We start from the raw sequence: 106726 nt of genomic DNA on the forward strand, positions 1-106726 counted from the left end.
TATCTTTCAGGATCATGTAAGTGAACCTCCTGAAAGATACCACATGTTTGATCAAGTCTGATTTACTGCCAAGAAACATCTTTTTCACTGGGCTGACTATCTTTCCAAAACGCGACAGTTCTTTGGTCAGCATTTCGTCTTTTATGAACGGCAGAACGTTAGACAAAGTGACTTTTTTAGCGGGGGTAGAGAGGGGAAGCACTGGGGTGAACAAACCGCTAATAACTATACCTCTCTCCACTACTTCGTTTGCTTTCTCAACAGAATTTAAAAACAAAACAATTGCATTATTCATCCTAGATGCCGCTAAAATACAGTCATGACCAACAATATTTCCGACGGCCGATATGCATTCCTCCACATTCACTGCGGACACCACTTTCACTCCGTGGCGCCACGTGAGAGAATCTAAACTAGTGTTTGTGTTCTGGGCTGCCATGCTTCCCAGTGAATCAGTGATACACTGGTTGCTAACGGCCAGCCCCCCTCCAAAGGAGCCTTACTTCACCACCCGATGTTCCACAAATATCAAATAAATAAAGAATTGAAAGAAGAAAAAGGAATTTTTCGCCACAGCGGGCATAAACCATTCACACTTACCACGCGCTCTCAACGCTCACCCAACAAACGCTCACGCAACAAACGCTCACGCATGCGCACGAGAGAGAGAGAGAGAGAGAGAGAGAGAGAGAGAGAGAGAGGTCATATATTATTTATACTGCTCCAGTCACTCTGGCAGTAGTCATTTTACAACAAGCGAGAATCCATCAATATTTTTGCTTTTTATCAGGTCCCCTGTAATATTATTGATGTCTGGAATATTGGCAAAGTAAACAGTCCAGGAATAGAGCGTTATGTTTCTCAAAGGCTTGGGATTTAGGCTGCATAAAATACAATTTTGTAACTAGAAATCCAAAAATTCACGTCTCAGATGTCTCATACACAATCTTTAGGTGCAGGTATCTCTGTAAGCATATAGATACTGTAGAAGGAAATGAATATTCCTGTAATCTGCAGAAGATGTGAAGGGAAGAAATGGTTGGAGACACATGAACAAAAAAGCCACCTACGAACCAGCAGAAGATTAAAGCAATTCCTTCAACGGGTCTCATAAAAGGATCAAGGGATTCTTAGCATCCCAAACATGGCTAAAAGATCTTGACACTGAGAAAGATTGAGTGAGCTAAGAGTCTAAGCTATTAAAAATGAACAAAATTACTGTTTAAAGGGATAGCTTAACCAAAAATATAAATCCTATCATTTATTCACCCTTCATGTTGTCCCAAACCTGTATGACTTTCTTTCTTGAGTGGAACTGAAGTATGTGAAAATACAGTAAATACAATCAAGAGTTTAACACTGAGGTTCACTCAGAGAAAATCAACTGAATGCTCATCTTCACTCTGAGCTAGAAACGCAGATATATGATAAAAATACATCAGGTCCAAACTATTATTAGCTTGACAAATCCCATATTCAGTTTTGAAAAGTTCAGGAGAGATCGAAAGGTGAACAGCAGACACCAGATTAGATGCTACACAAACTCTCAGAGCAAAGCATACTAAAATCACCTAAAATCCCAACACAGGGACCACACAGTCATTAAAAAAAAGAAACAGAAGGGTTTAAATGACAAAATTGGGGAAAAAATAAAAAGAACATCTGTCAGCTTGTGTAATTTAGACCAAAGCATGTGTCTCGCCTGCAACTACGAGAGCTCAGTCGCGCTTCAGTCATGTCAAGCTGCCTGCTCTGTTCTTCTGTCAGAAAGCACCACAACGGCTGTTTGATCACCATGACAACGCTCATGAAAGCTGGGAAGCGTGCATGCAGCCCACCGCCGAAGACAGCCATCACAGGAAGGGAAGCCTGTATTGACAATTTTCTCATTAGAAAACACACCCTGCCAATGATACGACTGAGATTTTTGATAAGATTTCTAAATGAAACCTCTCTTCTCTTTAAATAGAAATGGCAGATGTTTTGATGGCAAGTGAAAGACAGGCCATTCTAAGGTCAGATTAGGAAGCACAGTCGCTCATGAAAGACTGATCCATACAGGTTATCACCTCTTTCTACCTGTTTACATTTCAAAGACGTGTTTACTTATGAGAAAGGCTAAAAATCCATCCAAAAATCTCATTCTTTCATAGAGTAGAAGGAAATAAAGCAGAATACTTCTAGATGACAATGCATGTGTGCTGGGTCAGAGGAGAAAATAAAACTAAATCTTATAAGAATCACTTAACAACATATAAAGCATAAAAATAATGTTACCATTACCATGTCCACATGGTTTGGCCTGCTGATAGAGATGGGGTGCGAGTTTGCCTAAACATTCATACTCCAACACCTGAGCTGTCACATGACCATCCCAACCTGAAAATGATGAGGGGTGTGTCTTTATAAGCTTAGTGTGTTATCAGCAAACCACGAGTGGGCACACACATCACTCAAACTCTATAAAGGTAAGATATACTGTTGAAAAAAAGAGATGATATACCTGAAATGTGAAGGAAATATAAATGGTGATTTATATACAAATTGAATTTCTCAGTGTAACCAGTTTCCTAAAATTAAATGTTGTATGAATAAGTGTATCTATCCTATAAACATTCAAGCATTTTTTACCTTATAAATAAATAAGATTCATACAGGCCATTTTCACCACAAAATAAGTTAATTGGTAAAGGTAATTGTGACTTTTATGCTAAAAAGATTTTTTCTGGCAATTCTTGGAAGCCTTGTTATTTTCTTTTTTTTCTCAGAACTGCCAGATATAATCTCACGATTTGTTAAAATCAGGGATTCTGAATGTAACATGCAATTCTGGATTTATATATATTTTTTTAAGAAAATATTTTTTTTTTACTCGCAATCATGGCTTTTTTTTAGAATTGTGAGTTTATATCTGTTGTATCTGTTTATATTTGAAAAGTCAGAACTGTGAGATATTGAATATGAATTGTGAGATAAAAATCACATACTTGATGTCACGATCCACACACAAGAACAGAAGACAGGTAGATCCAATTGCAGTAAGTATTTTTAATAAGGGAAAACCGTACATCAAATCTAGTCCAGGCAGGGGTCAAAACCAAAGTGGCAATCAAAAATACACAGAACAAAACAAACGGGCAAGAACAGAACTTGGAAGTGGCGAGCTAAATACAAGGACTCCGTGACACATACTAAAACAGACAGGGTATAAATACACAGGGAAATGACAACGCTAATGGGGAATTGGCTGAGTGCAATGATTAATGACCAGGGACAGCTGAGTGCAATGAGGAGACAGAGATCTTGGGGAATGTGGTTCAGGAAGTGACAGACACCGTGGGGAAGGAGGACATCTAGTGGTTACCCAGGGAACATAAACCAGACACTGTGACAGTACCCCCCCTCTACGGAGCGGCTACCAGACGCTCCAAGACGTGACCGACAAAAACAAGAGACCAGGAGGGAGGTGGACTGGTGGAGGCTCAGGGGGAGGGACGGAGGGCCAGGTAAAATGGGGAAACAGAGACAAGAGGACCAGGTGAAATGGGGAAACAGAGACCAGAAGTGCAAACACAAAAACAAGGAGCCCAGGAGGGAGGTGGACCGGCGGAGGATCAGGGGGAGGGACGGAGGGCCAGGCTCAAAGAGGGGAACAGAGACAGGAAGTGGAAAAAAAAACAACAACAACCAGAAGACCAGGGTGGGTCAGGGCGTTCAGGGACCCAGGAAAGTGCCGACCGGGCAGGATTCCAGGGAGGAACAAGTGGAACTGGGCGGCGCAGGCGAAACCGGAGCCCACCACAGCCGTGCGGTTGAGACAGAGGCCCACCAGGGCAGAGCAGAAGACCACCACATCCTTGTGGTCGAGACAGAAGCCCACCAGGGCGGTGCAGACGACCACCACATCCGTGCGGTCGAGACAGAAGCCCACCAGGGCGACGCAGAAGACCACCACAGCCGTGCGGTTGAGACGGAGGCCCACCAGGGCGGAGCAGAAGACCACCACATCCGTGTGGTCGAGACAGAAGCCCACCAGGGCGGCACAGACGACCACCACATCCGTGTGGTCGAGACAGAAGCCCACCAGGGCGGCGCAGAAGACCACCACATCCGTGCGGTCGAGACAGAAGCCCACCCCGGCGGCACAGAAGACCACCACAACCGTGCGGTTGAGACAGAGGCCCACCAGGGCGGAGCAGAAGACCACCACATCCGTGTGGTCGAGACAGAAACCCCCCAGGGCGGAGCAGAAGACCACCACAGTGGGATCGAATAAACAGGAGGGCAAGTCTGGTTAGGCAAGTCTGAAACAGAGAACATGAACAAGTTAAGGGTAGCCTCCGTGGCCACGACAGGATCAGTCGAGCGCTCAGAGAGTTCGGCTGAGACGTGACGAGGCTATGGAAGTTCCGCCGAGACGAGGAGAGGTTCTAGTAGTTCAGCAGAGACGTGGAGAGGCTCTGGTAATTCAGCAGAGGTGTGGAGAGGCTCTGTTAGTTCGGCAGAGACGTGGAGCGACTCTGGTAATCCCATGGTGTTTTGACTGGATTCTAGAAGATCAGTACTGACTTGACTCTGCTCATTAAGATCATTGGTGACTTGCATTTGTTCATGAAGATAGTCGGTGACTTGACCTTGCCCATGAAGATCACTGGTGACTTGACTTTCCCCACAAAGATCAATGTTGACCTGACTTTGTTCATAAAGATCAATGGTGACTTGGCTTGACTCCGGAGGGTCAACGGTGACTAGCCCTGACTCCGGAGGGTCAACGGTGACTAGCCCTGACTCCGGAGGGTCAAAGGTGACTAGCCCTGACTCCAGAGGGTCAACGGTGACTAGCCCTGACTCTGGAAGGTCATCGGTGACTAGCCCTGACTCTGGAAGGTCATCGGTGACTAGCCCTGACTCTGGAAGGTCAACGGTGACTAGCCCTGACTCTGGAGGGTCAGCTGTGGCTGTCATCCTGTGCAGAGGCGCTGGGCAAGCAGCCATCTTGTGCCATGACTCTGGACCGGCGGCCATCTTGGGCCGTGGCGCTGGGCTGGCAGCCATCTTGCATCGTGGCGCTGGGCTGGCGACCACCTTGTGCTGTGGCGCTGGGCTGGCATCCATCTTGGGCAGTGGCGCTGGGCTGGCGTCCATCTTGCCTCGTGGCGCTGGGCTGGCAGCCATCTTGTGCAGTGGCGCTGGGCCGGTGGCCAACTTGGGCAGTGGCGCTGGGCCGGCGGCCATATTGTGCAGTGGTACTGGGCTGGTGGTCCTACTGTCTGTAGACCCCGGTCTAGAGTCGGCCCTCCCACCGAGAGAGACAGGTGTGACTGAGTCATCCCACCGAGATCGATGCTGTAGGTAACTGGTGAACCCCCAAAAATCCAGTATCTCCAGCCCCTTCATCTCCCACCCAGGTAAAGTGTCATCCAGGCAGTCGTTGAACAGGTACTTCAGGGCCTCATCGTTATATCCCATCCCCACTGCCATTGTCCAGAACATCTGCGCCAAGGCCCCCACCTCACTCCCCTTTTGACTGAGAGTGGTCAGGTTAGTAAGTCTCCCCATCCGCTCATTTATGGTGGCTGGGGACTGTATACGAAATCCCACACCGCTGTATCTTATCATGACGGAGTCCTTCTGTCACGATCCACACACAAAAACAGAGGACAGGTAGATCCAATTGCAGTAAGTATTTTTAATAAGGGAAAAACGTACATCAAATCTAGTCCAGGCAGGGGTCAAAACCAAAGTGGCAATCAAAAATACACAGAACAAAACAAACGGGCAAGAACAGAACTTGGAAGTGGCGAGATAAATACAAGGACTCCGTGACACATACTAAAACAGACAGGGTATAAATACACAGGGAAATGACAATACAAATGGGGTGTAACAGCTGAGTGCAATGAGGAGACAGAGATCGTGGGGAATGTGGTTCAGGAAGTGACAGACACCGTGGGGAAGGCGGACATCTAGTGGTTACCCAGGGAACACAAACCAGACACTGTGACACTTGATGGACAAGATGAAAAGTCATGTTCAGCTGCCCTTGACATTTTCTAAATCATTTTTCCTCATATATTTGCTATATTTCCTCAAATGAAGAATGTTATTGGCTGCGGTGTGACACCTATGTGTTTTTGAAATCTGGAAACAGAACCAAACCAACACACACACACACACACACACACACACACACACACACGCTTGTGTTCTCCATCTGCCGCCACTTCAATCAGCCCGTATAATAATCACTTCCTCTTTGAATTAGAGCCATTAAAATGCAGCAAACTGAAGAGAAGTTGTGCAGCAGTTATTCTGAGTGCATCTGTCTTCATCAGACAGACTGACAGGCCGCATAAATCAGCACAACCGCTGGGAATGAACAACCTGAGAGATCCGGCTCTAATCAATTCCTATTAGTTTAGCATTTCTCATGCAGCCAGGGGCCTCATGGGATACATAAACGGCAGATCAAGTCTGAGCAATATGTTTGATGAAATGATGAGACAGTGTGTGCGGTCTCTGAACTGCACGTACGTGGCTGTGTGTGAAGGGTTGCTGGCCATTCATCACCAATTAAAATTTTAATTTAAATGTCTCATCCATACAGAAATTCTGTTTTATCAAACCATCCTTTAAAATTAGTGTCACATTATCAACGATGGGGAATGAGGAACATGTTTTTCTTACCAGGTTTCTCAGATAAGACATTATTCATATTGATATGAATTATTGCAGACTGGCACGCTGCTGCCCCCTTATGGACAGCGGGAGTTCGTGCGACAGCAAATGAAAGCAGGCCAGACAGTTTATGTTAATCTACTGTATATCGAATAAAACGTCGGCATTACTTGACAGTTAACCATTACGCTGAAACAGCGCCCCGTGCATGTTAGCCTATCAGAAAACCTGGAGGCGCCTGTCAATCATTTTACGTGCTCGGATCGGATTCGCTCACTGGAGGGCGGGGTTTTAGTTGAAGCGATGGAGATCTGGTTTTGATTAATAAGCATAATTACGTTACATAAGTGGTAAACATAACTTATATATAACTAAGCAGTTCATTGTGTGTGTGTGTGTGTGTGTGTGTGTGTGTGTGTGTGTGTGTGTGTGTGTGTATGTGTGTGTGTAGATTATTTACAAATTGTAATCCGTTACTGATTCCAAATTACATGACAAAATTGTAGTTTGTAACGTAATCCATTACGTCACACATCTCAGGTAATATGAGATTACTTTTGACCTTACTCACTTATAACGTCTATTTAAATAGGATAATCTTGTACCATGTTGATTTAAAAATACAAAAAGTAAGAAAATATATTCCATTCGCTGAAATTAACAACATAAAGTGGATTAAACATTACATTACGTCAAGGTTTCCCAAAATGGGGTGCGTGAAGGAGCTACAGGCGATCTGTGTGTTTAACGAAAAGTTAATCATTAGTTCAATCATAAAAAAATTCAATTCAAATAAATCATTATATATATATATATATATATATATATATATATATATATATATATATATATATATATATATATATATATATATATATATATATATATTATTTGCTTACCTGCGTGTCATGTGACCATTAGATACATTCAGATAAATATTAATGTGATCATCAGTGCAACGTTGAAATACTTTTTAAATAAATTATGAATAATGTATTGCTATTGTATGAATAATAATAATAATAATAATAATAATAATAATAAACTTAATTTGACCAATTAAAAACCAAGATCACAGGCCAGTAATTCTGCACGTGACTCATTTGAAAATCTTTAGCTGTTGTGTAGGATATTAAGTGTGCTTAGAAAATGTCCACTAGATGTCCCCAGTGTTTCTTTTTAATAGAAGATGACCTCCGTCAGAGTGCCCTGGCCTGAACAAGCCACAAGAGAGATATAAGTTGGGCTCTAAACTTACTGACTCTCCCCTGAACCAGTTTGAGTTTAATGTAGTTATTTTCACAGCACCATGTGAATCAGGTCCAGTTTGGTCCAGACAGGGAGACTTTCTTTTCTAATTGTTATGTCCCATTCATAGACATAGGCTACACTCAGTTTGAACTACTTCAGCAGTAACGGCATGGATTTTTCCTACGTTTATCTTTAAGTGTAATGTCTGTGACTTTGTTGAATTGAACACAGCACTACCATATGACAGCCAGATCACTGTACAGACTGCTTTATTACAGTTTTGCTTTGACATATTGATAAGCATCAGGTTATAGAACACGATCAGCATGTTTTTTTTTTTAAATAATTGCTGCATGCCTTTTTGTAGAAAGCCATATGCAGGTGAATGAGTTTCATAAACAGTGCATCACACCTGTCCAGTATATCCTTCTCAAATAGCAGGAACATCTGTGAGGAATCCTCCAGAGAACAGATTTCATGTATATTAGGTTAAGAGATGATGGGTAGCTATCTATAAGACTGATGTGTATTAAATATCACTCCACTAAACAAGAGAATGATTGGGCTGTAATTCCATTTAACTGCTGATCTGCTGGTCAGAGGTTAGTGTTTCTGCTGGAGTTTGAAGAGCTGATTTCTCATCAGTATGAGTGGTCAAACAGAGCCTGGGGTCAGGTAACTCACCTGTGCTGACCATCATCGCTGCAGTGGCTCTGCTGCCATGGCAACGCAAACTTCATAATAATAATTCTGGAAAAGTGGAAGCGTAGGCCAACAGTCTTCAGGCAATAACCCATGTCTTGTATTGCACATTAAGGATTCCTGTACCTTTTCCATCATCTTAAGAGATAATATTTAAAACATTCATAATTGATTAAAACAGTTAAATGTAATCTATAGCAAATCTTAAAATAAATATCCATTTTTATTTCTTTATATTATAATGTTGTGATGCCTAAATTCACTTTATTTTTTATATCATTATTATTATTTTAAATTACTATAACATTTTTAAATATTGGTCAACTCTTTAGGTCAAAATAATTATCAATAATAAAAATTATTATCAGCTTATCGGTAGAAATGTAATATCACTTCAGTATATGAATTATTTTATTTTATTTTTTTTGTCTGATGAGGTTGCATCTGTTTATACGTGCTCTAATTTTCATATAAAAATACTATTTTAGAAATGTAACCATTCATTATACACATGTAAATGTAATCTTTAGCCAATCTCAATTTTTATTTTCATGGGCTACTGTAGTACACATTTTAATGCTGTTATGCCTTAATTCATTTGTAGTGTTTTAAGTAAAATTATTTAGACAATATACAATATTCTATACAATATACTGGCTCCAATATATCACTATTTGTGTCACTCATTTAAAGATTATATATATATATATATATATATATATATATATATATATATATATATATATATATATATATATATATATATATACATTAATCATTTATTACAGTTAAATCTAATATTAAGCAAATCTCAAATAAATATTCATTTTTCCTATTGTACATAATGTGATGCTAAATTTTACTTGTAGCATTTAATATGGCTGATTTAAATTTTTTACATTAATTTAGACAAAATATTGTGAAAAATGAACGTCGATCCATTATCTTTATCGGCCATAATGTGAAAATAATTACTGGCTTATAAATATTGGCCAAAAGGTTTTTTTTCTTTTCTTTTCTTTTTTCTAGCCTATATCTCTTCATGTTTTTGCATTATGTGACGTAGCTTGTTTCTCTTCTCTCCGCGAAGGTGCAAGTCAATACGATGATGGACTTCATCTCACAGACCATGAAACTTTCACAGCTGTCATGTGAACGGGACACAAGCCTCATGTTCGTCCGACGGTTCCCCAGCCGCCACAGCTGGGTGGATGCGTCTGTTCGCATGCCGTAAAGTTCTCCTCTTGTTCTGGCTGGGCTCGGCTGCTCATGTCTAACACACAGCTGTATGAGTGTTTTGAGCTCCAGTCCAGCAGAAGAACAAGGCATCGCGGCTCTTCTCCGAAAGCCCTCCTCCAGCCAGCTGTGACTATCGATGCTATAAACATTAACTATCACACTGTTTTGAAAGGACAACCGTGTCACCTTACACGTGCTGGCGTGAGACTGGTGTGGTAAAATCACTTGTCAACACTGTAATGGAATGTCCAACCAATCATGTGATCACAAAGTAAAAATGTAAATCTGGCTAATTTTGACTAGTATTTAAACAACGTCCAACAATTAATAGTATAATTGGTGCACATTATATAATATTAACTAATATTATTATTAGCACAACTGTGGGTAAAATGGCTTTAGCAAGTAGCCTAAATAAAACAATTTTTACAGTGACTTTAGCAACTAAACTGCAAATTATTACACGAAAATGCACCATCAGAGGTCTATAAAGGATAGGATTTTTATGGTATGTGGAATGTTCCTCATATTAAGCTATCAAAAAAAAAAATTTAAAATTATCACATTTGTTGTCATACATGGCAACAAAAAAATAGTTAAATAATTATATTTATTAAAATGAACACAGTATATATAGAGATCAGAAATAAATATATATTTTCATACATGATATTGTAATAACTAAATTCACTTGTAGCTTTTAAAAATGATAGATTTTTTTAGTATGTTATTTTTTAATTTTCTTGGATACAGTAGTAATAAAAAATGAATATAATTAATTGTCTATCTCTATATTTAAATATTTAAAATATTATACATGAATAACATTTGAAATAACTGATGTAAGCTAAATAACAAAAAATGCAAAAAGGCAGATCTATAGTTTCTGCTTTTAATCATTCCACTTTTTTTTGTAAACACATGAAATGTATTGTCTGATTGATTGTCAGTATGGTACATATGGTTATGTTGTTCTTACAGTAAGGCCTGATCATCTGACATGTGGTAAGGATTTGGACACTCAATGTAAACATCTTCAAACATCCAGATAACACATGAAGAGCCGCTCTCATGCTGGGCTCTGTGTCTGAGCACATCTTCCTCCTGCTCGCCACTGTTTACTTTGGACTCCAGGATTCATGCATTGGGTTTTTTAATCTAAGAGAATGATTGTTTAGTTTGCATAAAAGATAATTACGTTTTTCTTTTCTCGTTTTTCATGGGAGATCCCTTGAAGCTGAACTTCCGAGGAAAGGCCAGTAGATTTTGATAACATACGAGCAGAGCATTTGTTTTACTCACCCTTTAATCAAAGTTTCCTTTGTGTGTGGGACCGGATCTGTTCCCCAGGCCTGCAAACTCAGGAGGGTCCTTTGAGTTCAAAACAACAAAAAGGCCTGCGCTAGAACAAAATCGCCTGTCCTCGCACACAGAAATACAGGCAGATATATTAAGAAAATAGATTTTATTTTAATATATGACTCTAAACATTTCAAATCTTAATATTCTACACTGTCAATTTTGTGGACATTCCAATGGTTTACAAGATCAGACAGAAAGGAAGAGTTTCTAACCGATAGGTGAGATTATCTTGTTTTACCATCAGTAACTTGACCAAGGTGAGAGATCCGATAACCTAAACATGGCTCTTTGCTTAATGTCTATAGGTAAAGATAAACCAAAAGCTGTAAATAACTCCTTAAAACTCTTTAATAACAAGACATCTGTCTAATTTGAATTTGTCATTAAAGTTACATTTTATGCGGCAACAATACATCGAGCACAATTTTTGTTACCTGTGATAAACACATTTCAAGGCAGCATTTTAAGGATATAGTTATGTTAATGTATGCATAGGTATCTTAAAACACTTTTCCGTCTTCCAGTTAATAGCAGACTCTATTGAAATCTTTTATTTTTATTCTTATTAGTGTAGTACACCATAAGTGTAGCAGCAAACTATTGAAATCAATTGCAAATCAAGTCTGTATTGTAATTTGTGAGGTGCTCACTGAGCTGTCTTGGTGCATTCAAGTCATGTTCGACAGATTGCTGAAAATTGACTCAACCTCAGGCTATCCAAGTTGTTGATGACTTGATTTTGATTTAGTATTCAGCATTACATTACCTGCCCACCAATGGATCCTCTGCAGTGAATGGGTGTCAGTCTATCAAATAATGTTTTGTGCAGTGAAAAACTTCATGTTTGTAAGGCATTTTAACTTTAATCAGTTGCTTCTGGACAAAATGCATAATACTCCATAATCCATGATGACGCTTCCTCCAGTGGAAAAGTCCATTCCCTGTTGTTCTCTCACATATTTGTTTAGAAATCTTTTTACTTGTAAACTGAGCTTGATCTGTGCATATTTCTCTCCTGATTCAGAATACATTTTCATAGGAGGAAACAATATTATGGATGGAGGACTGAGGTTAAAACATTTTCATGAATTTGTTTCTTACAAACACACTTCACTTCACAAGATGTAAATTGATGGACTGCCATGTGAATTACTTGTGAATTATTATGGCGATGTTTTTATCAGCTGTTTGAACTCTCATTCTGACGGCACCCATTCACTGCAGAGGATCCTTTGGTGAGCAAGTGATGTAATGCTAAATTTCTCCAAATCTATTCCCATGAGAAAACAAGCTCATCTACATCTTGAATGGCCTGAGTACATTTTCAGCAAATTTACATTTTTGGGTGAACTATTCAAGTTTCCAAAACATGTTGGATACAGTGAATGCAGCACCTGTATTGACAGTAGATTTCCCTTTTTTTCCCCATTTATAATAAAACTAAGTTGCAATGTAAGAAATGTTATAGTATTTTAAAATTACTATAGAATATGTAATGCAAATTTAATTTGCAGCACATTCATGAAATAAAGACAAAAAGCAGCAAAAACAAACTGATGCACATTCTTTAATCATCATTTTGTAAAAGTTTTTTTTTTTTGCCTCTGACCAAATAACCTGAATGCACCTGATGTCGAAACCTGATGACTTCCCTAATTCATAAATATGAACTTCAAATCAGTCCCTTATGATATTCCACTGTCTTAAAAGGCAGCTGACACTGTAGGCAGCTCACTGGGTTTTGAAACAGAGCTACTCTTCAAAAACCACAGAAGGTCTGAAGGATTTACATCTGAACATACTTTGCATGATTTCAGCATGTCTCTCTGAGACTTTTTTCATATGTGGTTGTGTTAACATCAGCTAGCTGGCTAAAGCTCTCTGCTTTGTTCTCCAATCCTGAGGTTAACGATTTTCCATCGTGGGAGGCGGGGGAGAGCAGCGGCGGAATTAGGATTCAGCTCCCATCCTCAGCACCGAGCGGCTGTCTGCTGCCTACCCAGCAACCCTGGCGCTTTGTGACAAGGAGATGGATGATATCTGCAGCCTGGCTGGCCGCTCTATGGATAAAGGCACACATACACTTCTGCAAGCACACCGAGTCACACACACACTTCCCAAAGCCAGCAAGGTTTTACGCACACACTTTCACACATGTAACTAATGCTTTAATGCTGCTGCTACAACCTTTAACATGGAACACCGAACAGCAAAGCTACATCCAGGTTTCTTTGTGATTCTTTGCTTAATTTGCACTTACACTTATGGAGGGAGTACTGAAAAGTGTGTTAGGTTAATGATTTCATGTGTTAAAAGAGTTAAAATATACAGTTTATATACAGGAGAAGAGAGATATACCAAAAATGAGACAATTAATACAATAATAGCCTATCAACAATTTATTAGAAAGTCTTAAACATTTACAGCATTTAAATATACAAATGTGCAAGGGATAAAAAGATTAATGTGCATTTGTGATCTGAGTGTGTGTGTCACTGGACTGTGACTGTACTGTGTGTGAAAGCAGAAGGTCAAAGGATCTGTCTCTGTTCTCCGCCTCTTTTAATGCGGGAATGTATTTGTGTGTCAGACTCGCCTGCTGAAACTGCAAACTTAGCCTATACACACACTTGCTTCATCGCACTGAATAAAGAAAGCTATATTTTTAATCAGTATATTTGTCTTGTTTTCCAGTTCAAATATCTAGATGAAGGCAATACAATTAAAACCATTAATTATATCTGTACATTATATTAAATGAGATTCATTCAATCAGTATTATTTTAGACACTCATTAACAACAGAAATTGAATGAGATTTTTATTTATTTTTTAATATGAGAGAAACAAAGAGAGAGACAGATAGGTTTATATCTCCGCCAGAGCTCACTGTGTGTTGAAGAATAAAAGGAAGTCTGGGTATTGTGTGTGTGTGTGTTTGAGGATTGCTGGAGTGTTCACACAGTTTTTCGTCCAGGTAAAGGGAGCACCTGCGGCCACCACTAACCGCCATCCGACGGGTTAAAAGCTCTAACTGGAGGAAGACGCTCAGAACAGCCGCAGGTTCCACTGGAGTCCCATCGGCTGAGAGAAACCTGTGAGACAGAAGCTAATTATCCTCTAAAGCAAAAAGCCAGTTGTGGTTCAATAACTCCAGCGCGCTGCCAGCCTGCGTTTCCTTGGCAACGCCTCCACAGCAGTACTGCAGACATCACAGAGAAAGGCAGGCGGTCACAGGGTACACAGGACAGGATGAATCGGGGAGGAAAGACTTTAAGAGTGACGGGCCGTGTGGAGATACGTCCTCTAGACTGATGCAGGCAAATTACAGGCCATTACTCTCTGCTGAGATTGAGCTGCTTTCTTTACGCTTAGGGACCCAGAGATGTACTGTATGTATGAAAATAATGACATTTTCAAAAGTACTTCTTGTTTTCTCTTCAGATTCTTGTAATATCTGTGTCTGACTTAGAGTGCTTTCACACCTGCCTCATTTAATTTGTTTGAATCGCACTAGAGTTCATTGTCTCTCTTGGTGCGGTTCGTTTGGGCAGGTGTGAATGCAGCAATCGCACTCGTGTGCGCACCAAAAGCCATCAAACCCCAGCAGATATTATCAAAGCTTTAACCCTTGGATCACAAAGTTGATTAGCTCTTTTTTAAAAATATGATTATCAACTAAAGGGACACATGGCAAAAACACATAATCATTTGTACCGGTTTAATTTGTTTCCTTTCTTCCATTTTGATGTTTGATGCATGTTATCAAGTTTAGAATCAGTTTTCATATGATTGGGGAAAATGACTAAGTAACCACTCTGATAAATCGAAGCACATTTTGAGATGTCGGCATTATGTTATCACACTGAGCTCTTCCCTTTAAGATCCATGGAACCATTCCATTATACACATGGGTTTTTATAGTGTTAAAAGGTTCCTTAGCTTATTAAAATGTTTGTCACATTTAGAAAATAACGCTTTTCTGTCACTGAAAGGTTCTTTGAGGAACCCAAAATGGTTGGCATCAATGCGAAAACCCATGTTTGGAACCTTTATTTTTAAGAGTGTATGTTGGAAACCAGTATATAAAATGTAGGTCCATATACAGTGAATTAACAGTGGGTAAAAGGATTTCTAACAAACTCAGTATGACTTATGCATGGCTTCCAGTGGCTAATTGCTTTAATAAAATGGTGACAACAAATAAAGATGAAAGATCCTAATGTTTAACACACAGTTACATTTATTAACAATAATCTGAATGAACAAATCTTACAGGAAGTAGCATGTTTAAGTAATATGACTTATAATGTGAAAGAGAATTGAGGCTTGATCTATTTCACCAAAATATTTTTGTTATTGCCAATAACCAATATGATGCCTGGAACAGCATTAGAATCTCGAATTTAAAATTTTACAAGTGTCAAGTGAAATCAGGAATCAAAACAATTTGAATGTACAGCACAGATTATCAATACCCCTTTAGTACTTTTGAGGAACTGACAAACTATGCTTAATCTTCTTTCAGTACCTTTATCCCACACAAATGTTAAGTTTATTTAAACCACATGCGGTTAGCAAGAACACACACTCATACTCACACACCATCAGCGGGCTCTTTTAATTCCTCAGTGGCCGATCTTTATCTCTTGACATTTATTAAGGGAATCTTTCTTGAGGTCTATAACAAGGACAACTCCATGATTGTTGAGTGAACTAAACCATTCGATATCAGGTTAGGTATGTTTCAAAATGTTTGATTTACTGCTGAACATTGTTTCTCTGATTACACATTTCATATTCAAAGTACAAGCATATTTTAATACTGCGATACATTTCTTCAACATTTCAGTCTTGTTGTCCAGTAAAAATGAATTAAATATGTCTGAAAAAAAAAAATCTTTCAAAAGTAAATAAACTTTTCTTTTAAGGACAAATCCAAAGTCAATTTAACTAGGTTTATGCACAGTTTAGTAGAATTATATGAATTATTACTCATCAGTCCATTAATAAACTTATTTTAAACAAGTAATGTAGACATACATTTTGTGTATAATTTTTAAACAATTTCACAATGACTCATTGTTTGCATGTCTATTGTCTGTCTATCTTTCTGGACATCTGTGTCCGCCTGAAAATACTCGTCAGACTCGTCAGCCAGAAAACAAACCTTTTTTTGATCTGATACACACTAATGAAACTCAGTCCGATGTGCTGTCTGCCAAATATTTAAATATGAAACCATGTCAGTGAGGCTGAGACATCAGACCCTGATGTTTGCTGGACCATTCAGAAGTCGGGCCGGTTATTAAATAAAAAATATGAATTCCTGGCTGGATCCAAGTTTTTGTTCCTTTTCTCATCTAGCCGATGAATTGGTCTGTGAGTGTGTGTGCCTACTAACCATATTTTGGGGACAGATTTGTACAAAACCTGACAAATCACCAAAAACCTCCTTTTGGGGACATCCTAATTTGTAAAACTGGTATAAAAATAGATTAAACATTTTTTTTTTTTTTTTTTGTAAAAATGCAGAAAGTTTTCTGTGTATAACTGTCTGTATATAAAACAATAGAAGTCTATGTAATGTCCCCATTTAGATAAGCTAAGTAAACGTGTGTGTTTGTGAACAAATGTGGGATGAGGGAGTATTTATGTGCTAGCTCAGATGAATAGTGTGAGCAGCACACAAGATTTTATCTGTGCATTGGCACTGCCAGCCTGAGCCGAGTGTCAGACGGATCCTAATAAAACTGTCTGACCCCGCGTTGGGCACCAGGCTGGCGCTCGCTGGTTGTGGCTGACTGCTTGGTATGCACAGAGCATGGCAAAGCTTCAGCTGTTGCTGGGAGCTTTGTGGCACAGACCCAGCCTGATTAGTTGGCATCGGCCATTGTTCAGAGTGAAACCAAGCAGGGGAAAAATATAATTAGAGAGAGAGAGAAAGAGAAAGGGAGAGAGAGCAATAGGGGGAAAACAATTGTTTTGAAACTACATTTCTAATGTGGGTAATTTAGCAAAATTAGATTTTCAAAAGTTAAACACTCCAGGGAGATAAAGAACAAAGCCAGGCGTTAGATTTAATGAGTTTACCTCTTTAAAACAGGAAGGAGCCCACAGCTCTGTGCCAACCGGACCCCATAAAACTACCATCCGTCTGGAGTTCAATGTCATTTCTGCTCAAAAACAACATGAAGACACATTGAGATCCATTTAAACATGGATGCCTATGCATGCCATGCCTATAAACGCTGTACTCTGCAAGCCGCATGTTCTTCTATCAGCAAAGTCTGGGCTTCAAGAGGTAATGAAGTCTATTCATAGAAATGTTTTTTGTGTAAATGAAGGTGTCAGCATATGTTGGTTCAATATGTCGCTTGTTTTTTTTTTTACACAGACTCTTTTGGTTATGCATCAGACAGATTTTATGTTATTGGATTAAACAAAAAATGACATTACATCTGGTGGATACATGAGGATAAAGCCAAGCAGACTTGTTTAATAACAGTGCAGGTGCTGGGATCTTCTATCAAGGGCATCACTAGAAATGATTTACCTTCATTTAAAATAACATTTTTGCAGTAACCAAAAAAGATTCCTGAATTCAGGAAAAAAAATTTTTAAGAAAAAATGAATCCACTGTCAATCGCATACTTCTTGATCGCAACCCAAAGAAAAGAGTGTGGGAATAACTGATAATACCGGCCCTTCCTCGTGTTGCCAATGCGATAAAGGTCATTTATAGATTAACTGTAGTGGCGACCAGACAGCCAGACAAAGTGAATAGCATGACGACCCTCTCCTGCACCCCTCATCCCAAAGGAAAAACACCTCAGCAGATGTACACGGTCAAGTTTTATTTAAAAACCATTAGAAACCATCATCATCATCATCAGGCATGTGAACATATTGAACATTTAATCTCTCAGACACGCCAGTGCCGCATCCGCTCTCTGGTCCACCGTTTCTCTGTCTTATCTCTCACAGACATCCATCCCACATCCGTCTCAGTCGGGACACAGCCAGGGGATTGAGTGCTTTTGCCCTCTGCCCAGGTCCCAAGAGCTTAACCTGTGATTTTTAGCACACAAAGCTCACAAGTTAGGGTCTCAGGGACCAGGAGGAGTGCAGCGGTTTCCGCACAGGTTAGTCACATACACACACACACGTATTGCACACTCACGTCCTCTTTCATCCAGCATAATGAAGATTATTCTGATAATAACGTTTGGCCTATGAAAATAAAATGTGCCTTTTTGATCTTCATTGCAAAGTTTAGAGCCGCAGACACGCAGCGCACAGGCATATCATGCACCAAATGGCATGCACAAAAGCAGACGGAAAAAACCCATCAGGTAAGAGGAAATCAGGACGAGCGGTTGGATTTGAAGCTGCCCGTCGAGGGAGCAAACATAGTTGGTTGAGAAGAGCCAACAGTCAGATGGTCAGTCTCTCTGTCTGTCTTTCTCTTTGTCTTGTGTTTCTCATTCTCAGGATCTCTGGTGAGCAGAACCGCTGGCCTCTGACTGCAGCTTCAGACATGAGCGTCTGTATGTGTGTGTGTGTCTGTCTGCATCTCGTCTCCCACCACTGACTCCATTACATCGAAAAACATGTAGCAGCAATTGATCAGCCACTTTCAAGAGCCAGTAAACGGCGTTGGGGCAAAATTAGCAGAAAACGGCTTACGCAGCTCCCTGCAAGACCACCCCACACCCACCCAGACATGCAGCGCCTGCGATTCCCCCTCACTGCTTTTGCAATAAGTTGTCTTTTTTTGTGACTTTGGGAGCAAAGACGAGATCATGCATCCTCAGAACACTAACTGCAAGCAAATCCAATAGTGCACACGGCAGTCAAAACATGCATGTCATTTACACTGCAAACGCAAAACTGATGCACACATACACACCTTGAAGACTCCTCCTCCCCCCACAAACAAGAATCATCGTTCATCCTCAGGGACCAGATGGTGTGGACACTCCCGGAAATGAGAGCAACCGCCACGTGCCTCACACGCACACACGCATACTGTCTACCTTCAAACCTGTGCCGACTTTGTTATCTTCAAGGAAAAAGAAAAAGAGAGAGAGTGAGAGGAAAAGAGTGAGGAAGGTAAAGCATCCTCAGACAGTGAGATGTCACTAAAAGAAGACACTCTTGAAAACACATCATCTTCATTAGGACCACTGTACATCCTCTCGTCACTGTCACTCTCCTCACACTCGTCAGTCTGACACACACCTTACACTGGCAAAACACACTCACCTGCACATCCTTCACTGGTCCCGGGCATCTCTGTACCCGTACCTGGGCCGTATGTGAGACCCGCTCTCGCTCTCTCGGTGTGACTGAGTGCCAGCAAACGGCAGATTCTGCAGCGAGAGTGATTCCCCCCACCCACCCTCCCCTCCGACTCTCTCCTTCCCTCCCTCCCTCTCTTCATCTCAGCTCCACTTCCCCTCTGCACTGATCAATCCCTCACTTTCTCCGAAGGCTCAAAAAAAAAAAAAAAAAAAAAAGCAGCAAGCCAGCAGCCATAAATGGCATCATGCTCTCTGTTGCGCTCTGTGCAGCCACACAACAATCTGTCTGTCACAATATTTTGACAACATTTCCACAACTGACTGAGGAGGATCATCCACCAACCCACAGCAGAAGCTGCGGAAAAGTGTGTGACCGTCACAGTAAAGCAAGTCATTTTTGTAAAATTACTCAATATCTAAGGATCATCTTAAAAAAAATGAAACAAAATCAAAATAAAATAAGGAGATGGAACAACTTAATAATAAAATGATGACAATTTAAGAAGAACAAGCTGATGAAACAGGAAAAAAAATGGGAGAACTCCATTAAAAACATCAAAAATCTAATAATAAAAAGAAATTTAAACAAAACGAGGAGGTGAAACAGCAAAATAAAGGAAAAAAATTGAAAAAGAAACAAACTATAAACATGAAAATTTAAACCAGGAAAGAAACATAAAATAGTAATAAAACAATGGCAATTTGAAAAAGTAAAAAACAAGGAGATGAAAAAATAATGAAACTGGCAATTTAAGCAAGGAGACAAAACAAAGATAATTAAAATTTGACAAAATGACGGCCATTTAAACAAAATGAGGAGACGAAAACTACAAAAAACGATTGTAATGTAAACAAAATAAGGTGAAGAACAAAAACATCAATATAAACAAACAATAAAAAACAAACAATAAAAACAAAGCAAATAATCATCATCATGCAGCTGATGGAAAGTCTGCAATGTGAATCAAAAATAATGGGCCTCATGAGACATTAGAATAAAAATTTTTCTGCATAAACTGCTCTAAAAAAACCATTTGACACATTTGGTTTATTAGTTCCTTCTCGTGTAATTTGGACCGAATCACATATACCTTGTTTTTCATAAATCAGGTCCAATGTACACAAGCTCATATTCAATTCAATTCAAGTTTATTTGTATAGCGCATTTCACGATACAAATGGTTGCAAAGCACCTTTACAGAAAATGTAGATTCTCCAATATATTTAGTAATATATATATATATATATATGTACAGGTGCATCTCAATAAATTATAATGTCGTGGAAAAGTTAATTTATTTCAGTAAATCAACTCAAATTGTGAAACTCGTGTATTAAATAAATTCAATGCACACAGACTGAAGTAGTTTAAGTCTTTGGTTCTTTTAATTGTGATGATTTTGGCTCACATTTAACAAAAACCCACCAATTCACCATCTCAACAAATTAGAATACTTCTAAATAAAAACATTTTTAGTCAATTGTTGGCTTTCTGGAAAGTATGTTTATTTACTGTACATGTACTCAATTCTTGGTAGGGGCTCCTTTTGCTTTAATTACTGCCTTAATTCGGCGTGGCATGGAGGTGATCAGTTTGTGGCACTGGTCTGGAAGCCCAGGTTTCTTTGACAGTGGCCTTCAGTTCATCTGCATTTTGTTGGTCTCTTGTTTCTCATTTTCCTCTTGACAATACCACATAGATTCTCTATAGGGTTCAGGTCTAGTGAGTTTGCTGGTCAGTCAAGCACACCAACATCATAGTCATTTAACCAACTTTTGTGCATTTGGCAGTGGGCAGGTGCCAAATCCTGCAGGAAAATGAAATCAGCATCTTCAAAAAGCTGGTCAGCAGAAGGAAGCATGAAGTGCTCCTGGTAAATGGATGCAGTGACTTTGGTTTTCAAAAAACACAATGGACCAACACTGGCAGATGACATTGCACCCCAAATCCTCACAGACTGTGGGAACTTAACACTGGACTTCAAGCAACTTGGGCTATGAGCTTCTCCACCCTTCCTCCAGACTCTAGGACCTTGGTTTCCAAATGAAATACAAAACTTGCTCTCATCTGAAAAGAGGACTTTGTACCACTGGGCAAGAGTCCAGTTTTTCTTCTCCTTAGCCCAGGTAAGACGCCTCTGACATTGTCTGTGGTTCAGGGGTGGCTTAAAAAGAGGAATACGACATCTGTATCCAAATTCCTTGACATGTTTGTATGCCTTGATCCCAGCCTCAGTCCATTCCTTGTGAAGTTCACTCAAATTCTTGAATCAATTTTGCTTGACCATCCTCATAATGCTGCGGTTCTCTTGGTTGGTTGTGCATCTTTTTCTTCCACACTTTTTCCTTCCACTCAACTTTCTGTTAACATGCTTGGATACAGCACTCTGTGAACAGCCAGCTGTCAGATCAGCAGTCTTCCCCATGATTGTGTAGCCTAGTGAACCAAACTGAGAGACCATTTTGAAGGCTCAGGAAACCTTTGCAGGTGTTTTGAGTTGATTAGCTGTTTGGCATGTCACCATAATCTAATTTGTTGAGATTTTTGGTTTGGGTTTCTGTTAAATGTGAGCCAAAATCATCACAATTAAAAGAACCAAAGACTTAAACTACTTCAGTCTGTGCATTAAATTAATTTAATAACTAGTTTCACAATTTGAGTTGAATTACTGAAATAAATGACCTTTTCCACGACATTTATTGAGATGCACCTGAATATAATTATACAGTATATATAATAAAATCATGAACAACATGCATTAGTGATTATATGAGATCCATATAAACATGGGCGCCTGTGCTAAAACCAGACGCATCTTTATGTGTGTGGCAGTGGCCTGAATGACCTCTAACCCCTTTGCATGCACTGAGGGGTGTGTGTGGGAGACGTGACCCCATCATAGAGGGGTGCTGGGTGCCGACTGCCCACCACACACATCATTGATTATGAGCTTATTGCACAAACTTGCTACGTCTGTTCTACTGCAATGCAGAGCTCCAAACACATAAAGCAGGAGAGCTCACAAATCCACATAGATTCAGTGTTTAAACTCACAACATCTTGGGCAGCGTCTGAGCACAGGTTTGTCGATACGAGTGAGCAGCGTACAGGTTCAAGCCTATCATGCTGTAGGATTGAGAAGTGTGTATTTGTGTGTGTTGGGGGTGGGGGTGCTGTTGGGACCAGCAGGGACTGAAAGGGAATGATGGTGGTCAATCAATGCACACACACACACACACACACAGAGGCCATCAGCCGAGCGCTGTCACCACATAGTACCAGACAGCGCACACACATATGCACAACAAGACACAATGAACACTTGACAGAAGGGAAAACCCCATAAACCATTACACAAAAAGAAACATATTTAGTTTGATGTCCGTCTCTAATTAAACTGTGACTTTACAAGCCTTCAGACATACTCAGAAATCTCTTATTTCTCATATCCTGGAACAAAATTCTAGTTATTTCAAAACATTACCATCAGATTACAAAAATAAAGACTCCAAAGATGTGGATGTCCATTAATCACAGACAAACATTTTTTATATACAATTTTACATTTTGTGAAGAAAACATGAGTAGCATTAACCTGTGCAAAACTCACCTCCAATATACCATGGTTTTGCTACAGCATGTGGTTGATAATGTGTTCTGGGTGGCTGCTAGGGTGTTCTATAGTGTTTTAGGTGGTTGATTACTAACTGAAGTCAAAAATACCAACCTGAAGTTTATATTTACATGTATGGATTTTTACCCAAAGCAACTTAGGCACACATTTGATCAATCCTTGCTTTTGCAGGGAATCAAACCCATGACCTTGATATTGCCATGCTCTAAAGTTGAGCTACAGGAAGGCTATATGGCTCGGATCTCTTTTTTGACATACTGTATGTCTATTAACTTTTTAAACCATTTTTTTGTCCGCCAGTTGAAAATTGCATATCTGATTACTTCGGAAAGGAAAACAGCACGTGTCTCCACAAAATGGCAATCAATGTGAAATGTCATTCGTACAAACAATATGAATAAACTATGTGGGATGAGTTAAATGTTGAACTGTAACACTTAACATTAGCGGTTTGTACAAATCCAATAGTGATGTTACCTTATCAAACATCTTAAGACTATTTATCAAATTCATAATAATTCAGAATCATTTCATCGGTTTTATCAACAACTTACAATCATGACAACCAAGAAGACCCTTACAGAGACCATCTGAGTGCACAGACATAGCGTTGCTGAACGCAGCTCTTTAACTGCTATAACACCTTGTCTGACTGGCTGGCGGCCCACCTCACAGGCCCCTCCCATCTGAATCGAACTCATTGATCTGTCATTCAGGGTCAGGGGTCAAATGCGTATCGACTGGAAAAAGTGTCATCAGCAGCAGCCTGGCCCTGACTCCAGACAGATCAATAGCACTTCTGTCTGCTACGCTTAGATTACTCTTATTCATCTGTCATAAATCTCAGCACCTCATCACCACGGTAACGTCTGGCGGCTCCTGATGCAGCTGTGGCCCTGTTAAGGTTGACAGCAATCTGGGACCGGTAGGTCATGTTCATCAGTGCTCCGCTCTCGTGTACAGGGGGCTAAAGGCTAGACAGCCAATTGCAGACCTTCTTATCAGAATCAATAAGTAGGGTTTGGCCACATGTCTGGAAGAATTGGACAGAATTGGATGACACAAGACATTGGGCCTCAAATATCAATCTAACGCAGAAACAAGCGCAGATCCGAGTGCACAAACTTATGACAGTGTGATTCATGAAACATTTGTATTCCGCCAATCCCATCGTATGAATGATTGTACGTTAATAAATGTAGCAGACGAAAACAATCGTCATTTGAATATCACGCCCCTAAAAACACCTCAGTTTAGAAGCCTTGTCCCTAGAGTTTACAAGATGTAAAAATGTAAAACATCTCAAAGAGAAATTGATCTTACTCCAAAAACACCCATTAAACTTGTAATTGTAAACAAATACATTAATTTATATGTATATTAATACCGGTAAATATAATAAAATATTTTCACACATTATAAACACTATATAGCTTATTTCCCCTCACTCTACAACAAAATAAAGATAATGCAGTAAGAGTGTCACAAAAAGTGCGTGGACTGTACTTGTCGCAGTTTTTTTTCCTTTAGTTAATATGTTAATTACTTAAGAGAAATATATTTTGCATGGTGTTATTTATTTGAATTTTATATATTTCTGTTTTTCTCCGTTCACAGAAGCGTTTCTAGACTTTCTAATCTTACTGGTTAATGATCAACTAATGAGCTTCATGAATCATTATTCAATTCTCTGCCAGATTTTCTGTGCTGCATGCAAGTTCAGGCTAATTCAAAAACTTGAAGAGCTGAGACCTGTCGTACATTCATTTTGTAAATGAAGATAATCCTATCTTAGATAACTGCACAACAGTGAATTTAAAGACAACATGAACCAATTTATCTTTGCTACTGTGCATCAGTGCATTATTTCTGGACTACACTGAAAAAAGGTGTTTGAAAATGTTTAACAAAGTACTTAATTTGCACTTTCTTTCCTGTTGACTTAAGGTAAGGCTGGGAAATTAACAGTAACTAATAATCATAGACTAACATATGATACAATCAAATCCTGCCCTCCAAAAAGTCCTGCCCTATACGTTTTTTTCCCATTGAATATTAGAAGTTAAATGGATCGCAAATGTCACCATGTTGTAAGGGAATCTATGAATTGCATATTTCAATATATCGTACACATTTGTTCACTTTAGAAGCAATTTGAGCATAAAGTTTTACAATTAGTGTGTTTGACCACCAAAATGGTGACAGTGATGAAAAAAAATACTTACATTATAGAAACCCAATAATGCAAGAAAACCATGTTTATACAAGATATTCCACCATAAATGATCATTTTCTCCTCAATTTTGGCACCATAACACAGACAGATGTGTGCAGATTGAATAAACTGACAGAATGGTGATAAATGGGAGTAACAGAAATCTAGGTGTGTTGGTCCATGGGCGTTAGTTTTGTTCTGAAAAAAAAAAAACATTTTTACATTTTATTATTGAGCATAATCAGTGTAAGACTGTGTAAACATACTTTGTCTATGGATATATGGCAAAACCTAAAAAAAAAAAAAAAAGTCAAAACAAGAATAGCAGATGACTTGACTAAGAATAGCCCTCAGGACACTGCCGTTCTTTGCCTTTCTGTGGATCCACGATTCTTCCGATCAAATTTACTAATTTATTTGTTCAGCCATCACATAAATCTAAGCACAGCTGTAACCAACGAGTTGCAGCTCGACTCAGTTGCCAGCTGGACTTGGTTTTGCTGAGCCAGCATGATTTCAAGCCGGGTTTGCTCCACTACATCTGCAAGAGTCATCCGAGAGCAGAGGTGAAAACAGCTTGACTCCCTCTGTCAGTTTAAACAGGAAACTATGGAAAACAAAACGAGGGCCCTTTCCCTTCAATTCAACATACTGTGGCTAGTTCACCCAAAAATGTAAACTATTTACTCACTCTCATGTTGATCCAATCCTGATTGACTCTGTTTTGTCTGTGGAATGCTAAATATAAAATTTTGATCCAGACTACTTTTTTGGAAACTCTGAAAATGAATGAGGACTGGGGTTGTCAAGCTTCATAATGACACACAAACAAAAACATCAAAGTACCATTAAAATTGGTTTATAGTCATATGATAGCTTTGTGTGAAGAACAGTCTGAAAGTGAAGTCCTTAACTGCTGAAAATCTCAATATGTGTCCTACATCTTCTTGGCAAATTCATGAGTTTAAGTATTAATGCTTAAGTTGTGAATTATTCACTTGAGTCAATCTTTTCAATAAATCAGCTGATCTAATTCACAAAACTGTTGCATGATTCATTCTCAAACCAGTTCTCAAATCCAACTGACTCAATGATCCAGTCACAACATTTAACATAAATAATTTCAATATCACTTTTATAATGTATAATATAAAGCCTAATGCATGACTTCAGAGGAGTTAGAATATAGCGTCATATAGAGTCATATTGACTACTTTTATAATATTATTTGGACCTTTTTTGAGGCTTGACAGTCCCTTTACTCGTTCACTTTTGTTATATTAAATGTTTTTGAAATGAGTGTAAGCGAATGAGTTTTTATTTTTGTGTAAACTTTCCATTTAAGATTTTTGACTGCTGTTTTCTATAAATTAAATCCTAAGAGCCTAAGCAGAATTCAAATGTAAGCTGCATGAAGGTTTGGCTGACTGAGGAAGACAGCTGACACCCGACTAAAGGGGACTGAAGGGGACTTAAGCCTTGGGTAGAGAAGCCATGTCTTTTCAAGCTTTAGAGGGGCCGTGCTAAGCCCGTTCCAACCCTGTCGTCGTGTGAGAGGGGAATCAATGATGGAGACTCTTTCGCTTGCCCACTGAATCCTCATTTATTTCACTGCTCATTTGTCTGTGCTTAATTGATAGCAGTTAAGTCCCTTTCACCACGTTGGCTGCACTGCTGTGGGGCCTATGTGTGCTTACAGATGCTTTCAGGCCAGACTAAAATACTTCATGAACACTGGGCCTCACAGACTGCAGGCATTCACGCTGGAGACCCACCAACACAAGATGTCGGGCAGGCATATAAGGCTGTTAACTGCATAGCTTCAACACACTGAAAAATGAGAACAAAAGCTTATAAAAATAAATTTTGGAAGCATACTGCATACTTTTCTTGAGTTCTGAATGCCATAGAAATGCCTGCTGCCAGATACCCAGCAATTCATTTAAAAACATACTTTTAGCTTGTTTACATTCCCAAACAAGAAATTCTGAGTTTTCAAATACTGATCCACTGGATTAATCAGATTGCAAGAATACTGCATTATCTGAGAGTCTAAAAGTTCCTGTGGTGTGAAAGTCCCTACTGTTGCTGTATGCTACAGTTAAGATATTCCATTTCACACTCTGTTTATGGCCTGGGCCTCTGAAAATCCTTTTAATCCTCAATGATTCAGGGGGTAAAATAAAACTTGGACACCAGGGTCTTTAGTAGGGCCACAGAAATACATCTCAAGGTGACGGATTGGGAAACCGATGACAGACATGGGAAATGAATTTCTCATTCTAACAACCAAAATCTCATGTTACAAACCCGATTCCAAAAAAGTTGGGACACTGTACAAATTGTGAGTAAAAAAGGAATGGAATAATTTACAAATCTCATAAATTTATATTTTATTCACAATAGAATATTGATAACATCAAATGAGGAAAGTGAGACACTTTAAAATGTCATGACAAATATTGGCTCATTTTAGATTTCATGAGAGCTACACATTCCAAAAAAGTTGGGACAGGTAACAATAAGAGGCCGGAAAAGTTAACCCTTATGCATTGTTGGGGACGTTTTCGTCCACTATGGGGTAAAGTTGAGTCTTATTTTGGCCACAACTTTCTCTGTGTTTGAGCTATTGGAATGATTGAAATTTTTCAAAAACTCAACGGTACACTGTGGGCAAATTCACTACCCTTTCGTTATGTTTGTGGATGAAAACATCCACTAAATTAAACTTCTGTAAAAATGTATCAGATAAATATTTTTTTCACATTTTTTGCATAAATCTATTAATCAACCTCAGTCCTGATCAAAACTACCAAATGTAAAAAAAAAAAATTCAAGATTTTAACTCTTTAATTACCAAGTTCATAAATGATGTCACTGATTTGGGAAAAAAAAACAAATTACATATTTTCAATATAAAAAGTGATTGTGGACTGGATATTTTTTACCTTTTATCACAGTCTTGGGCATGTCAAAGATTAGTAACAAGATTGGCTTTGATGCATTGTTAGTTTTTGTGCAGCATTAGATTTTTTTTCTCCCTCATTTATCGTTCGTATCTGTTTTTGCCCCATTGACTTCCATTATAACGACATTTTTTGATTGCAAAGCCATGACATCATATAATCATGCACTCTTGATTGTTTGTGGTTTTCCCTTTTGGGAAGAGGTAAAATTTGTTATTTTTACAGTTGATCACTAGGTGGGACCATTAACCCTTTAGATAGGCCTGAGCAAAAAAAGGCTTAGTTTCTGGCTTGTATATGGAGTTATATGGAGTATAACAGCAAATTATAGTGTTTGTGTGTGTGTGAGATTCTTGATTGTTGGTGGTTTTCCCTGTTGGGAAGAGGTAACATTTGTTATTTTTTACAGTTGATCTCTAGGTGGGACCATTAACCCTTTAGATAGGCCTGTGCAAAAAAAGGCTTAGTTTCTGGCTTGTATATGGAGTTATATGGTGTATAATAGCAAATTATAGTGTGTGTGTGTGTGTGTGTGTGAGAGAGAGAGAGAGAGAGAGAGAGAGAGGGTGTGAGAGAGACCTTTGTCCACTTACCTTGATGTATCTGAAAAAATCCAAATATGCACCTCATGCTCTCAGAACTACATGGAGTAAACAATAAAAAAAAGAAGTGCGTTTATGCACCTGCTGCCTTTTGATGGTGAAAAGTACGGATGGCCTATGTGTGAAATGCTCGTCTTTTCTTGATTGTAAAGCCAGTTTAAAACCTTAAAATCCTGTAAAAAAAATCTACTTTGCATCAAATTTATGAACAATGTATTATGAACCAAAATGCAATACCAACTTCAAATAAGCTGCAGCTCGCTGGAGGGGTCAAGCTGCATAATCATTTCTAAAACTTTGGTACAAGTCAAGCCGTTTCTCGTGTTGCTTGCTGCTCTTCTCACCATTAAATGACCAGCACGATGGCATGCAAGTGTTTAAATCCACGTACTTTGCTTTTGTTTAGTCTATTCGCTTGTTAAGTCTGACGTCACGTAGCAGCTCTTCCATGTCCAAAAGCTCTATCAGTTACCACGAGAAAACAACAAAAGGTGCTAATATAAACTCACAATGTGATAGAATACTAGCGAAAAAGTTATAATCTTAACTTTTAACTCCATACCGAAGTCCCAGATAGTCAGACAATGAAAATATAAACATAAAAAAAATATATAAAAATTATTTGTGTTTGGGACACTGTGAGCACGGAGACTGTAGTGTATACCATAAGTTTGAAAGCGTTTAGCTTAAATTATTAATATGAATAAACAGTGCTCATAAACGGTTGCTGAGGTCATATTCTCAAGTGAAGCGAGTTGATGCCTGGACCCGGAAACAGCGCTTCTTACGTCATCACTTAACAACTGAATACTTTCACCACCATTAAAAGGCAGCAGGTGCAAAAACACACTTTTGTTTACTCCATGTAGTTCTGAGAGCCGAGGTGTACATTTTGATTTTCGCAAAGGTCTCTGTGACACACTCTCTCTTTCTCACACACATACACACACAATATAATATGCTGTTATACTCCATATAGCTTCATATACTAGTCAGAAAATAAGCACAGGACTATCTAAAGGGTTAGTGGTCCCACCTAGTGATCAACTGTAAAAATAACAAATGTTACCTCTTCCCAACAGGGAAAACCACCAACAATCAAGAATCTCACACACACACAAACACTATAATTTGCTGTTATACTCCATATAACTCCATATACAAGCCAGAAACTAAGCCTTTTTTTGCACAGGCCTATCTAAAGGGTTAATGGTCCCACCTAGTGATCAACTGTAAAAATAAAAAAATTTACCTCTTCCCAAAAGGGAAAACCACAAACAATCAAGAATGCATGATTATATGGTGTCATGGCTTTGCAATCAAAAAAGTCGTTATAATGGAAGTCAATGGGGCAAAACAGCCACGAACAGTAAATGAGGGAGAAAAAATTACAATCTAATGCTGCACAAAAACTAAAAATGCATCAAAGCCAATGTTGCTACTAATCTTTGACATGCCCAAGACTGTTATAAAAAGTAAAAAAAAAATCCAGCCACAATTACTTTTATATTGAAAATAAGTCATTTTGTGTGTTTTTTCCCCCAAATCAGTGACATCATTTATGAACTTGGCAATTAAAGAGTTAAAATCTTGGATTTTTAAAAACATTTGGTAGTTTTGATGAGGACTAAAGCTGATTAACAGATTTATGCAAAAATTAAAAAAAAAAATGAATCTGATACATTTTTACAGCAGTTTAATTGAGTGGATGTTTTCATCCCGAACATAACAAAAGGGTAGTGAATTTGAACAATGCACAAGGGTTAAATGTACATATAAGGAACAGCTGGAGGCCCAACTTGCAACTTATTAGGTCAATTGGCAACATGATTGGGTATAAAAAGAGCCTCTCAGAGTGGCAGTGTCTCTCAGAAGTCAAGATGGGCAGAGGATCACCAATTTCCCCAATGCTGCGGCGAAAAATAGTGGAGCAATATAAGAAAGGAGTTTCTCAGAGAAAAACTGCAAAGAGTTTGAAGATATCATCATCTATAGTAGATAATATCATCCAAAGGTTCAGAGAATCTGGAACAATTTCTGTGCGTAAGGGTCAAGGCCGGAAAACCAAACTGGATGCCCGTGATCTTCGGGCCCTTAGACGGCACTGCATCACATACAGGAATGCTACTGTAATGGAAATCACAACATGGGCTCAGGAATACTTCCAGAAAACATTGTCGTGAACACAATCCACTGTGCCATTCGCCATTGCCGGCTAAAACTCTATAGGTCAAAAAGGAAGCCTTATCTAAACATGATCCAGAAGCGCAGGATTTTTCTCTGGGCCAAGGCTCATTTAAAATGGACTGTGGCAAAGTGGAAAACTGTTCTGTGGTCAGACTAATCTTTTTGGAAAACTGGGACGCCATGTCATTCGGACTAAAGAGGACAAGGACAACCCAAGTTGTTATCCGCGCACAGTTCAGAAGCCTGCATCTCTGATGGTATGGGGTTGCATGAGTGTGTGTGGCATGGGCAGCTTACACATCTGGAAAGGCACCATCAATGCTGAAAGGTATATCCAAATTCTAGAACAACATATGCACCCATCCAGATGTCGTCTCTTTCAGGGAAGACCTTGCATCAATTACAACCCCGTGGCTGCGTAGAAGAAGGATCTGGGTACTGAAATGGCCAGCCTGCAGTACAGATCTTTTACCCATAGAAAAAATAGGCACATCATAAAGAGGAAGATGCAACAAACAAGACCTAAGACAGTTGAACAACTAGAAGCCTGTATTAGACAAGAATGGGACAACATTCCTATTCCTAAACTTGAGCAACTTGTCTCCTCAGTCCCCAGATGTTTGCAGACTGTTATAAAGAAGGGATGCCACACAGTGGTAAATGATGCAATTTTTCCCTTAAAATGTGTGCAGTGTTGCTAACAATATCAAAGATAAACAAATAAAAAAAATCTAAAAAGATATATATGAACAATCTAGATAAACCAAACTAGTCGAATTAGTCAACCATTGTTACTAATCCTTGCTGTTTTTTTTTTTTTTTTATATCCGAAGTTGTCTGATTATAAACAGCCATGACAAACATCTCGAGGGAAAACTGACTGATATGCAGCAATGATGACAAAACACAAGACAATTTGACATCACTCCATCAGCTGAAAGGGATACTGGGTGCTTTCTGTGGTGGTTCCTGCTGTCATTTTAGCAATGGTGTATTATATCACAAAAAATATGCTGCATGTCTTCTGTCCAACAGCAGATATGCACAACAGAGTAAATGACAATTAAACTGGCAGCCCGTCCATCCTGAAGGAACAGGAAACATCAATTATCTGTATTACTCTGACTCATCTGTGTGTTACTGCACTGAAATCCTAAAAGCCTACATCTATTTCTTGATTTCATGTATTTAAAGATGGAAAAAGGGATGTTCTGTAATAAGGTATCCAATGGATTCCATTTTGAAGGATTCTACTTTGTGACAAGATGTTTTGCTTGATGAAATGAGTGTACTCCAAGGAAAGCTAGAAGGTTGTACAGTTAACTCCCATGGTGTCATTCGAAACCATACAACCTACTACCTCAGCCTGGATGCACACGTCCACACTGCCATTCCTCTGGACCTCCTGGAGCAAAAAAATCTACTTCTGCTCTCTCAGAGAATATGTTTTTTTGAGAATATGTTTTTTTGCATCAATGTTTTGATGCACTTGCAAATTCTCTTCGGATTGTCTATTTACAGCAGCAGTTCTCAAACCTTGAAGGATTCCAAATGGTCCATGATTTGATTGGCTCATTAAACAAATAAAATAGATAAGACATGAATATAATCGATACAAAGCACCAACACTGAGCTTATTGGCTGCTTAATCAACCTATTACACTTGGATAATGATGTTTCTGTTGTCTCATTTGGTAAAGTACATAAATGTACACACATTTTTAGCAAACAAAATGTAATGTATTTCAATGAAATAAGAACAAAACAGCAGTCTGACAAAATTTTGGAATTGAGGAATATCCTTATAAACTAAGGTAATTTGTGCACTACTAAACCTGGTTATTGTTTCAAGGTAGCTGGTGGCTTCTGCATTTTTTATTTTGTGGTGCACCACCTAAAAATGTTTGAGAACCACTGCTGTAGCAAGTTCAAAGAGTACGATGAGTTCACCACAGTGACAGAGACCCACAGAATCGAGCTTGGGTTGCCAATTATGACACAAGATCGGATCTACGGGTTTGTGACAAGTGGTCAAAGCTTCATATGAAACCCAATCCTGGGACATACTCATGTCTCCGAGTCTATCAGATCAGATAAACCACAGAAACATCCCTCCTGTATGAACAAAACACTGTCATGGAGTCACTGTAAATATAGAAGGGAGGAGAAAGACAAAAACACCTTCTACTGACCTGCTCAAGTTTCAGTGGAGATGTATCCATATCTACTCCTGATTTTTGTGCTGTAAAGAGAAAGAAATGACAACCTCAGGAAATACCTTAACAGTTAAAAGTCTATAGCAAATACATGCAGTTATATAATTCAGCATTGTGTAGAAAACAGATTAAATGACATGCCGTTCACAATCTGTTTTATTGTAGTTAAATATTTAACAAGACAAAAGATAGGCAGGGACTTTATTTTATCCAACAAGAATAGACTGGATGAAGAAAAGTGTTTCTGCATGACAGGTGGTTATATGGGAATAGACGAAGAGGGCTTGATGATGTCATCTGGAAAGGAAAATCATTTCAGAAGCGGAGCAAGTTATTAAGTTTTGATAAATGATTACAAAGACAAACGTTTTTCTTTAGAATAATGTGTAGTTGGGTAAATCAAGTACAATAAGACCTGGACCAAGTATCATGAAAGTAAATTAGAATAGTTACAGAGTTTTGAGCTGTATCACACAGTTTGAACAATATGACAAAAGTCCAACACAAAGAAACTTAAATAAATCCTAATTTTTTTTTTTCACATGAATCAAATTGTAAATTATTTGATGGCTACACAAACACTGTTGGTGGGAAATACGGAAAAGTTTGGCAAAAACAGCTTGTTCAAACACATCCCTGCCAGAGAACGCCATGCGTGACTGTCTGTGAGAACAGGGTGAGCTTAGACAAGAACACGGCGGCTTTAAAAGACAACACACAAGCTGTCGAGGTGGGAAAAGTGAGCATTTCACAAACAGCTCCTGTCCTCTCACTGCCTCACCTGCTTGCTGATGTTCATCGGACGTAACGTTCAACTCACGGTACACTTGAGCCATTCCGAAGTGGGCGGTGGTTTTTGCACCTATTCATTCACAGAATCATGACTTGTTTTAGAGTTTTGGAAACAGTTCGAGCACCATTTTTACTCCGACTAAAACAACCTGTAAGATTAAAAATTAACAAACGGGGCTGCCATATAAAAGTGCCACCAATATACTTTTGTTAAATAAGAAAGTCAGTGTGGTCCGCCATTTTCTCAGCAAGGAAAAACAAGTGAAGGAAAAAAAGAGAAAGGACTCTTACTAGCATCGCTTTCCAAGTTTCTCCTTTTCTGTTCTGGAACCTTCACAAAACCTTCACCAGTGGGTCACATGACGCTGCTCGAGCCCAGAAGCATTCAGCTGATGTTGAGTAGACATCTTTTGTCTAAAATACAACCCTTTCGCCGAGCATTCCATGAAAAAAATATGCCACCTTCCAGGGGGGGCTGAAAAGGGGTGGCGTTGGGAGTCATGGCAACCTCTACCTGGCACGATGCCCATCGTAAGGACAACAGGACATACTGTAGATATCAGCTGAATTCAAACAATGATGCCAAGTCACTCAGAAGATAAGAGAAGAGGAAATGTCTTTTAATGATGCATTTGGAGTAATTCTCGAGCAAAGCTGCACTGGAATGCAGCGAAGAGCACATTCGCTTGCAGGCGGTAGTTGAGAAAAAACGCCCCGTCAGACTACGTGTTTCCCATTGCCTGTGTGTATGAATGGAGTGACTCAGTGAAGCTTTATTTTAAACACACAGATGGCAATTCATTAATCCGTAAGTCATGATCGTAGTTTGTAGATTGTAGTGGGCTGATGAAGTTTCCCACTAGGGCTTTATTAAAGTGTAAGAACAGACAACGGGGAGCGTATGTGGGCGTTTCCTGCATCTTGTTAAAGCTGCGCACATGAGATCACACATGACCTCTGTACAGAATCTCCACAGACTCAGAGCTCAAATGATGTGAGAGCCAAACAACAAGAGGAAGTAACTATAGTTAACAGGGGAAACATAACTATTATTTTACCACAGAATAAGGTCTGGATAACTTGATTTGAATTTAATTAGAATTCAATTCCTCAAATTCCTGCATTTCGATTGAGGCAGAATGTAGAATTGCAATTCAAATCAAAATTCTAATTTAAAAGTTCAAAGAAAAAGGTTTAAACAAAATTATATAACTTATTTTTAACTAGAAAGGCAAAGATTGGCAAGACAAACAAAATTAGATAGATAGATAGATAGATAGATAGATAGATAGATAGATAGATAGATAGATAGATAGATAGATAGATAGATAGATAGATAGATAGATAGATTTTATCTATCTAACATTGCCAGGTTCAGTCCTGGAACGAGCTCTGTGTGAACAAAAGCCAGAACAAATTCCATGTCGTAGAGATGATCACGTTATAGTGCAACTCTTTTACCAGGTGTTGTGAAGGCAGATCAACGTTTGCGGCGAAAAAATATGTGCAAACTTTAATGAAGCAGAGATCAGTTAGCTCCTCACTATCTGCGCTGAACCTGAGATCGTTCGCCAGTTTAAGTGAAAGTTAACGTGCCTAGCATTTTCGACTCTTACATTACACGTCACATCCTGATGTCCCGTGTCTTTACGGGACCTTTACGGGTTGTGTGTGAACACACGCACATATTCCAGGAAATTACTGGCAGTGTGAAAGGGGCAAAATCTAGCGACCCGGGAACAATTGCCGAGACACATTACCCTCGTGTATTTTTCGCAGTGTGAAAGGGGCTATATTGTGCCTTTAAATGTTTTGCTGCATGGGAGAAAAAGTGAAAGTTTGCACATTGTGTACATATACTGGCCATCTGTTTGCCTTGTAGTACATTATATTAATAAACCGTATATCGATTTTGATATTTCAATACATTAAGCCATGTTAAGTCTTTATGGTTTTCAACGGGAGGAGTTCATATTCTGCTGTTCTGTGGCCACAGATTTGCGGGTCTTGTCTTTTTCTCCCACAGGTGACTTGCAGGACCCTGTACGTTATGATACTATATTAGTTTTTATTGGTTAATCATCGCAGGTGCTGATTATAAGTGACACTGTAATTTTGTTTCTTTTTTTGTCTTCACCACCTGGCTACATTTTGAAATGTTGAGAGATTCAATAAAAAAAAATAACAAATAAATAAAATCAAAAATCCAAAAAGATTGCAAGTAATGTCACTAGCAGAAGAGCAGGTGAGCAGAGTGCAAGTGCATATCTGCAGCCAGACCCTATTACTTTATGGGGCCACTTTAAGCTTCACCATAAACGTCAAGAACTCTAGATTAGAATCTGGACCTGCTGGAACTAATTTGGTTAAAGGCCATGTCACGGCTCTTTTAAATCTTTTCTTGGACACACAAGTGTACTTAAGAGAAGCGTCTCATTGAACTGAACACAAAATATGTCAATCCTGATGATCTCTCTGTCCAGAGCAAAACGAAAATTCCCACACAAAAATACACAGCCCCGAGTCGCCTACAGTCCTGCTCATAATTCTAGATGTTTGGATTCGATCACCGTGAACTCATCCACCCTTGTTCCTGGATGGATGATTTTCCCAACACACTCTGACAGCAAACAAACAGTCAGCAGATTTGCATCAAACCACAAGAGATGATCTGTTCAAGTTGATGCATGTGAGTATATACTGGTGTGGCCCTGAGCACACAGGAAGAATGAACTGGGAAAAGATGATATCTAAATCTAATCCTTATCTGCAAATTGAATCTCAATTTATAGAATAAGTTTAAGGAATGCACACACACAAATAGATATGTGTGTATATATAATTAAAAATGTAGTAATATATCGTGAAGCATTTCAGTACCGCAGAATATTAATGTTCTTTTATCATTATTATGTTTTGACTAGGCTGATTAGGCTTGCCAGAAGATAATTTTGAGGCTTTTAATACAAGGCAGGTCTGTATGTGCATGTGTGTTTCCTGATGGTGCATGCACAGCAGGCTGATAAATGCTCAGGAGGTGCAGGCCTGCAAGGATAAACTATTTTCACATCACTCTGAACTTGCAAGAACTATAAATTCTGCAACAGGGTGTGAGACGCCTCTCTCATCCTGAGTCAGACAGACCACAGCACTAAAACACAGCTCGCATTCAACAAGGTAGGAGTTGAATTCATGCAGCGAAACGCGTGTTCTCCTCACATAATTAAGCCAGGCGGTGTCAGCTCCATGCTTGATTGAAAAATACACGCATGAGGAGGGCTTGTCTGTCACATGTCATTTAGGCAGTGGTATAGTTATATATACATCACGGTACTTACCATGCTATTTAAATGGTACTCTAACGTATGACACTAACACTTAACAATAAAGTTCAGTTTGTTAACATTAGTCACAGCATTATATTTCCTACATTTTACAGCGTTTATTAATCCAGGATAATGTTAATTCATATATTATGTAGTTTTATTAAAACATTCACAATTTTATTGCTTATTTGTTCATCATACATTAACTATTTTATTTGATACTTACAAATTAAATAGATTTAAAAATGAACGTTAATTAAGATTAACAAATGCTGTACATGTATTGTTTATTGTCAGTTTATTCTACCTATTCTGCTATCAAATTGAAGTAGTACATTAAAGATTGACATGGTATGTGCCTAAAAAACACAGTATTACCATGATGCATTTCCAAAATACTATGATGAAAATGAATGGTGACCACAGCTGCTCCTGATCCCAATCTACTTTCATTGTTTGCAATTAAACGCAGATCGGACATTCTGCTTAATGTCTCCTTTTGTGTTCTACAGACAAAAGAAAGTCATACAGGTCTGGAATGACATTAAAGTAAGTAAAAATTATAATAATTTTGGATGAACTATACCTATAAAAGTCGTCCTATAGAACTCGTCATCTATATACCTATACCTATATACCTATACCTATAGAACTCGTCATCTATATACCTATACCTATATACCTATACCTATAGAACTCGTCATCTCACAGAATGGCATTTCATATCTGGAGAAGCAGGACATTTTGGTCAAAGTTCAACTGAGACCGGCAAAAAAAAAAAAAAACAGAGCAAAGAGAGGTTTTCCCGCAAGACAGATCAAACCACTGAAAACCAGACAGGGGGGAAATCAGACAGACGTCGCAGTAATGTGACACAGTCATAATGTGGACCCTTCAGCGGGGCAAACCAACTGCATTCAATGCTTGCAGGGGTGAAGGAACCAGATGGCAAATCGGAAATGGAAATATGGAAAATCAACAGTGGGTGCTCTTCTTCTTAATGGCAATTATTCATCAACTCTGTAAACAATGCCAGTGAAGGTGACGGAATATTCTGACTTTAATCTTCCACATATGATATGAGAAACCAGAACAGTGATGACCTCTCCTCTAACCACTGACCTCCCCATACGAACCGAGCCATTACTGCTGAAAGTAAAATATCAAACATTATTTCTACATGAGTTGTTAATCTCCATCACAAAATGCCTAAATTTCAAGAGGCAGTTAGTTAATTTTAAAGACAAGATCAAGTGCAGCGGCTCTTCATCAGCATCATTCACAAGCCACAAAAGCAGTCGCTGTATGTTATGTGTGCACACATAGGTTCTCTAAGAGCATGATTTTTAAAATAAAGCTTTCCATTAAAAATGTAAATAATTGTTGGTGTATGTTTTACAAGAAAATACTCCTTTGTATTGTCTCCTTTCATGTTTAATTCAATGTTACTTGCCATTTCTTTGTAATTATTTGTGAAATTTATTACAATTTCTTAGTGAAAATTTTAAAACTTACACCAATTGACAGAAAAAATTGCAGGGAAATGCATATGCTAACATATTTGTGTGAATGTAATGAAAGGCACAAAGGCTGTTAAACCAAACACAACATACAGATCTAATTGCTCTCAATGCAGTTAGTAGTTTGCTTTAGACCCTCAGGAGATCGAGCCAACAACAAAAATCAAAAACAAAGTTGAAGGCACAAATAGGCTTTGTGCAGTGAGATTTGAGGTTTCCCTGTGCAGAGAGGCCAATGCCTTCTGCTTTCCCTTAAACGTTTACAGAGTTTGCCAGGCAACGAGCCAAGAAAATGACTTTGTTTGACCCAACTGCCAATCAGTTTGGCAGGGTGGGTCCGTATTAAATGCCAACACCTTTTCTGTGAAGCTCATTGGCCGCAGCTGCCTCCGGTGGGTGGAGACAGGTTAGGAAACAAGTCTGTTGATGGGGAAAAGGGAAGCAGAGAGCTGGTGCAGAGCACACCGACAGCCAATGGGAGCAGAGCATTTTAACACATAGAAAAAAACAGCTCAAATAAATTGATCAAACTAAAACTCATTCCATGAATTTATTTATGGGTATAAGCTTAAACTTAATAATAATCTTTATATAAAGTCTTTACATAGAGTAAGAAATCATAATTGTTGCTAGGGGTATGTTGCTAGGCAGCCTTTATAACAGTCAGATGGGTTATCCAATCGCAACACAAACTATGAAATGAAGAGATCACGCGAGATGAAGTTTTCCCATTCCCCTCTGAATGATAATTTATCACCTCCAAAACTAAAAGTTAAGATGCAACAGTTACTCATTCAGTGCACAAGCTACTGTAGAAACTTGAATCTCACTTGTGTGAATTCTCAAAAACCAAATACAATAAATACTGTATAGGGTTTGGCTGAGCTCTTTATTAAATTATGGTCAATAACAAAATCTTTGTCTCAGAGCCGTTCAGAAACCTTAAGAGGGCTTTTAATTAAATGACGTAATGCGTGAACAGTGCACATCGATTACCGAAACCCCGCTAACCGTGAGCGACAAGCAGACATAGATCTTGCTTACCATCACAAAGAATCAATCAATACACTGGGACTTCTGAATATTAAACTTGGGCATAGTCAAAAGTATTCCACATGTGACAACGCAGGAGCCGATCAATAAAAATGCCATTAAATAAGACTCGAGAAAGCAGCATGTTAATTGATGAAGACCATTAAAATGAATTCAAATGACTTCAGTCAGACTGAATTGGCTGATCAGACATGTCCTGAGAACAACTTTTCTTAATTAAGAGAATTGTAAGGAATTCAATTATTCTGCTTCAGTTTTTGATCCCATTAATGGTTCAGTTTCTTAATTATTCAACATTCTCTGACAAAATGTTCAAAAATTTGTACTTTTTAGCTTGCCAAAGGAGCAGTATCCTGAAAAATTAAACCTTTGTGCCTTTCCTACCCCTAATGATAGATATTAGCAAGATACTAATATGAAACCTTAGGAGCAGCTAAGGGTCAACAGTGTACCTTTCATAGGTTTTGTACACAATTTTGACAGTGCATAAACTTTTCTTTTAGTCATCAAATATACTTAATTGAATTCATTAAAATCTTGGTTATGTATTTTATAATCTTTCTGTTATCAAAATACTATTAATCTTGCCAAATGTCATCTGAATTTGAACTACACAGCTCACAGAGCAACCAGAGTTTTAGACTAGGGATGTCCCGATCAGGTTTTTTTGTCCTCGAGTCCGAGTCCGAGTCATTTGATTTTGAGTATCTGCCGATACCGAGTCCCGATCCGATACTTCTATAATACATAAAAAAAGAATAAAGAAGAGCGAAAAAACAGATCCAGGATGTTCAATAAATTACATTTTGAAATATATTCAAATATAAAACAGCTATTTTAAATAGGCTAGTAAAAATATTTCAAAATCTTACTGTTTTGCTGTACTTTAGATCAAATAAATGCAGGCTTGGTGAATAGAAGGGACTTCTTAAAAAAAAAAAAAAAACCTTAACAAGCTTACTGTTCAAAAACTTCTGACTGGTAGTATAGGCAACTTTATTTTTTTTTTTTCTAATTTTTTAGCTTTTAATTGGCTTAGAAATCTATAAATGCTGGACAATAACAAATAATAATGATTTGTTTATATACTACAAACACTGTTTATCACATAATAATGCAGAATAGTTTCTATACTGTAATAAATACTATGTCAATCAGCACTGCATTGTTCATACTTTATTTATCACCTGCTGGAGATGACTTTTTGATGAATTGATGAAACAATTTATTGTCGCGATCGTATATTAACGTCTTCGTGTTTGCATAAGTTTCTGTTTTCATGTGCGCACCACAGCATAGCTGGACGCTTTTGTCCATATTAGGAATATCCTGATATCAGCGCGAGAGCGCGCTCCGGCTTCGAGTATGAATGAAACACACACTGCATGAGAGTTTAGCGCTCTGTGATGTTCATCTCGCTGTATCCTGAGTCCGAATGAAATATCAGGTCATGCGCAAACTATCATGTCTCTTTGAGTTTGAATCTATATTTATTCACACCAGCTCTTGAAAACAAAGTGATGTCATGCCGCACGCGTCGCTGTTTCTGTGTGGAGTCAAAAGGGTCTAACTCTGTGCCACCACATAACAAAAGATGTGTTAAAAATTAATGAGAATATATATATATATATATATATATATATATATATATATATATATATATATATATATATATATATATATATATATATATATATATATATATATATATATATATATATCCGAGTCCTGATCGGGAGGTAACGTCCGATTCCGATCGTGTCTGAAACCACGCGATCGGGCCCGATTTCCGATCACGTGATCGGATCTGGACATCCCTATTTTAGACTGAAACAGAATTAAATAAATAAAACAACTGCAATGCTTAAAATGCTATTTGGCTTTCGGTTAATATTATCCAATAGACTGCACAAAGTGACATAGGGGCAATTTTGATTTCATATTAACTTGAAGTACACAACAACACAATAAAATTTAGCTGTTCATTTCCAGTTGGACGCAATTAAAGTGTGTGAATAAATCAAGAACCACCCTTACTGAGTGAGTCATTACAGTGATTCAAACCAAAACATGTTATGATTATATCAGTATGGTGTTTGTCCACACTGTTCGGAAGAATGCAATCATTTATGAAGCAATAACAGAACAAAATTTCCAGAAAATCATTCCCTTCTAATATTTTTTATCAATAATGCATCTTCTGAACAAATGTGGCATTCTATATATGTTTGTATTATATCTAAATAAAATCCTGACAAAATGTTTGCTCGTGGCTTAATAAATGTTTCCAGCTTCATAATTTGACAACACTATGAAATTAGACATCATTTTAACCTGCCTTTCTGCTTCCAGTCATTTCTGGACGCGTTCCTTATGATTTCTTCCTTGGTCTGGCTTTTGTTATTTTAGAAAATATGCTTCAGACATGGACAGGAGATCTCAGACAGTGGTCAAATGTGTTGAAGCAAATGGGTTTTTTTTAATTACACACTTAAAATAGACATTTAAGGCTCATTTGAGGCAATCATCTACAATTATAGAGGCCGGCAAAAAGCTAGACTTCACAATCAAGTGGAATATATAAAATTTTGTGTTTCTAAATTCACTATGAAAAGGATGTTTTATTGAGTTTTTATTGCACTCTGACATCTCTGATATCATCTCAGGCTTTCACAAACCGAGAGAATAAAGCTCTAGCTCTAGATGTTCAGCTGCAGGCTGGCAAACAAACTTAACTGGGTGAAATTCATACAATTATATGGACTGCAGTGCAATACAGACTGAGGCACGCACTGCCTGTCTTGTTATTCAGCTCATTTCTCTGCAGCCATGATAAAAAGCATGGAAATCAAGGCATTTTCTGCTGCCTGATCCATTGCTGATTCAGCAGAATGCTGGAAGGGCACAGCACGAATGATATGGAAAGGCATAATTATCATTCACCCCTGCACCGTGCAGGAAATTGCTGAACCAAATTGTTTTGCATTTTTGTGCAACACATAAACCGCCACCTTTGTCTGAACAAAGACAGCAAGAATAAGTGCTCGTTTGCATACAAAGAGTAAACTAAGTTCTTTAATAAATAGCAAAATTTGCAAACATGACACTCTAAATTGTATATTTATTGATTATTAGACTGGGAAGAGCACTGACAATCATTGAGTAAGACCTATGAAGGTGAGAGAAGCTTGTGTAGAGGAAATCAGAAATTCTTGGTGGCACTTTCACATTCAGTCAATGAGATGCTTAAACATTCGGGCCAACCAGCATTACTTCTACACGACACTCTTTATTTAAACTTGTTTATTGCCATTTTTATGCACAAAAGTGTTATTTGTTGTTTCAAATCCATATGATTATCTTTCTTCCAAAGAACACAAAAGAAAATATTTTACAATATAGGCTACATTAAAGCTGCTTTTTCCACAGTGCATGTAACTTGAGATTCTGATAGATGATTGGGTGAACTATTCTTTGAAATTAAATGGGAATTTTTTTTGATTAGCATTCATATTTTGTGAAACATATCTGCTTTAGTATTTTTGTAGAACACCAAACTCTTCTAAACACGAAAATTAAGTATTTCACTCAAGTCAAATCCTTATAATAGTGCTGATAAATATGCTATAAAATCAACATGTGGCTGCCAACTCGAATACAGCCCTGTGACAGACCCTTGATTCTGGGTAAAGCAAACAGGAAGCGACTCGGTTGAGATTATGGCAGCCTGGAGTTTCTACTGGGCCCCCTGCTGAGTTACATGTTCTCAGTTTCTTTTGTTTGCCGTTAACCCGTTAAACCCTCATGAGAGGCCTTTGAGAAAAGTGTCACATACCCCGGGGGGTCATTTTGTTGAGAACAATGATCCTAAAGGAGTTACACACCATTGCAATAGTCCCCTTCCCAAAGGCTGAGACACTTGCACTCTAAAACAAAACAGAGGTAATCCATTCTCACGCAAGGAAGCTCTGGCTTTAGCATCAAAAGCTTTGACTGATCAACACAGACAACCATCCACCTTAAGCAATAAATTGTAACTGTCAAGACCAACCCTTCAGTCCGTCAAATCAAATCCTGAGTTTGTTTCCATCAGGATATCTGCATTTACATGAGCTAAGTTGTCGGCACTTAATGCTGACTTTCGGCCAAGGCAGCCAAAGGTAACCGAACAACTGTAAATCACAGCAAAGCTGCGTCTGTGTGATGGATAATCCTGAGCTCAGATACCGGTGGGAAATTAGTGTGCTAAAAATACTAACAGGTCAACAAAGCAACTGTAACACATGCATGGCGGATATTTATACATTAAGTTGTATCGGACCAAAGAAAACAAGGCCCAGCCAAGTTATCAGCCCTTATCTGGTCTCTCTCAAAATGAGAAAAATATTTAAAAAAATTCTAACTCGATTGGAACATTCAAAATTAAAGTGAGAAATACTTAAATTCCTGATTTTAAACTCAGGTAGCAAACATAATGCAGAATTGAAATAAATTTTTTAACACAAGGAAGAATTTAAATGAACTGAAATTCAAAGAAATTCATATAACACCAGATCAGAGCGGCGCAATGCGTTGCAATAAAAGACAACAGAACCCATTAATAAGTGATGCTGTCTACACTGGACACAACTAATCCCTGACAGTAAAATGATGCCTCGTTCTATTTATGAATCGGTGAAATGTTCTGTAATGGTTGCTTTGTTGTGTCCAGTGTAGACAGCCATTAGCTGTTGCAGAGCAGTAAACTGTTGTGTCCGGTCTAGACACGGTGTAACTGTCATTTTAACTAGAAAACGTATGCCAAACTGTATGTTGGCTTGAAAAAGTCTTTGATTAAAAGTTTCAAAAATGTTGAGGTTTAAAGGTTTACAGGCATTATAGACAAACTGAATGACATATAGAAGAAACGATAGAATGAAGAATAGGTAGACAGAACGTTAGAATGAATGATAGAACAATACGTGGATAGAACGGTAGAACAAAAAAAATACAGACAGAACTAATGCTAGAATGAAAGAAAGAGCGATATAACAACAAATAGAATGATTGAATGTTGGATAGATAGATAGGTAGACAGACAGACAGAGAGACAGACAACTCCAACAAGAGAAATGCAGTTTTAAATAACAAATGGAAATACTAATATTTAACTAACTAATATTTCAAAGAGAAAAAAAACTTTCCACATTTTCCTCCATGTCAACAATCTTTTTGAAAGTGAAAACCAGAATGCAAAAGGAATCATCAACTACAGAAGTCAAACAAATCTAACGCCTGTATGCCACAACTCAAGAAAGGCTTCTTAAACACTCCCAAAGTTCAAAGTGTAAGTCGAGTACATCATTACTCGGCATCATGTGGAAGTCTTTGATCTCTCAGCTGCTGGAGAGTTCTCGAGTCTGACCCACAATGCCCCTGTGCTGTCAGCAAGCAAACGCCCATCGTGGCTTCTGCGTTCAGCTGCTTTTATGAAACATGACGGACTTGGATGAAACAAACAAAGATGAATGTCCTCACGTGGCTCTGCTAACACAGCGCTCTCTGTCTTCACCTCAACTCCCTGTTGGTCCAAATTCCTGACTGCACGCCAAGATCCACCTCTCACTGTGAAGAACGATGGAGAACCCGGAGGAACGGCTGAAGAAATCAGCTTCAGCATGAGACCAAACAAAAGACACATCCTTGTATCTCCTCAGTCCAATTTAGTCCATGACAGACGGCTTATTCAAGTCCTGTTCAAATGCTGCTATCGCCGTTCACAACACAAACAGCTAATGGATCTGCTGCCAGACATTTTATGCAACCCTTGAACAGATTTTCTCATCTGTTTAAATATTGAATATGTGATTGTAATTGAATATTGAACCATGCTTCTGACAATACCACAAATCTCATTTAGGTTTTATGGTGCAAGCAAACAGATGCTTAATTTCAGGGTTGAAGTGGGACAGGAAAACAGCTCATCTGGCTTTCAAAGTGGTAGTTTAAGCAAAAAAGAAAATTCTGTCATCATTTACTCACCCTCACCCTCGCATATGACTATCTTTCTTTTGTGGAACATAAAAGATGATGTTCAGTAAAATGTCTAAGCTGGTCTTTTCCATTAAATTAAACTGAGACAGGGACTGTCAAGCTCCACAGCGGATCATAAAAGCATGACAAAAGCAGTATTTTGCTATATTCCAAGTCTTCTGAATAAACACGATAGCATAGTGTCAGAAATAGACTGAAATTTGTTATTATTCATTATTATAAAATTAGTAATTATTCATTATTAGTCATCAATAAAAACCACAAAAATCTTGCTGGACAATCATGGTTATCAATCTTTTAATTGCATGGTAAAGCAGTTTGGACATTCTTCTATATCTTTTTGTGTAATACAAAAAAGTTGAATGACATTAGGGTGTGTAAATGATGACTAAATTGTCATTGTTGAGTGAACTATCCCTTTAACAATCAAACAAATGGCTGTGATATTCTACAATTTCTATCTTTATGGTAGATAATATCATAAATCATAAAAACAACAAATGACAGTCATGTTGTCAAAGTTGTATATACCTTAATTCTTTGACTTTAAAAAGTGTTTATTTGTTTGGGAAATAGAATTAATATGCTTCCAGATTAACTTTACAAATGTATTTACAAAAGTGCAATTATTGCCAAAATACTTTTAGTTTTTAAGTGTTATCATTAAACACAAATAGTTTGTATGTATAAGTAGGCATAATTTAAATTATATGTTATCTACAAACTGTTTCTCTGCTGCATTCTGTGCACAAACACAAATAAAGCAAACAATCTATTACAATGCAAACGTCAGCGTATTCCTTATTAATGATAGAAAATGTCAGAAAAATTAAATACAAACTATACAAAACCTAATATATAGCTTTAATTTTATATATTAGAAATACCTATATTTGTTTAGTATTTTATATACGTATATTCAGATTTGAGCCATAAAATTTAAGAACCTAAAATTAAAGATTCAAAATATTTATATTAGTTTAAAGAAATCTGTAAGACATGGATTATATTACAAATCATAATTACTGTTTTTGTTGTTATTATTATTATTAATATATTGATCTCACTGCACTAAACTTAATTCTTCACAACAATATTGTGAGTCAAAGCAATCTGTTCATCAAAACAGATGCCCTCAGATTTTCATAAAAAAATACAGTTGCCAAAATTTCAGACGGAGAGTAAATAAGACATAATTCCAGGTTCTGATTATCTGTTTGTGTTCAGGACTGCGGGTTAAATCTGGGCTGGTGTTAACCCTGATGCTGCTCTTTGAGCAGGTGAACTCAGCCTAAGACTTTCCCACGATCCCCGACAAATCCTCTGCTCTGAACCCTCGGTAGACCGCTGCCATCTGGCCCCTCTGTGTTCTCACTGGGAGAGCAGGCGTCAGCTGCACGGCCAAATTCAGCGTTCCACCACAACCCCCACAGAAAGACAAACAGCAAACCATCCGCATACACCCCACATCCACCATCATGAAACAGATTCGCCTGCCTTTCCAAAGTACACAACCAAATGCTTTATAAATAACATTATAGACAATGAAAATGAGATCGCAAATCTTTCTTTCTTAATATTCAAATGACCCGCAATGAAATCAAATTACATAAATATGACCCCCTCACAACAAAAGACCCCCGACTTCACAATATAAACCTTGACCTTTGGCCCTTTCTATGGCAATTCATCATCACAACATGAGGCAGACCCCCAGCCCCTCCGGATCTACCCCAGACAGGAATCCTGCTTCAAATATCTTACTCTAAAATAAGATTTTGATTCACGATCATGTGACAAAATCTCTTGCTCTCCTCTCCCACCCTCCCTTCGTTTCTAGCGTCTTCTAAGCAGGCATGTGCAGTAGTTTGATTACATTCGGAAAGAAAATGTGCCTGGCTGATGAAGAGAATGTCCCGAACTGGCCGCTCTTAAAATGCGTGACATTTCTTTGGTGGGAGCATGAGAACCGATTCTCCACAATAGCGAGGTCTCCATGCCCGGCCAGTAACCATGGAAGCAGATGCTGTCGCTATCCCCTGCCCCTTACCTCCCAGCGGCCACGGGCTGCTCCACACTCAAAAGAGGGTCCGCCTCAATTTCTCTTCATCCCGACCAAACTTGCGTGCTCTTCAAAGGGAGCTATTCAGCAGGTCATTGGTCTAGACTTGTTTGCACGGTCCACAGAGCAGCCTTGATGTAACCCTTGCTCTCTGCCTGCCGTGGAACTGCAGACTGCGGGGAACGCTGGGGACGTGGATTTGAAAAGAAGCCCGTCCGATTTTGCCATTGTGCCTTTTCATTCATCGATCGAATGCATATCGAACCTTCTGTCGGTGCATGTGTGAAACAGTTAGCTTAGCCAGCTTTTTTTTTTTTTCTTCTGGTCAGACTGGATTGCTTCTTCATTTTTTAAATTTCATTTAATGATCACTCATTTTTCTACAGATTTAACATTCTCTTTTTTTCAGTGTATTCAAAATAATTTTTAATCACATTTTTAATTCATTTGCTAATACTATTTCTCTTCCTCTTTCATGTTAAAGTAAAGAGGCAATTAACAAATATAATGCCAGTAAGAAAATAAAATTAGATAAGAGGGACAAAAAATAAAAATGCTAAAATAATACTTTTAAAACATAACTACCATGAGATTTCAAGAGACTAATTGAGTCAAGTAACATGTTTTCACAAGTGTATTCACCTGTAAAATTAAATGACATAAAAAGAGGAAATTTTCATTTCAACTGCCCGTACATAAAGATTAATCTCACAGATGAATTTGAACTAATACAACATAACTAACTAATGCCAAAATTAATTAACACATTTTCATACTAAATATAAAAGTCTGTATTTACAAAGGTAGTAGGTCTTAAATTACTTATTTTTGTCAACTTTTCAGACAGACTCACACACACACACACACACACACACACACACACACACACACACACACACACACACACACACACACACACACACACACACACACACACAGAATAAATCTAAATAATAAAATAAATACACTACCATTAAAATGCGTCTCAATTCAATATTAAATGTGAGAATAATAAACATCTTCATTAATATGAAATACAAAGCAAAAATGCATGCACAAGCTTAAAAATGATATACTGATTTACTACAATCACAAATTCTAGCATTGTTTGAACAGCTATTTTAAATAAAACATATCTTATTTGAAATATATATATATATTTTACCATTTTTCAATTGATCATATATTATTCAATAACATTAAATAATCATTGATTCTTCAAAGAAATACTTAATGCCATCAAATCCTTTTTAAGCTTTCTAAAAGAAATACATTTTTGGAATAAATTTCTATTCTGCATTTCACGTCAAAGAATTTCAAAAAAGTCAGTAGTTAAATGGACTTTTAAAATCCATGTGTCTCTCTGTTCTTATTCAAATGATTTAGACACACAGAGATGAAGAGACTCGCTGTCCATCTGACGCAGAGACGTGGAGGACGGACAAAACCACAGCAGAAAGTGAGCAAATTCAAAGGCAAAGCAAGAAAAGAGATCAGCCAAGTGAGAAGACAATGTCATTGTTGTCAGCACACAGAAAATCAATGGCATAAAAGCAGAAAGGAAAAATGAGATCTGCTACAGGAAGAGACACACTACGAATAAAAGAGCACGGCAATTTTACCGCAGACAGCAGAATAGCATTAAAAATGTGCTCTTCTACATAAAACCTGAAGCTTGATGTTCCTGAAATGTGATTTAAAAGGTAAATGAAAAGGTTTTGCCTTCAAGACATAATGTAGATGTTATTAATAAGCATTTCAAACCTTTATATTTTCGATATGCAGTAACTGTTATTATATTGTAATTATAATCTGTATATTGTATATAGTATATTGTTAACAGAATATACTAAAAAAATATCCATTATTAAAAAATATATATATTACAATTACAAATTTGCATTTCAGACAGCTGAAATTTTACTTCACAGTAATATGTAACATTTGAGTATAACTTCTAATAATATTTGAACATAGTATAACAATACATAACAAAATAGTATAACAAAACATAATATTCTAATGCATTATATGCTGATGCGGATTATTATTTTTAAAGAGCAATTATAAATAGTATTTACAATTATAATATAAAATGTAGCACGTTTAAAGATTAAATCATTTATGTAAATTCATATTATACAAGGAGATATATATTTCTTATATGACATTTTATATTTCATGTTTATATTTTTGAGATAAAATACACTTGAATTATAAAAACAAATACAGCAAATAATGAGGAAACTCATTATTTAAAATGTCACTCGTACAGGCATTTAAAACACAACACAAATTTCTGAACAAGCCTATAGACCAAAACGGAATTTTAGCACAATCTTGTTATTATTACTAATTTTCATATACACATATGGACATCTATTTACTATATCAAAATATTAAATCATTCTCAGTATGGATGTAATGTTGCATACAGTGAAGGTCAAGCGTAAAATTCAAAAAGCGAGATGTAAAGCTGAATTCTCCTGCTAGTTTGTGAGAAATAAATGGGGCGATCAGGAAGACCACATGCAGAGATCCACCTGGGTGGGAAAGACAGCAGAAAACACACTCCGTTAGCATGGAGACGGAGAGTTTAATCTCTTCCAGAGAGCCACTAAACCCACACGAGCACACACCGACACAACCATTCAGACCAGAAACACATTCGAGTTTAACTCTGCAAAAAGCCTATTTAGCAGTAATTGATTTGTGGAAAGATAGTTAGAAATTAAACAAAAGATATGACACAAAGTTGCACCAGAGAGGCTAAACCCATCAGCTTTTCAGACCAAAATAATCCCCAGTCCGAATTCTGATCTACATCTTTATATGGGCTGTCATTCCTCCATCACGTCTGTGCCGCAACTGAATGACACCAGGACGAAACTGATTAAATGGTGCGGCGAGAGGAGAGACAGACTGTCAAAGTGAGACATTTTAAATGGCACCATAAAACTGCTCCAGACAATGAGAGTCTATAGTTTTATGTTCGTTCACAATTCGGATTGTTATCTGCCTGCTGAAATAACCAACCCTTACAAATAAGACTGGTCAAAAAGTCAAAGTCTTTACTCCAGTAAATATTTCTTAGGTTAGATTCATTTTTGAAAATCAAATTCAGTGTATGCACAAATCTTAAGTCTAAGCCACAAAAAAGGTATTTTTTTATTGCTCAGAAAAAAAAAACATTAATTTAACACATGCTAACCATGGTATGCTGTCACACCGGAACCTGCCATTAAATAACCTATTGTAGAATTTTAAACAAAAAATAAACTGTAAAGCAATTATGAAGCACAAACAATAAACCAATAATTAATTCATATCAAAACTATTAATATTAAATGTAATATCAAAAAACATTAACATTAAAATTCATTTATTTTGCCAACATAAATTGCAACTAATATTTTTTAACATAAATTGCAATTAATATTTATTAATTGCAATTTATGTTGGCAAAATAAATTGGATATTTTTGCATCTTAAGGTTAATTTAAATGTAAAAATCCATCTGAAAAAATGCATTCACCATAATTAAAGGATGCTTATAGCATCCATAAGAACAACTGAATGTACCCTGTCTGTTCGGGCTGGAAAGGGGCAACACTGAGACCCCCTCGGCATCTCCTTCTCTTTATAAAGCTCTTGTGTTTGACATTTTAGAAGCCCTCCTACCCACTACAGGTCAACCATACACTCACCTGCATTCAGACATTGCTGCAGCAGACTCATTGTTCTTTAATGCATTGTAAAACGACCCTATTGTTAACTTAACGGCACACAATAGCTAATTAACAGATTTTCTACCCATTACTGCTGTCAAGTTGCAAGTTGCAAGTGTTTTAACCATCAAGCATTTTCTAATGTAAAGATTTACTGCAAATTACATGCAAAAACACATATTGACAGGAAAGTGCAAGCAAAACTAAAGCTGAGATAATAAAGTCCCCACAAACCTGATCTCAGATCAGCTTAACAAGAACAAAAGAGCGGCCCTATCATTACAGCACAAAGAGCTTTTAATTATGTGCAGAGCAGTAAATGCTCGTCTGCAGGACAGCGGGATGCTAATGCTCCTGGAGTGTCTAAAACACCCACATTTTAAAGATGAAGTAATGTTTCTCCCTGGAGAAACACACACACACACACACAGAGAGAGAAAATGTGTTCATGGTCATGACATCTGCTTTTCTGACTCATTTAATGTTTTTTTTTTTTTAAACCCAACAATCACAGTGACGCAACCCAGATATCCTCTGCCAAAAGACACATATGATGTCACTGTCATATTTAGAGGGAAATTCCAGTGATTTCACTTCACCGTCTATCAGGGTGTCTCAGAATACAGGTCAGACATTTCTCTATAGCCAAAAAATAAAAATAAAAATAAGTCCTGACATACCGAATAATGTCTGGTTTGGCCCTTGGCAAATCCAACGAGAAGCAATAAGCAGTCTGAGCATCGCTGAGAAAGGACATGGTTAAAAAAAAATCCACAAATACGTACATTACAAATGCTCCTTAATAGTTTTTCAAGCCAAATGTGTTCATTAGTTGAAATTTAGTGCAAAGATAACGGATAATAAATTACTGATAACAAAATGATTAGAACAAAAATATCTTGCATCACAAAAAAATATTATTGTTGTTTTGCTAAAAATTATGTTAAAAGAAAATACAACACAATATGGGTTTAAAAAACCTAAATGTAGAAAATATATACAAATTAATTTTCTAATAATCAATATTGCTGATTTTGCTTAAATATAAAAGATATAAAAATAAATTTAGATGATTTTTAAAAAGTAAGAAATGCACAAATGCTTCTAAAGCTGTGGAGGAGACAACTGATGCACTGAAAAGATCATGAATTTAACAGACAAGAAACAGCTAACAGAGATAATGAGAACCATTAGAAGGGAAAAACCAAAGGAAGACAATAAAAAGTGTAACTGTGTGTGTTTGTATGGGAGGACTCTGGGTTAACACATAATCTGGAAATATAATATGATGTGGCAGACCAGAGCCGATGAGAGGAAATTTCTACCAGGACAAATGTTATTATTCAGGAAAAAATTGCCTAAGGGAATATTACATATTCTGAAACACTTTTTTGTGCCAAAGGTGGAAGAAACTGCCAAAGAAATTACATTTGTTTCTTTTATACCGGATGTGTTCGGAATAGTATAAATAAATAGAATGTTATAACAATAAAACATAATGACTCAACAGTCAACCCCAAAATCCATAGGTCATTTCTACCGAATTTATTTATTGTCATTTACTATTCATTTATTTTAAATGTTCTAAAATATATTTTTTATAAAAAAATAAAATAAAAATAGAAATACAATCTAATGATTGTTTTATAAATTATACTGTTTAATACAATAATGAATACTTATACAACTACACTTATTTATAAATGTATTCAAATAATTTAATAATTTCTAAAACAAAATTGACATGTAAAATGAATTATTATTTTATAAATTATTTATTAATTCAATTAATAATTCATAATATAAATCCTGCTGTCTCTTAGCATAAGGGAACAATTTAAAAAAGAAGCATCCAATTGATTAAGACCACAAGAGTGACGGCAGAACAATCAACAAACAACATGATGAAACCCGTTCAGATTCCCGACACACATACACACACACGCATTCTCTCTTTCTCACCCTCACACACACATACAGCTAAGCATTGTCAAAGAGAGACCACAATTCTTAGCTGTATGTGTGTGTGAGGGTGAGAAAGAGAGAATGCGTGTGTGTGTATGTGTGTCGGGAATCTGAACGGGTCGGGGTGGTTGGTGTCTCCAGGCAGTGGAGAGGTCAGGACAAACACAAGCTGCTATTCATGGACAAATCAAGTTGATGTGAGAATCTGCCCCCCTCTCTCAGCCCTCATTACCATCTGAATGCTTCATAACATCAGCGACTGAAAGTGCAAGTTCCTGTCAGAGTGGAAGTCAACAGAGGAACTGAGAGTGGGGAAAAAAATCCTCTTTGCCTTGTGTCTCTTCATATAGAATAGACCCCCTGAACCCCCTCTCTTAAACAACACCTCCGCCATATGTAAGCCTGCCGCAAACGGGACAACCCCAATGTCAATCAGAGCAGCATGGTGACACAAACACACATGCACACGTGTGCACATATGAGCACACGCATGCGCAAACACAAACACACACGATTAATATTCCACCCAGGCTGTACCATCACAGATCTGGTGGGGTCATCCAAGTTATACAAAACACACTTCATTTCCTGTGACGCCATGTCAACATTCATAGAGATAAAATATAATGTAGACCCAGAGAGAGGAGGTCATCCAGAGCAGGACGGGAACAGAACGGAGCAGGAAAATGAGGAAAAAATAGGTGGTACTGAAAAACGGGATCCTTCCACAGCTGCCCGAATGCCGTTACATAGAGGATTTTCACCTTACACACACACACACACACACACACACACACACACACACACACACACACAGAGAGAGAGAGAGAGAGAGAGAGAGAGACAGTGAGACAGAGCTTGAATTCAAACACCAGCGCAAGAAATCAGAGTTTATGTAAAATGCCTATAAATACTTAGTTTTATTCAAATATGCAAAAACATTTAGAAACTATAATTAATTTTATATGAAAAAAGTAGAATTTTATGATATCTCCTCATTTACATGTGTAGCTTCTTTATCTGTTTTGCTTTGCTTTACTGATTTTCTGACATAAGCCATATCATTTTCAGAAGGATAGCAATTATAAAACAAAGTTCTATTCTGTAAATCTGAGACATTATTTTATTGATGTGTTCATATACATAAATACCTCAGCATCTGTCATATAGTGACATTAGGATAAGCCTCAATATTAACTGCTGTATATTTATTCAATCTTTAGTGACCAAAAATTCTCTTTGATGGCATTTAACATTTTTTTGATTCCCTCTAGAAAAATTCACCCACACAAAGGACATTATTATTCTAGACAGTGAGAAGAAAAATTTACTAAGCCAACCATTAAATAAAGAAAGAGTGAATTAAGGTGAACTGAGGAATTTTATAAATTTGACTGTCAAAAGTGTCCAGATTCATCTAATGTGTGTGTGTGTGTGTGTGTGTGTGTGTGTGTGTGTGTGTGTGTGTGAGAGAGAGAGAGATAAGTAAGGAATAACTGATTTTGTCACATTATTAAATAATGTAATAGTCATCCCATTCAGTTTTTTTTGCATAGCTGCTGAAATTGTCATATTTATTCAATTAGATATTGCAAGTTATTTTAATAAATATAATATAAATTAAAAGTAATTTGACCATATTTGCACAACCAATTTCTTGGTCTTTTTCTGGTCTTTTTATTTAAAATGAACAGATCGGAGAGGAAGAGTGAAGAGATATATAACTTTAATATACTTAACAAATTTGGAACAGCTTCACTAGCATGCAGTTTAATAAAAAAAAAAAAAGCAAAGGAAAAATCACCTTTGCAACTGACATCAACCAATCAGAATTAAGAATTTAACAAGCCTGTGACATAGACCTAATGACCTCTTTCTCTTTCAGAACTTTAAGCAGATAACACATAGCTGTGCAATAAATCTGTTTAGAATATTTAGAATGATTTCATTTGAATTGAAATCCTGAAGCAGACCAAATGAATCAACGGGAGATACAATCAAGAATTCCGAAACACAAAGCATGTCTAATTGAATTATAGTAAAGGATCCCAAAGGCAGCTCTGTGGTCTAGGGAACATTAATAACATTTGTGGATTGAACCAAAGATGCAGTTCCAAAAGAAAAAATGCCTGATATTGTGTTTCTCCCCACATTGAGTCTTCTGCTGACTTTGATGTGGAATGGGTCCGACATTGCACACAAACACAAAATAACAACATAACATCAGCTCTCAGTCATTCCAAAGATACACTCAAACCTCTCTCAGACTTACGCAACTGAAACGACAGACAGAGCCAATATGGACCTGATCTCAAATATACCCTGACCACCATTAAGGTCTGATCTTATTACAGCTTGGTCTGGGGATTTCAACCAATGCGTCCCACCCCCCTCTGTCCCCCCGACACCAGGGCACAGAGTTCACCGTGCTCTGCTGCTGGCAGACGGCTCCGGTTCAGACTTCTGAATCCCTCAGCGGTGTTACGCTCGCCCTCTGCTCTGGCGGACCCCTCGAGAGCTTTCTGTCTCATGAGCGCATGCATATGTTTGCCTCTCCGGCGGGCCGTAAGTGAAACCAATCACAGAGGCTGTAAACAGAGACCCAACCCCACTCCCTAAAGACCAGTCCTGGCCCAGATCAGGTTCCCACTCACAGAGAAAAAGCCTTAATGTATCGTCCTAGTGGAGGTTTTTTAATCAATAATCAAATTTTGTTTACTTTTCGTAAAAACCAGAAAATAATTAAAGAGAAAATTTTCAACTGGAACATTCACCAGCTCTACAAATTATAATAATAAAAAAGTATGTTCTATCAATCAATTCCATTAATGTAAATAATAATCATGATGAAAATAACATATTTTTATCAGAATTGTACAGCACTAAATGGCATGAATAACCTGTGATATATTAATGTAATAAAATAAAATTTCATATAATATAATAACATATATAGTAATACATAATAACATATAGTATATATAGCAATATATAATATATACTATATAATAAGATATAGGCCTAGATGGGTTAAACTTCAATGTCGTGAAAAAAACTTCAATGTCGGTGAAAAAAAAATCAGAACGGGATACAGGAGGAGGCTGGTTAGCAGAGCGACAGCCTCATTTTCAACCTCCGTCTATTCATTCCCTGCATTTCAATTATTTTAGATGTGTAATCCTTTCATTCTCAATAGCAAATGTAATCGTCCCCTTGGCCACCGCACCAGACCGGTCAATATAAACCTAGACGACTCATTACTTCACAGGCTGCTGTCTACAGATGCTGGATGAGCATAATAGGAACACAAGCCCCTGCCACTATTGAGTTTCTACTTCCCAGATCTCCGTTTATTCCCTCTAAACCTGCCTCTCAAGGGCGCTTTTGTCCATCGCATACACACACACTTTGTCAATGCATTCCCCTGCGTCTGCCTCAAAACAGGAGGATCTCTTTGTAATTACAAGAATGTTAATTGTTGTCATTCAACAACTTGAAGTAGGTTTTGTACTTAGAAAAAGAAAAAGAAAAGAAATGAAAGGTTATATAGCCTAAGAACTAAATACACACTGTACTGTAGTTGTACAAAAGTAGAAATACGACAGCTTTGTAATTTTATGGAAACATGAGTCCCATTTCATCAGAAAATCTAAAGAATAATAAATCAAATTTTGCATCATGACATTAATGTCTATTAAGCAAACTTTTCTGCTTTCCAATTACTGTATTGTTTCCAGGCATTATACTACATAATTTTGTTTGCAATTCCCATTATTTTGTGACTCTTATTATATAGTAATTATGCAATTTATGTAGTGGATCTTTTTATTTATTTAAATAAATTACTAAAGATTTTTTTAAATAAAAAAATAAGCAGTACAAATACTACCATTATCTATAAATATTTAACAATTCAAATATGGCAGTATTGTTTTCACATTATAGTAATGAGTTTTTTGTCCCCTTTGGTTTATAAAAAAAAAAAAAAAGATTCTACTTAAATGTATAAAATAATTTATTTTAAATTAATTTTACTGTATGTGGTGAAATATGACCCAAACATGTTCTTGACCAGTTTCTTGAGTGTTCAACCCTAAAGTGTTGATGACAGGTCAAGACAAACTAATGATCTTCTAATGCGTGCAAACAAAAGGAGAGTTTAACCCCACGCTGAGCTGCCCAGGACAGCCTTTGTCTCACACTAAATATGTGTGTTTGCCTTTTGTGTCTGAAATACTCCCCTCTCTTCAGACAGCATTCAAAAGCCCTTGATGAAGAGTAGCTCTCAAAACAGTCCCACCCCGTCCCTTTAGGACATCAGAAAGCCAAGAATGAAAGACTGCTGGACATTTAACAAGTAAACAAGGACAAAACAAGGACTCTGAGTAGCCGTAAAAGCAAGGAGATGCATTTCACCCCAGAGCCCTGTCACCGTGCACCTGCCAGTCAGTAGGAAATGATGTCACATGAACTGTAGTGAACATTAACTAAACAACATATTTCTTTTGTTCTTTAATATGCACTCTGAAAGGTCACAAAAAATATCTGTAAAAGGTTCAAGTCACAACCATCACACCTGCTAAGTTTGTCGAAATAGTTTGCAGAATATGAGTAATCAGACAAGATGTGATTGCTTTTCTAAATAGATGTATTATATTAACTTATGGCTATTTCAAAACCTGCATAAAAAAAATACCTCCATGAAAAAAAAAAATCTATGTGCCATTTGCCTTGCGCTCCTTTATTTAACTTTATTTTTAATTTATTTAATTTATATTAATTTATTTAATTTAATATATTTTACAAAAAATTTACATTCCCTTATTGTATATCTACTTTTATACTTGATCTAGATTTTTAGGCTTTAATGTTAATGTTATGTGAAATAAGTTAACTGTCAAAAAAAATTAAAAGAATAAATAACAACAACAGGTGTTTTGAAGGATTATTATGAAAAAATTCAGTCAAATTCTTTTGTTTTTTTTAGTTTTACAATCATCATAAATCTGCCTGGAATAGGTATAAACCCTTAAAAAACAAACAAACTGGTCTACATTTTTATAGAAGATTGAGTTGAATGAAATGAAACTTTCAGGCCGTCTGCTGGGGATTTCAGAGCTTTTTTTGGTCCTCTTTCAGAGCGATCTGGCCCATTCAATGGTTCTGAATGAGAAACGGTTCAGAGCAAACACACGGTCTCCAGTTCAGACATGACATCATCTCTTTTATGGCTCTCCAGGACACAAATTGTGTGTGTGTGTGTGTGTGTGTGTGTATGAGAGAGAGAGAGAAAGCTTCTTAGTGCCTTTTTTCGATAACAAACCATTGTGTGTGTGTGTGTGTGTGTGTGTGTGTGTGTGTGTGTGTGTGTGTGTGTGAGTATGTGTTTCCTTCTATAAATCACACTAAAGCAGGGATTGGAAACCTTTACACTTACAACCGTAGTCAAACTAACAATTTGTGGAATGTCAGAATCCGGCTAAACTAAAGAACTAAAGCCCGAGGGAATGCAAGAAAAATGTATGCTTTAAACAAAATGTCCGTAATACTCGAAATCTTAAATTAAAACTAAAAAGATATTTTAAATACTTATTTTTTATTTTAGCAAAACCAATAAATGCTGGATATATATTAAAAAAGTCTTAATATTTAAAACAGTTCAAAACTGATATAATGAATAAATAATGGATTTTAGATCTAAAAAATATAATAAATAGATACATAAAATAGTTAAAGTAATTCTTAAAAACTCCGGGTGATAGAATCAAAGCTAGGGAAGCTGCCTAAAATTATTTTCATTGAATTAAGATACAATTATTACTCATTAAAGAGGGATAATAATCCAAATGCCAGCTAAAAAAGTGATCATATAATATGAAAATAATAATAAGTAGAGAGAAGGTAATGTTAATCTGGAGACACAAGTTGGCAAAAACGTTTTTCAACTGCACAACCCTGAACCTTCCAGTTATGATCTTTATAGCATGAGCTTCTGCAGAAACCTAATATCTAGAAAAACATGTTTCAGGCCCAGATCCTGACCACACAGCACCTGAGAACTCACAGCTCATAAAGCTCTGTGGCAAACCGCGGTTTTCACTCTCCTCCCGGCAAATGACAGTGTGACAAATTTACAGCCTGCATGTGAGACAGTTAAACACATTCGGCACTCGGCATCTACCTGTCAACCGAGAGCGAGTACGCATCAACCTTTTAGCCCGTTAGAACCGCAGCAGAATGACGAGAACACACACACACAATAACAGTGTTCCTTTCCTTCCTGTCAAAATCACTAAGTTAAGAGCAGCACTGCTCATTAGGGACTGAACAAATGTTCCCTCTAAGCTGCTCCACTTCTGATGCTGCTCCAGCGCCGACCAGAACAAATGCAGACTCCAAAATTTGTGGACAAAAGCTAGAAATTTCCTAAAAAAAAGAGCTAAACAAATAGACAGTGTTTCTACAGCCTAATTCAAGATATTACAAATCTTGCAGAAGCACTGATTAATTAGAGAGACAAGAACAGCATCCTACAAAAGTATAAGCAGTTCAAGTTCATGGTACAAAATTAAATTGCTAAAGAAATGACTGTTCTGAAAAAATATACAGTGCACTATTATTTTTCTTTTTAGTTTTTCAGATCAATTTTCAGGAAATTATCTCAACTCAGAAGTTGACAAAACAAAACAGTAAAGCCACTTTACAGTATATGTCTATATCTTTATTAAATACCAGTATCATCCTGCCATAGTTAGCCTATATAGATGTAGATATAAATACACAAACTGAGAGGAAAACTAAGATTTCCTAGGGTATGGTATGCCATATTCCATCTAAACTTTCTTTAACAACAATTTTATAATTATTTTGCATGGAGCTTTAAGATGAGGACTTCATCTGATACATTCATATAACTTTTTCCTAAAATATTATTAAAAAAAGAATGTGGTAACTATAGTTGAAAATTTAGCAATTTAGTAAGTAGACATTTTATGTGCAAATATAGAATGAGAGAGAAAGCCTAAAGAAACACCAGCCTAAAATATGTATATATGTATATATATTCTTCGGTTTAGTTACTGTACAGGTCCAGTACAGGGTTTCAGAAGTGTTTCTTCTCAGATGACTGATGGGTTCGCCCAATAGAAACATGTTTTCCTCTAAATGAACCTCAAATAAGATGAAACACTGGTCTAAACCGAGGACTGGAGATGAGATCAGAGACAAGATCTTTGTGATTTTTAACAGCCTGGCCATCAACTTGATGTGCCCTGAAGAAACTTTAATATGGAACAGCAAAGAGCCAAAAATAATCCATCTGCCACAAAGACTTCAGAAGCCCTCATTAAGAAGGTGTACAGATCTGCTTCTTCAGAGGATAGTGACCTACATACCTAAAATAGAGAACTAGATTCAGCGGTGGCCCCTCGCTCACTCACCCTCTCTCTCTCTCTCTCTCTCTCTCTCTCTCTCTCTCTCTTTCATTTCTCTGTTGACAACTAAACTGCAATATCCCACATGGTCTGGAAACCATAAGCTAAGCTAAAACTACTCGACTTCTTCACCTTTATGTCCTCTAACTTTTTTTCTTTTTGTGCATTCTCTCTTTTTCATGCCTCTGGCTGTGCTTTGAAACAGCACTCTTAAAGAGAAAGCCGTGCGATAATGCCAGTCCAAACATCTCATTCCTGTGACACAAGGTCATCTGAGGCGGCAACAGAAAAAGGTGAAGCAAGGCTTTTCCTAAAGAAAAGGAAATTTTGCAAGACTCAGGCTCTGGAAGAACGGGTCAAGTGCAGCAGCATCAGACAGACAGGTTGTCTAAAAAAACTAATTGTGAGAATAAAAGCAAACACCAGACTGATAAGAGCCAAACAGAATAAAAAAAAAATTATAGTAAAAAATGACTGCATCAACAAGCCAAATACACTGAAAAACGCCTCAAATAATTTAGCAGACATTCGTTATTTCAATTATATACTGTATATTACAACAAAACCAGTTCTGATCTATTGTCAAAATTCTTGAATAAATTAACAAGCTCGTTACTACACTTAGAATTTTTCAAATTTTTCAAAAGTGCCTTAATATAGGATTAGATACACTATATATTTAAATAAAATACATTGAATTTAATTCAAATTAAAGCTACTCCCTTAAAAAGTATTCTGGCAAAAAAAAAAAGAATGAATATTTCCTTAAATACTGTGTGAAAGCAACATTGATTCAAAACCCGGCAGCCATGAGCGTTTAACAGGGCGAGCAAGTCTCTCCTTCAAACAGTTTACGCAAAGTTTCTCACTCTCCACTCTCTGTCGTGTCCCATAACTTCCAAAAGCAATGGCAAGAGGATTTAGAAACATTCATAAACAGTCTTTATCAGATCGTAGTCCGTATTTGATTTGTACATACACACACTGCACCAGTGCCTCTGGCCGTGACCCTTTAGCCCAGCTGCAATTCAGAAGCACAAAGCTCCTTTTTTTCACGAAACCTGCAGCTCAACGCGAGTGATAAAACTGCTTGAGTTGTTTCTCACAGGAAACGGAGTTCTTGACAGTTTAGAGAGGCAGAGAGAAGCCAAACAAAATGACACAAAAAGAACAACAAGGACTGTACGATCCTTTGTGTCCATGCAACTTTAGCAAAAAAACAAAAAAGAGTACTCACGGAGAACACGAGTGCCTGGCCTTGTGAGGAAATGAATCCTACTTGCTCTGGTCCATTTTGTGTTGCGTCACCGCCATAAAAATTCCCCTCCTAGCTGTGGAGGCTGGTGAACCAACCCGAGGGCCCCCGGGAAAACAGCCCCGGCACTGGCTGCCTCTCAGGCAGAGAAACCGGCTTCTGTGTGGGGAGCAGCTGTTCCCCTCCACCTCCTCCTCCTCCCAACCGCAGCACTTCTGTACAACCACACAAAAGCGGACAGAACACGGCTGCCTCCTCCCAGCAATCACACAAGCGCAGACGAGCGGGGCAGAAAGGCTGAGGCTGGTGGTCAGAGAGGCAGGTATTTAGTTTGCACCGTTTTCTAGTTTGTGGAGTCGCTGTTTTTTCAAGAGTGGGAGGGGACAAGCCGAAAGCCTCTGGGCGAGGAAACAGCACATAATCCCTAACGGTAGAAACTTCCTACTCGATGGCAATAAGCAGGACATCCCCCGTCTGACGGAGCAGGAATGCGAGGCCCACTTTCAAAGAGGCCCAGTTACAAACAGGGCACAAAGTCACTTCAGCGTGACCCGGGGATCAGACATGGCAAGTGCATGTAAGAGAGCCTGTGTGTGTGTGTGTGTGTGTGTTTAAGTAGGCGTAACTACTAAACAGACATGTGTCTAGAGAAAGTATGACACTGCTAACAGGTGAAAAGAGATAATCATCTGAGATATTTAACTATTGATTAGTATATTAATATCAAAATATTTATGTGTTTATGTGAATTTGATTTACTCTTCTTTGATAACGTCTAAAGATTACCCTATTTACTTTATTCATAATTTTTTTTTTGTGAAAGTTTGTCATTATAATCTTTTCGCAAAACAACCTGCTCATCTCTGAAACTCTCCATATCAGCTGACACCATCAAGCCCTCTTATTTTGAAACTCCGCCCCTCCAATCACCTGTCAGAATAGCATACTAGCATACTACTCCTACTGCTGCTTTGGATTGCAGTTTGTAAATGTTCTTTATGCAAAGAAACTGAGCAGCATTCAACACTGTATATGTATCCCACAATGCAATCCACTTGGGAACACCTTTCATTTCCAATGTGACGGATGTGACGGATGCAGACTGTTTTGATTTTAAACTCTTTCTTGACATTATTTTATTAATAGACTGTCAAAAGGTCGGGCATTGTTTTCACCAAACTAGATTAAAAATGCATATATATATATGTATATACCGGTATATATATCTAAAAACACTCTATTGCATTTTGATGAGGTCATGTGATTACATTGTACCATACCACTGTTTGAAAAGGTTATAGAGGAATTATGCTTACTGTTTCATTAACTATTTAAAAAAAAAAAGAAAAAAGTAGGCTGCATGAGGTATTCAGTACGCCAGCATTCAATTCTAAATACAGCCGCAGAGATTTTCTAAAAACAATCAATATTCCAATGGATAAAAGTTCTGCCCTACACTTTTTCCCTTTAATTTTGAAATACAACAAATTACGAAATAAGATGTGCTGGCATTTTAAGTTAACTATGTACATTTTGTCACCTTCACCAGAAGCTCTCAAACTCCAGATATCAGCTGCAGCACTGGCTGGGTCACATGAGGAGAGGCGAGCAGAGAATGTGGAGAATTCAAATCATGTTTAAAGAGGCATTGGGTCACTTGACTCACATCACCATTTCAAGTGTCTGCAGCAAAAAAAGAAAAAAAAGAAAAACAAAACCGTTAACGGCAGTTTAATACGTTTATAATTCAAAGTGGCATTTGAACTCATTTTGAAAATTTGGAGTAACTTAAAAGAGTGATGGAAGAGATTTTTAACACTAAACATCCTAATATGAATATTTTAATTGACTTTAAACCTTTACCTATAAATGGTCAGGTTAGAGACAATTACATTTCCTTATGAAGGCAGAACAGTCTGAATCAATACAGTTCAAACAAGTTGAAATGTGATAGATAAAGCAACATTTAAGTCAAGATTTATTTACAAACTAGGACATTAAGTAGGGGTCAACCAATCTAAGTTTTTCAATGGACAATGCTCTATATCCAGAGAGCAGTGTGTCTGATATATAACTTATTTTACACAATGTTTACTTTAGGTCATACCTAGAGTAGTATTTAAAGAAAATGCATATTATTCACTCAGAAGATGAAAGATCTGGAACTGACTCGAGGGATAACTACAACTTCTGTTAAGCTGCCAAACAGGCATGTATATCAATGATGCCAATACTCTCAAAATGGACAAATATATCTCAAAGAGTGTCTCTAAATTCTCCAGTGTCATTTGGGGAAGAATCGATTGCCATCTATGCATTTGTAAAAGAGGGGGATCCCGAGAAAGAAAGAGAGACTGACAGCACGTCAGAGGTAAGTGAAACTCTGGAACCCGTCCAGGGTTGAAATGACCGAAGAGCTATTCATCCATCTCATGGCATATTTCCTGTAATCAGAGAATTATGGTGATTGAAAGTGATTGGTCGGGGTCAGCACTAATGCACAGTAAAACCAAATGCAGAGCTGGGAAACATGGGGACCGATCAAAAGGCCCCAAACATGCAATCCCATAACCAGGACAAAGATAGTCAAGAGACATGGCCTTCCATCAGAGATGCCGTTCCGCCTCCTGAGGCAGGATCACTCATTTGGAGAGCCAATCAGCCTTAAAAAAGCTTTACGATGAGCCCAATTCATTATTGCATGATGTCACAAGACTGCTCACCTGTGATTGGTCGCAGAAAAGACCCATTTGTCGAAACGAGGCCACTGGGGGGACGCGATTGGCTGTCGGCTCCTGGTAACAGTGTGGTCCGTGTGGAGACAGAGCCCAGCTTGTCTCTTATTTGTCTACTGATGGGAATCTTTTTCAGCCAGCTGTGTTTCCATGGAAGAGGGACCTTGAGAGGGTCCCGAAACCACCCAGAGCCCCCCTAACTCTCTCAACCTGATTGCCCCCATCCCGACCTGTGTCGCTATAACCACGCACCCCGCTGAGCATCAGTATTTGAGGTAAAATCATTGTTTCTGACACCCGCTCTGAGAGCTTTTATTATTTTATTTTTTCCTGGAGGTGGCGTGATTCTTTTCTCAAGCTTTAGTACACTAAAAGACGTGACCGTTGATCGATATTCAGTTCAGGAAGGGGAATCTCCAGTGAATAGCTTTGAACAGAATGGCCTCTCTTGCCGGGTTCTCAGAGAACAGCCTCTGGCTGCCTCAAGGGGCTGGGGATATTTTAGGAACTGGTAACGCTCTGTATCCACTCTCGGTCCTGAATTTAGTTGGACAAGATCATCCAGGACAGTCTGAAATAAAATAATACTGTAAAAGCACATAGAGTAAATCAAACAGTGTGCTTTGCCAAATGGCCAATCACAAGGGACTCAAAAAAGACAATAGAGCAGCCATATTTGTTCAGTTCCTTTTTTAACTGCTGATTCAGAATCAGATCATTCAGCGAATCTTAAGAATTCTACCTAAACAGAATTTTTACAGACAATACACCAGATTTACAGCAAGAGAGCAAAATAAGACAATTGGGGGTTGTATTGCACCTATGGCACTTCTCAAAAACAGCATGCGGAGAAAGATCGAGAGTTGATCCACTTTTACAGCCTTGTTGTGTTCACACTAACGCTTTTGCAAAGTCATCTAACTCAAACTTTCCAACTTAAAGATTTGTCAGAATCTTAGCCTTGGTAACTGAATGGTGTTAACTTGTTTAAGTTTGTTTATAGCCTAGCTTTTGGCAAATACATTTAGGATACAAAATATACAAAAGTTGTGATGATTATACATTAATGAACAAATAGTTTAAGAATCGTTTATTTTCTTTGTCACAGTGCTTATTTTCTATAATAATCCAAAAGCCAGTGGAAAAAATCCAATTTTAGGGGACCAGGGTGATGCAAACTTCCAGTTTGGCCCACAAACCTACTTCATCCCTGCAGCACTCTATTATTTTGTCATTTACTCATTTATATTGTTGTTCCAAACCCATATACTGTTATTATTTTCTTTGGAAAAAGAAAACATTACAATGATCATTACAATATGATCTACAACAAGAGATCATATTGACCAGCTCAAAAAAGTACAGAAAACACAACCAAATATCATAACATAACTGTGACATATCTGTGATGAACAAAAGAAAATGGTAAATTAAGTGAAATATGGATCAGGTTGGTCATCCATGAGATCAAACAACACTGATTTGAGAGATGCGACGCAGAGGAAGATTTTCTGTGAATAATTACTTTGGTGTCAGTCTGTTCAATTTACAAAGCTATTACATGACTTCAGAAAACTTTGACAGACAGACATAAACATAAAAAAGACAACATACATGTCAGTTATAGTTGTTAAAGTTATTCAAGCTAATGGTCATTTCTATTCAAATACAAAAGAACAACCATGTCATTCGTTAAAATGATGACAAATGGCCTCACGTTATTAAAAGAAGCAGTGATTTAAACAGGCCCCTGCATTTTGTGATGTATTTGCTAATGTCTCTGTGGACCTACAGCAGATGCAGAGGGCAGCTGAGCCTTCGATTTTTGACTCGCACGGCCAACTGCGACCCCCGGGCCCGACGTGTTAGGTGTCATGGGTGTCTAGACAGTCAGACAATGAAATATCACCATGGAAACGGGCAGGATGTTATCAGCAGAGTGTGACAGTCAACAGTTGGGACAAGTCATGTTAAACAGATACACCGCCAGACCTTTTGAAGACAAACTAATAATAATAATAAAAGCCCCGAAGGCATCAGAAAGCAATGAATCATTGAAGTAAAAAAGAAAGACGAGACAAAAACTCAATTACGAGGTAAGCAACAGTTCCGGTTGTCTGGACATGGTTAGATAATGAGACATAAGCAGATAAATCCCTTCACAGATTAAGATGGGCCCAGTAAAGCAGCTCTGCAAGAAATTCATATTGAGGAATAATCCTAGGCTGAATGCACATATTCAGGATTGGGAGGGAACAAATAACTGAAGAATAAACCACTGAACTAATATTGGTCCACGACCATTATGAATACAGGAAGAATAGTGATGCCCTGGATTAATATATTCCTAAAAAGGCAATAAGCTAAATGTATAAGGGGGGGAAACATCAATTTATAAATTTAGCATGGCTGCCACCCAGAAAAAGAGGAAAAAAAATAATATATATATAAAAACGTTATATTAATTTACATTCATATATGTCTTATTAAACTTAGGTTTAAGATTTAATATTTCTCATAAGTTTTATGTGTAAAATTAAAATAAAATCATATTCTGTTCCCAGTAGCCTACGAAAAGAAAAAGTATAAAATATTTTAGTACATTTGGACCCAAACTAACCAGCTTCTTCTGAGTGTCATAATTTTCTCCTGATTCTTTAAGTGTTATAATCAGGATTCAAACTTGAGAGAATGGTATGATTGTCTTCGGTGTTTCAGTTGTCAGTTGGTACATTTAGTTTGAGCTGAAGTAAACAAACGACACAAGTCACTCATTACCTTCATGTACATGTCAGGGGAGGACTGTCTCTCATTTAGCCTAAATATTATCTAGAAGAGATAAAAGAGCGTTTTTGTTGTAACAAAGTAACAAACGTCGTTGAAATACGAAAATGTAAGACTGACAGGAATTCAGAGGCGTCCAATTTACTGACGATTAGGGCTGGGAATCGATTCCGAAAAGAACCAATTCCTCGATTCCGGGGCGTTGGGAATCGAGAGTCCATCAATGGGAATCGACTCCTCATTCAGAGTATTTTTCAGTTCAACAAAGCTTATCAAAGGCTACATCCGACAAAAGCTGCACACATTTAAATTCAGGAAAATAAACAGAAAGAAAACGAGCCGGCACTGATCATTTGAATTTTAGGATGTAGCCTTTCGTTTCAGAAGCACAATTCACCTAAGCCATAAATACAACAACGGAAACGATTCCAAAAATTGTGGAATCGAACAGCTCTCTGACGATCACAGTTTCGCGCCAAATTGACGTCACGCGGAACATCTCCTGCTTTCCGAATCACTTTATTCCATATGATTCACACAATAATATCATTATCACGAAATTATATGATCACTATTACTTCGCCTAAATCAGGATTCATGTTTTATTTTTATATTGCTATCAATTACAGTTTTTACCTGAATAAAATAAAAAGCATTGCCAAATAAAAGACTACTAATACTAATAAGAAATAAATGCAACTTGATCTTAACAACACACATTTGGTCTTACCTTAACGTTAATGTACATGTACAGTAATGAGGTTTTCAAGGCTGGATCTGGGTAATACATTACTGTATGCAGCTAATCCACATTTTAGAATAAGTCTCATTTCTGCCTTAAATCATTCCATTCATTCCTTTCTGTTTAACGAACAAATCTTTGGTTAATCTCGTGATAAAGTGACTGTTCTGCATCTTGCCATCAGTGATCTTATTTATTTCTTAAGTTGGTCACTAGGTGCACAGAAATCTAATACAATAAAACTGTTCCCTGTTCCTGCTTTCAGGTTTTAAAGATGGCTTCTTGGAATTGTTCAAATGTATTGTACCATGATGTCCAGGAGAGCTATGAAAAGGAATTTACAGAAGTGCAGTAACATAGTGGGTGTGGTCAAACGTGAAGGCGTGGTCACAATCATACACCCCTCCCCCAAGTCACTACCTTGTGAATCAGTGCATTAAAACAGAGAGAATCATGCATTTACAGTCAGTTTTGGTTGGTTTATTTGTGTCAGCTTTGTTTAATAGCCTTGAAAGTCATATGTGCTGAACAAGCTGCTCTGATCAAAGAAAAAAACAAACAAACAAACACTTTCTGACACAAACATAAGGGTGTAAGTATGTACAATAATGATGCTGAGTGCATCAATTCAGGAATTTTCCACCAGTGTGAACACTAAACTTTCAGTTCTAGTTGATGCTTGGCATCAAAGCCCACTTGAAGCTATCCTGAAACAATGCAACAAAGCATATTTACTCTGCACATTATACTACGAATGCACAGCAACTGACTGTGAAAGATTCAGTATAGTGTTCTTACCAGTTTTCTTTGGGAAAGCAGTAGTGTTTGTGCCCTTTTACTCAATACCAGGCTTTTTCAGTTTCTATGAAACTTTTTGTGGTAAACCTAACTCAGGAAGAGTCTAAAAAGGATTCAGGTGCAGTCCATGGGGAAAACATACTCTGTTCTCTTTGAGATACCCAAAGCAGTACAGCACAGTTTCATTCAATGCGAAGTTCAATAAAGATTAGGAACATTAAAAAAAATATGTTTCTGGTCTAAAAGAGCCATAAATAAAAATTTTATTCTCTCAATTTATTAACAAGCCACAGTATTTCCCATGGCTGCCAACCACAGCACTTAAAACTTGTGTTAAAGTCCCAGTTGTCAGGTCCGCAGACCCCGTCTGAGAGCCTCCAGCTTTTTGACTCAACGTCCATAGAAAAAACTAAATTAAACAATACAATGAAGTAACACTAATAAACCGAGGGCACCGCGGCAGGTTGATCTGCTTTTTATGTGAAGAGGGATGATGAGGGAACATCAAATGAAAATAAAACAAAATATTGAAATGAATCCTCAACCTCGTTTCACAAAGCTAAAGCTGCATGCGCCAATGTCTAAAACGCCATCATGATACCCACTATTCTCTTTGAGGTTTACTCGAAAATAAAAACCATCATCATTTCTTTACCCTCAAGTAGTTTAGAGCCCATATGATTTTCTTCTTTCCAACCACGGCTGTCCCTGGCGCCAGCAGCTAGAACATTCTTCTAGACATCTCCTTTTCATATGGGTTTGGAACAACATAAGGTGAATAAATGATGACCCAATTTTTTGGCTATCCTTCTAATGCTTCTTCTTCGTCTCTGTACAGTTTCACACTGTTCTTACTGTTGCGTTAGCTTTAAAATATAACAGAATCCTCAAAATAATATTAATAATACCGATAAGGGTAAAGATAAAATCTCTAGCAGCAATAGAGAAAAGAAAGGTCGGTAGGTGTGGGAAACCCCTGCTTTCAAGGAAGGCGTGTGTTAGTGGAGGGAGACAAAGTCTGCGCAGCTCATCTGCCATCTGCGGGGGTTCGATTCAGGGTGAGTGACCTCATGACCTGGCCGTAACGCTCGCAAAGCTCCAGCATGGAGTATGAAGGTAGTTTGGGAGGGTCATGAAAGCTTTTGATCTCTGTTGAGCAGTCGAGCAGTTTGGGAAGGAAGTCGGTCAGCTTCTCCTGGAGATTCGCTGGAGAAGAAAAGGACACAAGTTTGAGTTGTTATTTGTATCTGCAAAGTGGACTTACTAGGGGGAAAAAATTGTCTATATTCTACCAATTTAAATTGGTTAAAAAAAAAAGAAAAAAGTACAAAAACTTATCAAATAAGTATTTACACACAGCGGGTACAGTGAAACTGCGAATGGCTCATTAAATCAGTTATGGTCCCTTTGATTACACAGTATTATACTGTTGATCTCAACAGTTTCTTGCTGTATAAGCTGTGTACAGTGTGTTACTGTAGATTTGGTTGTTTTCACAGTATTATATTGTATTCTCAACAGTTGAGTACTGTGTACACGGTTGACAGTATGTTACTGTAGAATTGCAATGCATTCTGGGAAATTATCAATTACTGTAAATCAAAATACAGCAGTGCAAACTGACCGCGAAAAACACCACACAGAATTTCGCAGGTAAAACTGCTATTCCTACATAAAAAAAACATTCAGGACTGGGTGCTATGCATTAACACTCTTAATTTCTGTCAGTGGGGGTTCCAAGAGAACGCATTTGAAAGAGTTTTTCCTGTAATGTCGGAAACATCGTGTCTTCTCTCCGACCTGGAAACGTGCTTCATCTGGTGAGTAATACATATTAATATTTTCATACATACAGACATTCTAGCTAATTCTAGCTAATAGATTTAATGTTAGTCAACATTTTACTAGTGTATGTGTACAGTACTCTTTCAATGTAGTCTGCGACGTTACTGTAAATTAAATAGGCTACAGTAATACGAAATGACCGCGAAAAACAACCACAAACTGCCATTTTGTGAAGGACTCTTTCAGTTCTCTGAGCAACTTTGAGGGCGCCTTCGCCTCGCGACACTGTCTGTAAAGTTCGCCGTAAATATCTTGTAAGTGAAAAATCTTTATTTTTTTATGCAAACCAAAATGTCAGTAATAGCGTTAATGTTAGTTTAGAAGAAGTGCCTGCGGCGTTGATGTTAACAGGGGTAAAGTTAGTGAACATCGGTCCTGAGAGCCGCAGCCTTGCAGTTTTTCTTCAGCCCTAATCAAACACACCTGAACAAGATAATCAAGGTCTGAAGGGTTACTAGAAAGCTACAGACAGGTGAGTTTTAATTAGGATTGGATCTGAACTCTGCTCGCCACCCCGTTCTATATCATCAGCTTCGGAACACATATAATTTTTTATTAAATCCGATGGCTCAGTGAGGGCTCTATAGACAGCAACATCATTGAACTTCTCGAGATCCATAAAGGTATTAAAAACATATTTAAAACAGTTCATGTGAGTTCAGTGGTTCAATCGTAATATTATAGAGCGACGATAAATCTTTTTGTGCGCCTAAAAAATACAATAACGACTTTTCAACAATATTTAGTGATGGGCGATTTCAAAACACTGCTTCAAATCTTTTGTTTTGAATCAGTGATTTGAATCGCGTGTCAAAATGCCAAACTGCTGAAATCATGTGACCTTGGCACTCTGAATCACTGATTCGAAACAAAAGATTCAAGTTCAATGTTCAATGACGTTGCTGTCTATGGAGGTCTCACTGAGCCATCGGATTTAATCAAAAATATCTTAATCTGTGTTCCGAGGATGAACGAAGGTTCGGGTTCGGGTGATTAATAAACCTTTTAACACCAGGTGAGAGGGATGTTATTAGGTTCATGAGACTCCATCTTGAAAAAAAAAAGATCAGACGACTAAGGTCCAACAAATTTCACTTCAGTCACATACTTTTGTTACAAATTAATTTCCACTAGTAACACCAACGGGCTTTTGCATAAATGAATGTTTAGAGCTTATCCCTTATTGTGACATGACTTATTAGAGATGATGCTACGTATTGTGAAAACAAGTCTTTTTATTTTTTTGTATTTACAGGTTTCTTGTCTGGATAAATGTTGAAAATTCGAAATGCAGTTCTGAGTTCCAGGTGAGCAGAAAGAGCGGGAGGATTGTTGGGAGGAAAAATCACAGCCTTAAACCCACAAGTTTCATCTTTCATCAGGGAGTTTTGCACAATATGACTGGCAGAATCATTAAGGTAAGAGTAAAAATAGGGGTACGCAAAGTAGCCAATATCTGTAGTAATCTCAGAATTATTTGTGTCTGAATTTGTATTTAGAAAAATCTTAAAAGTGGTGGAAAAGGCCAGAAATAACCAAATGCTTGTGAAAAAATTAGAAGTCTGTTTTAAAATGTAATTCTGTTCCCTTGACAGTTTTCATTTAACACATTTTTTTTAAATTATAATTGTAACATTTCTTTAAACAAGTAAAACAATACCTGATTTCTGAAAGACACACCGAAACAGCAGTGGGGTTATTTGATTTGCAGGTGTGCTGTGCTCATATCATTCATGGAGTTTACACTCATTTGTGTTTCATAGGGCTGATTGAAATGGACAAAAATTATTTTGATAAAATGTTTCATATCAGTCATATCATATCAGTTTATATATTCATTAAATTTCTTGCCTGAGGTAAGTGTAAAATTGCTTGACATTATTGCTTTCTGTTTTGGCAACCAGATACATCACAATGTGAATTACTTTTTAACGGATTTGTTCACTTTCAACTGAAAATAAACACAGTCTGAGATATATTTATGATTATCCTGACGAATCCAAATTTTATAATGGCAGTGAGTGATACCAACGAGTATGAAGCTGATGAAACTGCTTCTATCCCATCATTTAAAGGTGTTGATAATGTGAGGTTTTTGATGATTAGTTGTATGTTTGGCCACAACGATTGATTTGTGCTTATCGTTTCTTGCAGGATTATCAGAAGTGTGACTTTTTCCACATGACACCAGCCCTCCTCACTTGGCCTTCATCATCACCTTCTTTCTTTGTTCTACTGTGTTGTGCAAGTTTGTATTTTACCTATTAATTTTTGCATGAATTGTTCACTGGTCTTAATTACTAATTATGAATTAATTAATCTTTTAAAAACAGATTTTTGTTGCATTATGTCACAGTTATTTCAATTTTTAATTATAAATTGTTCTTTAGTCTTGTTTTTAAAACATATTTTAATGTTGTATTATATTCTATTATTATTACTAATGTATTGTTCTGTGATATTTTTTTTTAATAAATTGTTAGTTTTGTCTTTAAAAAACATTTTATTGTTGTATTATACTATTGTTACTAATGTATTTGTCTGTGATTTTTAATGATTTATCATAAATTGTTAGTCTTTTAATTTGTTAGATTTTTGTCATTTTTTTTACTAATGTATTGTCTAAAAAGTTTAAGTAAACTGTGCAATTAAAGCTTCAGTTGTTCTTTTTCCTATTTCCCATCAGCAATTAAATTGGCACTTTTACAGGTTTTCTACAAATTCAAAAAGTTATACAGTAGCACTATACAAAAGTTAAAATAACATTTCATAAATGTATAATACTATACAGTATTATTAAAAATCAACAATATAATACTGTACTTTGAAATGGTAAAAAAGTACAGTAAAATGCTGTATTCAATATTACAGTAAGCTAAACACTACTGTAGTTGGTATTACAGTAATTGTACTGTTGAATGAAATACAGCATCTACTGGATAATTGTTGCAGTAAGTTACTGTGAATTTGACAATAAATATTTTACAGTGTACCCATCACCCTGGTGGGGTTGACGCCACCTTAACAACCCCTGCTCTGGTTCTGTAACTAAGCATTAACAGTGCATTAAAGTTAGTGCATTAACTAAGCATTCAAATATTTATTTGATCCCCTGCTGATTTTGTAAGTTTGCCCACTTACACAGAAATGAAGGGTCTGTAATTTTTATGGTAGGTTTATTTTTAACATATAGAGAAAGAATAGAAAAAACACATTATATAATGGTTATAAATTCCATTACCATCAAAATAACTGAACTTATTTTCTGCAAAGTAGAGTGGACAAATATTGCAAAGGCTAGACGTGCAAATTAAGTAGAGACATATGCCAACAGACTAAAGACTGTCATTAAAGAAAAAGGTGGTTCAACAAAATACTGACACAAGGGGGTGATCCATTCTCCAACGCAGTAATTCTGTTTTTTTTTCCCTAATATCTTGGTGTTATATCTTTCACTTGGAAGTTATAAGTTGCACTGAGTACAGTTGGATAAAACTAAAACCTTCATTTCAGGCTGCAAAGAAACTAAATGTGATTGTTTTAAAGGGGGGTAATTCATGATGACATGCACCAGTAACTTTGTGCAGCACTGGTCTGCTCACTACCTCATTCAGCATGGATCTGACGTCACTCTACGTGGAGCAGTCAGTTAAAGAAAATAACTGCTCTTGAGCCCTTTGTCACTTTTATCAGACTGAATAAGCTTCTTTTTTTTTTGCACTAAAAATCTTCTATCTGCACTGTTTGTTTACTTTACTAGTTTGCACTCTATCTGCCATGTGCCTTGCGCTGCTTTATTTAACTTTATTTTTAATTTTATTACATGTCTTTTTTTACATTCCCTTATTGTACAGCTGTATTTTATATTTGATATAGAATTTTAGGCTCTATTGTTAGTGTTATCTATATTCACCGGGGGTATGAGAGTAACGTAATTTCGATTCTCTGTATGCAAGTACTGTACATGTGGAAGAATTGACAAAGCAGACTTGACTTATTTTTTATACCCTCTGTAGTACTCTTTCACCTGCTGTTTTTTGCTTACCACGGTAAGGAAGAATGCAATTTCAGACACAGCCTGTGACTGGCTTTGTTTAATGAAACTGCTGTTTTGAATGAATGGTTTGAATGAATGATTCAATGTCTTGCTCATTAAGACAAGGACTTGCGCCACCAACTGTCAGTTTTAATTTCATAAAGTATATCATTTTTTAAATAATTTAATTGTATTAAAAATCTATTTTTAAAACAATCTTATAGTATGATTTATGCAATTGCAAGTGCAGCGTAAATGCATTTATGCCACCTTTGAGGTGCATTAAAGTCTGTGTAAATAAATCTAAATGCCAATTCAGATGCAGCTTCTGTGCCAAATATGCTTACTTCGATACGGATTTCATTTGATTGGTAACAGCCCTATAGTCTATAATTATTCTAACTCTATGTACTGATTAAATATAAGAATCTGACATGAAAGATGACGCATAAGGACACTATAGAACACTATCATCTAAAAAACTTTTAGAATTGTTTTTTTTTATTTTTTTATTTTAATATACTGAATCGAAATTTGATTTCTAAACCGAGAATCGATTTTATTGTGACCCAGAGAATATAACTGAAATTCCCACTAATAAGACTTACGCTCCATTTCTTGGCCCAGGTACGAGCACCATCGGTTCCTCATGTCTTCGACAGCCACTATGTCTTTCTCCTCCATCTCATCCACCAGCAGCAGTGGAATACAGGCCACCACCAGCTCATTCATGATGCTCAGACCTGCATTCACTTCAATCTCCTCGCCTGTCTCAAAGAGGACAGCCGCATGTTCGTTCAACTTCTGCGAGACATAAAAAGAGCCCACAAAAATCAATGCATAGAAACATGGTAAACACTCGTCGCTTTAATGAAACATCCCCCACATCAGAGACATTCTTTCAGTCCTCGCAAAAGGTGAAACAAGGACAACGACGTGCTTCCCGCTAATGTGTTTACGCAGTGAGCCCAACATGCTTCCTATTCCAGGACTGATGATTATATTACGAGCACAATAGCCATGCGGGGGTCACCGGGTACATAGATGGGGAGAACAGCAGTGAATTGCAAAGTCAAAGCAAATGTTTATTACAGTTGATTTACAACAGCAACAAATAGAAGCTTCAACTTTCAGATTTTAAACCTAAAGTAAATCCAAATGCCATAAAAGTATGAAAACAGTCCATGCCCGAAGCAAAACTTTGACAGAAAATGAAAACAGGATTTTAGACTTGACAGATAAAACGTTCATAATTGTATTTGCAAAACCACATATATGCCAACTATTGCCCTTAATGCACTTTGTACTGAAATGCTAACCAGATTTGTTTCAGTCACTGGTGTTAGAAACACTGTTTACAGGAAAGCATGTGCATTGGCATGAATAATACTGGTCTGAGAGCTGTTAGGAGCTCAGTTTGAGCTTGCTGTAGATCCGGGTTAATAGTAGGTGGTTGATTCACTCACTAGCAGGCACTCTTTGCGGTAATGGGCGATCAGCTCCTCATCGTGGCCTCTGTATGGCCCTTTTGCCAGGAGCTCTTTGTTGTACTGATAGGCGTAGATCAGGTACATCAATGCTTCCACGTAACTGCAATATAATAAATGAAAAGAGCACATTAATATGGCTTTTTAACTAGAATATACATACATAGAAGATACATTTGCAATCCAAATAAAATATAAGGAAATTAGTAAAAAGCTGCATGATAAATGTTTCTTGAAGCAATAACCAGTGTTGGGGAGTAACTAGTTACATGTAACGGCGTTACGTAATTTAATTACAAAATTATTGTAACTGTAATTAGTTACAGTTACTACGAAAAAATTAGTAGCCTAATTAAATTACAGTTACTTATGAAATTTTTAACGATTACAAAGGGGATTACATTTGAATATTTACACACATCCACGTACAGATTTAACTGATTTATTTCCCAAATTGCACTGACTATTCTGAGACATACCGCCCTAATAATTTCCGGGATGCAGAAACACAGTCTGGTTCGTAGAATCCAGTCATAAAAACGGAATGCCTAACGCGGACGGAATATGCCACATTTTGGATGACTAAATCAAAAGTAGGACAGTACACTTGAATCAAAACATGACATCGACTAGTGTCTGTGAATATAAAGCCCCGAAAATGCAATATATGACTTGCTCATTCTGCGTGTCTGTGGAAATCAGGCGCGGACTGGACACCGGGAGAACCGGGACAATTCCCGGTGGCCTGGAGGCCGATTTTGCCCCACTATTTAATATCATTATTGTATAATTGCCTGCCGAATGTACTAAAGCGATCATTTGCGAATCCACCATTTGATAATTAAATCTCTAATAAGTCATGAAGTGTTAGTCATGACTCGCGCGCTCTCCGCGCCTCCGCCAAACGGTTTGGATCAGACTCCGAGTAATCAATGCGAGAGAGAGAGAGAGAGAGAGAGAGAGAAAGAGAGAGAGAGAGAGAGAAAGAGAGAGAAAGAGAGAGAAAGAGAGAGAGAGAGAGAGAGAGAGAGAGAGAGAGAGAGAGAGAGAGAGAGAGAGAGAGAATAGAGTGGAGTGTGGAAGCGCACAGCTGGAGCAGAGAAGCAGAACTACTGTTCAGGGTTTTAGGTCAGTTTCATCTGTAAAGATGCTTTTTTTGTCTTTGTTTTTTTTTATTTTTTATTTAATCAACCAGCAGCACGTTGCTCACCAGTCATCACTCAAAATACTATATAAAGGACATCATTATTATCAGTTGTAATGTTACAGTAGTAATTTATCTGAAAAAAATTTCCTATTTTTTTATAGGTTTAGGGGCAGCTACGACAGACAACAACACAACCCTTACGAAAATTAACATTTTAATATTTAACTATAAATCCAGAGAAAATGGTTACTATTGTTTAAATGTGGTAACCAAAAATGTAAAATTATTTTACAAATGTATTCATTTAAAAATAAATACAAATCCATTTGCAAAAAAACAAAAACAAAACAAGGTTATTTTACTTTTATATAGGCTAATAAAAGCAAGGTTAATTTTTGTAAGGGAAAAACATGACTCGTGTACAGTATTAGGATTTTTCTATAAAGATATTGTAGTATTGTAGAGTGTTGTATTGTAAAGTATAGTTTTGTTCAATCTTGAGTATTAAAGTCATGAGAGAGATGGATAACAGGGCAAAATAAAGAGACTGAAGAGAAAAATGGAAGTGAAGGTGCAGTTCAGGAGAGAACTTTTAATTATTTTGCATGTCCCCAAATTAAAGATTTAAACCTTTTTTTATGTCAGGTCCATACAAAAAATAGTTTTGTCCATGAATTTGTTTGTATGAGTTTGAATTTTCCAGAATTTTCCTCCCAGTCCGCCCCTCCTGTAAATTAATGGCAAAGACATGGTTTCATTTACTACACATAGGCCTACTGAAGCTCGCAGTGTTTTCAACCCCTGCCGCCTCAATATAGGAGTACACGAGCACATAAACATAATCTCTAGAACTGCTCTGTGTCACTTAATGTGCATTTTACTTATTTTGAGAAAACTATCATCATATCATATACAAAGAGACAGCAGTTTAAAAAAACACCAATGTTTCAGGAGTTTATTACACAGAATACGTCACATGCTTATTAGATAACTGTATTTAAGTCGATGTATATGCCTTTATTTATTATTCTTTAATTTTCACACATTTAGAAAAGTAATCAAAAAGTACTCAAAAGTAATTAGTTACATTACTTTAATAAAGTAATTGAAAAAGTTACACTACTATTACATTTTAAACAGGGTAACTTGTAATCTGTAACCTATTACATTTCCAAAGTAACCTTCCCAACACTGGCAATAACTGTGGCAACCTAGAGTTAATCAAACATAATATGCTGCCATCTAGTGGTGATATAGAAAAGCACTGTAGTATGGTTTCCTCTTTTCATTTGTTTCCATTGTTTTCATGTTCATCTTGAATGAAAAGAAAAGTCAAGATACAAAAAAATAAATCTTCACCTTTTCTTTAGGAATAATTCCAGGCCGATTAACAGAAGTACTGTCGTGTCACGGAATTTCCTGTAGTCCTGATGCCACATCTGTGCCAAAAGCAGAAGCATTAGATTATTTTAAAAATACAAAATACAATTAAAAATAAAGCAATTACATTACAATTACTTGCAAACTGCTTCCTTGAACTCAACATCCCATGATTTGACCCACCCTGCTGTAAAGGATTTTAGGAAATCCAATTCTTTGTTTTTGCCGAAAGAAAAATAAATCTCCTGCTAAAGGTGCCAATATTGATTATATCAGGAAGAATAAAAGAAAGAGACACCTTCTGAATAGGTTATCTAAAAAAATATATATATATTTTTAGCACATTTATTTGAATATTGACTTGAATTAATAATTTTGTATTATATCTATCTATCTATATATCTATCTATACACATACTTTTAATTATAGTATATTTTTTATTATATAATAAAAAAATATTAAATATTATTTCTTAGATACTTCCTTTTCTTACAGAATGTTTTCTTACATTCTTACAAATACATAATTCAATTGACGAATCTGCATCCTGTTTCCAACATGGGTAATTCAGAATCTGGCTTATCATTCACAATTCAATTTCAAACAGCGGCCGAACGTGGACAAGAAACCCTTTGCTCACCTCGTATTCCTCCATGTTCACCTCGTCAGGCTTAATGAGCTCCAGTTTAGCACGTGCCACCTTCATGATGCTCTTACACCTGCAGGGAAGAACAGGGCCGTCACATTAGAGCTCAGGCGGGACTCAAGAGATGCTCTCAGGAACGAGCTACATCCTCTGGCCATGAATCATACTTTATTACCCAAAACAAAATGGAAAGAGAGCGTCGCATCTGGGGCCATGCTCACATCAATCTAATTACCTCGCTCAAAATAGAAGAGAAAGAAATCAATTTGCTTATGAATATGGATCACGCTCCACACTGGAGAGTGCAGTCTGCTATGGAGACGCACGAGACTGTGTTTCGAACCACAAGACTTTTGGGCGCACAGACAGGAAGCTGTTTGGTAACACAATGATCCGAAACCGCAGCGACTGCTATAACAAGCTGATAATCACTGTCTGTGTCAGTCTGGGATGCTCGAAATGGAACTGGCCTTTGGAAGTGGAAAGCTTGTTAAAAAAATATAGTGGTCCCAACAAGTATTTGGTACTTCAGAAAATAAATAAATAAAATAAAATAAAAATAATAATATAGATTTTTTTTTTGCACAAAATATTAGTATTTATTTGTATTAAATCAAGTTTCCCACAGCTTTTGAACAATGGTTTTCTGTGATTTTTTAAGTTGTTTTACTGTATTTTTTAAAACTTTCTAGCTGCAGAAATCTTTTAGAGTGGAGCATAACTAGAAAAAAAAAACATGGATCAAAATCGACAAAATCATTAATGTGAATTATTTTACATTTTCCATTAGTTTTACAGGCCTAGAAATCCCATTTTAAAACTGCCTAATTCTTCCAGGCTTTCTATGATGGGAACCCTGTAAAATAAATGCAGCTGGGCATTAATATATATAAATGACATCTATACAAGTGTCTTAAAATAATTACAAATTAAATTTAAAAATTAAATTAAAACTGTAGTTTTGTGTTTTGTGTATAGAATCCTTACGAACTGATGCAGAATGAAGTAAAAACTATTTACTTAAAATTAAATATTAATAGAATAAAATACAAAAATTAAAAGACTCAGAAGCAGTCATTTTATTTTTGCATTTTAGAGAGATGTTTTGCAGTTCGTAGAAATAAATAAAATAAAATAACAAAAACATAAAAATTTAATTACATTTTATTTAAAAAAATAAAATAAATGTTTCTTATGACTCATACCTCTCATCAAAGCCAAGGTTTCTGTCAGCGAACTGCATGAGCAGAGTTCTCTCCACAATCTTTTTGGGTGCCTGGTTGTGAACGAAGTAAACAATGACATGCTGCAGTCGGTAGTCCCTCTCGGGGGGCGTGTCCTCCTGAGCTAACCTCAGCAAACGAGTGTACTCTACTTTCATTGCCTGTTAGAGATAGAAGGAAGTCGAGAGACAGTGGGAAATAAACAAAGAGAGTTAAGGCCCGTTCACACTAAGCACGATAACTATAAAGATAACTATAAAGATAACGATATTAGCGTCCACACCAGCGAACGATATTGTCCGCGCGTCTGCTGCTTTAAATTCTCGAGCTCATTACAGCAGGATTGATTCTGATTGGTTGGCAATGTTTTTATCGTTCATCAGAAAAAAAAATCGTTCTGAAAGTGATTCCAACGACATCGTCTCTCTTTGCCTTTATCGTTAGTTGTGGTGTTAACAATATTCTTTAATATTGAGAAAGATTTTTAGAAATATCTTTATCGTTATCTTTATAGTTATCGTGCTTGGTGTGAACGGGCCTTTAGAGATATGCAGAGATGGATGTGTTTATTTAGAAAGTCTTACAAATGCAAATGAGCTAGAAAATAATTGAATCTTTCCATCTACACCAGAAGGTACATAAAGTAATGACTGATTTGGTGCATGTGATTGTAATGTCTGTAATATGACTTAAACATCTTTAGTTGTAGAAATAGCTTGTGTGCAGAGTGAAAGTACACAGCTGGACAACAAGTGAAGACAAAAAAAACGACGCCTATAGAGATCTGCCAATGAAACAATTACGTTTACTTGCTTAAATAGAAATGCACATTAATGTGTGTCACAATTAGCCAAAATAATATTTTTCACCTGTAGACCCTTGACAATGATTTAATGGAGTAATCTTTAAAGTTTTAATTAGTACTCAACGTTTTCTGCCATGTTGTGTGACAGCCTAAGATACCAAAACCAATGCTAGTTTATAAAACAAACAAAAAAGTTCTCTCCCAAGTGCTTCCACTGCTGCCAGCATTAAGTCAGAGCATGTTTCAGAGTATTCAAGTTTATTTGTATAGCGCTTTTTTTTTTTTTTACAATACAAATTGTTACATGTATGATTCATTGGGCTTTATAACACTTTTAATTGGCAGGAAATTACTTGTCTTTAAAAGTTTTGGTTCAACATACTTACCTGTTGATCAAAAATAGACTTTAATTTTAAAATTAATTAATTATTTTTTTATTTAGTAACTTTCAGGAAGGTGTAATGATTTTTGCAACACAATTTTATCACTTTGATAAGAAAATCTTATTTTGCTGAATAATTTTGGATACTTTTGGTATTCTTCTTTGGTAACTGATCAAGCAGGTTTGTTGGAACATACATACATCTCCAAAGAACCCTAACATGTCTTCAAGGAAAACTAGAATTTGTTAAGCTTTAGAGGGGGTGTACCCATTTATGCTGTGCACTGTATTTACACACACATACATACACACACCTACACACACACACACACACACACACACACACACACACACACACACACACACACACACACATATACAATTATAATTATTGATTAATTACAAATGAATTCCCAAACCCAAAACATACAAATTATTTTACAAATGACTACTTTGTTTATTCGGTTTAATCTACAAAAAAATAAATTAAATATAATTTCATTTTATTTTTAAAATACCATTATAATTGATGATTTACAAATGAACAGTCAATGCCTATAATATATATAAATTATTTTACAAATAATATTTTGTTTTTCTATTTATGAATGCCTATCACCTACAATAAACAAATAAGTAAAGATTACTGAGATCAAATTTTATACTGACAGCACTAATTTTGTTTAATCACTATTGATACCAAATAACTGGAGGCTGATATCAATCCAATCTTAGGTGTCAACATACTTTATACACACTTCTCTATTTACAGTGGATAATGAATAATATAATGAATAAATAACATTAACCGCATAATAAAACAGGATGCAGAGGGTTGTCACAGCCTGCAGTGTAAACAGCGAGCTAACAGAGATAATGAGATGCGCAGGGGGAGGAGGTGTGGTCAAAAAGCTAATGTGATGCACAGGGGGTGTGGCATGCTGCAGGTCATGTACCTTGAAGAACGCTGCTTCAGGCCCACACTTGTCATGAACACTCCTGGATTTGCCAATGGCCATTATGACACCCTGCATGTTTGGGGTCATCATCGCCTGCCCAAGGAGGGAAGGATATTACTACACCGGCTACGCCTCCAAAACTCTCATTGGCCAGTCCGCATGCCAATCACACCACAGCTCAGCCACCAGCGAATTAACTCAAGCCAACCCATTGAAGTAAACGAATTAGTTTTGAACAGAAAAGCTAATTCGAAGTCATGCCCACAGCATTAAAGATGTTTAAACATTCAAAACAGGATCATCATGCAAGTTAATGTGCCTTTGCTTCTTTAAATAAGTAATGAACACCATAGTGAGCTGTGTAGATGGTACATTGAAGTGAAAATAATACTATGATCTTAAGCTTGCGCTACATGCTTCATGAAGGAAAAATAAGTCAGGCAAAACAGAACCTTTCCTATTTTGTAATGTTTTACCGGGGGCAATGTTAGTAGTTTGGGAGTCCGCTGGGAGTAACTTGCATATAATGTTAATCTGAAATGGGTTTGGCATGTTTGTGAAAGGGATGCTGGGAGATTTAGAGCTGCACGCTCATGACCAAACGCCACCTAGGACTCTACCTCATCATCATAACCTCCCTCCTTCGACTGAATGACAAAGGTTCCTACATTAGGAATGGCCACCTCCACCACCTGCTGAGGTGCGGAGTCGTCCTGCTCAGGGTCAAGGGGAGGACAGGGGTCAGAGGTCACCTCGCTGTCAGGATGTGATGACTGAGACTAAGAGAGACAGAAAGAGAAAAAAAAAGCTTTCCGAAAGAGAAAGCGGGCTAGAACTGAGAGAGCATGTTCATGTGGGTACTAATCCAGTTAATCTTTTTATTTATTCATTCATTCATTAATATTATTATTACCATTATTAAAATTATCTATATTATCTAGATCATGGAAACAAACTTTCCTGGTTTGTTATGAACCAGATTTTGTACAATCTGCCATCAGTGTCACCAATTTCAGTTGGGATGTTTCTGATTGGCTTAAACAAATAGCTCTGTCCCAAACCTTTTTGCTTTTTCAAGGGAAATCTAACTATTGCTGCTCTCATTTTTACTTTTCTGAAATGAGACAAGCTCGATGACAGATGACGAAAGCAACCTCCGAGACAGCGTATGAATCGTTTAGAGTTGTATTTTTATGTTAAACTGGGATAGGAGAAAAGTATGTGGGTAGTGGAAAGTACATGTACTCTTTTAATTAATATATTTAAAAAAATTATTATTCATGAATTACAAATTAATTACCAAATCCAACACAAACTAATCAGAACTCAATCTGTTCCACAAAAAAGAAAAAAGTAAAATTTTAATGAACAACATGTTTTTTTTATATAATTAATGATGAATTTCAAATGAGTTGCAAAACTTTACACATAAAAATTGTTTTATAAATTATTATTTTGTTTTCTTGCCTTAGACAGAATTAAATTTGACCTACAAAAAATATTTATATTTTAAAAATTACAATTTTGTTTTCTCCAACTGAATGTGTATGACCTACAAAAATAATTGCATCAGTATAAATACTGCGGTCAATCCAATCTTAAGCATCAGAAAAACCCACAGTCCCTCATCAGCTAAAGCAACACACACTTCTCTTTCTACAGTGGATAATGAGTAATATAATGAATGAAGAACCTCATCTGCATAATGAAAAAATAAATGCATAATTATTTGTAAAAAAATTGCTCATTATTCTGATGGATGAAGCAAAGTGCAAATACAACAAGATGGATAAAGAGCTTTTTATTTTTTTATTTTGGGATATCTGATTGATCAGAACCAAATACTCAACGTCTGGTGTGTTTCTAAGACAGATGATGAAAGCATAAACAGTGTGACATGAAAACGAACACAGTTCACTTCCTAAAAAAGACACACACAATTTAAACCTACTGGCCTTTGTTCTCATTTGTAGACATGAAAGTTTGCCCTACATCCAACTACAGAACTTTCTAAACGCACACTTTAAAGAGTGCTTTGGTCTCCAGAACCGTCTGAAGGACTCAGACCTTGTTCATCATGTGTTTATGTATGTCTTACTGTGTTGAGCAGGGCCTCTGGACTCCTCTCATCATGCTCAGCTGCAGCTTTGCTGATGGCTCTCTCTGTGTCCTCCTGCAGGTGTTTGGAGTCTCCGGTGGGCGACTGCTGCTCCATGTACTCTGGGTCATGCTGAGGGGCTGCTGAGGGAGCACAGAATGAGTTTCCATGAGTTAAGGACAGGTGTTTCAGATTCAGACATGTGAAAGGCTCACCGGTGTTGTCTGGAGGGCAGGGTTCAGTGCACATGGGTTGGGCGGCCACACTGGCGGTGGCCAATGCCAGTTTCTCCTGCTGGAGTTTGCGTGCTTGAAGAGCGTCCCACTCCTTCATCTCTCTCTCAAAGAGCTTGTTATCTGCCTCCACATACTCCTTTAGATCAGGAGGGAGCTTGTCCAAGCCGCTGAGCATCTGCCCGGTTTCTTTATCAAACTCTTCTGAGACACACAGAAGCACAGAGCCATTTCACAAACACGCATTGATCGAAAAGTGAACTCATCTTACCTGCCATTTTATTTATTTTTTCTTAAATAAAGCCAATTATGATTATGACTGTCAGTTTAAAACGGATCCCAACACCGAAAATCTTAATTACCAAAAAAAAACAAAAAAAAAACAAAACAAAAAAAAAACACTACTTTGAAAACACTCTGAATAGGGGGTTGTCATATTTTAATATTTAGCAGATTTCTAAAGATACAGATAAATATAGATACATAACTTAGGGAGAAATTGGAGCGTCTCTTAAAAATAAAGAATCAATTTATTAATTTAAAAATGTAAATAATTATTTTTAAATAAATGTACATTTTTATTTTTAAATTAATAACTAATCACTGATTCCATTTTATTTTTGAGTGGAAAATAGAAGTTTTTAGATTTCACTACTCAGCTCATTACCTGTGTTGATAACTCATAAGAGACTAATTAATGAGTAAACTTGCAAATGTGGATTAGGTTACCTTCGATAAGAAAGGGCTTCTTATCATCAATGTACATGAGGCAGTATGCACTGGCATTGCGATATCCACCGAACGAGTCTCGCACCAGCTCCTCCCAGGATGACTTTGTCACCGAAATATCATTGTATTTCATCCATCGCTGTTGATGTGGGTCAAAGATGTATGCCCAGTAGTGACCTGCATTAGCCTGACCCTCGTGGACTAAAACGGCATGTAGCCGGTACGGCACCTGAAACACATCATCATGAACAAGATGAAGTCATTCTGGGGAAATTTCCAAGATGGTTAGAAAACTAACTGATATCTCAAAAAGCTTCTCACCTGCATCATAGACTTGTCAGAATACATAAGCTCAATGGTTCTGTGGATTCTAGATATACTGGCCTGCAGATCTGACACACACCAAACAGAAACATTGCTACAAAGCCCAACGCAGTATAAGCATATGTTTGCCTGCATGAGTGTTTGTACCCCTGGTGTCGTTCTCCACCTCACTCCTCCAGCGGTGCAGACAGCCTTCCAGCACCCGCAGCTCCTCCTCTGTGATGTGCCGTGGGGCAGGGTGCATAGGTAGATCTGGGGGCACACGAGACTGAGTGAACGGTTTATGGATCGAAACCCGTTGCTGTGCCTGTGGACCAGAGCTGGAGCCCTCGGCTGGGACAGATGTATCCGGCTGCTCACCTGTGCTGAAGTCCATGCAGAAAAACACTTTAATATCTCACAAATGTATTAGAGAGAGAAAAAAAAAAACTATTCCAAATAAATGTTCAGACTTGGACCAGGTGAAAAAACTTGCCTTGCAGGAGGTGGCAGATGTGCAGTCGTGCCAGCAGGTGGTGCTGTTGTATTGATGTCCTCCACAGGCGACGTGCACACAGGCTTGCTGGACGCAAACTCCATGGCATACTGAAGAACATCGGCCAGAGGAAACCGCTTGGGCCCTGAGCCATAGCTCAGATACCTGTCCCAGAGAACATTTTAAGAAAAAAATGGATCTCAAATGAGAAAAGGGTAAGTTTTCTATAACCAAAAGCAGAAATATGAAACAAAGTCAGTCGGTATCCTCAAACTCATTCTTCAGGAACATTTCAGCCAAAACTCAGCATGTGACTTGTGTCTTTCCATTAACAATATAAAAGCTGCTTTCATGTTGAAAGCTGGAATTTTCCTGCTAAGCAAGGTAACAGCAAGTTCTCTCTAGATCAGGGCAGAGGCTAAACAGAGTTAACAAACCTCTCAAGTCGCTGCTGGAGAACAGTCAGGTGCTCCTTTAGTCTTCTGATCTCCTCTCGTTTTATCCGTGTGATGTCTCTGTTCCTGTCCATGTACCTGGAATCAATTACACAAGATGCAGTTTCACTGAAAACTGGAAGTATTTTGTGTTGCATATACAGGATCCTTGTCATTTGATGTTTCACAAAACATTCAAAAACACAGACAAAAGTAATTTTAAAAACATTTACATACATACATATATACAGTACAGACCAAAAGTTTGGACACACCTTCTAATTCAAAGAGTTTTCTTTATTTTCATGACTATGAAAATTGTAGAGTCACACTGAAGGAATCAAGGGCTATTTGACCAAGAAGGAGAGTGATGGGGTGCTGCGCCAGATGACCTGGCCTCCACAGTCACCGGACCTGAACCCAATCGAGATGGTTTAGGGGTGAGCTGGACCGCAGACAGAAGGCAAAAGGGCCAACAAGTGCTAAGCATCTCTCGGGGAACTCCTTCAAGACTGTTGGAAGACCATTTAAGGTGACTACCTCTTGAAGCTCATCAAGAGAATGCCAAGAGTGTGCAAAGCAGTAATCAAAGCAAAAGGTGGCTACTTTGAAGAACCTAGAACATGACATATTTTCAGTTGTTCCACACTTTTTTGTTATGTGTCCAAACTTTTGGTCTGTACTGTACATTCATACATACATTATATATATATATATATATATATATATATGTATATATGTATATATAAATATACAAGTATGAAAATTAATAAATTATATTACAAAAACACCACTACCTGTCCATGTATAGCATGGAGGGAAACTCTAGCTTGTTGTGAATCTTCTCAGGTCGGCCTAAGGTTTGATTAAACTCAAACCTAGACAGTTCAAAGGTCAAAACCGGTGGGAGTTCTGTGAACCAATGCTGCAAAAAAAAAAAAAAAAAAAAAAATTTACATATAACATATAATGTCTTATTTGACCACACATGTCAACAATTAAAGTGAGAAAATGCCTTTGACGTCTTTAAATGAATTTGGTTGATTTTGGTTTTCTCCAAAACTAGATTTTCTTGCCTTAAAAAACATTTTATTTTCCAGAAATCGGTGTTTAGCAGTATTTGAACTCTAGCATGCTCCATGAAAAGCCCATCCTTGTAAGCCATCCCAACTCCATCTCCCATGCTAGAATGAACACTGGTGACCTGATCACATTCTGAGCCCTGAGAGAGACACGATGTGCTGGGCTTTCATTAACATCCCAGCCTGTTGGTGCTGAGAATAATGTACACCAGAGAATCTCCTTCTTTATTTGCACTCAGCTGAAGTAATTAGCAGGAAGCAGCTGCAAAGGGATCTGCCCAAGGCGGCACTGATGACTGAAAAGCCATTATGTAACATCTCAGTCAGAGGTCATGTTTTTTTTTTCTTGCACCTCAAAGATTGTGATTGGACGGCAAACAGAAGGAATATCTTAGAAAAGGGAACAGTTTAAAATGTTTGAGCATATCGTGGTGCACTGGGACAGAAGAAAAAAAAAAAAAAAAGAGACAGACAAGCTCTCTACAAACCTCTTGCCCTGATTTGGCAGAGTTCTCGGCAGAATGCAAAGACTCGATTTCTCCCTCTATCATGGCTGCTTCTAAACACTCGTGCAGATCTTTGAAGCCGTTCACCTGCAGAGGGTACTGTCCAAACATCTCAGTGTTTTCAAATTTCTTTCCTGTAAAAACACACACAAGTTTACATCAGTCGTTAGTTATGCTCTGCAATATGCTCTACACATAATGATAATCTTATGAGTGTATTCTCTTTATTTAGTGGACATATGGATATGGCTCTGTGAAAGTGTTTCATGCAAAATCCCCCAAACAAACATGCAAATTATGGTTTGGTTTTGTCTAGAAACGTGCTACATTGTATGCAAAAATGAAAATGCTCAGGAAATGTAATAACCACACGGTCCCGTTATGCACATTTTACTTTATTACACTATATTTGTTATTATTCGGCTATATTATTCAAAGCTTTAATTTTCAGCAGCCATTACTTCAGTTTTCAGTCACATGATCCTTCAGAAATCATACGATATGCAGATTTAATGCTCAAGAAACATTTATTATTATTATCAGTACTAAAAACAGTTGTTCTGCTGTAATACTTTTTTTTTCTTTTCAGGATTCTTTGATTAATAAAGTTTAAAAGAACAGCATTTATTTAAAATAGAAAACTTTTGTAATATTACAAATGTCTTTGCTTGATCAGTTTAATGCATCTTTGCTTACTACAATTATTATTATTTTTTTTCTTTTACTGTCCCCACACTTAATGTATCAATGGCAATGTACTTATTAACTAACTAAATCTAATAATTATCGAAACCTTATCCGGACCTTAAACCTTTGCATTTTAAAACAAGAAATAGTACATTTTGTGTGGTTTTATTAGGTTTGCAACAATATTTGGATACATGTGGTACTCAAAAGCCATCAAAACAAGTGCACATGCAAGAAGTCTTAAGATCTTAACATCTCGACAAGGTAAAAAGTTAATCAACTAAACATGTCTGTATGTAACCAGTATGTTTGTACGTATGTTTAATAAGCCCAAGGCCACTCTCACATCAATGACCATTACATTGTTTTAGAACTTGGGTTCTCCACATTACATTAACGCAAGGTCACTTTTCATTAACTAGGAGAGAGGGCTCATACAGCTGATGAATAATCACCTTCCAGGACGCCAACAGCCAGAAAACGGCCATAAAACAGGTCAACCATCGGGTTCTTCAGCTTCTCACCCTCTCTGTGTAGAAAAAGAGCAAACATGGAGTCACATGGGGCTGGAAATGTTCTGAACTAGAGGAGTCTGTGTCCTTTTGCGGTAGGAGTCACATGAGGACTGTCTTTAGCAGGAATTTAACGGTGCTAATTGAAGTCATAAAGATGAATGTACCACATTAATCATCATTAATGTCTGGTCCATCTGAATTTGAGGTGCGGTCATACATCATTCTAACTGAAATGACAGGATCACAGAGATACTGTGGAAAGCTTGTGAAATTGTGATGGTCATCAGATATTCTAGAGGGACGTATATGGTCTTACCTGTCCTCCTCTGCCTTTATCTGAAATGCATCCTCTAGCCAGTCCAAGAGTTTATGGGTGAACTCACTCACATCCTGCTGTACAAACAAACACCCCAACTCATATCCCGAACAAATGTATTCTTGTTTTAACTGGTCTCAATTTTTCCCTGAAGCTCACTTATGAGTTTACTTTTTATATTGCACCAAAAAATTTCATTTTTCATTTTACCCATTCAATGATCTTTGGAATGAAACACACTTTGTTACTACTGTAAAAAAAAAAAAGTAAACTTTAAGGTGTACTGTACCTTTAAGATTATATATTTTGTATGTAAATGACAGAAACTTACCTGCTGAGATTCACTGGACTTAAAGGCATCTTTGAGGATCTCCACGGCCCTGGATGGGTCCACATACTTTCGCTTGGAACCCACCAACAAAGAAAAGAGATGCCTCAGCTCCTGCATGAAGGGCAGGTTCCTGTGCTCCTATGGGAATGCAAATGGAGATCAAATTAAAAGACGACGGAGCATAGCACCAGCAAAATCAAGGTCATGGGTTTAATTACCAAGGAGTACATAACTGATATAAAATGTTAAATGAACCATTGGTTTTGGGATGTTGTATATTACCTTAACATTGATATAGGGTATGATGGCGAATTGTTTAGTGGATTTGGATGATTAGAGTTGATTAGTTAGGTTTGTCTGCTTTCAAGTAAGGTCATCTTTACCTGACAAACATCTCAATAATGTTATACAAGGTCAAAAACCTTCACCAGATCACATTATCTGGATTTTCTTCTTCGGGGGACACTTTTAATTGATAATAGATTAAAGTCTAGCAAGAGCTCAGCAGATGAAAGAAAACGAGCCATAAAGATAGAGAACATGATGAATTCAGGGCTCTGTGGTCTTCTATCAGTAGAGAAGGTTAAGCTCAGATTAGTGGCCATGTCTGCTGACCCTGTTCACAGGCTCAGGGGCCCCAGAGGAACATATAGAAGAAAGAAATCACACAGACAGCAGTTAGCCTGCTGAGCCAGACACTGTCCACTGCTTCTTTCACTTTTAAAAGCAGTCCGGAAAAGCGAGTGTGACAGTTTAACAGCTAGAATATAAGGACCTTGAAAAAGCACTTCCTCTGCTTCAGCTCATCTGGTCACAGGCCAGTCAGATGGATGAAAACCAGTGCTTGTAACAGTACGATAATATCACAGCATGCAGCTGAGGCTCAAACAAGGTCACAGTTGCTGGAAGTGTGTCTCGGTGAGAAATGGATTCTTAGGGCATGTGAGCTGGGTATCGGGTGGCAATCTCACCTTCTGAATGCGGGGCAAGTCCTGCATTCGTGCAGGGGGCGAATAATGCAACACCAGCCTCTGGAACTCCAGCAGGTTAAAAAGAGACTGAAACATATAGATAAAAAGATAAATATCAGTATTTGAGATTAGTGTGTGCCAGCTCTAATATTAACGCAACCCTGAGATGATATGTTAGACAAAATAAAAAGACTGCATGTGTTTCCCCCTAAATGCATTTGGCATTTTTCTCACGCTTAGTTGAATTGTCACTCCAGTTTCATTGTGTGAATGACTGACGGACTGTTTTTGGTGACAGATTCCCACATTTAGTGTCTCCTTGTCCAGATCTATAAATCCACAGAGCTGTGAGTGCCAGAGCAGCTGCTGTTCTTACATGAGCGGGGGCTTCTTCACGAGTCAGGTTACACGCAGGAGGTAAACAGCATGTGACAGTACTCAACGATCATTACTCAACTATCAACATGGTTCATGTTCTGACATCGCATAACAGACACAAACAATCAGGCCTCAGTAGAACCTGAAGTCACCTTCAAAGTTGTTTTAAAAAGCCAGTACAAATAGGAGTACAATATTAATGTGGTTTGGTAGTAATAAATAATTACAGTAATAATTAATATTAAATGTAGTAACAAATGAATATAATAAAAAATAATACATTTGCAATTGCAATTACCAGCATCATATAAAAGCAATTAAGACACTTAATTACAAACCATACAATTTCACCACTGTGTCTTTTTTTGGCTGTTAACAGAGAAAACAATATAATCACGGATAATTTTGAATGTGCCAAAGTGGTTATTTTTATATTTTTAAACACCCTGTTCACACACACACACACCAAAAGTTTGAGGTCGGTAAGATATTTTTTGTTTTTTAGAGGTTTAGAATGCATTTATTTGATACAAAAACATTTTTTTTCTATTAAACTTAAAATAATTATTTCCATTGGTGGCAAAGTTGATATTTTAGCAGCCACTACTCTAGTTTTCAGTGACACATATAAGAAATTATTCTTATATACTGATTTGCTGCTTATGAATTTTTTTCAGAAAAAAAAGTTTCTTTAGTTTCTTGGCATATTTCATCTACTCCAGTGCTCTAAATTTGATTTAGCAAAATCTAGATGCACATGTTCCATTTCATCTTCTCTGAATTAAATATGCTGATGCAATTAACAGCACTGATACAGCTGTATCTCTGCATTAATAACCGCATAACAAGGCCACTCGACTTCATTCAGATCTGCAACACAGGCGGGACTACCATAATCAAATTGTCTGGAGTATTATAAAATTAAAATAAGACACAATTAAAATTAATTAATTAAACTGTCATTTGTTGTTTTCCAGTTCATTAAATAAGCAAATGTGTTTCCAGTTGTAAAGCAATCACAGCGGCTGACACGGACCTGTATAACTGCACTGAACCAGCACGTGTTCCCCACGTTCTTCAGCCCTACGGGACAGTTCTCCTGCCTATTCCTATCGTGAGGGTTGGGTGAATCGCTCCATACTTCTGTGTGTGTGCGCTTCAGGCTGGCCTTGTTCTCAGCAATGCTGGCCTCCAGGACTCTGAAGCACATAGACACCAACTTTACTCCTGCCTCTTTACACTTTTCTGTACTAAAATCTACAATAATACAAAATATTCAGCAGGACAAAAGTTAAAAGTACAGTTAAAACCCCACCTGCTGATAGCCTGCTCTTCATCAGTGATGCCAGTCTCCCTGAAGGCCCTGTTTGACTCCTCCAGACTGAGAGCGATGGCCCGCTGAAGGTCATCTTTATCATCTCCAGTGAGATCAATTACATCTGAAACAATCATAGGAACACTGAAAGTAAACAAAGTAGGTTACTAGCAAATGATGTGTGTTTTTTTTATTTATATATATTTGTTTATTTATTTATATTTTTTATATAAATAAATTTGACTTGTTTCCACATATTGAATTGGGATAGGAGAAAAAATTTATAAAGAAATATTACAATCTTCACAGTTAGGTTTAGTTCACCCAAAAATGAAAATTATGTCATTAATAACTCACCCTCATGTCGTTCCAAACCCTTAAGACCTCCGTTCATCTTCGGAACACGGTTTAAGATATTTTAGATTTAGTCTGAGAGCTCTCAGTCCCTCCATTCAAACTGTGTGTACGGTATGTGTGTACTGTCCATGTCCAGAAAGGTAAGAAAAACATCTTCAAAGTAGTCCATGTGACATCAGAGGGTCAGTTCGAATTTTTTGAAGCATCGCGAAGGAATCACTCGATGTAACCGGATCTTCTTGAACCATTTCAAATGGAAGATCCGGTTACATTGAGTGATTCCTTCGTGAACCGGATATCACTAAACTGCAGTGTTTTGAACTAGCTGACAACAGACACGGAAGAGAAGACAATGCTGAAAAAAACGTAGTTTTTGCTATTTTTGTACCAAAATGTATTTTCGATGCTTCCAAAAATTTCGAACTGACCCTCTGATGTCACATGGACTACTTTGAAGATGTTTTTCTTACCTTTCTGGACATGGACAGTAGACCGTACACACAGCTTCAATGGAGGAACAGAAAGCTCTAGACTAAATCTAAAATATCTTAAACTGTGTACCGAAGATGAAGGTGAGTCATTAATGACATAATTTTCATTTTTCTGTGAACTAATCCTTTAAATTAACATTCATTTTACACAGCATTTACACAATTTTCACTCAAATATTTTAAAACCTAAAAACTGATCAGGCATTCACTAGATTTTGAACACTTTTGTGAAACAGCTAATGTCAAGAACATCTAAATTGTTAAATATCATCCAATAAATCAGCATGGCCTAGAGGTTATAACACTGTCACATGAATATCTCTTAAGCGTATCTCGAGAGTTTCAATAAAAACATGAGGCAGCATGCCAAACTAACATTCCCTCCATCAGCATTCTCTCAGCAGTAGGACTAGAGATTGTTTCCTCATCATCTGAAGCAAGCTGGGAGGAGTGGCAGGCTTGCTCTTTAAAAGGTCTGGCTCCCTGAGATGACATGCATGTAGTTATAAGAGAGCTGCCAAAACTCCCACTGTTACGAGTTACATGATGTCTCATATCTTTCCTTTCAGAAGGACGTGTGGAATAAATATTAGTTCTCTGGTTTGACACAGCAGTGCGTATATACTCCTGCAGTTTAGAAGATAATGAATCAATCTTAAAATCAAACTTATTAAGTTCAGGCACTAAAGCACAGACTGAAATCTAAAGTAAATAAATCATTTTTGCTGTCAGAAACAAAGCATTTACAGCTGGTTCTTCATTCAGATTGCATTGGCGCCATGGCATTTCATTGTACTGCACCACAGAGCAGTGTAACCTTCCCCTGGATTCCGGCCCATCATTGTTCTGAGATTTAAATACGTACTTGTGTCAGCCTGGCTGCCCACACTGATGTATCGATCATTGGTGATTTGGGCCGTCTGGTAATATGTGGCTTCATCTTGCTGTGGGACCTTGGCGTTCTTCTCGGTGAGAAAGGCCACCGCCTCGGCTAGGTCACCATTACTGACCTGGACACAAATACAGATGTTCGAACAACTTTCATTACATGCACTAAGAAACTACTTGTCTTTGAGCAAATAACATCAAATTTGCATCTACCAAATCTGTTATATTATATTATACTAGTTAGTTAGAGAGTTAATGAAACAGATGGTTCACCTGCAGTGCCTGCTGTAACAGCTGAACATCTGTAGTTCCAGTAACTTCCCTCAGCTGGTTCAGTAATGTCTGCTGGTGCTACGAGAAAAACACAAGAGAAACACATTTTTAAACATCAAAAACGGACAAATTCCAAACCAAATAAATAAATAAAAATAAAGGAACTGCACATTCTAATGTTGTGGTGCTTGAATATCCTTTCTAGTGCTTTATTTTTATTTACTTAAAATTTTATGTCATTTCAATATCCCAGGGGAGATAAATATAATATCCATGAGCACACCTGTTTGTTCTAAAATTTACCCACTACTAAATGTCACTTTTAAAAACAAGACAACCAGTTTTGGTCATTTGACATGTCTCTTCCTGTCTAAGTGGTTTTTTTTTTTTTGGCAGAATAAACTGCCAAATGGATCAAACGTTAAAGAGTCCAACTCTGCAAGACCAGGATCCAAATCACCAGCACCACTCAGCAACAAACAGAACAACATCTCACACCTCTGGCTGGGAAACCGAGAGTACTAGCCCTTTATCTCAGTCCTGGCTGCATTCAGGAATGGCATGAGTCAAACACAGACTTGTGCCAGGCTGAAGATGGAGGAACGGCACTCCTCCCAAGACTGAAAAACAGCATGACTGATCGGTTTCTACTCGTCTAACCATTGCTTTGGGCTCTACTGAATCTTATACAAATGTTCTTCTGCTTGCTCCATAATAGGTCTAAGATAGTGACATCATTACATAAACGAATGCACTGACCTTTTAATGCTTTACGTTCAAGATATGACATGATACGTGGTATGTGCGGTGCATGCATGTCCCAACCCTCTGAAGGAGGCACACCCCTCCCTGAGATGGGCTATGTAACACACATTTCTCAACAGTAACACGATAAAGCAACACAAGCTTGTAGCCAAATCAGGGCTGCTGAAACTTACAGCCCGTGCACTTTCAGTTTATGCAAAATACATAGTTTTACATTCCCCACCACCTGCTGTAACTAGTTCAGTTTAATTAAGATCACTTCTTCAGTAACTGCATTATACTCTGATAAATTATCTGCCTATTAAACAAAATTTAAATGATTCTATTAAAAACCAAAGCAGCCCCTCGGTGAGCACTTTACAACCACTACAAAAAAGACATACAGATTCCATTTTAATCTACAAAAACTAGACAAGAAAAAGAAAAGCCTAACAAGAAAAGCCTAATTTTTACAAACAAATAACACCATAAAAAACAACACATCAAATGCCTATTTACAAACAAGATATTACATTTAAAAGCTAAAAATGACAAAAACAAACATAGATAAAAATAGATGAAATTGAAATCAAAGAAAAAGAAAGCCCTGATGTTTACAAACAAGTGAAATAATGTTAAAATCGACATAAAAACTAACAAGGTAAAATGTCAAGTTTAAAAACAGATTAACACAAAACCACGATTCAATCAACATGAAACGGCGAATGTTTACAAACATAAGGACGAAAGTATGAATAAATGTTATGAAGCAGCAGTGTGGGTGTCAGAACATAAACAAACCGCTACACGAAACATAAACTCCAAAGTCACATGAGACACCATAACACTTCTGAACACTCAGACTTCGCTGGGTATTTAGTGAGATTTAAGAGCGTTTTGATGGGGAAGTTTAGTAGCTTTTACTATGTTAGGACAAACGCGACTGATTAACGTTGAGTTTAGCAAACTTATGCTGTTTTATGTATAGTAGTTTATTGTTTTAAACTGTTTAACTGATTTAAAACGCATACGTGTGTAAACACAAATAGTCCAGCGAATATAAGCAAAAACAGAAACGTGAGGCGCGGCTAATGTGATGCGAACACTAGGCCTCAGCAATCAAACCGAACCAATGGAACTTTCAACGCGCCCATAAACCTGTTTGTAACACAAAACTAACCGAGCCGAGACGAAACGGACTGGGCCAAGCCGTGTATGTGTGCGCGCGCGTTACCTTCTGAGAGTGCTGCTGCAGGACATTCTGCTCCACGGTCATGGCCGGTTCCGATTAAGACGAAATGGACTCAGGTTAGAGGGAGAAATCGGAGCATACAGGGATTAGAGTAGTTTGAAATGGGAGAGTTAAAAAAATAAAAACCCTGTACTCATCGGCGCTGCAGAGTACTCGAAGAGTACAAACAATGCTCACATCTCTGACATCCATTAGCTGGGTCTGAATCACATGCGCGCGCGACTACGTCATAGCGATGGATATAAACACACCCCTACACGCACACAACAAAACAAAACAATGCACCCATAAAGCAATAATTTAATCAACAAAGACTTAACAAAAAACCCCGATGTTATTTCCCAAAAATAAAATACAATTGCCTGTACACGCACACACACACAAACACACACACACACACGCACACACACACACACACACACACACACACACACACACACACACACACACACACACACACACACACACACACACACACACACACACACACACACACAGATATATATATATATATATATATATATATATATATATAGACCTATACATAGTCACACTGAATGGGGTAAGTTGTAAAACGATTATGAAACATAAAATAATTAATAAAACTGTAAGAGTTAATATCCAAAAATAACAAAACTTTGCTCTTGGTCAACATAATTTAGGGTTTAATTATTAAATTGTAGTAAACTGAAAAGCTTTTTAAACATTTAGCCCATATGGCAACATGCCCATGTAAATACGGTATGCAGTATGACATATGACATATTTTTGTCAATCACACAAAAAAAGAACCAAACATAAACAGGGCTTAGATTAAGCCATATTTGTCCATAGATCAATTTGGACATTTAATTAGATTTTATAAACGTGCCTTAGAAATAAACATTACTAGTTTGTATCTTGAGACAAATCAATGGCACTGACAAAGACCTATTTTAAGATCAGTCTTTCAGTTAAAACAGCCCAGATATGCATTTTAGTCTGGGACTAAGTTTAAGCCTTGTCTGTGTTCTGTGAAACCGGGGATATATACTCTGTTTCTATCCCATTTTTATTTATTAGTATTTAGTATTTTAAAGTCTAAGTATGACCCTTCACAGACTGAATATTAAAGCAATTAATTAAATAGAGTGTGCACGCTCCTTCATATGCATCAACATCGGTTCATTTTTAGTCCTTAGAAAATGTATATGTCTCGTGTCCTCCCAGCAGGTGGCGCTCATGTACATGTTTTCAGTCAATGCACCGTTGCATAAGCTCTGACCCAGGCAGCAGAGTAAAAGCCAAGAGGTCACTAATGAGAGGCTGGGATGTTTGTACTGCTTTTTAGACCTTGTTTGATGAAAGCTATGAACTCACCCTTTCAGTCTTTTCAAACAATTATATATGTTCAAAAAAAGCACACCATAACACTGAATGTGTTGTTTTATAGCCATGTTCCTGATTCCCCACAACTACTGTACCTGTAAATATGAGGGTTGGTCTCTCATGATCATTACAGTGGCTGATATTTCACAGCATGTGTGTATCTACAGTAATAATCTAAGGGATATCAAAACTGTTTCCTGTATGGTAATTAAGCACAGCTCTCTCTGATTACATAAAATAGCCCCGTTTTTATTTACAGGTCAGAGGTCACTAGAAGGTAATAATTCTGCTATTATGTGAGTTCATATTACAGCTGTAAAATGTTAAATTAAAAATAACACTTATAGTACACTCGGCATGTTACTCATAAAGAATTTACAGTGAAGAATTTGTGGCTTTAATCAAACAAAATCAGATAAATCTGACTTCCACCTCTGTATTAACTCTCAGCTCTCTTAACATGAAGTTCAGAGGATTTCTGGTTCAGTCTGGGCAATTTCCTCAACTTTGAGAGTGGAAATGAATCTTCGGCAATATTCTGTAGAAATGCGTTAGTTACGGCGGTCACTCTCTGACCTTTGCCTTTAGTACCAATAGTTCTAATCTCAATCTGGTTTTAGTAAAGTAATATTATCACATATTTTTCAGTATATGAAAGAGGCAATTCCTCATGTATTATTCAATATATAGTTATATAATTACACAATATATTATTCAGTATAATTTCAAATATACCATTATCAATATATAATTTAATATATTGATCATTCATATATAAGGAAATAGGTTTTCTTTGCGCAAGGGTTTATCGTGCCATTAACCCATGATATGTTAACTCCAACATAAGTTAAGTGTGAATCCATTTTAAGCTCTTTTATGCTCCGTGGCACGAGGTCAACACACCACCAGTTACCCGCGATCAACAACAGGGCTCAGTGAGCACTCTTAATGAAAGGAGAAGTTCTTCTGCCAGCTGTCACATTTCTGGTGGCCTTTGAAGAGGGGGCTGTTGGGAAATGGGGGGGGGGGGGGTTCACAGCTGCAGGGCAACTGCAGATCAACCACAGTGAGTGAGCTAAAGATGTCAGAAAGAGAGAGACAAAGGTCACAACCCCTGAGGCTCTGGCACAGACTTCAAGAAGCTCACCTTCACCAGCATCCAGCACAGGGGAGCGGGTGAAACAAAGAATACCTCCAGCACACAGAAAGAGGCTATGAAGACGTGTTAGAGTGATTTTACCACAGTTAATGGCTGTTTATGTTCATACAGAAAAATGCCTTTAGTCGGGTGAAAAAAACCTTAGATGGGGAAATAATGCTATAATGCACAGCTTCTAGTAGCTTATTGGTACAATAAAGTTGATTTAATTGACAGGCTTTTCCCAGTGTACCTCGTTATTGATGATATTGCTCCAATAATAATCAGTAAGAAAACAAACAGACAGAAATCAGTTTGGAGAAGATCAACAGCAGTTCAGACTATGAAAAGGCAATGCAGAAGAGCAGAGCGGATGTGGCGGAAGACCTTGAAAATTCACTATAGCATCTACAAAGACAGCCTTAATGCTTTTAATGTGAAACTAGCCATAGCTAGACAGAATTTCTTCTCAAACCTTATAAACAGTAACTTAAATAACACTCCTACTCTTTTTGCCACTGTTGAGAGACTGACAAACCCCCCAAGTCAGATTCCCAGTGAAATGCTATCAGACAGCAAATGCAATGAGTTTGCATCCTTCTTTTCTGAGAAGATCATCAATATCAGGAAGGCGATTAGCACATCCTCAAGTAATGCAGAGGTCAGACAGATTAGGCCACAATATCAAAAAGATACTATGTCGATTTTTGAAGCAATTAATAGCAAAATTCTGGAAGACATAGTGCAGCACCTAAAATCGTCAACCTGCTATCTTGACACACTTCCCACATCTTTTTTCAAAAATGTGCTTAACTGCTTGGAAGCAGATCTTTTAGAAGTGGTGAACGCCTCACTTCTTTCTGGGACATTTCCAAACTCCTTAAAAAATGCAGTTGTTAAAGCCCCTCCTGAAAAAGAGCAATCTTGATAACACCATTTTGAGCAATTTTAGACCAATATCTAATCTTCCTTTTATAGGTAAAATTATAGAAAAGGTCATTTAATCAGCTGAACAAATACTTAAACTCAAATGGATACCTGGACAATTTTCAATCTGGTTTTCGACCGCATCACAGCACAGAGACAGCACTCATTAAGATAATAAATGATATTCGCTTAAATTGTGACTAAATATCGGTGCTGGTATTGCTAGATCTCAATGCTGCGTTTGACACTGTCGATCATAACATACTACTAGAGAGACTGGAAAACTGGGTCGGGCTTTCTGGGATGGTACTCAAATGGTTCAGGTCATACTTAGAAGGGAGAGGTTATTATGTGAGTCTAGGAGAGCATAAGTCTAAGTGGACGTCCATGACATGCGGAGTCCCACAATGGTCAATTCTTGCACCGCTCTTGTTTAGCCTGTATATGCTTCCCCTAAGTCAAATAACGAGAAAGAACCAAATTGCCTATCACAGCTATGCTGATGATACCCAGATTTACCTAGCCTTATCTCCAAATGACTACAGCCCAATTGACTCCCTCTGCCAATGCATTGATGAAATTAATAGTTGGATGTGCCAGAACTATCTTCAGTTAAACAAGGAAAAAACTGAAGTCATTGCATTTGGAAACAAAGATGAAGTGTTCAAGGTGAATGCATACCTTAACTCTAGGGGTCAAACAACTAAAAATCAAGTCAGGAATCTTGGTGTGATTCTGGAGACAGACCTTAGTTTCAGTAGTCATGTCAAAGCAGTAACTAAATCAGCATACTATCATCTAAAAAACATTGCAAGAACTAGATCTTTTGTTTCCAGCCAAGACTTGGAGAAACTTGTTCATGCCTTCATCACCAGCAGGGTGGACTATTGTAATGGGCTCCTCACCGGCCTTCCCAAAAAGACCATTAGACAGCTACAGCTCATCCAGAACGCTGCTGCCAGGATTCTGACTAGAACCAGAAAATCTGAGCATATCACACCAGTCCTCAGGTCCTTACACTGGCTTCCAGTTACATTTAGGATTGATTTTAAAGTACTTTTACTCGTATATAAGTCACTAAATGACCTAGGACCGAAATATATTGCAGATATGTTCACTGAATATAAACCTAACAGAGCACTCAGATCATTAGGATCGAGTCAGTTAGAAATACCAAGGGTTCACACAAAACAAGGGGAGTCCTCCTTTAGTTACTATGCCGCCCGCAGTTGGAATCAGCTTCCAGAAGAGATCAGATGTGCTAAAACACTAGTCACATTTAAATCTAGACTTAAAACTCATCTTTTTAGCTGTGCATTTATTGAATGAGCACTGTGCAATGTCCGAACTGATTGCAATATATATTTTCACTGTTTTTTTTTATTTTATTTTATGTAAAATCATTTTCTAACTGTTTTAAATTCATTTTAAATAAGTACAGTTTTAATAATTTTAAAAGTTTTAAAATTGCTTGTTTTATTCTTGTTATTATTTTTCTTCATTACTATTTTACTTTCTTTTATGTAAAGCACTTTGAATTACCATTGTGTACGAAATGTGCTATATAAATAAACTTGCCTTGCCTTGCCTTGCCTTGCCTTGTTTCAAGCAGCTTCTTGTTACAGTTTTTCTCGATTGGTTTGGCTCATTTCTTGAAACCGAGATGACATTCTCAAAACCATAAGGTCATTTGGCCAAACAGTCTTACAGTTCTGCTCAACATTATAGCTCACTAGCAAAATCAAATATCTTTCCCCAAACTCTTCTTCCATGCTTCAAAAGCAGATTCCTTTCCCATATAAAAGGTCAGTACAGTCAAAATAGCACAGATCCTTCTCAATTGCCTTGGCACATGTGCATTCATTTAGTGCTTTTGTCAAAATAACCTGGATGGTTTAGCACAACACCATGGATCCCCTGCAAAAGCTCATATCTCTCCCAAATCAGTTTATCCATGTGTCAAAACTAAATATCCTTCTCATATAAATAGTCAATGCCCCCAAAAAGCATTATACCATTGGCATTGTTTAAGCACTGCAAGTCAAAATGCTTAGACGTTTTGTCACTGAGGCACAGGTCTAGCAACAGAATACCACTATGAATAAAACTAAAAGATTTTACAGTAAAATCAGCCTCCAATAAACCACTCATACTCAAGGAAACTGTAAACATTTTTATTTGTACAAAGTAATGTTAACATTAGAGAACATACTGTGAAAAGAAAACATATACAGGATTCTGTAAATGTGAACAGTTATAAACACAAACAAAAAACAAAAAAAAACTCTAGCCTACCATACTGTAAATAAAGTTTCAGAACTATAGTACAGTAATATTTTCAGTGGTTGCCATTGTCACCCTCTCTTTCCTGGCCACCATCCTCATCCTCCTGGCCATCGACGCGCTGCTCTCTGTTAGGCCATAAATTCTCATCCACATCGCAATGGATATTTTCTCTTGCGATGCAGCGAGGGAAGAAACGGCGTGAATGTCTCAACCATCCCCTACATTGATCCCCTGTGATGTCCTCACATGCAGCATCCATTGCATGCAGCAGGGCCCTTTGGTCTTGAGCATGATGCTCATACACCCTCCATCTCCAAGCTGATTGATTGTCAAGTACTGTCATAAATTTATCAAATGTTCCAAGAAATTCTTTCATGGTATTATATCTTTGACTAATTTTGACAGTTGAACAGACAATTGTGCATATGATGACTTACACAATGAAACCATGCTGATATGTTTTGGAGAGAGTAACCATTTCACTGAAAAATCAACTAATCAGTTTAGATCAGCAAGATCTATTTATTTGGAAAATGTGCTAAATGTGGGCTCATTGTGCTAACTGTAGCTACTTGTACATAATCATTTGAAAAAAAGCACAGAGTCACTTGAGACATGTACTAAAGCATTTGCAATTTGATAAAACCAATGAAAAATGACATTCTGTTGTGAACAATTGCAAGGTGGTTTGGAGATTTGTCCATGTTATTTTGAGAATGTCATCTCGGTTTCAAGAAATGAGCCAAACCAATCGAGAAAAACTGTAAAAAAAATGAGTAATTGCAATCAGGGTTGTGCTTCGTTTAGAATTAAATTAAATATGACTTTTACATTACAATTCAGATCTTGAATTTGAACTGAGGTAGCAAATAGGATACAGAATTGAAAATAAGCAGAATTTAAATTCATTGAATTTAAAGAGCATCACATACCAGTAACTGGACCTGAATAGATACATGGATAGATAGATACTGAACTGAACTGAATTAATAGACAGACAGACAGACAGACAGACAGACAGACAGATAGATAGATAGATAGATAGATAGATAGATAGATAGATAGATAGATAGATAGATAGATAGATAGATAGATAGATAGATAGATAGATAGATAGATAGATAGATGAAGCTTTGTCTCTTTAAGATCTTAAAATTAACTTCACACAATTATTTCCATGTCAAAGACCAATTTGGTCATGAACCCGTGAGAATCACTCCAGCAGATCAGCTCACAGTTGTAATTAAGCACCTGTGAATGCATGTTTTCTACACCAGCAGCTGTGGATTGCAATGGGTTTGGGTTAAACGTTGACCCATGAGGCCGTGCTTCAATGCAGAAAATACACACAGCGGCTCCAAACATCCATCTCAACCTGCTGAACCTTGCTGACCTGAGTACTTTGTCTTCCTGGAAGACCAAACCATTTCCTTTGTGTAGTGAGCTATAGTTAAATTGTAAGTAGTTTTCTTGGCCACCTCCTCATCCACCGGCACAGTCCAGGATATCAGAGGATGTGAGACAGACAAACGGCCGTTTGTGCAGTTTAAACACTGACCTCGGTTCAGATGTGTGACTTGTGCCTTTGCCCTCTCCTCTGTTTTGAAGCCAAAAGGAAACTGGGGGTTACTGCCAGTTCAAGCATGATAAGTATCTCTGGATGGAGAAGTTCACATGAAGGAAAGGTTATGTGAAGTTGAAGAAAAGAAACCTTATTAGAGGATCAAGGAAAGGGAAGGAAGGCAGACAAAAGCCTCTCCTTCAAAAAGAACATGAAAGTGGAAACATGCAGTGAAATGTAAAGTCACTATTTTTACTCTTTTTTTTTTTGTCCATCGGCCGCTAAATAAGTTTGACATTTTCTTCACACTTAAAAATGGTAGCAAAATATCAAAGCAAGAGGAATCTGCACTAACTTCACTTAAAGAGTTATTTTTGGCACGATGAATATTATAGTACAGTTCAATTGTTTTATATTTAAAAATATATATATATTGTGAAATAGTTTTTCATAAAATGTGTGCTTGTGTAATTTTTCTTTAAAATAAATGCCTTTAGGTTTGATATTTTGTTGACTTTTTGTCTTACAAATGCATCTAGCTGCAATCCATATGTATGCAATGCAACAATTTTGTCTCATAATGTTTATTCTGAAGTTTAATTTAAGTGGCCAAAAGGAAGTGCAAAATTGAGATCAATATGTTTCTCACAATGGTTGGACAAGGCACTTTTTAAAATGGAAGCCAACTACCTGTTTTCCCATGATTATAAAACTATGTTTTCCAATTTCTTCTTACCATCTCTTTCCTGGCATTGTTTAGAGCTGGCAGTCACACAACAGTTTAGAAAGTCTTTTTATATATATGACCACTGGCACGGCACACCCTTACGAAAGGAAAATATATTTACCAATATATTTCTTAAAATATATTTACCAATATATTTCTTAAAATATATTTACCAATATATTTCTTAAAATATATTGTGATATATTGTAATATATTATTTTCCATTTTTATTTTCTAATATATTATATATTTGAGTACATTGAATAATATATTGATGATACATATATTATATTATATTATATATTGCAAAATATACAAATGATTGCCGCTTTCAGTATATTGCAATATACTGGAAAAAATAAATATATATAAGAATATATGCCTAATATATTACATGATATTTTCCAAAATACTGCAATATATTTTTGTTCCATAAGGGCAAACATACCTAAACTCACTAGTTCAATCCTATGTGCCCTCCAGAAGTTTGCGCTCTGCAAGTGAACAACGCCTTGTGGTGCCATCCCAAAGAAGTTCAAAATCACTCTCACGGACCTTTTCCTGGACTGTGTCCAGCTGGTGGAATGACCTCCCAATCTCAATTCGTACAGCGGAGTCTTAACTCATTTTCAAGAAACATCTAAATACTCATCTTTTTCACCAGCACTTAACAAACTAATATACTAGGACTTTTCTTATCTTTCATATATTAAAAAAAAAACAAGAAAAAAAAAAACAAGAAAAACCTGGTTATGCGTTCTGTACTAGACTAACTGAGACTTGTCATGGCACTTGTATACTTTTGTTGTCCTCTTGTTGATCTGA

At 37.3% G+C, this 106726-nt stretch overlaps 1 protein-coding gene and 2 long non-coding RNA genes across 5 annotated transcripts; all 3 read right to left on the reverse strand.

Annotated features, from left to right (window-relative positions):
• Positions 1-14092: 14092 nt before the first annotated feature.
• Positions 14093-62997, reverse strand: LOC132132734 (uncharacterized). Its single transcript, XR_009429074.1, has 3 exons — positions 62508-62997; positions 33335-33384; positions 14093-14326 (listed from the first exon to the last, which is right to left on the reverse strand). It is a non-coding gene; the product is annotated as an uncharacterized LOC132132734 (long non-coding RNA).
• LOC132132735 (uncharacterized) lies at positions 18076-19592 on the reverse strand. Its single transcript, XR_009429075.1, has 2 exons — positions 19144-19592; positions 18076-18302 (listed from the first exon to the last, which is right to left on the reverse strand). It is a non-coding gene; the product is annotated as an uncharacterized LOC132132735 (long non-coding RNA).
• Positions 62998-69244: 6247 nt separating the features above from the next.
• LOC132132669 (ubiquitin carboxyl-terminal hydrolase 25-like) lies at positions 69245-98117 on the reverse strand. Of its 3 annotated transcripts, XM_059545133.1 has the most exons (26): positions 97877-98116; positions 95899-95976; positions 95603-95747; positions 93890-94013; positions 93611-93773; positions 92197-92283; positions 91226-91363; positions 90895-90971; positions 90519-90592; positions 89359-89510; positions 88586-88713; positions 87792-87887; positions 87355-87519; positions 87027-87244; positions 86877-86947; positions 86556-86784; positions 85809-86030; positions 85594-85733; positions 84116-84274; positions 83493-83588; positions 81332-81510; positions 80121-80199; positions 79459-79538; positions 76932-77055; positions 76074-76269; positions 69245-70790 (listed from the first exon to the last, which is right to left on the reverse strand). In XM_059545133.1, exons 1-26 carry the CDS (start codon positions 97916-97918, stop codon positions 70612-70614), a joined length of 3441 nt encoding a protein of 1146 aa, XP_059401116.1. In that variant the 5' UTR covers positions 97919-98116; the 3' UTR covers positions 69245-70611. The 3 variants fall into 3 exon arrangements, with proteins under 3 accessions (XP_059401116.1, XP_059401115.1, XP_059401117.1); XM_059545132.1 differs by having other exon boundaries at positions 85594-86030; positions 97877-98117; XM_059545134.1 differs by lacking the exons at positions 83493-83588; positions 84116-84274 and having other exon boundaries at positions 97877-98113.
• Positions 98118-106726: the final 8609 nt, after the last annotated feature.

This window comes from Carassius carassius, chromosome 49 (assembly GCF_963082965.1).
Source record: "Carassius carassius chromosome 49, fCarCar2.1, whole genome shotgun sequence".
Taxonomy (NCBI): Eukaryota; Metazoa; Chordata; class Actinopteri; order Cypriniformes; family Cyprinidae; genus Carassius; species Carassius carassius.

Coding starts and splice junctions, on each gene's coding strand:
- LOC132132669 (XM_059545132.1), bottom strand. CDS start 97,918: ATGACCGTGGAGCAGAATGTCCTGCAGCAGCACTCTCAGAAG. Junction 87,245..87,354: donor CATCTGCCACCTCCTGCAAG/GCAAGTTTTTTC, acceptor CATGGACTTCAG/CACAGGTGAGCAGCCGGATA. Junction 86,785..86,876: donor CTGACAAGTCTATGATGCAG/GTGAGAAGCTTT, acceptor GATGTGTTTCAG/GTGCCGTACCGGCTACATGC.